Source organism: Mus caroli, unplaced genomic scaffold (assembly GCF_978045245.1).
Source record: "Mus caroli unplaced genomic scaffold, Mus_caroli_1 scaffold_1, whole genome shotgun sequence".
NCBI classification, from domain to species: domain Eukaryota; kingdom Metazoa; phylum Chordata; class Mammalia; order Rodentia; family Muridae; genus Mus; species Mus caroli.
The window spans coordinates 27,721,188-27,865,366 of NW_028227256.1; the positions used below are offsets into that span (position 1 = coordinate 27,721,188).

General features: G+C 40.2%; 1 protein-coding gene and 1 pseudogene across 10 annotated transcripts; both read right to left on the reverse strand.

The window, feature by feature from the left end:
* Positions 1-20,396: 20,396 nt before the first annotated feature.
* LOC110291486 (transmembrane protein 213 pseudogene) lies at positions 20,397-20,757 on the reverse strand (annotated as a pseudogene).
* A 16,444-nt stretch (positions 20,758-37,201) lies between these two features.
* Positions 37,202-102,039, reverse strand: Phf3 (PHD finger protein 3). 10 transcript variants are annotated; one of them, XM_021158718.3, is made up of 16 exons: positions 101,983-102,039; positions 91,339-91,607; positions 71,093-71,254; positions 63,835-65,551; positions 58,217-58,526; positions 55,200-55,383; positions 54,756-54,900; positions 54,154-54,310; positions 50,579-50,695; positions 48,057-48,188; positions 47,141-47,276; positions 45,896-46,091; positions 44,874-45,021; positions 42,930-43,019; positions 40,513-40,708; positions 37,202-40,283 (listed from the first exon to the last, which is right to left on the reverse strand). In XM_021158718.3, exons 2-16 carry the CDS (start codon positions 91,580-91,582, stop codon positions 38,158-38,160), a joined length of 6,060 nt encoding a protein of 2,019 aa, XP_021014377.1. In that variant the 5' UTR covers positions 91,583-91,607; positions 101,983-102,039; the 3' UTR covers positions 37,202-38,157. The 10 variants fall into 10 exon arrangements, with proteins under 10 accessions (XP_021014377.1, XP_029339202.1, XP_021014367.1 ...); XM_029483342.2 differs by lacking the exon at positions 101,983-102,039 and adding an exon at positions 101,471-101,786 and having other exon boundaries at positions 91,339-91,515; XM_021158708.3 differs by lacking the exon at positions 101,983-102,039 and adding an exon at positions 101,471-101,786.
* Between the last annotated feature and the right edge of the window lie 42,140 nt (positions 102,040-144,179).

Sequence of the window (144,179 nt, forward strand, 5' to 3'; positions counted from 1 at the left end):
GAGATAAACCTGGATGTACATCTATGCCTGTGTACCACATGATTGCAGTACTTGTGGAAGCCAGAAGAGGGCAATCGATCAATCTTTCGGAGCTGGAGTCATGGACGTTTGTCAGCCACCTTGTAGGTATTGGAAACCAAAACTGAGGTCTTCTCGAAGAGAAGGTCTCATAATCACTGAGCCATCTCTCGACCCCTTGTAAGAGTTTGTCTGTTTGTTAGTCTGTCTGGTTTGGTTTGGTTTGGTTTGGTTTTTTAACAGGGAATTCCATTCATGGAATCTAGGGGAAGCAGGGAACACTAAATGATTATTCAAAATGGTGATGCATTTAAGATGAGAATTTGCAGGTCATTTTTACCTGAAGTGAAAACAACTGGCAGAGAGGAAATAAAACGCAGCAAGATTCTGAAGCTCCAGGGTTGGAAGTGGCTCATCCCTAAAGCTGCCTGATGAAGTCATCAGACTTTCAACTTAACACCCTAACAGATTAAAGAAGATCTGACATGAAGGCTAATGCATGCCGGAGATGGGGAATCTAATCAGAGACTCCTCACAATGTCAGGGCCCTAAACAGCTATACACATGTAAGAATGTATGAGGATACCTGATTTAATGCATCAGACACCAAGAAAATAATAATACTTTTGAGCCGTTGAAGGGGAAATGTATGAAAGAGCAAAACGTTGAAAACAGTTAAGACCCCCACAAGAGAAATATAAAGCCACATAATTTGCCATTCTAGACATCAAGATGCAAAACTGGAGTAGCCAAGACAAGGTGACATTGATGCAAGAATAGACAAGCAGACTAAGAGCACAGAGAAGAGACATGGGGCTATCTTCAAAGGGACACAACCATCAGCAGGAAGGGCTGTGCTACATAGTAACACATTCCTGCAGAGACCTGTAATTGCATCTGTGCCCTAAACAAAATACAAGATATTTTTCAGATGCACAAAGAGTTTTGTTCTATGTACAAGGGACAAAAATTGTAACTGTTTCAGGAAATAGCATAAAGTTTCAGTAGTAGCCAGGTACGGTAGTGCATGGGACTCAGGTGGCCAAGGCAGGTGGTGTTCTATGAGCTTCAGGCCTGCCTGGTCTGCATAGCAAGTTCAAGGCCAGCTGAGGGATACATAGTAAAACACTGTCTTTAAAAATAAAATAGTATTTTTAATATCATACTAGGGGAAAGGTTCATAAATAAATCTCAAAGCAATTAAAGCCATAAGAGAAAGACTATGCAACAATTCTGAACGTCTATTCTTTGTAACGTATCAGTGGCCATGGCTACAACCCTGTGCACAGCTGTATCCTCATGTAGTCCTGACTCAGAGGCCATCACGGTGGCTTATACATAGTGGAACACTACATTTCAAACATGCCAAATTAAAAAACTGAAACTATAAAAAAAATTTATTTTCCTTCATTTAGGACAGTGGCTAAGCTCCCTGAGTGTAAGACTAAAGTTACAGAGACAATACATTTGTGACCGTCCAGATCTCAAGAATTCTTTGGGCTATGTTTTTGTGTTGATGAGGGAAGTGGTAGATTCAACGAGGTTGGTTTTATCTTTCATCTGTGAGCTGTATGTGTACATGGGATGTAAAACCAAATCCACAATAAGCTAAAAGGCTATAAAGTATTATGTAGGGCATTTTTTAATGTTAGAACTGGGCTTGGGAAAAGTACTGGAATTATACAAACAAGTGACAGAAATTAGCTCCACTGTAATGAGAGATTTCTATGTTAGATTTATGGTGCTTTTACCTGCTGTGAAATCTTGCTAATGTTTGTGAACTTGTCAGTTTTCCTTGTCTTCCCTGCTATGTGTGGAATATATTTCCATCCATCTAGGAAGAGCTGTGTGTAGCTTCAATCTGTAATATATGTGAGAGTTATTATGGCATAGGGGAAACACAAAATTAAAAATATTTCAGGCTCAGTTCTTATGGTTGTGCTCATGGTGTAATTTACTTGTTCCCCATCTATATTTATACTTATTTAGGATAAATCAAACTTTTTCATGTTCTAGATTAAAATACAGGAAAGTCTGTTGAAATTTACATTTATGCTTTAAAATATAGCTATTTTAATTTTCAAATATATTCTCCTAAACCTGTTAACTCAAAGGATCTGCTTCAATACTTCACTCATCCCGGGACCTGGGCATGAATGGAAGCTCTGAAGAGGTGGTTGTATTAGTCAGGGCTGATAGTGTGTGTGTGCGTGTGTGTGTGTGTGTGTGTGTGTGTGTTACAGGTTGTGGTCTGGGTACTCCAACAATGACTGTCTCCTGATGGAAACATCAATAATCTGGTAGTTGTTCAATCCACAAGACTGGCTGTCTCAGTCCCAATGTAGGGATTGAGTCCAACAGGATTCCTAGAGAGGGGCTTGTCTTCTGTCTCCACTGCAATCCCATAGAAGTAGGTTCTAATCCCAGCAAAGGAGTGCCTCCAGTTAGATGAACTTCCCAGAAAAGAGTGGGGACAAGCAGGTAAAAGCATGAGCATCCTTCTTCTGTGTCCTTCTATGTGGGTTGCTGTTGAAGACCAGCTCCAACAATGTGTTCAGAGGTCCAAGGAAGCGATGTGGAGTTGGAGGCAATGTAAAGCAGGCACACACTCACATACACTTGGTGGATGAAGCAAGCTCCAATGAACAAGCTCCAACGAACAAGCTCCAACAACTTTACACATACATATACACATACATACATACACACATACATACATACATACACATTCACACATTGGGTGGATGAAGCAAAGTTTGAAACACGTTACATGCATACACATACATGCATTTTGTGGATGGATGGAGCAGAGTTCCAATGATAAAGTTCCAACCATTTTACACACATACACATATATACACATATACAATATATACACATAAACACATTTGATGGATGGAGAGAGCTTCAACAAACTTCTCAAATATACATTACATATACAAATATAAATGCATATGCATATATATTATATATGTATATATGTATGTATATATATATATGTATATATATAGTTGGTAGATGGAGCAAGCTCCAATGAGCAGGCTCCAACTCATTTTATTTTTTTTTTTTTTGCATAGCCTGTTTATACCACCTAAGACAAAGTTCTCTATGTAAGAAAAAGATTACCTCATAGCCACAAATTACATATTCTCTATAAAATGTCACCACAACAAAATCATATTATTCAAAAACAGATTAAAATCATTACACAAAATGAAATTATAATAGGACTATTGATTATGGCGTTCTCTTGCAAAACCCATACCTAACTAAACATTTTCCAGCTATCTTTCTCTCCACACGTTCATCATAACACCAAACCAATAAATTTTTGTCACTGACTAACAAGGTTTAAACAAGCCAGTCTATAGTAGCAATTTTTTCCTATGCTTACCTGACAACAATTTGTATTGACCAAGAAACAGATCATCATCTATCTTATGTCTTATTAAATCTTGTTAAGTTAACTGGCTTGTCATCTATTCTCTATTCCTATAATAGAATTATTTTCTCTTTGTTCATAATCCTGTCTTTTCATGGTGGACACCAAAACCGATGGCCACATCCCTAGAACAGAAGATTCAGGAACTCAGCCCCAACCTAGAATGAATGTTTTCTTTAATCGTTAACTTCTCCCAACCCTATTTTTCTCTTCCAAGAACAATTACATGCTTGTAGCTCATGAAAGCTCACTGGGCTCCTTTTATAACCTATGCAGCCCTCACTATTCTACAAGGGAGGGGGCACATTCTACCCTTAGTTCTAAGTTTCTTATATGTTTCTGCAAATCAACTTAAACCATCTTCTTAAACTCTCTATCAATTACTCTAACTTCCTAAAACTATTTAAATCAAACACTAATTCATCCATATAATATTATTTTATGACAGTTCATCTTCATATTGATCTACAGGGAAGTGTCCCAATAGAGTGGGCTGTCTCCCAAGAAGTTCACTTGCCCACTGCAGCTCTTTCTGCATGGTGTCCACCAGACTGTCACAAGAAAGTTTGACCCAGACTTAGGATGGAACTTTGTACTTCAAATTATCCACTCAAGAAAATCCCTCAGAGTCATGCCCTACTGCTTGGGTCTTAGTTGATTCAGATGTAGTCAAGGTGACAACCAAGATTAGCCAGGACAGCTGTCATCTTTCCCCAGCACATGGTTACTACACCAACACCACGTTTCTCTATGCTGAAGCTTTGTCATCTATCTATAGGTGTCCTCACACCTATACCCCGTGCCCCTATACACAGCTCAGCCTTTTAATCAAAAGAAAGCTCAGACCATGTAACAACTGAATTTCTGGAATATGTGTCAACTGAATTTCTAGAATATGTGTGAGAACAGGAGAGATGATATGAAGAACAATTGATTAAAGATAATATGAATTTGGAGATTGGAGTGATGAGTCAAGTGTTAAAGCTCTTACTGTTCTCACAAAGCACCCGAGTTTGATTCCTGGCACCCTTGTTGAGCTCAGAACTGCCTATAATTCCAGTTCCAGGAAATCCAATACCCTTTCTGGCTTCAGTCAATGCTCACATATACTGCACATAACCCACACACAGACACATAAAAAATTTTGTAATATATAAATACTTATACTAACCCAGCTTTGCTTGCTGGATTAACATATGTCCCTTTCAAATAGATACTACTCAGTCAGCACCTGTGATTTGGTGATTCTTGGTGGTCTGAAGTGCAGATGACACGTACGCATAACTACTCAAGTCTGCATTAATCAACATTCATTCCATTAAATTGACTTAGTCAATGACTTAATATGTTGTGTATAGCACTTCCAAATGCCCTGACAGAATACACAATAAGAAAAGTATATGCTTTACAAGCAACTAAGACAGATGTAGAAAAATATGCTGCCTTGCTACCAAGGAAGAAGAGAAAGAAAAATAAAGAGAAAAATGGGAAGAGAGAGACAGAGATTGAAAAATGAAGAAGAGAACAGAAGCTGACCATGATACCACCCTGTAGTAATCTCAATACCTAGGAGATTGAGATAGGAAAGTTAGAAGCCAGCCTAAATTCTACAGCAAATTTAGAATGAAAGATGGTGTGCATTGAATCTAACAATATCTCTGGCCTTTTGGAAGGCCCAGGTAAAACATAAAATATTGCTACAAAATCATCATCTAATAAAAGAAAACACGCCCATCCTTGCACCAAAGACAAAACTAATCCTGGCTCTGAACTTTAACTAAAATGCATTAAGCAAGCTTAATTTTCAAAGAAGAAATTTAGCAATACATGTTATCTTTAAGGACCAACGTTTTATAAGTGAGACAGTACATATTTGGACATTTTTATGTTGATTAGATAATAAACACTAAGGGCATAGCATTAAGTCACAATTCTGTAAATCTATGTCACAAGATAATTGATAAAGTAAATCCTAACCTGGCATATTGTTGGAGTAACGGTTCTCTGGGAAAATCATTTAATGTTTTTATTAGAATGTTATTCTTGGATGTTAATTGTGTCAGCCAAGTTTTTGCATAGAAATAAAAGGAGTCCCAATTATTGAGAGGATTGCACATGGTTTGTTTTCCAGGCTTCTAGTGAGTTACTATAAACATTAGAAAGTTTCACTTAGCACCTGCTCACATCCTCAAACTCTTCTCCACAAAACATGGGAGAGCATCTCTCCCAGGAGCCTCTGGGAGCAGAAATTGCCAGACGTCTGACTGCTGTAAAACAACAATGTGACTATGCAGAAGACTTAATTTTTGAACAACATACGATCTGAATGGCTCTCCAAAGATCACTTAGAGCAAAAGAGCCACCCAGATAAGTAAATATGTTAAATTGTTACAATGAAATTGTTCAACATAGTCCATCTGGGTGTTGAAGAACATCCGCCTAAGGGATAAATTCATTCTTTCAGTCATTGACAACCGTTCTGTCTGTCAGCAATTAGTCAAACAGGTTCAATCACTCATACACCCAACTCCCGGTAGAGTCTGACTGTAATCCATACTTCCCAGCAAGGACAGAGATGCCTAGCTTCTTCTTCTTTCACAATCACCAAATGTGTACAAATTGCTAAAGTTAAAGAGGAGATGTGAGGTACTAAGAGTTGACACTGTTCTGGATGGGGAAAAGGGGTCTTTTCTACCCGTTAGATTCTTACTGGGCTGAAGCTTAAAGAGGCTAAAAGTATCAAATCGCTCTCATTTCTTCTTCTCTGATTAAATGCACAGAACATAGCTATGGGTCCAGAGAACAGCTAGCGCATGCTAGATTCAACGTGTTCTTCATTAAATATGACACAAGCAACTACAGAAAGAACAGAACACTGTGGTTTTCTGAGAACATGCAGGCTACCCACTGAACTTGAGGGTTGTGGTATGCAGAGATACTGAGCTATCAATCTATTTTGAGTTCATTTTAAAGAGCAGTGATATGGAATTCGTCTATTTTTAGAGGCTGGGGAGCTTGCTATTCTTTCAGAGGACGGGAGTAATTCAGTCCCCAGCAATCCCACCAGGCAGCTCACGAGCTCTATCCTACTCCAGAGGATCGGACACTCTCTTCTCTTCCCCATTGGCATCGGACAGATAGCATACACTCACACCAACACCTAAATAAAAATTATTTTTGATCATCTATTTTAGAAGTCCAGTAGCCACCACAGAGGACACGAGGTTGTATTCCGTTTAATGTCATTGAACTTATTTGGCTATGAAATGAGCAGAGAGGCTGCAGACGAGGTAGAGCAGTATCAACATTTCTAAGGGCAGGCAAAGAACAGAGCTAAGCATTTGAAGAGGACTACTTTAAAAGCTATGTGGAGGCCGGGGATGTACACCAGGCTCCAACCTTCTATCCTTACAAAGACTCCAGATTAACTCCAGATATTCAAAGCAAGCCAGGCTTGCCTGACGTGGTGCTGTATTTCTTTAATACCAGCATTTGGTAGGCAGAAGCAGGAAGATCTCTGTGAGTTTGAAGCCAATCTAGTCTGCCTGGCAAGCTCTAGGATGACCAGGACTACATAAAGACCCTGTCTCAAAAAAAGCAGAACAAAACAAAACAAACAAAAGCCCTGTTCTCCTCAAAATCTAAAGACGCAGCCTTTGCTAAACAAAGCAAGAGTCCAGAGAAAGGGCTAAACGATTCAGCCATGAGTGCTGTATCTCTGTCCCACAGAGCACGGCAAAGCAGACACAGAAACCACTTGTGCCCGCTCTCCTTCCTCTGAAAGGAAAATGAAGAGTGTCTGGGGTTCACTGTCTGTTCTGTCTCAACACCAGCAGAGGACACTCATTTTTGTCTCACTTGACAGGCTAGCACCAGAGTCCATAAGCCACTTGAAACTAAGGTGAGCCAGGTGTACTAGGTACCACACTCTTTTAAATCGCAGCAGTGGGAAGGCAGAGGCAGGTGGATCTCCGTGAGTTTGAAAACAGCCTGATCTATGCAGCAAATTCTAGCCAAAGGGACATGGTAAAAACCGAGTCTCAAAACAAAACAAAAACCCGAAGGGATCAGGATACATAATGCCAGAACTAAAGTTCTACAAGAAGACACCAGGGCGCCCAAGCTATCAGAAAAGGTTTGAGGGGTCCAATGGCTTTACAAATGACTAGCAAGCAGCATATGAAAAAAAAAAAAAGAAAAAACAAAATCACCAATGATCAGGAAAAAATGGAAATCAAAAGCAGAACAATATATTGCCTTGTTCTCATTGTGGCTATTATCAACAGGGAGGGCAGGAGGGAGAGAGGGAGGGAAGAGAGATTGGTTTAGTTAAAATATTCTGGAGAATTATTTCATCAAAAATGTAAATAAATATAACATTATTATATGGTGACACTAAAAATGATTAAGAAAGTAAGTTATCCACCAAACAAATTGGGCAAAATGTATATGCATAAACTGTGGAATATGATCCAGTCTCAAAAAAAAAAAAAAGGAAATTCTATACTATCATGAATGACCCAGAAGGCATCTGTTATGTGAAGTAATGCATACACAAGAGCAGACACAAAGGCAAACATGTAACAAGTGGAACACTGAAAATTTAAGCTCATAGAAAGAACGACTAGAAGGTTTATTACCTTTGGCTGGAACATGGGAGGATGGGGGAATTGTTAGAGGACACAAGCTCTCCATAAAACAAGAAGTTCAAGGGCTCTATTGTAGATCAGAGAGCCTAACATTACCAGGTTGAGGATTGCTAGGTGGTCTGGCCACAAAAATAAGTATAGGTATAAAGGTAATAGTGTCTCACCATCCTACATGTCAACCCATATCATGTGATAGAACCTAAATACTTACTTGTCAGTTAAAATTTCTCAAACAATTAGCATAATTTTGTTGTTATTATAACACAACAAAATATATTTCAATACAGAGCAATGATACTATGGTTTATTCACACGACTATGCACAACACAAGCAAGCTAAATGGGTTTAAATTTATGATCTCTTTTTTTGGATATTTTTTTAAAGAAGCTTTTTGTGTTTGGTTTTGTTGCTTCTCCCCCTTCCCTTTTTAATTTACTTTATGTATAAGATTACACTGTAGTTGTACTGATGGTTGTGAGCCACCATGTGGTTGCTAGGATATGAACTCAGAATCTTCAGAAGAGCAGTCAGTGCTCTTAACCACTGAGCTATATCTCCAGCCTTCTTTTTTCTTTCTGTCTCTCTTTCTTCCTTCCTCCCTTCCTTCCTCCCTTCCTTCCTCCCTCCCTCCCTTCCTTTCTTTCTTTCTTTTTTCTTTCTTTCTTTCTTTTTTTGGATAATTAAGATGAGTTTGATTGACCTGAGTTGTATGCAAATGTCTTAATTTGTTCTTAAATATTGTTATTATAAGATGCATGTGCTAAATACAAAGTTATTGGTTGTATATTGTTGGTTTTTAGGGTTTCTGTCACTGTAATAAAACATGATCATAAACAACTTGGGAAGGGCAGGGTTAATTTCAGTGTGAAGTTCCACAGTACAGTGATCACTAAGGGGAAGTCATGGCAAGACTTCAAACATGGCAGTAACTGGAAGGCAGGAGCTGATGCAGAGGCTATGGTGGCCTGCTGCTTACTGGCTTTGCTCGCTCCTGGACCAAAACAAATAGTATAACGAAAAAGAAAAAGGGCTCAGATGTACCTTAGTGGCAGAATGTGGCTTACCGTGTACAAGATCCTGAGTTGAAACCTTGGCTTTGCCCTTCCCAAAAAAACAGAACAGAAAGCAAGAAAACGGCCATGAGGAAATAAAGAAGGAAGGAGGGAATCACTAAACTGTAATATCTATTTCTATATCTGGGCATTGTCATAGTTCACTGTTTCTTGTGTGCTAGTTTGGAGTACTTCAGTACCCATAGAGTCTTAAACAGGGAATTCCAATTAGTATACAAAACGTACTTCCTCCCAACACCTACCAAATGTGTGTGTGTGTGTGTGTGTGTGTGTGTGTGTGTGTGTGTGTGTACTGCATGAAGGTACACACACACACACCTCTGTGTGGATATGTATATGGAAGCCACCTTATTGCCCTGACACAGGGTCTCTCACTGAACTAACTAGAAGCTTGCCATTTTGGCTATGCTGGCAGGCCAATCAGTTCTCAGCATCAACCTGTCTCTGCCTACCTATGCTGGGCATAGGACCAGTATATACACCCATACTTAGCTCTTTACTTGGGTGCTGAGGATTAAAACTCAGCTCCTCACGCTGGCAGACCATGTGTTTATACACAATGAGTCATCTCCTCTGCCTTTCTACAAATCTTTTCAGACTGCTTCTCTCACAGTTTCTGCCTCAAAGAATGGTATTCCATAGCTACCTTAAGTCTCCCTATTGGGTACCTCACCCATTGTTGCTAGAGAAGTCAAGGGTCAGAGCTCCACAATGTTTCTCTGAAGAAGTAAGACTTTCCCTTTGTACATTATGCTCAGCTTCTTGAGTCCTGTGTTGGTTCTTCTTTGAACCTAAAGTCAAATTCTGCAAGAATGACATTTCTATCTTTAATTTCAGCCTCTTCTACTTTTCTATGCTCAACTTGAGAGACAAATTTGGCATAGAATTTGAAAATCAATCCAACTGGCCACAAAACCTGTCTGATCTTCTTGATGCAAATGTGGAGGGTTTTTTTATTAGTAGGAAAACCTGTCTGCCTGGCTCTGTCTTTAAGATGAGTTGTCAGTCTCCTAGAAAATGTGTACGTCTCATATGCAAATAAATTTCTGGCAGACACCCTACCATTCTGCCAGATCTGCCCAATAGATAAAGATTACATGAGAGTAGACAGGTGCAATGTGAGCTGCTCCTGCCAAATTACATGTGACTAATAAGGCAATGCCTTCCTGGGAGATTGTAGACTATACTAAGTCAGAGGATATCTGAAGGAACATGCAACAGATTTAAATTGAATGTTTCTTATTCACTAAGTCTTACATGATGCCTCAAAGCTGAGAAAAACTAGATTTGTGTAAACTCAAAAGTCTAAAAATAGTTTATGGATAATTAGATAGCCTGACATATCTACTGGAATGACAAAAATAATAATAATAACATGATGGTTCCACATGAGGATAAGAACTTGGAGAATCGGCTTTGGTTGGGGAGGCAGAAATCCGGCCTCAGCAGGGCCACAAGCCTCTCCGGTCAGAAAAGCGCCGGGGTAGCTAGGGCGCAGGGTCGGCTGACACTGGCAAGCTACCCACAACACCAGCCACAGGATCTTAAGACTTCTGGTGAGTGGAACACAGCTTCTGCTCCAATCTTTAAACAGTGACAACGACAACAACTAACCCCAGAGATTACCAGATGGCGAAAGGTAAACGTAATAATCTTACTAACAGAAACCAAGACCACTCACCATCATCAGAACCCAGCACTCCCACTTTGCCCAGACCAGGGCACCCCAACACACCGGAAAAGCTAGACACGGATCTAAAAGCATATCTCATGATGATGGTAGAGGACTTCAAGAAGGACTTTAATAACACACTTAAAGAAATACAAAGGAACACTGGTAAACAGGTAGAAGACAGTAAAGAGGAAGCACAAAAATCCCTTAAAGAATTGCAGGAGAACACTGCTAAAGAGTTACAAATCCTTAAAGAAAAACAGGATAACATAATCAAATGGGTAGAAGTCCTTACAGAAAAACAGGAAAACACATCCAAACAGATGATGGAAATGAACAAAACCATACTAGACCTAAAAAGGGAAGTAGACACAATAAAGAAAACCCAAAATGAGGCAACACTGGAGATAGAAACCCTAGGAAAGAAATCTGGAACCATAGATACCAGCATCAGCAACAGAATACAAGAGATGGAAGAGAGAATCTCAGGTGCAGAAGATTCCATAGAGAACATCGGCACAACAATCAAAGAAAATGTAAAATGCAAAAAGATCCTAACTCAAAACATCCAAGAAATACAGGACACAATGAGAAGACCAAACCTACAGATAATAGGAGTGGATGAGAATGAAGATTTTCAACTCAAAGGACCAGCAAACATCTTCAACAAAATTATAGAAGAAAACTTCCCAAATCTAAAGAAAGAGAAGCCCATGAACATACAAAAAGCCTACAGAACTCCAAATAGACTGGACCAGAAAAGAAATACCTCCCGACACATAATAATCAAAACAACAAATGCTATAAATAAAGATAGAATACTAAAAGAAGTAAGAGAAAATGGCCAAGTAACATATAAAGGCAAGCCTATCAGAATTACACCAGATTTTTCACCAGAGACTATGAAAGCCAGAAGATCCTGGACAGATGTTATACAGACACTAAAAGAACACAAACTCCAGCCCAGGCTACTATACCCAGCCAAACTCTCAATTAACATAGATGGAGAAACCAAAGTATTCCACGACAAAACCAAATTCACACATTATCTCTCCACGAATCCAGCCCTTCAAAGGATAATAACAGAAAAAAACCAATACAAGGACAGAAACCACGCCCTAGAAACAACAAGAAGGTAATCCCTCAACAAACCTAAAAGAAGACAGCCACAAGAACAGAATGCCAACTTTAACAACAAAAATAACAGGAAACAACAATTACTTTTCCTTAATATCTCTTAATATCAATGGACTCAACTTCCCGACAAAAAGACATAGACTAACAATCTGGCTACACAAACAAGACCCAACATTTTGCTGCTTACAAGAAACTCATCTCAGAGAAAAAGATAGACACTACCTCAGAATGAAAGGCTGGAAAACAATTTTCCAAGCAAATGGTATGAAGAAACAAGCTGGAGTAGCCATTCTAATTTCTGATAAGATTGACTTCCAACCCAAAGTCATTAAAAAAGACAGGGAGGGACACTTCATACTGATCAAAGGTAAAATCCTCCAAGAGGAACTATCAATCCTGAATATCTATGCTCCAAATACAAAGGCAGCCACATTCATTAAAGAAACTTTAGTAAATCTCAAAGCACACATTGCACCTCATACAATAATAGTGGGAGACTTCAACACACCACTTTCACCAATGGACAGATCATGGAAAAGGAAACTAAACAGGGACACAGTGAAACTAACAGAAATTATGAATCAAATGGATATGGCAGATATCTACAGAACATTCTATCCTAAAACAAAAGGATATACCTTCTTTTCAGCACCTCATGGTACCTTCTCCAAAATTGACCACATAATTGGTCACAAAACAGGCCTCAACAGATACAAAAATATTGAAATTGTCCCATGCATCCTATCAGATCACCATGGACTAAGGCTGATCTTCAATAACAAAATAAATAATAGAAAGCCAACATTCACGTGGAAACTGAACAACACTCTTCTCAATGATACCTTGGTCAAGGAAGGAATAAAGAAAGAAATTAAGGACTTTTTAGAGTTCAATGAAAATGAAGCCACAACATACCCAAACTTATGGGACACAATGAAAGCATTTCTAAGAGGAAAACTCATAGCTCTGAGTGCCTCCAAAAGGAAACTAGAGAGAGCACACATTAGCAGCTTGACAACATACCTAAAAGCACTAGAACAAAAGGAAGCAAATTCACCCAAGAGGAGTAGACGGCAGGAAATAATCAAACTCAGGGGCGAAATCAACCAAGTGGAAACAAGAAGAACTATTCAAAGAATCAACCAATCAAGGAGCTGGTTCTTTGAGAAAATCAACAAGATAGATAAACACTTAGCCAGACTCACTAGAGGGCACAGGGAAAGCATCCTAATTAACAAAATCAGAAATGAAAAAGGAGACATAACAACAGATCCTGAAGACATCCAAAACACCATCAGATCCTTCTACCAAAGGCTATACTCAACAAAACTGGAGAACCTGGATGAAATGGAGAAGTTCCTAGACAGATACCAGGTACCAAAGTTGAATCAAGATCAGGTTAATGATCTAAACAGCCCTATATCCCCCAAAGAAATAGAAGCAGTCATTAATAGTCTCCCAACTAAAAAAAGCCCAGGACCAGATGGGTTTAGTGCAGAGTTCTATCAGACCTTCAAAGAAGATCTAATCCCAGTTATTCACAAACTATTCCACAAAATAGAAATAGAAGGTACTCTACCCAACTCATTCTATGAAGCCACAATTACTCTGATACCTAAACCGCAAAAAGACCCAACGAAGATAGAAAACTTCAGACCAATATCCCTTATGAATATTGATGCAAAAATCCTCAATAAAGTTCTTGCTAACCGAATCCAAGAACACATCAAAAAAAATCATCCATCCTGACCAAGTAGGTTTCATCCCAGGGATGCAGGGATGGGTCAATATACGGAAATCCATCAACGTAATCCAGTATATAAACAAACTCAAAGACAAAAACCACATGGTCATCTCGTTAGATGCGGAAAAAGCATTTGACAAGATCCAACACCCATTCATGATAAAAATCTTGGAAAGATCAGGAATTCAAGGCCCATACCTAAACATGATAAAAGCAATCGACAGCAAACCAGTAGCCAACATCAAAGTAAATGGTGAGAAGCTTGAAGCAATCCCTCTAAAATCAGGGACTAGACAAGGCTGTCCACTTTCTCCCTACCTATTCAACATTGTACTTGAAGTCCTAGCCAGAGCAATTCGACAACAAAAGGAGATCAAAGGGATACAAATTGGAAAAGATGAAGTCAAAATATCACTTTTTGCAGATGATATGATAGTATATATAAGTGACCCTAAAAATTCCACCAGAGAACTCCTAAGCCTGATAAACAGCTTCGGTGAAGTAGCTGGATATAAAATTAACTCAAACAAATCAATGGCCTTTCTCTACACAAAGAATAAACAGGCTGAGAAAGAAATTAGGGAAACAACACCCTTCTCAATAGTCACAAATAATATAAAATATCTTGGCGTGACTCTAACTAAGGAAGTGAAAGATCTGTATAATAAAAACTTCAAGTCTCTGAAGAAAGAAATTATAGAAGATCTCAGAAGATGGAAAGATCTCCCATGCTCATGGATTGGCAGGATCAACATTGTAAAAATGGCTATCTTGCCAAAAGCAATCTACAGATCCAATGCAATCCCGGTCAAAATTCCAAATCAATTCTTCAACCAATTAGAAAGTGCAATCTGCAAATTCATCTGGAATAACAAAAAACCTAGGATAGCAAAAACTCTTCTCAAGGATAAAAGAACCTCTGGTGGAATCACCATGCCGGACCTAAAGCTTTACTACAGAGCAATTGTGATAAAAACTGCATGGTACTGGTATAGTGACAGACAAATAGACCAATGGAATAGAATTGAAGACCCAGAAATGAACCCACACACCTACGGTCACTTGATCTTCGACAAGGGAGCGAAAAACATCCAGTGGATAAAGACAGCATTTTCAACAAATGGTGCTGGCACAACTGGTTGTTAACATGTAGAAGAATGCGAATTGATCCATTCCTATCTCCTTGTACTAAGGTCAAGTCTAAGTGGATCAAGGAACTTCACATAAAACCAGAGACACTGAAACTTATAGAGGAGAAAGTGGGGAAAAGCCTTGAAGATATGGGCACAGGGGAAAAATTCTTGAATAGAACAGTAATGGCTTGTGCTGTAAGATTGAGAATTGACAAGTGGGACCTCATGAAACTGCCAGGCTTCTGCAAGGCTAAAGACACCATCAATAAGACAAAAAAACCACCAACAGATTGGGAAAGGATCTTCACCTATCCTAAATCAGATAAGGGACTAATATCCAATATATATAAAGAACTCAAGAAGGTGGACTCCAGAAAGTCAAATAACCCCATTAAAAAATGGGGCTCAGAACTGAACAAAGAATTCTCACCTGAGGAATACCGAATGGCAGAGAAGCACCTGAAAAAATGTTCAACATCCTTAATCATCAGGGAAATGCAAATCAAAACAACCCTGAGATTCCACCTCACGCCAGTCAGAATGGCTAAGATCAAAAATTCAGGTGACAGCAGATGCTGGCGAGGATGTGGAGAAAGAGGAACACTCCTCCATTGTTGGTGGGATTGCAAGCTTGTACAACCACTCTGGAAATCAGTCTGGCGGTTCCTCAGAAAATTGGACATAGTACTACCAGAGGATCCAGCAATACCTCTCCTGGGCATATATCCAGAAGATGTCCCAACCGGTAAGAAGGACACATGCTCCACTATGTTCATAGCAGCCCTATTTATAATAGCCAGAAGCTGGGAAGAACCCAGATGTCCCTCAACAGAGGAATGGATACAGAAATTATGGTATATTTACACAATGGAGTACTACTCAGCTATTAAAAAGAATGAATTTATGAAATTCCTAGCCAAATGGATGGACCTGGAGGGCATCATCTTGAGTGAAGTAACACAATCACAAAAGAACTCACACAATATGTATTCACTGATAAGTGGATATTAGCCCAAAACTTAGGATACCCAAGATATAAGATACAATTTACTAAACGCATGAAACTCAAGAAGAATGAAGACCAAAGTGTGGACACTGTGCCCCTTTTTAGAATTGGGAACAAAACACCCAGGGAAGGAGTTACAGAGACAAAGTTCGTAGCTGTGATGAAAGGATGGACCATTTAGAGACTGCCATATCCAGGGATCCATCCCATAAGCAGCTTCTAAATGCTGACACCATTGCATACACTAGCAAGATTTTGCTGAAAGGACCCAAATATAGCTGTCTCTTATGAGACGATGCCAGGGCCTAGCAAACACAGGAGTGGATGTTCACAGTCAGCTATTGGATGTATCACAGGGCTCCCAATGGAGAAGCTAGAGAAAGTACCCAAGGACCTAAAGGGATCTGCAACCCTATTGTCGGAACAACATGATGTACTAACCAGAACCCCGGAGCTCTTGTCTCTAGCTGCATATGTATCGAAAGATGGCCTAGTCGGCCATCAATGGAAAGAGAGGCCCATTGGACTTGCAAACTTTATATGCCCCAATATAGAGGAATGCCAGGGCCAAAAGAATGGGAATGGGTGGGTAGGGAAGTGTGGGGCGCTATGGGGGACTTTTGGGATAGCATTGGAAATGTAACTGAGGAAAATATGTAATAAAAATATTAAAATTAAAAAAAAAGAACTTGGAGAATCTTTGTCACACAGTACAGTCTGTGCAGACTGTAACATGGTACAGTCACTCTAGAGAGCTCGGTTGGCAGCATCACCATTTGATTTCTGTTGCTGTGATAAAATATCTTAACACAATGCAACTTAGAGGAGGAGGTTTTTTTTTTTTTTCACCACTGCAGGTTACAGTTCATCATTTAGGGGGATCTGAGACAAGAGGATCTTAAAATAACCGCTCACATCACATTCACACTCAGAGCAAAGGGAATAAACACATGAGTGCCTATTAGTGCTCAGCTTGCCCTCTACATTTGTACATTCCAGGATCCCCTGCTAGGTATGGTGCCACCCATAGTGGACATGGTCTTCCTATGTGAATTAATAAGACAACCCTCACCACAGACATGCCTACAGGACAACCCAATTTAGACAATCCTTTATTTAGACTTCATTCCTAGATGATCTGAGATAGTCTCAGGTTGACAACTAAAAGTAATCCTCCTTTTAAACAAGTTCCTTGTTTAAAACAAAAGTACACATCATCCCTAGAACCAAACATTTATACTAAAATCTTCGTAGTTCTAAAGTTCAAAATTATGCTCACACAAAAACACGTCTATGAATGGTTTTAAGGCACTGAACTGGAAACAACCCCAGTGTCTTTTAACGAATGAATTGTTGGACAATTTGATGGATCTAAGCCATGGGAAAGGTCCAATGGCAGAATGTCATCCACAAATACAAAGGAGCATCCCACTTGGGAATCATGAAAGCATCCACAAAGCTCTCAAGGACAATGCATAAGAGAAGACAGGAGGTCATCCATATGGATACAGGAACTAAACAGGTCCTATCATCCATCTCCAGCCTATGTGGAAAAAAAAAAAAAAAAGGCGGTATGATGAGAACAGAAACTTTTAAAGAAAATAAACTTCTGAAAGAAGATTGTACACAATAAGAGGAAGGATTTGAATGTACATTTTAAAAAATGAAAATAATATTAAAAGTATTCACAGTAAACAGAGACCCATGACAGAGAAGACTCACAATTTCTTCCCCATGGACAGCTTCTGCCAATCCACACTGACCCACTCTACTGAACCAGAGAGAGGGAGAAATATGTCAGAAACAGACCTGAGTTCTCTGGAGTAAAGAGTCAGGAGCACCTGATCTACATGTAAAGTATCTTCCAGGCAAGAGTCTGACTGAAGTTTTCCCTGATGGCAAGGCAGAAGCAGGGCATCTGGGGCTCACAAGTGCACTTCCACAAAGAACACACACAGCAGGAGCCCCATGGGAATGGCTAAGAGAAGCCATTGGCGAAAAAGGTAAATTATTTCAAGGAGAAGCGGCATCTCACAAGCTCAAAAGGGTGTGAGTCTTTTTAGTAACTTCAGAGTGGAAAGAGTATCTAAATAGCAACATTGTAACTGGAAAGAGCATCTAAATAGCAACATTGTAACTGGAAAGGACATCTAAATAGCAACATTGTAACTGCAGGGAGACTACATCCAGCAGCTAAACCAAGCAGCTGTAGACAAGGAAGACATGCCCTACTTTTTTTTTTTTTTAATCACGGAACCTCAAAATGTTCTTAGAGAAGCCCAACACAGCCAAGTGGGGCATTGAGCAGCAGAAACAAGAAAATGCAACACAGTCCATGAGACCTGCCCCACTTTCCCATCACCTTTCAAGCTTGCATCAAATACAACTCAAGTTAGACTTAAGTAGAAGATGGGGAATACGGTTCAGATTCAATGGGATTTTTAAAAAACAGAAAACATTTCACTGAGACCTGAAAATGATCAAAGAGTCGAGGGACTTTACCCAAGATATCATCAGGAATAAGAATGACAGAGCCCCCAGGCAGATCTGAAGGAAAAGAGCAAGCTGGTTCGTTTCAATAAATCACAAGTCATTGAAACTTTTCCCTAGATCCCTGGAGCAATGGAGCCCCGATCTGGTCCCATGGGTTCTGATGAGATATATCCCCCATCAAAGATTTTCTAGTTTCAGAATCTATGGTTCAGTAAATCTGGTGCTGCAATGTTACAATCCAGCTGTTTCTATGTTACCAATTAGTCCAGTCTTTTTTGGATTTCCATGCTGACCTGGTGCCAGGCAATACTGAACAAATGGGAAACGTATCTGGAGGACTGGGGTCCTCTTTATAATAGCAAGATCATAGAGTGGCCGTGGAGTTTGTTCAATATTGGTAACACTTAAGTTATTACCTATTATTTATGCCTCTCTGAAAACCTCCTTCCTGAAATAACCCTTTGCACTGAGTAGAATAGAAGAGAGGCAGAACCCAGTAGATCAGTGATCTAAGAGAAGCAGTTTGCTGAACTCTTCTTAAACCATCCTGTGTTCATGATGAAGCTCTTTAAGGATGATTCACTGCAAGGGTGAGATCATGAGTTACTCAGAAACCTGAAACTTTCTGGAGTTTCTCTCAGCGAGCAACAGAGGAAACACTTGGCAGCTACTTTCAAGATGACAGATATGCCTTACTCAGCTCCGGGGTCCTGTCGCATCCTATTTGTAGCCTCTACCTACTTCTTTGGGGAGACCCACTCACATTCAAAGGGCATCAGAACACTCCCTCCTTCACTTAAGCTGTGAAAGCTTTTCCTTAGTCAGCTTTTTGATTGATTCCTTGAAAAAATTAAGAACAGAAAATAACCTTAAAGAGGAAATATTTTTAAATCATGTTTGGATCACAGTATCTCTTTGGAAGCCCACGCACAAGGCACAATGTCTTGCTTGTCTTCCTGTTGCTGTGATAAAATACTCTGAAAAAAGGCAACTTAAGGAAGAAAGATCATTTAGCTCACTATTCCGGGTTATAATCCATCATTGTGGGTGAAGTCAAGACAGCAGGAACTTGAAGCAGCTGGTTACATTACATCTATAGTCCAAAGCAAAGAATAATGAATTCATGCTTGCATGCTATTGCCTGACTCCCTCTCTCCACATTTACACAGTTCAGAGACGGCTGCCCAGGAAATGGTTGGCACCACAGTGGTCCCAGCTTCATCTGAACATAATCAAGGCAGTCCCCTCAGATCTGCCTGTTGGTGAAGACATCATGCACTTCATTCAGATACAGCGTTCACAAGCTCCTGAACTGGAACTGACCTGCAAGCTTCCTCCCTGCAGACTAGCTCACATAGTAAAAGAAGGCATCACACAAGCTTCCAAAGGGAGGAAGCAAGCAACAGTCCAACCCAGCTCTGGTGCTTGTGAACCCCAGCAGTGAGAAGCATGGCACAATAACCCTAAGGGTCTCTGAGTGCTGCACAGACCTTGGCAGTAACAACAGCTCTCTAATTGAACGTAAAACCCACACAACATATAATCTCGCCCCTTTGCTGCTATTGGCCATGGGACATTAACTACCACTTGTCTTAGTATATACATGACATTTTGAATGTTTGAATGATTCTCTGGTCACAGTATAAGCAGAACCTTAGTGTTAAAAGCAAAACTTACAACTTACTCGTGAGGTGGAGTGTTAAAACATGTACACTTTTAGTATACATATACACATTCATATACATATGCATGTACATGTTCATATACCGATTAATGAAACAGATGCAACTGGTTTGCGAGTGAGCAGGGCTGTATGGAAGGGTTGGGAGGCAGAAAAGGGGGAAATATCTCAGTTTCACTGTTTTAATTTTAATTTATTTGTTTTTTTTTTTAAGGAACACATGACTTTAAAGTGACCGAAGCCCAGCTTCTAGAAACATCCCCCCGCCCCCACTCCCCGCCCCCTGCCCCCCACCTCGCCGTATCCACACAAGGTAGAAATGGACATCTTTGGGACCCCAGCTCTGCTCACGCTGCCAGGTCTTTGGGCTCCTCAGGAGTTAACTTCATCAGTTTGTCCACGCACAGCAGGATGAGAGTGAGGAACCAGAAACTCCAGCCACTGCAGCAATCCAGACATATTTGTCCACGGAAGCTCCGCAACACAGGGAGGCTATGGGCAGAAGTCAACATTGGCACACTGCTCCAGGGTCCTGGAGTCTGAATGGTGTGTACTCAGGGTTGAATTGCCTCTGCTGGCTTCTGTATCGAAGGACAAGTAGAAGGAGATGAGGACGAGGGAGGCCTGCGGGGCAGAGGTGAGGTACCCAGGGCTGCAGAGGAAGACACCAGTCGGAGCCATGTTGGTGCAGAGGTGCCCCGGGCTGGAAAACAAGTGTCCTGCATGTGCTGGGTTTGAGGTGAGTCCTGCCCTCCTGGTTTAACTTTTAAAAGGCAATATTTTTAGAGTAAAAAAAAAAAAAGGTGAAATGGTTTCTCTGTCATGGAAAATACATTGTCTATGTCCTATGATATTAGCACCATCTCCAACTTCTACCTATTAGAAGTCAGAAGCAGCCCCCAACAGAGAGTGTCCAAAATTATACTAGAACTTTAAATTGACCAAAAGACTAAGAGAAATCATCTTTCAAAAATGTCTAGCAGAGCGTGAGGACAGTGGTCCGCCTTGCAGGGAGAGCCATCTTGGCTCCGGGACTCCGCCGAACTTAGTCTCCACAGGTGAGAGTGAGGACCACAGAGGCAGACAGCTTCTGGGACAGGCGGGAGCCACAGAGCCGCTGAGGCAGCACCCTTTTGGGGCCGCAGACATCCGGCACCCTCCCAGCCGGAGGACAGTGGTCCGCCTTGCAGGGAGCGCCATCTTGGCTCCAGGACTCCACCGAACTTAGTCTGCACAGGTGAGAGTGAGGACCACAGAGGCAGACAGCTTCTGGGACAGGCGGGAGCCACAGAGCCACTGAGGCAGCACCCTTTTGGGGCCACAGACATCCGGCACCCTCCCAGCTGGAAGACAGTGGTTTGCCCTGCACAGGAGCCCTCTGCCTCAGGAGCAGGGAGCACATCTTGGATCCAGGACTCCACCGAACTTAGGAACTTAGTCTGCACAGGTGAGAGTGTGCACCACAGAAGCTGACAGCTTCTGTGACCTGCCAAAGCAACACAGCATCTGGGAAAGGTCCTGTTTTCGGCCTTCTTCTTCGGCCAGGAGGAGGTCCAAACGCCAGATATCTGTACACCTTCCCTTTAAGAGGAAAGCTTGTCAGCAGAGAGTGCTCTAACCACTGAAACTCAGAGGAGAGAGCCTGTCTCCCAGGTCTGCTGACAGACGGTTCTCAGAATCACCAGAAGAACAACCTCTGAACAGAGACAACTATAACAACTCCAGAGATTACCAGATGGCGAGAGGTAAACGTAAGAATCTTACTAACAGAAACCAAGACCACTCACCATCATCAGAACCCAGCACTCCCACTTCGCCCAGTCCAGGGCACCCCAACACACCTGAAAAGCTAGACCTGGATTTAAAAGCATATCTCATGATGATGGTAGAGGACATCAAGAAGGACTTTAATAACTCACTTAAAGAACTACAGGAGAATATGGCTAAAGAGTTAAAAGTCCTTAAAGAAAAACAGGACAACACATCCAATCAGATGATAGAAATGAACAAAACCATAATAGACCTAAAAAAGGAAGTAGACATAATAAAGAAAACCCAAAATGAGGCAACACTGGAGATAGAAACCCTAGGAAAGAAATCTGGAACCATAGATACCAGCATCAGCAACAGAATACAAGAGATGGAAGAGAGAATCTCAGGTGCAGAAGATTCCATAGAGAACATTGGCACAACAATCAAGGAAAATGGAAAATGCAAAAAGATCCTAACTCAAAACATCCAGGAAATATAGGACTCAATGAGAAGACCAAACCTACGGATAATAGGAGTGGATGAGAATGAAGATTTTCAACTCAAAGGACCAGCAAACATCTTCAACAAAATTATAGAAGAAAACTTCCCAAATCTAAAGAAAGAGATGCCCATGAACATACAAGAAGCCTACAGAACTCCAAATAGGCTGGACCAGAAAAGAAATACCTCCCAACACATAATAATCAGAACAACAAATGCACTAAATAAAGATAGAATACTAAAAGCAGTAAGAGAAAAAGGCCAAGTAACATATAAAGGCAAGCCTATCAGAATTACACCAGATTTTTCACCAGAGACTATGAAAGCCAGAAGATCCTGGACGGATGTTATACAGACACTAAAAGAACAGAAATTCCAGCCCAGGCAACTATACCCAGCCAAACTCTCAATTAACATAGATGGAGAAACCAAAGTATTCCACGACAAAACCAAATTCACAAATTATCTCTCCAGGAATCCAGCCCTTCAAAGGATAATAACAGAAAAAAACCAATACAAGGACGGGAACCACGCCCTAGAAACAACAGGAAGGTAATCCCTCAACAAACCTAAAAGAAGACAGCCACAAGAACAGAATGCCAACTTTAACAACAAAAATAACAGGAAACAACAATTACTTTTCCTTAATATCTCTTAATATCAATGGACTCAACTCCCCGATAAAAAGACATACACTAACAAACTGGCTACACAAACAGGACCCAACATTTTGCTGCTTACAGGAAACTCATCTCAGAGAAAAAGATAGATACTACCTCAGAATGAAAGGCTGGAAAACAATTTTCCAAGCAAATGGTATGAAGAAACAAGCTGGAGTACCCATTCTAATATCTGACAAGATTGACTTCCAACCCAAAGTCATCAAAAAAGACAGGGAGGGGCACTTCATACTCATCAAAGGTAAAATCCTCCAAGAGGAACTATCAATCCTGAATATCTATGCTCCAAATACAAAGGCAGCCACATTCATTAAAGAAACTTTAGTAAATCTCAAAGCACACATTGCACCTCATACAATAATAGTGGGAGACTTCAACACACCACTTTCACCAATGGACAGATCATGGAAACAGAAAATAAACAGGGACACAGTGAAACTAACAGAAATTATGAATCAAATGAATCTGGCAGATATCTACAGAACATTCTATCCTAAAACAAAAGGATATACCTTCTTTTCAGCACCTCATGGTACCTTCTCCAAAATTGACCACATAATTGGTCACAAAACAGGCCTCAACAGATACAAAAATATTGAAATTGTCCCATGCATCCTATCAGATCACCATGGACTAAGGCTGATCTTCAATAACAAAATAAATAATAGAAAGCCAACATTCACGTGGAAACTGAACAACACTCTTCTCAATGATACCTTGGTCAAGGAAGGAATAAAGAAAGAAATTAAGGACTTTTTAGAGTTCAATGAAAATGAAGTCACAACATACCCAAACTTATGGGATGCAATGAAAGCATTTCTAAGAGGAAATCTCATAGCTCTGAGTGCCTCCAAAAGGAAACTAGAGAGAGCACACATTAGCAGCTTGACAACATACCTAAAAGCACTAGAACAAAAGGAAGCAAATTCACCCAAGAGGAGTAGACGGCAGCAAATAATCAAACTCAGGGGTGAAATCAACCAAGTGGAAACAAGAAGAACTATTCAAAGAATCAACCAATCAAGGAGCTGGTTCTTTGAGAAAATCAACAAGATAGATAAACCCTTAGCCAGACTTACTAGAGGGCACAGGGAAAGCATCCTAATTAACAAAATCAGAAATGAAAAAGGAGACATAACAACAGATCCTGAAGACATCCAAAACACCATCAGATCCTTCTACCAAAGGCTATACTCAACAAAACTAGAGAACCTGGATGAAATGGAGAAGTTCCTAGACAGATACCAGGTACCAAAGTTGAAACAAGATCAGGTTAATGATCTAAACAGCCCTATATCCCCCAAAGAAATAGAAGCAGTCATTAATAGTCTCCCAACTAAAAAAAGCCCAGGACCAGATGGGTTTAGTGCAGAGTTCTATCAGACCTTCAAAGAAGATCTAATCCCAGTTCTTCACAAACTATTCCACAAAATAGAAACAGAAGGTACTCTACCCAACTCATTCTATGAAGCCACAATTACTCTGATACCTAAACCACAAAAAGACCCAACAAAGATAGAAGAAAACTTCAGACCAATATCCCTTATGAATATTGATGCAAAAATCCTCAATAAAGTTCTAGCTAACCGAATCCAAGAACACATCAAAACAATCATCCATCCTGACCAAGTAGGTTTCATCCCAGGGATGCAGGGATGGTTCAATATACGGAAATCCATCAATGTAATCCAGTATATAAACAAACTCAAAGACAAAAACCACATGGTCATCCCGTTAGATGCGGAAAAAGCATTTGACAAGATCCAACACCCATTCATGATAAAAGTCTTGGAAAGATCAGGAATTCAAGGCCCATACCTAAACATGATAAAAGCAATCGACAGCAAACCAGTAGCCAACATCAAAGTAAATGGTGAGAAGCTTGAAGCAATCCCTCTAAAATCAGGGACTAGACAAGGCTGTCCACTTTCTCCCTACCTATTCAACATTGTACTTGAAGTCCTAGCCAGAGCAATTCGACAACAAAAGGAGATCAAAGGGATACAAATTGGAAAAGATGAAGTCAAAATATCACTTTTTGCAGATGATATGATAGTATATATAAGTGACCCTAAAAATTCCACCAGAGAACTCCTAAGCCTGATAAACAGCTTCGGTGAAGTAGCTGGATATAAAATTAACTCAAACAAATCAATGGCCTTTCTCTACACAAAGAATAAACAGGCTGAGAAAGAAATTAGGGAAACAACACCCTTCTCAGTAGTCACAAATAATATAAAATATCTTGGCGTGACTCTAACTAAGGAAGTGAAAGATCTGTATAATAAAAACTTCAAGTCTCTGAAGAAAGAAATTATAGAAGATCTCAGAAGGTGGAAAGATCTCCCATGCTCATGGATTGGCAGGATCAACATTGTAAAAATGGCTATCTTCCCAAAAGCAATCTACAGATTCAATGCAATCCCCATCAAAATTCCAACTCAATTCTTCAACCAATTAGAAAGTGCAATCTGCAAATTCATCTGGAATAACAAAAAACCTAGGATAGCAAAAACTCTTCTCAAGGATAAAAGAACCTCTGGTGGAATCACCATGCCGGACCTAAAGCTTTACTACAGAGCAATTGTGATAAAAACGGCGTGGTACTGGTATAGTGACAGACAAATAGACCAATGGAATAGAATTGAAGACCCAGATATGAACCCACACACATAAGGTCACTTGATCTTCGACAAGGGAGCTAAAGCCATCCAGTAGAAGAAAGACAGCATTTTCAACAAATGGTGCTGGCACAACTGGTTGTTATCATGTAGAAGAATGGGAATCGATCCATTCCTATCTCCTTGTACTAAGGTCAAGTCTAAGTGGATCAAGGAACTTCACATAAAACCAGAGACACTGAAACTTATAGAGGAGAAAGTGGGGAAAAGCCTTGAAGATATGGGCACAGGGGAAAAATTCTTGAATAGAACAGTATGGCTTGTGCTGTAAGATGGAGAATTGACAAGTGGGACCTCATGAAACTGCAAAGCTTCTGCAAGGCAAAAGACACCATCAATAAGACAAAACAACCACCAACAGATTGGAAAAGGATCTTTACCTATCCTAAATCAGATAAGGGACTAATATCCAATATATATAAAGAACTCAAGAAGGTGGACTCCAGAAAGTCAAATAACCCCATTAAAAAATGGGGCTCAGAACTGAACAAAGAATTCTCACCTGAGGAATACCGAATGGCAGAGAAGCACCTGAAAAAATGTTCAACATCCTTAATCATCAGGGAAATGCAAATCAAAACAACCCTGAGATTCCACCTCACGCCAGTCAGAATGGCTAAGATAAAAAATTCAGGTGACAGCAGATGCTGGCAAGGATGTGGAGAAAGAGGAACACTCCTCCATTGTTGGTGGGATTGCAAGTTTGTACAACCACTCTGGAAATCAGTCTGGTGGTTCCTCAGAAAATTGGACATAGTACTACCGGAGGATCCAGCAATACCTCTCCTGGGCATATATCCAGAAGATGTCCCAACCGGTAAGAAGGACACATGCTCCACTATGTTCATAGCAGCCCTATTTATAATAGCCAGAAGCTGGAAAGAACCCAGATGTCCCTCAACAGAGGAATGGATACAGAAATTATGGTACATTTACACAATGGAGTACTACTCAGCTATTAAAAAGAATGAATTTATGAAATTCCTAACCAAATGGATGGACCTGGATGGCATCATCTTGAGTGAGGTAACATAATCACAAAGGAACTCACACAATATGTATTCATTGATAAGTGGATATTAGCCCAAAACTTAGAATACCCAAGATATAAGATACAATTTGCTAAACGCATGAAACTCAAGAAGAATGAAGACCAAAATGTGGACAATATGCCCCTTCTTAGAATTGGGAACAAAACACCCATGGAAGGAGTTACAGAGACAAAGTTTGGAGCTCTGATGAAAGGATGGACCATCTAGAGACTGCCGTATCCAGGGATCCATCCCATAATCAGCTTCCAAACGCTGACACCATTGCATACACTAGCAAGATTTTGCTGAAAGGACTCAAATATAGCTGTCTCTTGTGAGACTATGCGGGGGCCTAGCAAACACAGGAGTGGATGCTCACAGTCAGCTATTGCATGTATCACAGGGCTCCCAATGGAGAAGCTAGAGAAAGTACCCAAGGAGCTAAAGGGATCTGCAACCCTATAGTTGGAACAACATGATGAACTAACCAGTACCCCGGAGCTCTTGTCTCTAGCTGCATATGTATTGAAAGATGGCCTAGTCGGCCATCACTGGAAAGAGAGGCCCATTGGACTTGCAAACTTTATATGCCCCAATATAGGGGAATGCCAGGGCCAAAAGAATGGGAATGGGTGGGTAGGTAAGTGGGGGGCGGTATGGGGGACTTTTGGGATAGCATTGGAAATGTAATTGAGGAAAATATGTAATAAAAAATATTAAAAAAAATGTCTAGCATATCCTTCTTAGTTGCTACCTAAATGAGGTCTCGTTTTCATTTTCCTTAAGGTCTTTAAAATTAAATGTAACTCATAGAGAACTGATAATAATATAAATCTTTCTTTTCCTTTCATTTTCTTATTACTTTTATTTTTTCTTTTTACACTCCAGTCATCATCCCCCTCCCAGTCCGCCCTCCCACAGTTCCTCATCCCATTCTCCCTCCCTGCCCTCCCCCTCCTCAGGCCTCCCCACTCCCTGGGGCCTCAAGTCTCTCAAGGGTTAGGTGTGGAGAGCCAAGCCGCGAGCAATCGCCATTATAAGATGGCGCTGGCCTCTGCTGTGCCTAACTAGTAAACAAGCCTTGTACTCAGGTGCAAGAGTGAACTCACTCCTAGTCACTACCCATTCTCGGGACGTAGTAGTGGGGTGATGGGCGAGCAATGAATCAGGAGCTGACACGCCACATCAGGTGCTGAAACGCCATGGCTGCGGGCTATATAAGCGACGCCATTTTCTGGGGTTGGGGTCTTCCTGAGAAGTAAGCAATAAAGCTTTGCCACAGAAGATTCCGGTAGTCCTGAGTGTGTTTCTGCCAGCGGGGACAAAAGCTCAGGATAGTTAGGAGCATCTTCTCCCACTGAGGTAAGACCAGGCAGCCCTCTGCTGTATATGTGCTGTGGGCTTTGGACCAGGTAGTGTATGCTGCCTGGTTGGTGACTCAGCATCTGAGAGATCTTGGAAGTCCAGGTAAGTTAAGACTGCTGGTCTTCCTATGGAGTCGCCCTCCTCTTCAGTTTCTTCCAGCTTTTCCCTAATTCAACCACAGGGGTCCCCAACTTCAGTCCATTGGTTGGGTGTATCTGTGTCTATATCTGTCTCAGTCAGCTGCTAGTGGGGCCTCTTGGAGGACAGCCATGATAGGCTCCTGTCTATAAGCACACCTTAATATCAGTAATAGTGTTGTGCCTTGGAGCCTCCCCTTGAAATGGATCCCAAGTTGGGTCCATCATTAGACCGACTTTCCCTTAGTCTCTTCTCCATTTTTGTCATAACCAAGGCTGACCTTGAAGCCCAAAGCCTCCTGCATTAGGCAACACACCACTTGCTCGTGATGCTAGTTTTGATATCAGGAATCCAATCTAAGTTTGCTGAAATGGAATTCCTTATTTTCCCTTTAATACCACCATGATTTTCTGTTTTCTGTTTAAGTAATAACTACTTAAGTTTATTTCAGGATTCCCCATCTGACATATAATGTGTTTACCACCTTTGAATCGGCTGCAACATCATGAGGGTTCTTTTTTTAATTAGTGCATGAAATAAAATCATTCATCCATGTTTAATTTTTTTTAATTTCATCAAAGAAATGCAAGTTAAAACTAATTGGAGACTCTGTCTTGTCTTAGTCAGTGTTCTGTTGCTGTGAGAGACACCATGACCACGGTAACTCTAATAAAGGAGAGCATTTACTTGGAACTGGCTTACAGTTCAGAGGTTTACTCCATTGTATCATGTGAGCATGGTGGTACACAGATGATGAGATGAGAGTTCTATATCCAGATCCACAGGTAACAGGAAGAGAGACGGAGTCTCTGGGCCTGCTTTGGGTTTCTGAAACCTCAAACCCACCTCCACTGAGACCTTTCCTCCAACAAGGCCACACCTAATCCCTCTCAAGAAGTCGCACTTCCTAATGACCAAGCATTCCAATATATGAGCCTATGGGGGATGTTCTTATTGAAGTCACCACACATCTCCCCCCAGTCAGAATGGCAAACATCAAGAAGATAAGGAAAAAGTGAGATTCATCGATGGAGCTGCTTACAAGCTGAGCAGGAAGCTCAGCAACACAGCTTTTATGAGTAGTCACCGACTATGCAGTGAGGTTTTGGATCATGTAACTGTCATTAATTAACCCATGTTCTTATAAGTAACCCCTCATCCAGTGTTCCAATTGGCCATGGGACACTAACTTTCTATCTCTTGTCTTAGTGTACACATGACCTTTTGAATTTCTGAATGACTCTTTGGCCATAACATCAGCCGGACCTTGATGTCAAAAACAAAATGCACACCTACAATGGAGAATTAAAAAGCTAGCTGGACACTGTGTGGATGCCTCTAATCCCAAGAAGCAGGTAGATCTCTATGAGTTCCAGGACAGCCAGGAAAGAGAGGGAGCCTGGGAAAATGAAGCAAAAACCTGATTGTTGCAGTAGTCAGGAATTAAACCTAAGGCAACAAAATGAGAACCCATAAAACTAAGTATTCAGATAAACTGATTAATTTCAATGAGAATTCTACTATAAACTGAGCCCAAATTGAACATAAAAGTTGGCTGAGAGTTTACCCTAAGCAAGATGAAGAAATGCTGAAGATTGTGGAGGAAAGAGATTTTCTACTTTCTAGAGATGTGGAATGGATCTAAGAGTCCTCTTAAGCTTCTTTTACTGGGTTTTGTTGGTATTCAAAATAAATAGGAAACGGTTTTCCTCAGCCTTTTATGCTTGCAGTCTTGATGGCCTTCTGTTGTGTTAAATCTCCAACCCAAATAAAAACACAACTCAGTTAATATGAATACAAGCTATTTGCCTAAATTGGGCAGATCTACCACTACACTACCATCTTCCCCATATAAGAGACCATATAACGTGTGGTTTCTCCAGGCCAGGCGCTTCTGCTCTACTTTCCTTTTTCTCCTCTTCCTCTGTCATCCTCTCTCGTTCTCTCTCTCCCTCCACTTATTAGTGAGTACATATCATTTGAGTTCTTTTGTGATTGTGTTACCTCACTCAGGATGATGCCCTCCAGGTCCAACCATTTGCCTAGGAATTTCATAAATTCATTTTTTTAATAGCTGAGTAGTACTCCATTGTGTAAATGTACCACATTTTTTTGTATCCATTCCTCTGTTGAGGGGCATCTGGGTTCTTTCCAGCTTCTGGCTATTATAAATAAGGCTGCTATGAACATAGTGGAGCCTGTGTCCTTCTTACCGGTTGGGACATCTTCTGGATATATGCCCAGGAGAGGTATTGCGGGATCCTCCAGTAGTACTATGTCCAATTTTCTGAGGAACCACCAGACTGATTTCCAGAGTGGTTGTACAAACTTGCAATCCCACCAACAATCTTCAACTCTACCTTCCCCTGTTTCTCTGCCCAATCACCGGCTCTAGCCTTTATTTATAAATTAAGGTAAGAGGAAGGTTTACAGGAAATCACCTGAGTGCTGACTCATTCCTTGTTAGCAGCCCCTCACAGGAGATTAATTAACATCAAATACAATTAGCCCCAGGGCTATCCACTGGACGTTCCTTCTTCAGCTGAGTCTCATGAACAGAGAGCACAGCAATCTCCTTGTTCATACTGCCTGTAAGTGTATAAATTTATGTGTGCACATGTGTACATGTGCGGAACAATAATAAATAGCAAGAGATTATGAATTTGGGTGGGGAACATGGGAGGAGACAGGAGGAGGGTGGGAGTGATGTACATGCATTGTTTGTCTTATGGATTTATTGCTGTGATGAAACACCATGACCATAAGCAAGTTGGGGAGGAAAGGGTTTATTTGGGTTTATTTGGCTTACACTTTCATGGCACTGTTCATTGCGGAAGGAAGTCAGGACGGGAACTCACACAGGGTAGGAACCTGGAGACAGCTGATGGAGAAGCCATAGAGGGGAGCTACTTACTAGGCTGCTCTTTATTGCTTGCTTATCCTACTTTTTTTTTTTTTTTTTTTTTTTTTTATAGAACCGAGGACTGCCAACCCAGAAATGTCAACACCCAAAATGAGCCAGGATGCCCCACACGTGCATATAAACCACAAATTAAGAAAATACCTCTATAGGCTTGCCCAGCCTGATCTTATGGATGCATTTTCTCAATTTGGGGGCTCCATCTTCCAAAATTACTTTAGCTTATGTCAAATTAATAATAAAAACTAGCCAGCATAGTACCCACACATGAAACTCTCCCCCCACCAAAAAAACTATTTACTGTTTTTTTTTTCCTTCCAAATAAAGCAGATTCTTTTTTTTTTTTTTTTTTTTTTTTTTTTTTTTTTTTTTTTTTTGAGACAGGGTTTCTCTGTGTAGCCCTGGCTGTCCTGGAACTCACTTTGTAGACCAGGCTGGCCTCGAACTCAGAAAACCGCCTGCCTCAGCCTTCCGAGTGCTGGGATTAAAGGCGTGCGCCACCACGCCGGGCTTAAAGCAGATTCTTAAACCTTGAAAAGAAACAGCAAATGCTAATGTAGATGTAGGAAAAGGGGAACCAATACTTATTGCTGATGAGAATACAAACTAGTACAGTCAGGATAGGAATCAGTATGGAGGTTTCTCAAAAAAAAAAAAAAAAAAAAAAAAAAAAAGATAAGAATTGTCATATGGTCCTCCTGTAGCACTTTGACCATAAACCCATCCTCTCTATCCTTCCATTGCTGCATTACTCAGAGAATCAAGGAAATGGACCCAGTCTGGATGTCCATCATTATATGACCAGATAATGAAAAAGTCTAAGGTGTATACAGAGGAGTTTCATTTAGCTGTAAAGAAAAATGAAATCATGACATTTTCAAAAAAAAAAAAATGGGCAGACTTGAAAAGATGAGATTTTGGTTGTCTTTCTTATTTGACTTCTAAATATGCTGATTTTTTTTTTTTTTTTTCTGAGACAGGGTCTCTCCACATAGCCTTGGCTGTCCTGGAACTTACTACTATATACACTAGAAAACTCATAAATCTGCCAGCCTCTGACAGGATTAAGGGTAAGTGCCCCAACACTCAGCTAAATACGTTGACCCATGGGTATTACATTCTTTAAATGCTTATTCATCTGAGAACTTCTAGAGTAAAATGCAAGTCAGAATAAATTAATGATGAAATTAAAAACATGAAAAAGCAAAAATTAACCTAGAAAAAATCATTATGCAATGAAACCATCTTATACTGCATAATTCACATATGTGAATGCTTACGTAATTGTAATAAGGCAAAACGTGAAAACAAAAAATTTTGCATGAGTAAGAAGAAATTGAGGGAGAGATAATCCTTATTTCTCGTGGACCAGAGCAGATATTGCCGGGGTTTGTAACATGAAATGACCTGCACCGGAGACAAATCCAGAAGAAAGGCCCAGGACTGAGCAGTACAGAGCAGGGCTAAGGGCAGCCACCCTTTGCTTAAGCCTTCCAGAACACCTGACTTGTAAAATCGTGCATGGAACAGAGTCAATAGTAAACTTTACTTATATTTGTTGTCCGGTCTAAAGTCTCAAAATTGGACATAGGACAGATTCTGAACACTGCCCCTCAGCTGAGCTGCTTGGACAACGTTCATGTAGTGTGCTTTTGTTGTGTTTTGTTCCTGGAGATTGAACATGGTGGGCAGACCTCAGCTGCCTGTGCTTTTCTGAAATACCTTTCTATTGAGTACTGAGTTTTTCTCTCTCTCCCATTCCTCTGTGCCCCACCCCCACCCCTACGATGTACGTGCATGTGGGCTTTTACAGGTCAGAGGACAACTTCTGGAATCCATCCTCAACTCCCATATTGTTTTCGGTCACGACCACTTTGCTGTTTGTCCATTGCACACGAGGCAGCTGATCCTGGAGTTTGCAGGGATTCTCCGGTCTTCACCTCCCATTGTACCAGAGGAGCACTATAATAGCACATACTACCATGTTACTGTGCCTAGCTTTCCATGAGTTCTAGGAAGTCAAGCTTAGTTCTTATGCTTGTGAGGCAATCTCTTTATGTATTGAACCATCTCTCCAGCCCCAATGTTATTCTTGCTAAAACATGAAAGCCCACTTTGTCCCCAAAGAAGGTACAGAAACAATTATGACAATTTCCTCTTTCCACTGCTGGTGCCCCCACTGCAGACTGGAAGGATACTGATATGGTTACTGTATAGTATTTCCAGAATTCAATAGTTGCAATGCAAGAAAATCTGTGGCACCCTGGGGCTGACATGAAGCACTTATGGCTCACAGGTCACAGAGAGGTCTTGCTAAGCAGCTGCTTGCAAAGTTTAAAGTAGCAACCAGGGAGCCCCATGAGCCCAAACTAGGCCCTCCACATTATAGTTGTGTAGCATGATTTTCATGTGGGACTCCTAACAGTGGCACATGGACTGTCTCTGACTCTCTTGCTTGCCTTTAAGACTTTTTTCACTACTGGATAGCCTTGACTAGCCTTAAAAGAAGAGGAGGGGTTTAGTTTTACGGCAACTTGATACGAAGTGGACGGTTGACATCCATCAAGGCCGGTCCTTTTCTGAAGAGAAACGGAGACGTGGATGGTGGGATGAGGGGGGTGATTGGCATAACATGGGGAGGAAAGAGGGAAAACTGAGGTTGGAATGTAAACATAAATTTAAAAAAAATAAAATCACCGGGAAACAAAGCTCTGGGGTTATCTGTGAGGGGGGACTGGGTTAAGAGGTATGAGAAGACCTCCTCCCTAACTGTGGGCAACACCATCCCATGGACCAGACCAAAGTCCCAGACTGAGTAAAAAGGAGAAAGCAAACTGGGGGTGGGGGTGGGATTCCCCCCTTTCCTAAACACTGAAAACAGATCCTCCACAAGGCTGACCTCTTCTGACTCAAGTAAGTCCTCCGACCTTTACCCCAAGTCCTGAATATAGGTACACACCACCATATCTAGGTTTAGATGTAGTTCATACAGTGCCTGTTCGCTACACTAATGTTCTGTCAGGTGTTAAGGAAGCTGCTGGGGAAGCAAAAGTATGAATGGTTGACCCAGCACTGAAATTTGCATGGTACCACAATCAACTCCATAGCAATCAGTGGCTCAGTATAGCATGATGGTTATGGGGATAACCAACCATATGCTGGTTACACATGAAGCTCACTCTGTGGGAGGGAAATTGATGCCTGATATCGTAAACCTGGTCAAAAGCCTAGAAAGGTCATTGGCTCTAGCAGAAAATCTTCGTAAGATTAAACTGCCACACTGTCAAACTGTCTTCTACTTATGTTTACATGTTGCTCTCAAGATTAAGGGAACACTGCAGAAAAGAGGCTGGGAAGAGTGAACTGGCAGATGGGGAGAAATACGAAATCCTGAATTCATAACATAAATCAAACCAAAATCAAACCAGTCAAGATTCCAGCATAAATGACCCCACCATTGGAATAGACGCCTTAAAAAATTGACAGCTGGTGAGCCAGGCAGTCACCCTGCTTCCAGGACATGGATGCTAGGGAGCTAAGGAGAGTTGGGAGGCTGTGGATCTATCATGAATAAAATACATTGTATAAGCACTTTGCAGAGTACTTTTACAAAACCAATGACATTAAACTTACCATAGACACTACTTTCTAATGTGTGAGTCAAAGTCTCAAATATCCCAGCTGGCCTAGAACTCACCATGTAGCTGCTTCCACTCCAAACTGCTAAGATGACTATGATGCCACCCTTGTCTGGCTTATGAGGTACTGTGGATTGTACATATTAGGTTTTTTTTTTTAAAAAAATCTATCAAGCTACACCCTCACACAAATGCTGCATTAATATCTAAAAGGGCTTATCATTAAAATTAAAAATTACTGAAGATGGCTAGAGATGTAGTTCATTGGTGACAGGATTCAATCCACAGCAATGGGAGGTGTGGGGGAGTAAGCTTTGGTGACCTCAACATGCTCCCTGCAGTCTCACACTCAAACGCCACTGCCTCTCACCACGGGGCAAAGTCCTCCAGCTTGGGACCTTCCCATGACCCTCAGCAGTTAACTCCACACATCACACAGAGCAGGAACATCAACACCTAAGAACTTAATGCTTCTGAGAGATTCCAGAAGTGGATTGGTGAGAGCACTTTCACTTTAAAACTCTGTACACCTCACATAACAATGAACATTTCCGATTTTGCCACCATGTGATCTTAAAAGGTCCTATGTGAGTATACTTTGAAAGCAGGACCAAAAATAAAACACAGGAACTCAGCATCACTCCATTTTCTTCTATACTACTGGCATTTACAATGATCTCATTCTGTATTGCCAGAAGGCTAACAATCCAACTTTACAATGTATAAACCCAACCTCAAAGACGTCTACCTACATCTTAATCCTTGCAAGACCTGAGAATGTCAGGTTGCATAGCATGGAAATGAGGTCACAGATGACACCCAATCAGCTGACTTTCAGATATGAAGGCACCCAGGTGGCTGGGTTCATCTCTGATGGGTGTTTTAATTAAATTGAAGGGTAAGACCCATTTTGGGGGGTGAGGGAGATCTTTTGAGGTGCCACACCTTCAGATGGCAGTCTTTTTATAGCTCCATTTAGGCCTGCTTATTCTCATTGGCCACTCAACTCCTTCATTAGCATTAAATCCCACTTCTCTGTCAATTTCTGACTTCTACTGAAGATCAGCTGAGATATCCAATCTTGTGAACTAAGGATTCTTGGACCTTCAATTGGTAGATGGCCAGTGTTGAACTAGCTGGACCAGCCTGTAAGTCATTCTAATAAATTATATACGTGCCATAAGCTCTATCCCTCTAGGAAACAATAACCCTAATACATCTAGACTCCTCAGAAGGGGTACTTCCAATGGCTACCTCCCAGCTAGATGCATATGCATTTCCATCTGACATGAACTGCCAAGGACTCATCAGAGCAGCAACAAACCTGAGCACTGCAGAGTTCCAACATGCGATTAACACACAGTAGCCGATCTGAACCAACAGAAGTGAAGGCATACAGCCGGCTTCCTAGTCCTACCTTCTACATTAGATTGCTGAGGAGGGGTTCAAGAACACTGATGGAATGAAAAAGAGTGAGAAATTCTTTTGCTCCCCTCAAATTAATTTCCAGAGCACCACTGCTAAATACATGGGAGTACTCGGAGGAAGCAGAGCTTAACTGGGACTTGGACTCTGACTGCAGCAAGCTAACATCCAGCAACTTCCCAGGTTCCCGATTCCTAAGCTCTAAGTCAACCATTATCAACCGTATCAAACTGGCCAAAGGTCCCATGAATGCTTGGCACTCGGGGGCTCGCTGTAGCTCTCTTGGTTTCCATCCAACAGCCCATTACCTTTTCCTTGTACCTTAGAACACAAGCCAGATGCTAGGCCAACTCACAAACCACGGAAGTCAGTAAAGGTAACTGGCACAGATGGAATGAGAAACCCATTTCTTCACAACCATGGATACAATGATTAGCTTTAGAATCGGCCTGGGGTGAGCACTTTCTCTCCCCTAACAAGTTAAACTGCCAAAATAAAAGTAGACCAAACGTTAAAAATACTTTATTTAAACGGAAATCCTTCATTTTAGAACTTTCATGATGATGATAAATTTCAGAGGTAAAGATGGAAAAAAAAATATTGCAATCCTTGCAATTCAGACAAAATGTTTGACTGCTGCTTTCTCAGGCAAGGTTAATTCGGTTTCAAAACCCTGGTAATCCTTTAGAAACAGTTCTCTTAATTTTGTGTAGTTACTGGAATTGTTCTTCGTGGGTACAAGTAGATAAGAACTGATCACTCTTGAGTGGGGTCTCGAGTGTTAGCATCATCTGGCAGCTACTGCTTTAGGTTTTAAACATCAGCACAAGATGTATTTCAGGGTGTAGATAAATTTAGATCTGAAAGATCAACAGTCTTGTATATTTTCTATTTCAAGTCAAACTGGCATACTCAGTTTTACAGTTGCCCTACAAACAAATCACTTTACCCCTCCCCCCCAAAAAATCAAAAACCAAAATACATTTCACTTAAGTTCTGCAGTTTTATAATGATTAGTGAGTCTGTATAACAAAGTTTAATCATATGTAAGTTTCCAGAAACATAATAGCAACTAAGTGGGTGACTGCAGAGCTATCTGCTGGAAGTTCTAAGCACTAGCCTCTAGACGTGAATCATCTAAGATGTAAGAAAGCCACTCCTCTCTTAGGCAGTGTCTGACAGTGTGTCTACATACTCTTGGCTGAGTAAAATAATAATGTCTTGAGAAGAAGCTTCGAAGAATCTCTTTTACTACTGAATTTCAAATCACACACACAAAGTAGGTGAGAAATTCTTTTATCATATTTAGAATCAAAATATCCCTTAAAATATTTACATTTTACAGTAAAAAGGATAGCAAAACACAAGATCATGTACAAGCTTAAGTATTCAAGTTTCTGAAGAGCCAGAAAGGAAAGGGATATGGCCTACCACAAACTGCAGTACATGGTAAGAAACGCCTTCAATGAGCACAGATTAAAGCAACCCATGGCCTCCCTGGGGTCGTGATACAGTCAAAAACTGCCACCTAAATAGTATGGTCTCATCAGGAAGTCGCTTGGCTTTTTTGCTGCTCCTCTACATTTTCTTTAAAAACAGTGCAATTGAAAACAAATGTACAGAGCACAGATTACTTTCAAATTAGTCATTATAGAAAGGACATTCACTAGAGGCAGGAAATATATTTCATAGTTAACCATATTTACCAATTAAGGAATAAAACTAAAATTTCTAAGCCTTTATTGCATATTAATTAAACAAATCTTTGAATATACAGTATTGTAAAACTTTAAAAATATTAAATTCCTGTAGGTAGGACAGTGGTGTAAAGAAGGGGTGGAGGGCACTGGTGCACAGGACTGTGCACCAGCATAGTTTACTGCCTGCCAAGCAGCAATCGCGAGGGTTAAGATGGCACAGTCCTACCAGGCAATCTTATAAAGATACACATGTAAGATGCTAAAGCAGCCTCCAGTTTCACCTTTTGCTTTTCACTCTGTCGGTGTGGTCCCTGTCTTTGTGGTACCGCTCTCTGTCCTTCTCCCCTTCTTTGTGCTTGCTCTTGTCTCTCTCTTTCTCCTTTTCCTGGTCTTCGCCTTTAGGCCTGTCCGGTTTCTTGTCTGCATTCTTACCATCTCTGCTTGCTTTCGCATCTGGTGCCCGGTCGCCGTGTGAGAGCCGCGGTCTCTCCTTGTCTTTGTGTGCCGCTGCTTCCTCTTTGCTTTTCCTGTCTCTGTCTCTTTCTTGGCTTCTGTCTCTGTGTCTGTGCCTTTCGGATTCTTGCTCCCAATCCTTGTCGTGACGCTCTCTTTTCAAGTGGTGCGAATCACTGTAAAATCTCTGACGGTCCCCTTTACCCCTATTAAATGGCCTATCCGGTTGTTGTTGGTCTTGCCTACCCCATGGGTCACTATGGCGCCTTTCTGGTCTCCGAATACCTTTTATCTGATAAAAATTTTGTGGGCCCATGTACCGTGATGGTTGTGAAAGGGGCCCCATCATGCGTTGTGGTTGGCCTGGGACATGAACAGGTGGCCAAGGAACCATGGGGGGATTCTGAGGGAAGCCGAAGCCTGGAGGGGGAAGTAACGGAGGTGACAAATGTGGTGGGAATCCAAACACACTTTGCGGAGGGAAGTTTTGGGGTCCGGGAAACGGGAACCCAGGAGGACTGGACTTGAGGTGCTGGAGATTGGGTTGCTGTGGCCTCATAGGTGAAAAGTTTGTACTCGCTCGAGGGCTGCTACTCCTGCAAGTAAAGCTGATGCTTTTAGAAGGAAATTCTGATTGGCAGGTATTTCCACCTTCAAAATGAGATGATGTTGGAGCCGATCCTCTTCTAAACGGGTGGATCGTTTCAATATTTTGTGTTAAAACATCCTCTTGTGAAGGATTGGCTTGTTCTGCTTGTGACGAATTTAAGTTTTCTACTGAGGATGAGTTTGGTGCAGCCTCCGAATCGTCGCTCTGCTCTACACACGAGCTCTTCTCCTGCGAAGGCAGCTTTCCCTCTCCACCGACAGCCTCTGCTAAGGGCTCTTTGTTGTGTGGTGGAGCAGACGCAGCATGCTTGTCTCCGTTTCTACAGCTCTCTGCATCCTTGCTTTCAGAAGCTGTCTGCTGACTTCGTCCTGCTGCTTGCCTAGGGTCCCTTTTCAGGTTGATAAACTGTGGGGCTCTTGTGTTAGCCACTAGACCCTCACTGCCGCTCCCGCTCCCATCCCCATCCATGCCTCCCTTTCCAGTGCTAGGCCAGCAGGGAGAGTTACTTGAAGTCCTATTGTCTTGCACACTATTCTCTTGATCTTGGAGCAGCAGTCTTTTGAATGTTCTCTCTTTGTTTCCCACAGTTTCCTCTGGTTTTGAGGGAATTGATAAATTTGTTAAGAACGCTTCTGTAGAAACATCTGGTGGTTTCCCTCTCAGACTGAGACTTGCCAAAGGCCCTGGAGAAATGGAAGATGAACCTACCAATGAAGCCTCTTCTCCTGAGTTTTTACTTGTAGACACTGAAATATTTTCTGCCTTAACTTTTATCTCCTTGGCTTCACCTTCAGTCACCTCCACTTTATCTATTTTCTCTACTTTTGGGTTAGCTTGATCATTTATAAAAGGAATTTCTTTAAGAGTGCTTTGTTCTACAAGTGGCTGAGCCTGCTCATATACTTGACCAGTGGTACCCAAAAGGCTTTGGAGTATGTCATCCACAGGAAGAGGCTTATTTGCTAATTCCAGAGTAGAAGGTTGATTGTCCCAGCCGATCAGGACCCCAGGAAGGAACCTTAAGGGCTTTGGTGGCTCCTGCTTGGTGACTTCCATCAGAGGCTCAGCTGCTGCTGGCAGGTCTTCCTGAAGAGGCTGTGAGGGCTTATTTCTCTGCTTGTGTAACACCGTTGTAAAGGAATTGAAAAAGTCACTCTCTTCCTCTGCTGCTTCCTCTGTGCATGACTCCATTTTACCTTTCTTGTCGGGGGGCAAAGCTATTGGGGCGCTCTCAGGAGTCTCGCCCGTGTGACTGGGGCCTGCACTAGCGCTGTGCTGCCGCTTCAACTTCTGACGGATAATCAGGCCCAACAACAGATTAGGTCTGTGCAGCTCAAGTCCTGGAGAAAATAAACAAATGTAACAGCCATAAACTAGCCATCCGCCCTTCTCAGTCATTTCAGAGCTTTTACAAGCACTTTATTACAAGCTATTGAACAGTGGCCAACCCAGTCATGTCATCTCTAACGGTCTAGATCTAAGACAGAAAGCAACCAACCAGTCCTTCTACTCTGGACCTCCCCTTCCCACTCACTTCAAGCCCATTCTATTACCAGAGCATAGACATACCAGGTCCATCAAAAGGCACAAGAGGGTGTGGGATTTTATCTGCGGCGCCCAATGGAATAAGGTACATGTCTTTAACCTGCTTCATGTTGTTAGCAGCCACACCATAGCGCTTTCTGCTACTGAAGTACGCAAACAGCAAAGTGTAAGAAATCTGATCTTCTTCAGTTACTGGTGTGAAGCGAACCACACAGATTTCCTATTCAAGAAAATAACAAACAATTGCTTAAAATAGTAACCTAAAATGTAGCTTGATTTTTAAATAGTTTATTAATTAGTACTCATCTAATTTTGAGTTTTGGTTTTGATAAGATTCTAAAAACATACGTATAACAGATTCTAAGTTTTTAAGACTGGCTAACTCAAGAATTTTGTTATCTGTCTCTGGGGTGCTCAACCTTATTTCAAATAAAAAGATAATCATAATTTGGTATTACTTTACTAATGGAGGTTTTTCTTTAAATGTATTCAGTCAAGACGGAAAAGGCCTGTTTCACTACTAAGTCTAAACTGACACAAAAAGAAAACTACTAGTGAGCTAAGCTATGGCTTGGCCTCCTAGAATTATGTACAGGTTATAAAGAAATGCTCTCAACTCTGAAACTTGGAGGCCAACATTTAGAAAATTCTATACCTATCTACATGTGAGCAATCAAAACACAGGTACCTCAAAAATTTTGTATGAAATTACCATTAGTCTATGTTTAGAAGGTTTACATAATCCATAACTCATTTCATAATTATACTTGAATCCCTATTTTCAAGGTATCATGTTATGTATATATATATGCTAACATTCCAAAATTCAAAAAAGCTCAAAATCTGAAGCATTTCTGATCTCAAACAGTTTGGATAAGGGATATCCAAAATGTATTCGTGATATCACATTCTAATATATCTAAAGCTAACTAACTACTATGTGTTTAAATTATTTCAAGCTGAAGGTATGTTATAAAGTACTGGACAGTAATATGTGTCCAGGGGTCAGGAGGGAGAGAGAAAGAAGTAAGAGCAACCAAACAGTAAGTCTTTTTTTGGCCATGTAAACCAAGCTGGCCTCAAGAGGTCTGCCTGTCCTGACCTCCCAAGTTCAATAACCTTTTAACTGTTTCAATGAATGGTTAACACTGTATCAATTCAACAGTTTATACTAGGGGAAAACGAGATCTTTCTCAGTTTAAGACTCTCCCTTGGGCTGGTGAGATGGCTCAGTGGGTAAGAGCACCCGACTGCTCTTCCAAAGGTCCAGAGTTCAAATCCCAGCAACCACATGGTGGCTCACAACCATCTGTAACGAGATCTGGCGCTCTCTTCTGGAGTGTCTGAAGACAGCTACAGTGTACTTACATATAATAAATAAATCTTAAAAAAAAAAAAAAAAAAAAAGACTCTCCCTTTTAGTCACTCTAAAGAGAAAAAGAAATTTCTACAAAAACGGATTTATATTATTCCATGAAATATTATTCTCTGAGTTTAAGGAAATACAGCAAATAAATGGAGACCACAGGTGAAGAGAAGCATTACTGTGACGGAGGCCGAGGTTACATCTCAGTTTATAATCACCTCTTCCTGTTACTAACAGACCTTAATGTCTGGCTGGCACGTAGCCCTCTCTGCCTTTCTTTCCAGTTGTACACAGCTGTGTGACTCAGTTCTCACCAACTATTGCTCAAGCAAAGACAACTGCAATTTCTGGGGTTTGCCGTTAAAAACAATCTGAGGTTCAGCCTTCGCTGGTTCCCATCTGTTGCTGCTAAGTGACCTGTGACGACGTCTGTGCTTGATGAAAGCACGAACTAGGAAACAGTAAAGTGGCAAGAAGCAGCCTGGTTCCCAACTGATCCTACAAGCTCAGAGCCCTAGGCCTCACAGCATCCCCACAGAGGAGGACAGGCTTCTGCAGGGTCTGAACCGCCGGACTGTAGTAGAGTCTACATGGGCATACAGAGCTTGGCCATGCCCTGTCTGACACAGGTAAACTTCATACTTACTCTAACACACTTCTTTCCACAGTGTTGACAGAAGCTACAGAGAACACATACCAGAAAGCAGAGAATCAAGGGAAGGTTGAGCAAATGGCTTTGCTTCAGTTTATGTATTCACAGTTAGAATCCACCGATCAACCAAAGTGTCATTTGTAGCTGAGCTCTAATTAGCCTGCTTGGTCTGCACATCTCTGTCTCCCCAGAGCTGAGCTTATAAGTGTGCACATTCACATTCTGTGTTATGTGTGTGCTGGGGATCAAGCCTATGTAGCAGTCACTTGGTAACTGAGCTGTCTATTACCTCCTAGATAGGTTATATATATTTCCGATTTGTATTAGCTCCCTCTCCGTAAGAGACAACGGATCCTTGTGTGAGACTTTAAGTAGTTTGACTCTGTAAACATTTCACATACTGCCACTGTTGGGTTTACTCACCTTGGTGCCTGATGCTTTTATTTTTTCCACATAATCCCAAACTGTCTGAGGTGATATCCTGCCACCTACTTGAATGCTGTCTGGCAGGTCCTACGGATAAAAGAAAAGATGATCAACAAGTCCACAACATCTTCACTACAATCCCATGACTCAGACATGCTTAGCTTTGAAAATAATTTGAATAAGAATAAAAACAAGAAAACAGGGCTTAGAACATGGTAATAGAGCACGTGCTTAGCATGTGTAAGACTCAGAGTTCAATCAATCCCCAGAAGACACAAAGAATAAACAAACTGCATCACATCACAAAATAAAACCCAGTAGAGAGATAGCAACTAAGCCTAACTCAAATGCCAACTTCAAATAAATAATACTGGAAATGCAGTTACTAAGGACACACAGACATAAACAGCCTCAACACTAAGATCAAAATCTAAGGTCATGCCAAGGCAGGATAGAAAGCACAAGGACCCTGTGGCCAGCACCACACACACAATTTGGGGTGGGCTCTCAGCTTCTCAATGGTGGTCTGTGGCAATGGACAGCATTATTACTATGTTTTGGGTTTTTTTGAAACAGGGTCCCAAAATGTAGTTCTAGCAGTCCTGGAACTCACTATGTAGACCAGGCTGTCTTTGAACTTATAAGAGATCGCCCTGCCTCTGTCTCTGGTGCTCGTACTAACAGTGTGTACCACTATGCCTGCCACTTTTTATATTTTTTGAAGGAATCCTTAATAATTAATAGCTGAAGTTCAGATTTTATGCAATTTAATTACATAGTATATTTTGCAAGAGAAAATTAACTCTGTAACAATACAGTTTTAAAGGGCTTAACTACACGCACTATATGTATATTGATACATATATATAATCACAAAATTTTAAAACTTTATTCAGTATATTCTTTTTTTCTATGAAAACCAAGGAAAAGCATGAAAGTAAAATTAAGTTTATTTAATTCATTAGTTACTTTCAAAATTTTGATATCTTAGCTGTAATAAAAGTAAAATAAAAGTCAGTGAAGGAGTTCAGGAAACTAACCACACTGCAAACTATGGCACCAAGAAAAATATCTTTATTCAAATTTAAAAGGGTCTGAGAGACCAGGACCTAATTATCCATGCAAAAGGATTAGCTTCAAAATGATCTAAAGAAAAAATAAAAATTCTAAAGGGTTATTTTTTTACCCACCAAAAGTCCACTAGTAGCCTGTTTAATTTTTCTCTAACAATATTCACATTCCTAAAAGATTATTGCCCAAGTAAACTGCACACCAGCAGCTCTGTGTAGTAACTCAGAACAATGGGCATGTATAGGACCGGTGCTGAGGCTCAGCGACAGAAAGAAGGCTTGCTGTGCACACACAGGGCCCTGGCTGCACACTAAGATCACAAGGGGAAAGGACGAAGGTGAGACAGGAAAATTTCAGCCTAATCAAAAAAAAAAAAAAAAAAAAAAAACAATTACCATTATAGGGAATGATCAGATGATTTAGATAAACCAAAAAACTAATGGATCAAATCCACAAAAATAATGTATTCGGCGCACGTATACTGGCTTGATCTCCTTTGATATTTAAATGTGACACTTGGTCACTAACCACAGTATTACACTACTGCTGTTTATTCTCTATTTAACTAACCACAGGAAGTGCTGCAGTGGCTGGTCAGTGCTCTCTAAGGCTGACAGAGTGACAACCTCAACAGTGACAGACACAGGCAGGTACAATGGTCCTGAAACCTGAATAGTGTAGGAATTCCATTTCTTTAACAAACAATTTTTTTCAAAAGCAATTAAGCCTTTTTTCACAGGCTAACTTTGCCATAAATTTGTCAGCATTATAGATTTTTTTAAAATTATTATTAACAGCATGTTTCCCTGCCTGCTGCTTTCAGAAACACATGCAAACCCAAGCAAGGAAAGGGAGAAACGGTCACAGTACCTCTGTCAAGTACTCAGGGGATCCAGACACAGGGTAGGCTTTGGTAACAAACTTTGCCACAGATGGCATATTGATAAAACCTTTCCAGATGAAGTTCAATCGAGCCAGAAAGGTTGACTCAACTTCCACAGTTCCAGGCATCTCTGGACTAGAAAAGGATACTAAAGTTAGCAAACACGCAGGCCAGATAGCGCTGTGGTAAAGATACTTGCCCCCAATCCTAAGGGCCTGGGTTCAATCCCTGGAGTCACATAAAGGTGGAAAGAAGCAATCAACTCCTCAAAGTTGTCCTCAAACCCCCACATGAGTATTGTAGCACAAATACACACACAAATAAATGTAATGAAATATCCATGAATGAGTGAGTCTACTTTCTATAATCACTACAAGTATTTTATGTCAAAAAGTCAGTAAACACTTTAGTTCAATTGTTCACTCAATTCAAATGAACTCAATAAAAAATTTGCACTTTCAATTATAAATATACAATCACAACCGTACAGTCATGCTTTACGAGGATACCCTCCTAAACTGCTCTGAGGTTGTGCATGCATCAAACAAAGGCTATAGCTCCTACTTCTTGAGATCATTGTATTTAAATCATTTGTTTCTGATTTCTTTATAAAGATTTACTTGCTTTTATGTCATGTGTATGGAATTTTGCCTGTGTACCATGTGCGTGTCCATGGAAGCCAGAGGGAGGTACCTTTGGAACTGTAGTTACAGGCAATTATGATATGCCTTGAGGGTGCTGGGAATAGAAACCAGGTCCTCTGCAAGAGTAGCCAGTGCTCTTAAATGCTGGGCCATCCTTTCAGCCCATAATTAAGAGTCTGAAAGTCTGAAATCTAAAATCCATTCAAATAAATTAACCCTGAAGTCCTATTCACTTATCCATTGGCCTGGGGTATACATAGTCACTTTCTCAGAAGTCTCTAGGAAATGTCCCTTTTCTGTGTTTGCACATCTTTAAGTACAATTAAGCAATGCTTATTATAGAATTATGCCCGAGAGAAAGCTACCGTGGAGTGGGAGAAAATGTTGACTTGGGAGATTCTTGTTTTTCCTCCTCAAAGAAATCAGAGGTCAGAATATTAGTAGTTGAAGACAACGCATCTGCTAGACTCTCTGCTTCGTTGTCTGAATGTTTACGGGCTCCTCCTACAACAACTTTCACAGTTTTTGGAGAAAGATCATCTATAGGTGGTGCCATTCGACCTGAAACCAGAAAACACCAAAATAAGATTGTTACCTGCAAGTTTTACACTGTCATGCATTTTTACTTTCAAAAGTGCTATAAGTTCTTTGGTTCCATTACTGAATAAATATTTCCTGGGATAATATATACCTGTGATGTTTTCTCATAGCAAATTGTTACACTTATTCTAAGCAGCAAATAATTTATCAATGGCACCCAGAGACCTAAGCTAACTGAAATGAGGTTTCCTCACACTGTGAAGGGTTTCACCTGGACTGACTTAATGTCGCCTTTTAACTATTTTCCAGTTATCACCACTGTTTAAACAGAAAACGGTGCAAATGAGAAGTCGCTGGTGCTACTCCTCAGTTATGAAAGTGAAAAATAAAGAAAAGAATGTTAACACAGTAATGGGAAATGTTGTGACATAAGCCTTTAATCTCAGCACTGGGGAGGCAGAGGCCAGCAGCTCTCTGAGTTTGAGGCCCGCCTTGGTCTACAAAGTGAGTTCTAGGACAGCCAGAGCTGTTACGTAAGGAAACCCCTCTCACAAAATCAAAAACAAAAAAAAACAAAAGAGAATATTAACAATCTAAAATGAAAATATTGTACAATGTAAAGTAAATCTGGCTCCCTCATGAATTTTTTCCTAAAATATTGATAACCTCCTGCCAGTAAAAATAAATCTGTATTCTATCTACTCCTAACCATAAATGCATACATACATAGCACATGGCACTAAACCTGAACAATGTGAAATAGAAAATGACACTAATTTGGGACTATAATATCCAAAAGGAAAAACAAACAAACAAAACCTCCAACATTCTGACAATTAGCAAATCGAATGGTCTTCTTAGCAGATGTCTACTGTTATGTTTGCATCCCTGTGCACATGGTAAAGCACGGCTGTGTCTGCTTTGGTGTTTATACACCGGATCCACTCTCATACAACAGGAGTGGGTTGGCGTTGCACCATCCAAACCAGAGAGTAAAACCTACAAACATGAGTGCTAAAATATACCCCTTAAACAGTAAGCACAACACCAGAGCTAGCAAGACTCCCAACCTATGCATATTTTGCAGTTCAGGTCAAAGAGATGCTGTCTATGTTGACTAGTGGTATCTTTAGATGTGGAGTCAACCTCTTCTTTTTGTTTCTCAGACACATCTGGCTTCTCCAATGACTTATTAGCTGACGGTTCCTAACAGAAGTGAAAATAAAAATGAATTTTAACAGATAAATTTTGGCAGCAATTTTAAAAATCAAGTTGTTAATTTGTCAAAGTCAAGCCATTACATTCAAAAAGTTGTTTACTTTCTTAAAAAAAAAATACTTAGTATTGTTAAAGTAAAAACTCAAAACAGCTCAGTTTTTAAAGCTTCTAATGAAACTTCAAGTCATTTTTTCCACTGGTTTTTGAAAACAAGGAACCCTGAAGTAGACTGTCTCCACCCTGATCTACTTACTTCTCATTTTTCTATTATACAAGAGAAAAGACATCTTAATATAATTAAAGGAAAGCCGCAATGGTTCTCAAATTGCACTATTTACAAAGCACCAAGGAGCTCTCGCTCCCCTCTTCCTCTCTTGTCTCTCTTCCTCTTGCTTCCCGCTTGCCGCCTCTCTCCCCACTCCCTTTCCCCCTCTCTCCACATGGCCATGGCCAGTCTCTACTTCTCTATTATTCTCTCTCTCTCTGCCTTTCTACAATACACACCTTAAAACCGAAATCAAAACCAAACAACAACAAAAACAAAGCACCAAGGAATTACTATATCAAATACCCCAGGATTCTAACAAGCTTTACCAGGCACCTATAACGCAGACAATGTGCACTAAGGTCTTAAGAACTAGCTCAGTAAAACAGGCTACTTTAAAGCTCACTACTGTAAAACAAAGTTCTGCTTTAAGAGCATGAGAAAAGCTTTTGTCCACCTTTATATTTGGAGCTGTAGACCACATAGGACAGATCTGCTCCTACCTGGATCTCGATGGCTGCTTCCTGCTCCTTCATTGGGGCGTCACTCTCGATTTCTATCTCGCCTTTGTGAGTTATTTTTGTGATTGGTCGTCTTTCCACTTCTCTCTGTTCCTTCTCAATCATCTCTATGGTCTAACAAAATAATTTAAGGAAACATTTAAAGTATGTGCCTTAATTTATGAGAATTTAACCTAAAGAATTATAATTGACTTTTAGTTTTTCTCTGATATAAAATACCAATAGAAGCTGAGAAGTATGGAGAGATCTTAAGAATTAACTCTATGCCTCAGCCATGAGAGGCTCACATTAACCCTCTGCAAGGAGGCAACCAAGAGGCAATGCTCAGAGTGAGAAACACAGTATTTATACTTGAAATCAGCTTGCAAGGAACCAAGAATGAACTTGACTCATGTGCTTCATCTGATGATCTAGTGTATCCCTCCAATACTAACTTAGTCAATGATTCTAAAACAAACAAAAACCAAGGCAACCTACTTCTCCTGTCTCCTGGACCTTTTTAGTTAACACTGGCAATTAAAAGAAAGAAACTCAGCAACAACCTATGAAAGTTAGCAAGTATAACAAGAGTATGAGAAAGAGCAGGGCATGTGTGCACTAGAGCAAAGAACAATAAGGACTGTAAAGGTCTGTCCATTCATCTCATTTGTTGGTTGTAAAACATCCATTAAAAGAGTCAAATAGAACTAGTGGGATTGGTCAGTGGGTAAAGGGTCTTTACCATACAAAGAAAAGAAAAACATGGTCTCCAAAGCAAATGCACCCAGTTTCAAAGCTCAGGTAAGGCGAGTGCAGACTTGGGGTGTTGACAGAAAGACGATATGAACATTATTTTCAAAATACAGAGGAGGCAAGATTATATGAAATCAAAGCAAAAAAAAAAAAGTATGATACACTGCATGGTCTCTCGACCCTCAGACCACCTCAAGCCCAGCCCAGGGATGGTTAATATCTAAGCCACAAGCAGCATGAACAAAAGAATCCTGTATATTATGCAGGTCAATAAAAACCATACATAATCATTATTTCCTAAAATGGGTAGCTAATGGCTATATCTGAAGACAAATGCTCAAAATCATCTATTCCCTCAAACTTGCTAGGCATGGTGGCACAAGTGGCCATTTATCTCTCACTTGGGGAGAGTGGGAGCAAGGGGACTGCAGCCTGGGCTCTTTTATACAGTGAGCTCTTTCCTCCAATGAATGAATGAATGGATGAGCAGAGTTTTTAGTTCATCTTTAAAGGTTGACATTAAAGGTACTGCAAGTATAAATCCCAACTGAAAACTTTTGGTACCTGTGACTTTGAGAAATTTTTATTTTAAAAATTTCGTACAATATACAAATTACAACACTCCAGTTTGATCTGAGACAATACCACACAAACATAACAATATTTCTATGCATACTTATATATGACAAGTCAGGTTATCTTCCAGTAGATTCTGAAAAGTTTTACAAAGTTTTAGAATCTACAATCTGATTCATTAAAATGTTAATGTTATAATGCATTCAAACTGCTTATAGAAAGCACGGGTTGGTTAATGCTTATTTTCCAATTGTTCTGATTTGCAAGTAACAAATCATAAAATAATTTTCAATCTTGTAATTAGCAAAAAAAAAAAAAAAAAGAAAGAAAACCTGCAGAGATGAAGACAGGCACTAAAATTTAAGAATTTAGGAAGCAGAGTCTGGAGACACTCATAGTTAAGGGCACTTGTTCTTGCAGAAGACATCGGCTCACTTCCCAGGACACACATGGAGGTTCACAACTGTTTGTAACTCCAGTTTTCTGAGATCTGAAGCTGTGCTGACTAGTTATATATTAATCTGATACACTCTACAGTCATCTGAGAGGAGGAGACCCTAATTGAGAAAATGCTTCTACAAGATCAGGCTGTAAGCTGACAAGCTTGCAGGGGATTCTCTTAGTTAGTGATCAATGGGAGAGGGCCCAGCTCACTGTTAGAGACACAAGGGCAAGCCAGGAAGCAGCTCCCCTCCATGGTCTCTGCATTGGCTCCTGCCCTGTCTGAGTTCCTGTCTTAGCTTCCCTCAATGGATTATGATTCAGGATATATAAACCCAAGAAACTCTTTCCTCCCAACGTTGCTTTGGCCCTGGGGTTGCAGCACAGCAAGAGAAACCCTAAGACATATGCCCTCTTTTGATACTACAGGTACATGAAATACATATATACAGGAAATACACTCATACATAAAATAATTAAATCTTAAAAAAAAAAAAAAAAGTGAAGTGACACATGCCAGCAGTCTTAGTAACTTAGAATGTTGACAAAAGACCAGCCAGACCGGATGGGGGAAGGGGGAAGGGGAAGGGGAAGGAAGATAAGAAGGGAGGGGAGGGGGGAGGAGAGGGGAAGGAAAGAGAAAGGGGAAGAAGAGAAGGGGTGGAGCAGAGACTATGAAGTAAAGGAAGAGAAGGCCTGTTTTCCTTGCACTCTGTACTGATAGCCAAGTGGAACACAAAGTTAGATGTCCTTACGTGTCTGTTCTCCCTTCGTCTCCATGCAGCTAACTCTTTGGAGGCTAGTTCTTCTGGACTCATTCTTATAAGATGATCAGGGGTTACTTCTCCTTTTAGAACTTTCTTAAATAATATCTACAGGATTTTAAAATGAAAAGGACACATAAACATTTAGAAACAAAAAAGAGCTGTAATATGTGAACTTCCAATAAACAACTTTAACTTTGAAGCCACTTTAAAGCCTGGTTTATGAATATGTAATTTAACCTAGTACATACAGCCTAAGAGCTTTATAGTCTGGAAGAGTAAAACATAAAACACATTCTATATAAAATTCAATTTGATGCCAGTGTAGTGGCCATTCCTGTAATCCCAGCATTCAATCTTGAGACTGAGGCAGGAGGATGAAATTCAAGGACAGTTACACAGTGATATTCTGTTAAGCTTCTGCCCACCCACCCACCCATTCCCTAAACCAGAAAATCCACGTAAAAAGCAACATGAAAAAGCAAGTACAATGAAACCACTACACATCTGTCCAAAAAACTGTTTCATGTCTGCCTCAGGACAAATTATAATAACCACACCACTCATGGAAAGGCACTGAATAAAAGAGCTTTTTAATCGATGTAGTGATGCCTCTGTTTTTCTGTTTTCTTAAGATTTTTACATTTGAATCCTGGCAGGCTTGAGTGGAGACCACAGCAAAGAACTAACTGCAAGGAAAAGCAATCTTCATTTGAATACTGAGAAACATTTCTAGATTATATAGTTTATACGGTTTATATATTTTATTTCATTATGTATTATTATATATTTGTTATAGTTTATATTAGTTTATATAATATATAGTTCTTGGTCCATGACAGACTATACAACTTATATTTTTCTTCAACAGCTGTTAGCATATTTTAAAATACTTCAATTACATTTCCCCTAATAGTTCCCATGAATTCAGCCCAAATTCTAAATCTTTGATGTTTAAATTGCCAATAAAAACTATGTACTATTATCATATAACTTACACACCCCATTCCATTCACAGCTGACATGTGATGTAACATTCCAGTCAACAATAATCCATGCAAACAATGATACACATTTAAAATTTACTACTTAGTGATAAAGAAGGGGGCCTAGCTGCCTTTGTCTATGTAAATACACTCTGATGTGTGCGCAATGGCAAAATCACCTAATGATGGCTTTTTCTTGCTGCAGCAACATTGTCATGTGACTATAGTTTAAACTGTCTCTATATTTTCTTTTTTTGTGGTTGTTTTTTCAAGACAGGGTTTCTCTGTATAGCCCTGGCTGTCCTGGAACTCACTTTGTAGACCAGGCTGGCCTCGAACTCAGAAATGCTGGGATTAAAGGCGTGCGCCACCACGCCTGGCTATGATTTATTTATTGTTAATATGTAAGTACATTGTATCTGTCTTCAGACACACCAGTAGAGGGCGTCAGATGTCATTACAGATGGTTGTAAGCCACCATGTGGTTGCTGGGATTTGAACTCAGGACCTTCATAAGAGCAGTCAGTGCTCTTAACCGCTGAGCCATCTCTCCAGCACCTATATTTTCTTAATATGTTAAAAACTATGAGCTGGGTGTGGTGGCACACGCCTTTAATCCCAGCACTCGGGAGGCAGAGGCAGGCTGATTTCTGAGTTTGAGGCCAGCCTGGTCTACAGAGTGAGTTCCAGAACAGCCAGGGCTACACAAAGAAACCCTGTCTCGAAAAAGCAAAAAAAGCAAAAAAAAAAAAAAAAAAAAAGATTTCTTTGCTGGATGTGGTGGCACACATCTTTAATCCCAGCACTCGGGAGGCAGAAGCAGGCGGATTTCTTAGTTCGAGGGGCTAGCCTGGTCTACAGAGTGAGTCCCAGGACAGCCAGGGCTACACAGAGAAACCCTGTCTTGAAAAACCAAAACAACAACAACAACAACAACAAAAACCAAAAACAAAAACAAAAACAAACTGTGTACATATATGTTACACACATTACATAGGGAGTGACAACTAGAAAAATAAGCCTATACATCTTTAGTACATATGCAATTTTTCCTCAGTATTTCTAGTCTGCTGTTGAAATGCATTATTTTTGAGAGATGACTATTTTGTAGCAAATATTAATATGCAAACTTACATCACTAATGTGAAAACTTTTACACAAATACATTTAATTTAATTCTATAATCTAGAATCACCTTCAGCAAAATTTCTCAATGCACCTACCTAAATATAACACACAAAATAATCATATTTATATTTGGAACACTGAAAGAGTTCACTGCATAATTTTTGCTTAGCATATGCAGTATAGAACTTTCTATGTGTAAACTCATATACACATACAAATACAAATACACACACCTTATGGATTTTTTCTAAGTCTCCAACAAGAAATCCCAAGATATAAGTAAGATAGCAATAATGTTTAATCCACAGTTAAAATATATTTTTAATAAAGTTCTATTTAATTTGGCAAAAATATTTTAAAATACTTTTCCAGGGAAAGAACAGAGTCTCACTCTGCTGTTCAGGCTGTCTGGGAATTCGCAGCTTAGGTGATCTTTCTGTCACAGATTCCCTAGAAAGCTCTGATGCAAAGCTCATGTTGTCAGGCTTGGATCTTTGTTTTTAGTTTACAACAAAATGTGACGTTTTGAGTGAGCATACAGGTTTAAATAACAAATGCTTAGGCTTAACAGAGATTTTTGAAGAATACTTTAGAGTAAATTTTTTTTTATTCGTTTAACTGTGTTATGCAAGAGGTAGTGACGAGAAGAAAATGCACATACATCCAAACACGTTGTTCAACAGACTCCCAACACTCCTCACTGCTGTCGAGGATTCCTAAGTCAGCAGCACGGGAGCTTACTCAAATGTCATGTTCTGGGGCTGCCCACGCAACTCAGTTGGTAAAGTGCCTGCTCAGCATGCGGCAGCTCTGGGTTTAGTCCCAGAGACAAGTGTGTGGAGATTGGGACTCAGGCCTGCAATCCTGGCACTCACTGAGTTGTAGATAGATCCCAGCTACATCCCTTCCCTGTCAATGAGAAATGATGCTCTTAGAAGGAGCTCAGCTGCAGAGAGCAAACTCTGTGCCATGAGGCCCAGCATTTAATCCCTAGTACCACAAGCAAACCAACCACAGAGAGAATGCTGTGTGGGCTACCCTGGGATGCTCCACATCCTCACAATGTGACTGACATCTACAAACATCACCACAGCTGTTCTCGGAGGCACTCAGACTAAGGACCTCTGCAGGACATATTTGTGGAGTCTAAACCAAGAGCCAAACTGATCCTCTCACTCCAATTCAGAACCCATTAGAAAGGGCTATTTCATCAAAGTCCTAGATCGCAGTTCAGACCATGGCATGCATAGCCATTACAGGACTCCGGAGTGTGATGGCTCCGTGGGTAAGGCACTGGCCGCTCAGCTTGATGACCAAGTTGTAACTGTCTGCAGACACTCTAGAGAGGAATGACTCAAAGCTGTCCTCTGATAGAAGAACCACAGTATGTGCATGCCCATACATACACATGCACACAAGTTTAAGAAAACTTGGACAAAACAAATTACTTACATTGTTTTTAGGATCTTTTAGATTAAACATCAAGCTTCTATATTTATTCTTATACTTGGCATCCGTGTCCCGAAAAAAAGAGAAAAGTTCTTTTTCAATTTTTGTGGCAACCTTTGCTGCCTTTTCCTCTGGGATCTTCAAGTTTGAATCTGTAAGTCTTAAAATGAAAACAATTCTTTTTTTCTGTTGTGTTTGTTTTTAATTAAACAATTTTTTTATTAGGCATTTTCCTCATTTACATTTCAAATGCTATCCCGAAAGTGTCCTATACCCTCCTCCCGCCCTGCTTCCCTGCCCACCCTCTCCCACTTCTTGGCCCTGACATTTCCCTGTACTGGGGCATATACAGTTTGCAAGACCAAGGGCCTCTCCTCTCAATGATAGCCTACTAGGCTATCCTCTGCTACATATGCAGCTAGAGACACGAGCTCTGGGGATACTGGTTATTTCATATTGTTGTTCCTCCTATAAGGTTACAGATCCCTTCAGCTCCTTGGGTACTTTCTCTAGCTCCTCCATTGGGGGCCCTGTGTTCCAATTCAATTATTTTCAAATACATGAAAAGCCCCTGTTATTCAACCACTGGCATAACAACATGTTACCTTTTCATAAGAATATCTTTGAGAGAATGTCGGACACTCTGTCTGATCTGATCTGCAGAAGGCTTGGAAGCAGTAGCAGGCGGGTGCACATTAGGTCCACCCTTTTCCATTTTCTTCTTTTTTGTCTCTTGCTTCTCATGAGTACCTAGTTGTAAAAAGCAGCTAAACTCATTAAACTGTTTTAAAAGATACTTTCTCTATAATACATGATCTAAGTTTAAATCCATGCAGACTAAGTATTTAGAAATAATGCCAGAGCCCAGAGTTCATTATTCAAATAGTCCTGGTGCAGAGTGTCTAAAATCTCCTGTGATCAAGAGTGGTTCTAGAGCCATAAAGTGTACGCACTCATGTTTTTTTGTTTTTGTTTTCCAAGTATTTCCAAGATATGCCAACCTTCTGTAATACTAAATACAAGTACATAATCTCCAGCAGTCTCCCTACCTGATCTCACCACTCTCTCTCCTGTACAGGCAAAAGCTGCAGATTCCTTTGCTATTTTTTCACTTTTTTCTTCTGATGATCTCCGAGGTAAATGTGGTTGGCTCAACTTGCGAAGAGGGGCTAGCTGCCATTTTTTAATTTCATTATCTCTACTGTCAGAGGAAGTTTTTCCCTCACCAGACTCCTGAAAAATACAGTAGTATGTTGCATTAAAACAAAAACTACTTACTATTTAAGACAAACCTCAATAATATGTAAGTGAAAAAAATTAAATCTAGTTAACATTACAACCTGTAAGAAACTAAACATTTTCAACCCAAACTTCTATAAGATATAAAAAAAAAAAAAAAAAAAATAGGGGCTAGAGAGATGGCTCAGTAGTTAAGAGCACTGACTGCTCTTCCAAAGGTCTTGAGTTCAATTCCCAGCAACCACATGGTGGCTCACAACCATCTGTCATGGATCTGATAACCTCTTCTGGTGTATCTGAAGACAGCTATAGTGTACTCACATATATAAAATAAATAAATAAATCTTAAAAACATATGTACACAAAAATAAGTTACCATTATTAAAAACCACAAGATTCTATTGTTAACCATCTATTTTGTATAAAATACATAATATCCTATGAAAGGAAAACAAAACCGAGATCAGGCTGTAAGGACCTTAGTTGGCTGTAAATATGAAGGAGGACGGAACTGCGGACAACTGAGCACCAGCATTTGCCTATGTACCCCTAAAGAACAAACAAGGCTCATTAACTTCAGCACAGGTACCAGTTATGTTGCCAGGATGTCAACAGGCAATTTTAACTCCCATGGGTACCATCAATGTACCTGCTACTTCTCAGAGAGAAATTAATCACATCACACTTATCTAAAACCATAGGGAGGATAACCATTTACAGATCAAGATTAAGATAAACATGGAAACTTTAGAATGCTCTCATTTTTCACTTATTTTTTAGTTTCCTAACTAGACGTAATATTAAGAGTAGAAATGTGGTGGGGTGTTTTTTAAGACCTATTTTTTATTTCTACATATGCATATAAGTGCACTGTATGCATGGGCAGTGCCTGTGGAGGACTGAGTAACTGTCACCCCTAGCCCTGGAGTTACAGATACCTGTGAGCTATGCTGTGAACACTAGGAATTTCACCTGGGTCCTCTGAAAGAACAACCAGTGATCTTAACTGCTCAGCCACCTCTCCATCCCCAGAAGCATGTGTTACTGTTACAGGTCTGATAATTTCATTCCTACCACACACGGAAATGCAATAAATATTACAGTAGAGAAATCTAATGATAGAAAATCATATGTGAAAAGAAGGCAGCATAAATTACCACCAAATTAACCCAAAGATTCGAGAGTTCACCATCAGCCAGGTGTGGTGGAGTATGTGCATAATCCCAGCACTGAGGAGGCAGAGGCAGGTGGATCTCTCTTAGTTTAAGGCCAACCCAGTCTACAGAATGAGTTCCAGGATAGCCAGTACTCTGTCTCAAGAATTAAAAAACAAAATAAAAGGGGTGGGGGCATTACAAAAGAATACCAAGCAATGATGGAACATGAATCTATAAACAGAACAGCTTCTATGATTTCCAACAACATTATCAATGGTAACATTTTAGAACATCTTTTTAGGTAAGACACAGTTCAGCCAAAAAACAATGTATTTCCAAGTAGACAAGAAACTATATACCAAATGTAATGACCAACAGTTAATGAAATACATTAGTTTTCAGAGAACATACTGCAAAATGGTAATATAGCACTCAGCAATATCAACAATTAACCTGATGTTAATCAAGAAGATCTCCAAACATCTTGTCAGACAAAAATGTTGAATGTCACAAAGGTTTATCAAAATGGAGCTCAACCAAGACTAGTCACAAAAGGAGTGCATGAAAGATCTGACTCAGCAAACAATGGAGAAAACAGAGAGGCCATTACTTTCCCTGCCACAGGAGGAAGCCTGCCTACGCTCAGGAGCTACGAGACTCGATGTAAGCACAAGCTCAAGTCCTTTCTAACAGAGCTGTGCTCCCTCACCATCCTTAATACTTTAGAAGCTCAAGCTACTGCTTCTTCTCAGCTATGAGTGGCTTCCCAGGTCAAACCAACGGTTTCCATACAGCCTCCAACCTGTAAATCAGTATTTTCTTTGCTTTTTAGACAGCATGCTTACTTATTGTTATACTTTATTGACACTGTGCTACTTCCTCTTCAGGGTTCTACTATAATTCAAGGATGAGAAAAATCAATGCCAACAAAAGAAAAACTTAATTGGAGACAATAATGCATTTTTTCTATTTTCCTTCTTCTAAACACAAAATATTTTAAATTTTGTTTAGAAAATACTTTTAGGAGGTGGTTTAAAATGTCAGGTCAGGGGGACTAAAGAGATGGTTCCCTGGTTAAAAGCACTGTCTGCTCTTCCCAGCGCACATGGCAGCTCACCACCTTTTGTAACTCTAGCTTTTCAAGGGATCTGATACCCTCACACCAAGGCACATAGATTAATGTTAGGTAAATTATAAAAAAAATATATATATATATATAGAATGCCAGGATCATGGAAAACAAACTTTTAGAAGTTCACAGTTCAACAGGGAAAGTGGAAGAAGTGACTTTCAAGCAAATGAGATCAAAGGCTATAATTATTCTTTTTAATTCTTAAAAAGTGCAAAACAGTTAAATAATTAATAAATATTTAGATTAAAAATGTACTTAGTAAGCATAATTTATACTTAGGCCACATAGCCACATAAATATTATACAACAAAGATTCAAATATAAACCTACTGCTCAGCGACAGCACAAAAAAAATGCATGTCAAACTCCCCACTTTTCAACAGAATTGGTCCCCTCCTCCCCAAGCCTTAAATTCAACTCATTTTTTATGCTAAAGTAATAATGTACACTGTAATAGACCTGACAGAGAAATTTCTGAGTATCATTTAGGTCCATACAAAGCTCTTGACATAACAAATGTACTGTCTGGAAAGCTTACCCGTTTTAAAATTTTGACCTTGTGCTTCCCAGGGTCATCTGAGTGTCTGTGTTTATCGTCAGTGACTGCGTGCTTCGATGATGTCAGTTTTCCACACTCCATCCTTTTATCTTCACTGTGGGCTTCGATGGGAGCTGGAGCTTCAAAACTCTCTGTGTCTAGTACGTCAGTCTTTTTATCTTCTTCAGCACAGCACCTTACACAAACATATTCTTTGTCTTCCTCTCCCATTTGCTGTGCTTGAGAAAGACTTAATCCAACACAGTCTCCATGAAACCAGTCATCACACCTCCCACAGCCGACCATAAACCTGAAAGGGGGGAGAAAGGTGATTTATTTTAAAACCTTAGTATCAAGTGAAAATGTTTAATTAATGTTCAGACACTGTTCATATTTTCCATGAATGCAATAGTTCAACACAAATCAAGTTCCCAAGGAGCATTCCATGATACCATAACTTTTAAATCAAGCGACTCTCCTAATAGGAAATGACAAAAGACGCTGGTGGGTAATAGGAATGAGGACACAAGGCAGTCATGAAAACTGGTAGCCCACTGTACAAAAATACCATAGAACAAAGCACATAAAAAAACCCAGTCAGGTGTGAGATCTCAATCACAATTTAAGAGGTGAGAGCATACAGAAAACTGGGGTATTTGACTAAAAAAAAAAATCTAAGTATAAGTCTCTCATTCCTAGTAGCCAGCGTGTAACCTGAATCTTTCTGATCCAATATATCACGTTGATTCAGCTGAAGGATTCTTGTTTACTTTTGGGTGTGGACTTCCTTCATGTCTTATGTGTTCTTGGAAATCAACTCATTTGCCCAATAAATAGCATCCCATCTTAACAAGAATGCACTGGCATCTAGGTTTTGACTCTGATTTCCTGAGTTCTTCCTTTACCGCATTCCCTCATGATTCAGAAGCCAAGCAGTGGGTCACTTAAAGATATCTGCAACTACTCAGAAGTAAAATGGCAACTCATACATGATTAGCGATGCTATCAGCTCACTGCAATACTCAAGATCTCTTCCCCCTTTTTTTCTTTCTCTGTCTGGCAATTCTTATCTCAAAGATTTGGGGTAGCCTTTTATAATCTGAGCACTTGTGGCACTGACTTTGTTAATGGTGGCACCACCAAGCACGCCCTGCTCATTTAAAAATGTGTTCTCTAACAGATGGAATGTTTAAACTAACCTGCGGCCTGATTTCAAGCCAAAATTGTCAAAATATCAAAGTAAGTACCAAAATTAGTGCTACATTTAGGAGGTGTTTTTAAAGTGGTGCCAAATCCATCCCTCCTGTACAGCAGCTCTTCATCCTGTGTTCATTTCTGTCTGCCCAACTACTACACTACGTCTTAGGAAACAAGCTACAATTGGCCCTTCTTTATCCTCAGTGGTCCTTCTGCTGCCAAAGTCATCAATCAGTCTTCACCTTAACTATGATGCACTTGGTTTGAAAAATAAGGGTAAGTAGGTTTTATTCACAAGCCAGGAGAACATTTAAATAATGTAACATTTACTTGTAAGGAAGTTTTTCTTTGAAAAGTTTGATGATTTTATGTTGTCTCAATGACAATTGCTCCACAGGGTAGGAATCTTGAAGAATTCTTTCATGTTTAATACTTTAATGCTCTTTCCTTGCTTCATGCAAAGTGTACATATTGATATTGCTATTTCCTGAAGCCAACTGCCTAGTATAAACTGCTTTGATATTCAGAAGGAAAATGAGTGTGGTCCCCTCCTTCTCTTCTAACAACCACAGCTGCACTGACTTCAAGTTTGCAATGGTTTCAGTCTTAAATGACAGATCATAAAGCAGTGTAAAAGCATTCCCAAACATCCATGTGATGTAACCAAAACAGCTCACTAATATATGATCATAAAATTTATCAAGAAATCATCCCTCATTTCAAGTTTACTTTGGAAAAGCTTACACTGAATTGCTGACATGCTTTGAAAACCAAATCTCTGTCACCTAAAGATGTCATTTTACTACTTTAGAACAATGTTTAGATAAAACTTTCTAAAAAACACAAAAAAAATAGTAGCAAACACCCGTGTCCTGGGGCCAGGAGTGGGGTGGGGTTACTTTGATATAGTCAATTACTTGTAACTGTTAACACCAATTTCTACTTAGGAACTTCTAAAACTCATGAACTAAAAAAACTGTTGAAGCCAGAATAAGAAGAAAGAGAAGGGGATTCGAGATGGACAGAAGAAGCACCCTCCTTGTCTCCTCTCAGGCTGTACTGCTTTAAAGACCTGAGGGCTAGGAGGAAATACTTAGAAGGCACAGCACAGGATTCGCAGCAGTGGGATGTCAATACCTAATTCTCCAGTTCTTGCCCTGTCCTTGAATGTGTGGTTAATAAAAGAAGAAACTTCTTCATGGATAACATGAGTCTACTGTTGCTGAATAAGCGGACTCAAGCAAATCAGTATGTATTAATCAAGTGGAAAAGACTGCAACACTCATAGCTTTTGTTTTTTTACTATGCTCACATATAAACCGACAATAAAAACAAAAATCAGGTCTACTGAAAAACAGAAAGCAACTTGTATTTCTAATCTTAATTTTTTGGTAAGAGACAGAAAAAAATCCTTAGAAAACCTTAGTTGTTAAAGTAAACTATAAGAGTTAATTCTAAGAAATCTTGATCTTAAAAGAAACAGGCCACAAATTAACATGGAAGGTATTACAGTACCGGCCTACAGTTCTGTAGGTGATTTAAGTGAAAGCCCCAAACACCCTGCCACTACATATAAGACTTTATTCCCCATAAAGGCAAAATCATCTTAATAGTCAACCTAATCTTTGAAGATAGTTGACTTAAAAATAGTCTATAAAACAAAGAGAAAACCAGAATCATTTATTCTAGAAGTATGTCCTAAGAATTAAGTTTTCTTTTCTGAATATAACACTGTAACTTAAGGTTACTAAGGAGACTTTTTTTGCTGTTTGTTCTTGAAATTTTGTCCCACCTACAATTAGGGTTAAGAAAATGCATTATGAATTAAAGACACAAACATCTTCCAGACAAAGGAGGAAGAGAAGCTGAAGGTACACAACACAAAGTGACTTTAAGAAAATTCCCACTCAAAATGCCTTCTGGTAAAAAAAGATTCAAAAATCACATTTATGTAAAAGTAAACAAGAGTCTCATTTTAAAAGTATATTGAAGGGGAATGCAAGGGCCAAGAAGTGGGAATGAGTGGGTAGGGGAGCAGGGCAGGGGGAGGGTTTTGGGAACTTTCAGGATAGCATTTGAAATGTAAATAAAGAAAATATCTAATAAAAAGGTATGTTGAATAATTTTGTTATGTCTGTATTAAAGACCTATTGTCTCTCGGACATGGATCATAATGTTATAAGTCATGAAGATCCGTAATACAAAGCATAACATCCACCTGGACGTATACAGAAACAAGCTATTTCCACTGTAATTTGTGTAAAATACTAATTAACTCTACTGTCACAAGCGCTACTGACAAATAGCTTTCAATATGACCAGTATATACAATCAGATAATCAATTTCCATATTTCCCTAGTAGATCTGTACTTATGCATGTAAATTAAAATTAAAAAATTACAAATTATGTGAAAAGTACACTTTAGGTGTTTAATGAATGGAAAGGCAATGTAACAATGTAGTGCTGAAGATTATACATGTATATAAAACACAACCAATGGCCTAGCTTCTTTATTCAGACTGAAAAAAGGTGTCTAAAGAGTCAATTCAGAAGTTAATTCTTTCCAATATACATCATCCAGATCAATTACACAGGGTCAACACCCAATCCCCACCACTATCATGCTAAGCTATATTCCAGACTGCAGCAAAGGAAGTTCATACTTTATATAGCAGCCTCAGAAAGAGAGAGAGGAGCGTGGGGGAGGGAGGGAGGGAGGGAGGAAGGAAGGAAGGAAGGAGAGAGAGAGATTAAAGAGAATATGTAATCTTTATGTAGCCTTTTCTTTATGCAATCTTTATGTAATTTTTACTTTAAGTAGCTGCTGAAGTTATGAAGTGACTGTCACCACTACAGAACTCGGACAAACTCCTGAAGACCACACCATTAGGACAAAAGTTATTATTAAAGAGCTAATAGTAACATACTGAACATGGGTTCAAACTATGCCAAAGGAATTGTTGAGGTTCCAAGTCCCTGACTCTAATCATATGTCAGTGTTGTGAATTTTTAAAAGATACTAAATGAGACAGAGGGCTGGCTTTTATTAAAAGTACAATTAACAATGTGAGTTAATCCTTACATTGCTGAGATATAAAGTAAGCTCCCTTTGAAATATATGAACGTACCATAAATGTACAAACCATGAAAAAGTATGTTAACTCGGATAAAGGTAGCACTATATTCAAACATGCTACAAAGTTTTAAAGCAAAGATATACTTTTTCATAGAGTAATTCCTGACGTTAAAAGAGGACATAAACAGTAAAGATTTCAGCAGTATAAAGGCGGAGCCGAGAGGACCCCAAGATCAAGGACAGCACAGATTATATACTGAGCTTTCAAACAGGCTCTGCTACAGTCTGTCTCCGAACAAACAAAAAAATTTTACCAACCTCTATGGCATAAAATTTAGTTTGACAATCCCCAACCCTCCCTCTTACTCCCAATGAAAGTGATGCACACCATGCTGATTACTGACTGCCTCTCTAAACTTAGTTTCACTCTTGTATAATCTGACAGAGCTGGGAGAGGACACTGGCATGTAACTTTACTGTCTGTTTTCATCTACAGTCACTGACATAACTCTAAAGAGCAACATTAGGACTTGATCAGCATCATCTGCAGCAGCAGAGACCACTTCATCTTTGTCCCTTCTCAAAAGAAAGCATAAGAAAATACTCCAAAGATGGAGCATGTCATAAGCTTCGAAAAATGGAGTCCAAAATAACCCTATCATAAAAGTAGTGGTAACGTCAACTCTAAAAGATTTTCAAAGATCAGAACTCACGAATTCTTTGAACCATTAAACGTTCCAAAAACAAATACTTATTTTCAGTCTACTCCATAATACATACAAAATTCAGCTAGGTATTCTAACAGTTGCTTTTGCTATTGAACTTAGTTCCAAGATCAAATGTTGGTTTTGAAATGGTAACGGTTGGTGTTTCAAGTGCATCATTTAAAAAAAAAAAAATAACAGCTTCAAAAGAAAAATAGCCATTCCATTCAGAGCTTTACACTTTATTACTAGTTCTGCAGTCAAATAAAATGACATAAAACCTCCAGTCCTGAGGCAGCATAACAATTCTGATTAGCAAAATGGGTTTGATTTTTATCAGATGCAATGACTACATCAAATTCTAACTGGTTACAATGAGAAAGCATGTCCATGAATATCAGATTGATCAGACTAAGCTTTTTAAGATATTCTACAATGATCTAGCTGTAAATTCAATGGTTCCAGGTTGCTATCATTTATCCAGGATTGGTAAGGAGTTTTTGGAAGTCTCTGTATATTAAAATAAATTTTTTCATATTAGAAAGTTCTCACACAGATCTCAATCCTCATTCTATAAGTTTCCCAATGTACACACCCATACAGATATTCACAAACACACACATACACACACACACACACCTGTTGCCATGTGGTTTTTTGCAAAACCCACATTGCTTGCTGGGAGTCCACATATATTTGCTTTCAATTGAGGTGGTCTGATCTGACCCTTCTTTTTTTACAGTAGCTATGTTGTCTGGGATGAACAACGGAGGCTCATCCAGAGAAAAACTTCGGCTGCTTCTCCTTTGGCGAGGTTGCAGGTTCCTATCAGGTTTTCTTGGCTTCAGTTTATCGTCCTCCTTAAGATGCTCACTGACTGGATGGTCATGTTCATCCTTCACATGGCTACTGCCCTTCCCCACAGCTGCCTGCGGCTGAGGCTTATGGCTCTGTTTCTGACTGGAATGCACCAAGTGTCCAGTTTGTACAGGATGGTGAGGCTCCTTAGAGAAGCCAGATTGACCATGAAGCTTATCACTATGAGGATGAGTTAAAGGTTTGGAAGTTTGCATTGCGTTTTGATCCTGGGGTGTTCTTTTCAATACAGAATGAGCTTGGCTTTTCACAGATTTAACTCCAGAATTACAACTCTGACTCTTCCAATCCTTATCACCTTGTTTTTTTCTCACTTTGACTGGCCTCTGAGAATCAGGCTGGGGTTCTGGCTCATCACAATTTCGCTTCACAGCCTTGACATTAGATTTAGTTTTGCTATGACCTACTTCATGCTTTGCTGCCACAGTTTTTCTTGGTGTCTCGGTGGTCGTACTTTGTTTAGAATGAGTTACAGGTTTTATGTGTTTGGGTTTTATGTTTTTGGGCTCTAAACCACTTCTATCATCCTGAAGATCGGCTGTTTCCATTTTAATACTTTGAGTAATATTCAATTGCTTTGAATTTTGGTCAAGAACATCACAAATAGTATTTTCTAAAGTACTAGCTTCTGGTGCAAAGGAACAAGCATCAACTTCCTCCAAATCTGATTTATTGAACTCTGTGCTCTGTAACTGAGCATCATTAGACTCCGTGTCCTCAACATAGCCCAGGGTTTCCAACTGATTTCTCTGAGGTGAGTTCTCAGGTTTATCAACAATATCCACAGTATTCTTCAATTCCAAATGACATTCTGCCCCTTCATTCTTTTCTGTCTTATTTTTATTGGCACAAACAGAGTCACTAGACACATCAGAAGATTTGGGCTCCTTGGCCATCTGGTCACCTTCGCAGGGGAACTTCACCTCCTCTGATTCTTGATCAGGTTTTCCCCCTGCATCCTTTCCTTCAATGGTGTCATTCAGTTCACCTGAAATAAGATCACTCTGCTCATCTTCTCTAACTGGAAACTTAAATAAAGGGCTACTGTTAGTCTTAGCTTTACATTCCATCAGAGCCTCAATGTTCTTCTCTTCCACACTAGCACTAGTCTCTGAGAGAAGTGGACAATCTAACTCAGGAGATGGCACGTTCACTTCACCCTGATTATTGCATGCATGTTGGGGATCAAACCCAGCTTCCTCCTTCATTCCAGCACAAGATGACACTGAAGAATCAACTGAAGATGCTGAGACTTCTGGCGCCACGTCCATCTGTTCAGCATGCCGGCCACTCCTTCTACTCTCCTTAGGGTGTTCCGATTTCAGTGACGCATAAACTTCTTCTTTACCCTGACATCTTTCTGGTGGTTTCACCCCTACTTTAGAGGTAGATAAAGTCTTCCCAGATGGCTTTTTTGTGCTTAGAGTTGCTGCATTTGAACGCTTGGCAATAGTGCTTTGTCGCAAACTTCTTACTTGTTCTATCATAGGGGGAAAAATAAAATAAAAATAACTTAGCTATTTGCTATGTGCTTTTATTTCAGTAGTTTAAAGTATATCACTTCCTTATTCTGACCTCTGAAACTTACCTGATCATATCAATAAAAATTTACTGAGAGCTACTCTTGATCATACATACACTAATATATATAATATATATACATATGTAAATATATTATATATAAGTAGCCTAACATGTTAATTTACATTTGAATTCTGTCAGATGAATAGAAATAGAAATTTCAAAATCATCTAATTTTAAGAAATATTTTCAACAAGTATCTTTTCTGTAAGAGATGGAAATCAAAATAAGCAAAATGAGATTCACTACCACTAATAACTGTCTTAAAGAATAACACATTCTAAACATCAAATATTTCTTATTATATAAAAATAAGTACAAATGCCAAAAGTCTTACATGCAAACAAAACCATGTATCATAAACAAGATCTATTGTTTCAAGATATACCCTCTAAAAACCTCCAAGTCCCACTTCAATGTATTTCCCTTTTACATTAAAGGCTGTTGTAAGAAGTGAAACAGGTCTCCTGTAGCCTAGGCTAGACTCAAAAATTTCAAAACGGCCTTGAAATTGATCCTCTCTCCTCTACTTCTCACATGGCTTACAGGTTGTACTCTAGAACAACTGAGCTACTACACACATCTCCAGTCCCTATACTATTCCTATTCGAGTAATTAAAGTTTGTTCCAAGAATGCCACACACAGACTGCCAAATGAATCAGTAACAAGAAAAAGTGTAAGTAAAATACAAAAGAAAAGCATGACGATTCCTTCTTTTACCAGTACTCCTAACAGTCCTGAGCCTAAAAATCTTCCCAAGAGAGGAAACACACACAGTTCTTTTTAGAACTGAAAATAAAGAAAACTTTAAAACTTCACTAAATACAAAAGGAACTTGTTTATTAAAATTCGAAATACAAGTATAAAGGTATAACTATCTTGCTAAATCAACTTCACATGATTTATTTTAAAGTTAGTCATTCAAAATAAAATCCCACTACACTACTACTTTGAGTATGTCCAACCTGTCACTTCTCAGGGAGGATGAGACCACTGAAGAGCGAGCGTGCTTCTCATCCAGGTGATGCAGCAGGTCCTGGTGTAGCTAACAGCACTCTCACTGTTCAGTGTCCCACTGAAAAATCAACTACCTAGTCATCCCAGACATTGGAACTTTTTCTACTTCCCCTAGGCCGCACAATCTCTGAACATGTGACACAGTCAACAACTTTACAAAATTATGGGCTAGGGAGGTGGCTCAGTCCCTACAGTGCTGCTCTGCATCACGAGGTTCTGAGTTTAGATCCCTAACACCCACATACAGGATGAGCACGGCAGCACACGTCTGCAAAACCAGTGTGGGCAGGTGGCAGGGCTGAGACAGGAGAGAGGGGCTCACTGACTTCCAGCCTGGTGGAGTCAAGGAGCTCCGGGTTCAGTGAGAGCCACTGACTCAAAACTTAAGGTAGAAGGTGATGGAAAAAGACACTCCTGGAGTGCACACACACCACACATGCACACACACAAATGTGCACACACAACACATAAAGAGAAAGTAAGTAAGAACGCATTACAAAATAGTTTATGAACTGTTTATCACAGGCTCTGTTATTTTTAAAATCACTACCAGAGTTTTCTGTATTCAGGGGACTATTAAGCTCTGAACTCTATGTTTGAAATGAAACCACTGAAAAACAATAAAAAATTTTTAGCTTTGAAGTAGCTGCTAAAATCAAAGTGGCACAATAATCAGCTGAGCTAGGGTATTCTGATGAAATATTATTTTCAAATAAGGAGAAATTTATTAAGCAAAGGATAACCCCACCTTTACTTCTTTAAATATAAACTGCCTTAATCTAAAGCATACCTTCCTATAGGCCAAAAAAAAAAAAAAACCTTGTTAGTTATTCTGTATTTTTTATCTTATTTATTTCTTAAAGTCTCATGTACATGTGGCAAGTAACTGATTTTTTTTAAATTAAGATTATATACTAAGGAAAGTATGATAAGGACAACCCTTGTTCCTTTAGGTACAATAAAGGATCTTTTCTGAAAAGGTAGGAATTTACAGAAAATGAAGAGCGAGAGGAAATAATGACACATTTTGTGATTCAAGCAAGGAACGATTAAGTAGTATACTTGAGACAAACACTAAGCCAGCAAGTTATCAAATCCACCGTTTTAACACCCTGCCCTAAACCCCTAAAGCTTAGCCCCTTAAGCAATGGTTCTTAGCCTGTCAGTTGTGAGCCCTTTGGGGATAAACAACTCTTTAACAGAGGTTGTCTAAGACCATTGGAAAACACAGATATTTACATAACAGTAGCAAACTTACAGTTATGAAGTAGCAACAAAAATAACCTTGGGGGTCTGCACAACATAAGGAGCTGCATTAATGGCTGCAGCACTAGGAAGGTTGAGAGCCTCAGTCCTAAAGAATAAAAAGGGGTCCTAGACTAGGAATGCCACAGTTGAGAGCAGCAATACAACGACGGTAACTGTGAAACACAATTTACATAATACTGACAACAGATATTCTATCAACTTCCTGTGCGGGGTACCAAAATATGCTAATGGACCGCAGAGAGAACCGGAACTCTGGCAAGAGATATCCCAAAAGCCAAGTAATGCTCAGCTCATACATTCAGTCCATACAGCTGAGTTTCCCCACAGTATTCGTTCCCGGAAACCTTCTCTGTCCTGCATTTCCTAAGGCCCTGGCTCCTCTAGGGGTATCAACTTCAGACTTAGTGAGCCTACCCTCAGTAACACTGCAACAGCAGGACCTGCTTTACCCATGAACTAAGTGTGACAACAAAGTGACCTCTGCCCTTTCAGGCTACAAACCGCTCCTCACTGGCCCAAAAAAGCTACATCTTCCAATGCTGTGTATCTTGCGGCAGTAGCCAGTGACTAGCCCTGTAATGTACACAATTTCTGTACATTTGATGTTTGCTCAACTGTTTGATTTTTTTTTTTTTTTTGTAATTCCTAAATAAAACAAAGGGGAAAAGACAAAAACTAAAATAGTAATTTTTTTTCTTTCAAAACGAAAAGATCAATCCTTTTAAAAACACTTTGAGTATCTTAATAAAGATAAAAGATATTAGTAACTTAAAGACAAAAGCTATTATATACATTTTAATAAAAAATAAAATACATTGCTATTTTTAGGGTCCTTCTCTAAAAAAAAAAAAAAAGAAACATTTGGACATTAGAAATGCAAAACTTGACAGAGAAGGGTCAGAGGAAAATGAAATAGTTTCAAAAGATGAAGTAAAAAAGATAACATAGAAAAGTATAAGGAAAAATAAAGAAAACGAAAGGCCAGCATCTTTTACCAGACCTGAATTCCAGAAAGCAAGAGTTGACAAACTAATGAAAAGGAATAAAGTGTGGAAAACATTTCCAGAAGTGAACAATCATTCTTGGACTCTGAATCAACTGAATGCTAACTAACCTTAATATCCCAAACTTCCATGTCATAAAATATTGTTTTAGAAATAGTGAGTCTACAAACTTCCATCCAGCATATAGCAATGCCACCCCTCCCCCCAAAAAAATCAGAAATCAGTGTAAACAACTTCCTAACTCAGTGAACAAGTCATGCTCTCAGGTCAGTTCCTATGGTTATTTGTCTTTGCCAAAGTAAGTTATTCTTACCCACGGCCATGCAAGCAAGCAGGATAAGTTGCTTGGACACACAGAAACACTCAAGTAGGAGAAAGACTTGGTGGGAGAACAAGGAATATTTTCAGCAAGAGTGGAAGGGACTAAAGGAAAATAATAGTGACGGAGATACAACCAACATAATGTGTGTGTATCTTTATGAATCTGTGAAAAAAATTGTATGCATATATAGTTTAAATAAAATTTTCTTATCTGGACTAATAATATTCCTTCCCAGAGCCAAAGACAATCTAACAAAAAAACCCAAGCCCAGGCATGAGAAGCTCTCTCTTCAGTTGTTAATGTTGTCCAAGAGATTCCCAAAACAGTACAGCTTATTGTTACCTTAGGTTGCAACCAGATTCCCTATTGCTGAAGACAAACTCTGGACAGAGGGCCCAGATGCCAGCCAGAGCTGCATCTGACTCGAAAGCCTCCTCCCTGAGGACTAGCTTTCATGGTACCAGAAAGCGCCATTCAAGCTTCCAAAGGAGGGAAGGAACAACCAAAGTACTACTTAGCTATGACCACACTAGAGATCCACATAGCAAAATAACCCAAAAGGAGCATAAGTAGTCCACACACAACTTGCCAGTAATCAACAGCTCTCCAACTGGACCCAGAAGAAGGAAAGTATGCCTGTACTGAGAACCTAGCCAACAGGCAGTGAAGTCATGAATCTTGCAGCAGAACCCACAACCACCACTTTACTAACACCAGCATAGCTTCTAGCTACATTCTAAATATGTGTCCTTATATCCCACAGGCAAGTACGGCCCTCACCCCTCAAGAAAACTTCTCTTTGTAAAAGACAGAGACCACTACAGAACACCACAAATCAAAATGCACAGCTGTAGAACATGGTTCCAATGGACACATCTACAAAAGAACACTTAAGGCTCAGGAGTCATTGCAGAAGAGGGGGGGAAAGACTGTAAGAGGCAAAGGATGAGGGAATTTGCTCTAAGATTGCAAATCCTAGTAATGTCAGAACTACACCCATGAAGTCTCATCATCATGACTGCCTAAACGTAAACTGAACAAGGACAACAATAAACACGCTAATATACACAGGGGAAAACCCAGGAAGCTTCAACCCTACACAAGAACTGTAGACAACTGAGAAATGCTGAGAAAGAGAAAGTCGTCTTCAGGGAAGAGCATACTAACTGGTTATCCAGCATCAAATGTCCAGCCCTGAAAACACAAAGAAGTAACATTATACAGACTCAGAGGCTGGATCTGTGTATTTAGAAACACATACACATGTACAAAAATTAATATAAACATGCCATGGCCTGGCAGTGGTGGCGCATGCCTGTAATCCCAGCACTTGGGAGGCAAAGGTAGGTGGATTTCTAAGTTCAAGGCCAGCCTGGTCTAAACAGAGAAACCCTGTCTCAAAAAAATAAAAAAATAAAAAAATAAAAAAAGCCATGAAATTAAAGAGGTCAAGGAGAGAGATATGGAAGTTTGGATGGCGGAACAGGAAGAAACAATGTAATAGCATTAGAATCTCAAAAATTAATAATTTAAAAATGCTTATACCGCAAAACATACTTTGAAAAACAGTTTTTCAAGCCAGATGTGACTAGAATACTCCTGTAGTCTTAGTACTTGGAAACTGGAGGTAACATGACAGAAGTTCAAAGCCAGCCTGAGTTTCACATGTTGTCTGAAGTCAGTCTGGGCTATAAAGACCCTAACAATCAGTTGAGTGGCAGGTAGATAGGTGGGTGGAGAGATAGGTAACCTGTTTAGCATTGTACATCCTAACACTCATGTTTTATGCATCTGGTTTTTCTGGCTTAACCTCTTGGGAAGGATTACCTTGTGCCATTAAACGAGGTGATTTTCTTGGTGATCTTACTGAATTGTCTTCTACTCTGTCCCTCAAACTCCTGTTAGGTAAAATCAATTCTTCTTCATCAATGGTATCATTACCACTTTCTTTAACAACTCCTTCATCCATAATATCGTCAAGACCAACAACTAGAAAGAAACAAAAACAAAAATTATTTTTAAAAAATGTGGGGTGTGTTATTAGTTTAAAAGCAGCACATGGAAAAAAATCAAAGTGTTTTAATGTAATATTGTATAGTCATAAAAATCTAAGCCTACCGCTAACATATGAGGTACTTTACCAGTAAGCACCCACATCTGTTTCATTTGACCAATGTCTACCTTGTGAGGTAACTAGTCAGAGAGAATTAGCAATAATCCTTGTTGATCTGACCTCAACTAGTGCTCTGTTACCATCTGTGTTCCCCTTGAGAATGTCATGGAATACTATACCTGGAATACTCAATTATCTCTGTTCCACGGAGGTGGTACAAAAGTGATCTATGCCTTAAAAAGCTCCTAATTATCTAGGTTCATGTCCAAACCTACGGTAATTAGAGACATTATGCTGCATGGATGGGGGTGATGCAGGTAATTTACGGATGGCTAAATAAGGAAGAAAAGAAAGGAAAGGAAGGAAAGGAAGGGATGGAAGGAAGGAAGCTGTTCTCCTTCCCCCAGGGGTGAGGAAAGCAGTCAGCATTATAGTTATACAACTCAATGACTTCCCAGCCAATAAGACTTCATTTAATAGAGAGGATGGAGCAGGAGTATGACTACGGCATTCAGCCGGTCCGATAGTCTCCTCCATCTCTTGCTCCCGATCTCACAGTGCTGTTGTAAGGATCTAGTGGGATGATGTATGAACTCACTCTGTAAGCTTCCGAGCACCCGACCAAATGTTAGTTACTATCTTCACCCTAGCTAGGGGTTAGAAGGAACCTCAAGAAGTTATCTAGTCCTCATCTTTATATTCAAGTAGAAGAACTTCATTTACAAGAGCTCAACAAGATAGTGGTCTATCCTAAAATTCAAAGAGAACAAAATTCTTAATAAATATACTTCCAAATGACACGGTCTTTTTGAGGAGCAATTGGGCAACAAATAGATTTACAAACTGCTCAAACCCTTTTCCCAAGATAAATATTAACAGTACTGGCCAGAAAACATTCTAACCTTTGTTCAAGAAGTAATATAAGCCGGGCGTGGTGGCGCACGCCTTTAATCCCAGCACTCGGGAGGCAGAGGCAGGCGGATTTCTGAGTTCGAGGCCAGCCTGGTCTACAAAGTGAGTGCCAGGACAGCCAGGGCTACACAGAGAAACCCTGTCTCGAAAAACCAAAAAAAAAAAAAAAAAAAGAAGTAATATAAATGAACTGTATGTTCATGTCCACTCAAAGAGGAGAAAGACTGACAGAATGCACATGAGAACACATTAGCTGTGTACCAACTCTTCTCTATAAAAGGCAAGTGGTTCCTTCTCATCTGTCTTCCAGTATCTTCCTACAAAGCATTCATTACTATCAAGAGTCCATGGTCAACAAAATACCACAGAAAAATTCATCAGGACTCTCTTAAGATACAATATAGGTAGAGACAGATGGCAAATCCAGTGAGGCTATACTATCATGACCAAATATTGATGTCACTCTACATACTCCGAAAAGTTTACATTAAGTACTTAAAGTAAATTATGAATTATATACATTTGCATTGGAAAGATGCATTAAAAACAGAATGTAACACATGGAGTGTTAGCACCAATTATCTTTAGCAGTTAAGATAGATAAGGAACAGTTGTTACTGTAGTTTCTTACTCTTTCTTACACTTTCTCTGACAGCAATTTTCTACAATACACACATATCTTATACCACAATTGGGGGGGGGGAGAGCAATCTGGATGAGTAAATCACACACAAGAGGCTGATTAATAATGGCTTGGGGACATTTGAATCCACAGGCCAATTAATGAGTTTTATAAGTGTGTGTGCACATGACATGGTACATAAACGTGCAAGTCAGAAGACAACCTGCAGGGTTCTCTCCTTCCCCCATGTAAATCCAAGGGATTTATACTGAGATCTTCCAGCTGGGCAGGGAGAACCTTTACCCGCCACATCTCACTGGCCTTAGTCAGAAGTTTTTGAGATGCCGGTGCCTCCCTTCCTACTACCTGTCTGCTTGTGGTGTATTGCTACACTGCTGTAAATGGATGTGTCTTACTTGACTCACTGAGTCTTTAACTGTCATGACAAAACTGAAAGGGAATACAAAACTAAGTCTATTAGCAGCATTACTTATATTCTGATCTACATTTAGGAATTTTAGCACTTAAAAATCACAGTCACCCCTAAGAAGCTAACTTAATGTATATAATGCACAACAACTCAATAGAACCAACGGGTCGTACATATCTGAGACTCCTAGCTATTGAAGACAGCACTGAGGCTGACCTCAGGCCTCCACACACAAGCACCATCCCTCACACACATAAACGAACATTCTTCAAAGTTGAAATCATAGTTTTTGTTTTTTGTTTTTTGGTTTTTTTTTTGGTTAGTGAATCAAGTAACAGACTTTAAAGTGAGTATAAATAGAATAACTGTCTAAAATCTGAACTCTGTGACAGTATTTAAAATGAGTACTTGAAACATAAAAAGAAATTGAGATAAACAAATTGGAAAAAAAAAGAGATGAGTCAGACAGATGAATCAGACAGAATACAAGTGAAAAATATTTCAAAACAGCAAAAGTCAATTAAGCTAAGTCACTGGTGGATGAAAGAGAAGATAAATGGCCTTGATCTGGTAGCATGACAGCTACTGCTGTGACCTTAAGAAGTGATTATGGTGATCCAGACTCAGAACTGTTTGGTAGAGGAACAACAAAGTGCAATACAAATTCTGAAAAAAATAAATACAAAACAGTGTGTGCTAACAACAAAAGTCCATAGTAGAGGCTGTTACAGAAAGAGTGTGCTGTCACACTTCAACTTTCCAAGTATAGGAAGGAAAAGGGAAAAACAGGCATTCTCCACACTGTGGGAACTGCAAAGCAAACACAGTGGAAAATACAGGGAAATACAGTGGAAAATACAAGAAAGGCAGCAGGGCACCAGGGGCACTGATTAACCTACTCAGCCACTACGGAAAACACAAAGATACAGGCTGCGGCTTTTCATTTCCATCTGTACTCTGCCCAAGAGGCACCTGTAGTCACAGGTCGATTCTAGGACGCCTAATGATGATGTAAGCAGGAGCCTTTGGGGGAGGAGTACAGACAGTGCTTGTTTAAGGCCGGCTTCATTTTAATTTTATTTTTATTACTCAAGTTTTTCTTTTCTTTCCTAATTCATTTGCACAGCCTGCCTATTATACTCATGAAAGCAGAAAGCTATGATTGTAAAAATGTAAAACTCTAGGCATAACTGAAATATTTGACTTATGTCAAATATCTTTAACAAAAAAGAGCTGACGAATCATCTTTTTTCCTATGCTTCTATTTATAATGTACTTTCTGTGCCCAAGATCTTCAGAAAGCTGGTCACTACATGCCTCCCAAATACTGCTACTGCTGTTCCTAGTTTTTCTATGTGTGCTTTGTACATATATGGGTACCTATGTGTGGAAGCCTGGGGACATTTTCAGCAGAAATCTTCCTTATGCTTTTTCTACCTTAGTTCAGAGACAGTGTCTCTCACTGAAAGTGAACCTAGTTAAAACAATAAATTCTGCTAGAATGGCAGATCAGCAAGCCCTAAGAATACTCTTATTTCTGTCTCTCCTGAATTGGGACATCAGCACACATCACTGTATTCAAATCTTCAAAAAGCTACTACATGCATATATGTGTGTTGGGGATGGGGTGTGTTGGGGATGGGGACCATATGCATCACATGGCCCACATGTGGAGATCGGAAGACAATTTGCAGTAACCTATTCACTTTTCCTACCAAGTGGGTTCCAGGGGCCAAACTCAGGCAGTTAGCATTGATAGCAAGAATCTTTATCCACTGGGCAACCTCGTCACCCAAACCTAGCTGTTTATGCAAACTCTGTGGATCTGTCATGGTCTGAACAAGGACACTTCCCACAGACTCATGTGCTACAACACTTGGTTCTCAGATGTTGGGGCTGTTTGGAAGTGTGGCCTTGCTGTTCAAGTGTGTCACCAGAGGCAAGCTTTGAGGATTGGAAGACTCTGGCCATATTCAGTTTGTTCTCTGTCTTGTGCTTATGTTTGAAAATGTGAAATCTCAACTTCTGTTCCTACTACCATGTCTGCCATTTCCCTCTTTAACAATAAGCACAAATAAACTCTTCTTTCTATAAGCTGCCTAGGTCAAAGTGTTTCAACACAGCAATAGAAAAATAACAGGATAGGGCTGGAGAGATGGCTCAGTGGTTAAGAGCACTGACTGCTATTCCAGAGGTCCTGAGTTAATTCCCAGCAACCACATGGTGGCTCACAACCATCTGTAATGGGATCTGATGCCCTCTTCTGGTGTTTCTGAAAATAGCAACAGTGTACTCACATGAAATAAATAAATCTTTAAAAAAAAAAAAAAAAACAGGATCAAAAATACTGGATCAAGTCAGGTCTTCATACTTACATGAAAAATGACCCAATTCCACAGCTACCAATGCTGTACTTCTTCATGGAACATACTCAAATACATCATGACTTCATGGAACATACTCAAATACACCATGACTTTTACACCATGTTAGAAACAGCTCTAATTAATCATCTTACAGTTATCTCTGTAAGCTGCATGAGGGCAGAAACTTGTATCAGATAACCACTGCATCCTCCAGCACTTTAAACAATATAGCACTTGACATGTATACAGCATTTAAAAAACAATCCAACAGTACAGTATCAACCACTTTTAAGTCAAAGCAAACGTTAATCCCTTACATAGAATTATGCAACTAAGCAGTACATTGCTAATGCTTGAAATGTTATTTAATAAGAATTATGTTACCATTAAATAGGAATAGACTTTAAATTTAAAAACTCAGCCCTCTCATTGAAGCATAAATAATTTTTACTCATTGAGTGTCTCATTTCAATGAATCAGGTCCCAGTTAGTTCTGTAACTGCTGTAGCTTGGATCGTAGATGGTTTCCTAATGTCCATGAGTCAGAGGCCTGGTCTCCAGGAAGGCGCTAAGGTGAGGCAGTAGGAACTTGAAGAGGCGAAGCCTAGTGGAATGTCTTCGTGGAATTCTCAGTGTGTTCTTGAAAGGTGTTTAGAGGTGAAGGTCCCTTTTTCACCCTATTCCTTCCCAGGCATGAACTGAGCCTTTTTGCTACACCACACATTCTAACCATCATGTGTTGCTTCTCCAGACCTGAAAGCAAAGGGGCCAACTCATTGTGGACTGAAACCTACAAAACTTACCCAAAATAAACATTTTCCCTGTGTTAGCTGTCTACCTAAGATATTTGCCATAGTGGTGAAAACTGAACATACACTACGACATAAACACAAGAAAACAGAGACAAAGAAAGTCTTCAACTCTTAAAAGACATTTCTTCCCCACCAAGTAAAGCTTGAGCCATGAACACCACCTCAGGAAAGGGCTTCGGTGGTTGAATGCACAACACAACTACATAGAATATAAACTCCATGAGGGTAAAAAGTTTGCTTATGCCTTCTGATACAATATCAATGTCTGAACAGTAGCAGAAGTATGTGCTGTTCAATTTTAAGGACTAATGAGCACAAAACACCACAGATTACAATCACCTACCTCAAAATAACTTAGAACCTTTATGTTTTTCTAGATTCAATCCACTTAATCAAAAAGAATTAAATACCTCTATTAAATTATACAAGTGTTGAGTAGCCCATCACAAAGGAAACACGGAGTAGAAGGTACAGACATGTAAGGAAATAAGTAAGTAAAAGCCTGCTCCCTCAAAAACAGATACTATTTCTTTAGAATGTCTAGAAACTAAATTCTTTTTAAAACTACCATTGAAAGATTAAAGACAGGAAGAAGCCTTGACAGAAAACCAATCAACTCTGCATGAAAGTTGGCACCATCTAAGAAACATTTTATAATGTGAAAAACAACAAAATCCTGATCACTGCAATAAATATAGTGATATGGGCAAGAGCTTCATGAGGAAAAGGTAAATTATTGAGTACATTTAGTTTTGAAGCAACTATTCACATCTTGTGCAATCTACATCATATGTTTGGAAGTCAGTACATCCTGATAACTTTAGTACTTTCTGAGTACCATATATTACTCCTTTATCAGGTTCATTTCAGTTAAGATGCTCAATTCTACAGTTTTACATGCCAACAACTAATTTTTATTCCACATGTTTCTATTAAATTCTGTTTGCTAGCCTTTCAACTAGAAAAATGAATGGAATATAAAAAATAATGTTCTAAACTATGAAAAATGTGAGAAATGTATCATTCAATCATGATTCTTTTACCCAAGTACATTTATCTTGGACCTAATTGATTGAAAGACCAGGACCAGAAGCCTTACCTAGTAAAACAGTAGTTAACTATATTGCTAATAAAGAATGATACAAGCCGGGCGGTGGTGGTGCACACCTTTAATCCCAGCACTCGGGAGGCAGAGGCAGGCGGATTTCTGAGTCCGAGGCCAGCCTGTTCTACAAAGTGAGCTCCAGGACAGTCAGAACTATACAGAGAAACCCTGTCTCGGAAAACAAAAACAAAAAACAAAACAAAACAAAAGAATGCTACAAAGGCACTGTGGATACAGCTTGGTGGTGGGGCACTTGCTTGCCATGTGTAAGGATCTGTGTTCTATGGCCAGGATCACTATCACCGTGTGTGCGTGTGTCAGGGTTGAGGGGTGGGGGGGAGGAGAATGTATTTTCAAAAACAACTAAATCAGCATTTAAAAGCAAAATTTTCAATATGCTACTTCATAATGAACTCTTAGTTTACTAAAAATTTATGTGGAAATAATTTCCACAATTGTCACAAGAGCATCTCTGTGAGAGTAGTGAACACTATTCACCAATCCCAATCGTTTGCATCAAATTTATTATCAATATTGATCCTAATGCTAGAAAATATTTTTAAACAAACATTATCAACATCTTAATTTTCAAACTAACCTCTTTTTTATGAGTTTATTTTGGGGACACTGCATATTAGGAAATCTTTCATATTGAAATTGAGAGTAACCATGCATGAAACAGTAAAGAAAAAATAAAATGTGGCTGAGGCCAAAGCAAAAACAAAAGCCTCCCATTTTAAAATAATCAAAGAGCATTACTTCTACAACAGTAATGCACATGGCTAACAACCATTAACATATATCAAACTGGCTCCAGGAGAGATAATCTGTGTATAAAAGAGGGAAACCCCTGACCATCAGAACCAAGTATGGTGATGTATCCCTATAAAACAAGCACTCAAACGGAACACAGGACCCTATGTCCATGCTAAGACATTCTGCACATATTTTAGATCCACAATCTTTGTGACAATCAAAAAGGATAGGAGGCCCACGGCACGATGTTGGATATAACTATTTCACCAACATCAATTCTGAAATTGTTGACTGAATGCTGTTTGTCCTTTTCAACAGTCCCATCTATAAGAACTGCACACTACCTTGTAGGTGATAAAGAAATTTTAATTTAGTAATTTAATTCAGCAAATACACATGAATTAAAATAACGAGAAACTAGTCAGTGGTTATAACTGATGCCAGCAAGCACTGCCTATGGAGGCTTAGAACCCATTAAAGGGAAATCTGATGAGAAACTGAGTATCCATCCTAACAAAGCTATGGTTTTCAGATTGTGTGTTATCTTCACTACTGTGAGAGTAGTGAACACTATTCACCAATCCCAGTTGTTTGCATCAAATTTATTATCAATATTGATCCTAATGCTAGAAAATATTTTTAAGCAAACACTATCAACAACTTAATTTTCAAACTAACCTCTTTTTTATGAATTTATTTTGGGGACACTGCATATCAGGAAATCTTTCATATTGAAATTGGGAGTAACCATGCATGATAGTAACCAATGCAAGATATAGTGAAGTCCTAAAGAAGAGATTTCTCTTTCATCACTGTAGCCTAGTAAACCAATTTAACATAAAGAGTTCCACAATCAAACACAGTAAGATTTCTTTACATTATACATTAACTGAAGTTTCACCCATGAAGAACTCTTGTAAATATATTTAACCTGAACTCTACTCAAGCTTTTAATCCTCACTTTCACTTTGAAGAAAGTAAAGGAATACGACAAGCCAGATCACCTCACCTCCGTCAAACAGTGCAAAATGGCTGTAATGTAGCCCATTCTTGGGATAAGTCTTATTGTTTTCAAAAAGCATTGACCTGAAGGCTAAGGATGGATAAGGCAACTCGGTCTGTAGAGTTCTTGCTCAGCATGCAAAAAGCCCTGGATAAAGGGGAACCAAAATGGGGGTGGGGGTGGCACATATCTGCAATCCTAGAATTTGAAAGGTGGAGAGGGATTATCAAAAGTTCACAGCCATCCTCAACTACAAAGGGAGTTCCAGGCCAGTCTACAATATTGAAACTGCCTCAAAAAAGAAAAAGGAAAAAAAGTTATCAATAAAAGAGTGATTTCAGAAATGTTATACATGTACCTGATTTAAATAAACAAGATGAAAAATATAACTTGGGCACAAGTAGTAAACTTGAACCTGAATAGATAACTACATTAATATTATGTCACCATTTAGGTACAGAATTGTTCCTGAGTCCTTCCTGTAAGATATCGTACAGCTGCAGTGGGTGAACTCGAAAACTTCATACATGAGTAAAGCAAACAGAACCAAATATTAACAATGGTGAGTCCCAACAGAAGGCACCTGTGTACACACTATACCATCATTATCACTATGTATGAAAACCTCAAAATACAAATTTACAGTGAAAAACCTTTCTTTTTAAGAAAATAAATACTATCCTTATCTAGATATCAAAATAGCATATACTTGATTTCCAGTCCATTTTACTGTAAAACACATTTATAATGGCCTTTTAAAAGATATGCAAGTAGGTATACTTTAAAAGAAGTATAAAAAGTTGAAAAGACTAAGTGAAAGAAAAGAACCACTAAACTAACATGAAGGCGATTTGGTGACATATACCTACACCCCAGCATCTCTACAGAGATGAGGGATGGAATTCGGAACATAAACTAAGAGCTCACAGGCCCACTAGCCTAGAGTCTGGAAGTAGCAGGGACAGATTCCCAAATTATGCTCTGACAGGTACACTGTGGGGCAGCAGTGCCTACACTCGAAAACTCAGTCATTTTAATTAAAATCTCATTTTCTAAGGTACTGTAAATCTCAATGTGCAGAGGTGTCTTTAATCTCCACACTTGGGAGGCAGAGGCAAGAGGATTGCCATGAGTTTTGAGAGCAGTCTGGTCTACAGAGTCAGAGAGGTCCTGCCTCATAAAAAGAGGAGAGGTACAGTATGTTACACCAGCAGAATGGCTAACAATGGTGCTGGCCTCCCAGTCTGACTCCCTGACTTCAATCCCTGGAACACACATGACAGACGAACATAAGCAACTCCTAAAAGTTTTTCTCTGACTTCCGTATCTCCATATGCTCAACATGGCACAAGCAGGCACATGCATGTGCATGCATTCACGCACACACAATAAAAATTTATATATATAAATAAATATCTATATCAACATTTTTTAAAGTCAATGTCAATTATTTAGCAAAATTCAGGGGAATAATATATGAAGCCAGAATACACTAAAATCATACCTTAAATAAAATATCAGTTATATAATCCCTTATATACATTTTTAAAAAGATTTATTTTTAATTTTGTGTATGTATGTGTGAGGGTATTTGTTCATGCAAGTGTGGGTGTCCTCAGAAGCAAGATGGGCTTCAGCTGCCTGGAGCTGGAGTTCAGGCACTTACGAGCTGGGAACTGTACTCAGATGCTCCTATGAGCAAGCAAGTGCTTTTAGTTGCTAAGCTAGCTCTCTGCTCCCCCTACAGCAGCTTTAATGTCTTGTTAACCTGACGGGAGTATCTGTAACTAGATAATCAATGACCTAGAAGAAAAACTTCTTTTACCTTCCCCGAAAATCTAAATCAAAATTATTTAATCCAAGGAACACCCGAACCGTTGGGGGAACAGTCCCAGCCACACCATGTCCTGGAGAAACACAAAGAACCAAGACTCCTAAAGGAGAAAAATTGATGCCTAAGAACATGTTTGCCTCCACATTGCATTATTAATATAGTGCTCTCTAGATTTTAAAATTTTATTATAAACAGTAAGATTGTTTGCACTAATAGAATGGGAAATGACTTTTAAGATATACCACAGCAAGTTTTAATTCACAGCAAGGGCTTTAAAGAAGTTATTACTTTTAAGGATGAATTAAGCATTTTTATTTTACAAAGCAAGCTTAATGTTTTACAAATGAGACTGGTATTACAAACACAATGGCATCTTCCATTATGAAAAGATCTAAGCAATAAGTCATATTAGTCCCTTCCATAAAGATGACATTTTAGTAATCCACAGCAAACACCGTATATCAGTGGATGTCTAACCCTCCAACAGTCTGGGAGGTAGAAGTAGAACTATCAGGAATTCAGTATCACTAGGCTATTTAGTGAATTTAAGGACATCCTGCACTATATGAGACCCTGACTATAAAACAAGTGGAGAGTAACCAAGGAAGATACCTGACATGGACCTCTGGTCTATGCATGCACGCAGTTACGCACACACACCTGCACACACCTCTCCCCACACTGACACTTCCACAAAGAATGAAGCCTCAAGAAAGCAAGCAGTAATGTTGACACACATCTTCAAGGTTAAACACTACAATAATTCACTTTCTCCCTAAGTCATAACAAATGAAGATAAATGCTTATGATTCATGAAAGAGGTGAAAACTGGAACCAGCATAAAAGCCTTAGACAAGTGAAGCAGGGTCAACTTGGAAATTAGCCAAGTACTTCACTCACCTTGAATGACTCGGGAGTGGGAAGAAGCAGAGCACAAGTAAGTGGCAGGCAAGCTTGAAGCTACTAGTGACTGCTCAAGACCACTCAGCCAATCTTGTAACTGGGTGCATGTCCCTCACAGAGACTACATTTCCCAACCTACCTTCCTACCGATGTGACAATTACTCTCTAGACTGTGAAGCACAAGACGCACAATGTTAAATGAAGTTATTTCCACTCTCAGGTGAACCTGGCACTACTAAAACTGTGGTCAAATATTCTGAGTCCACATAACCCCATAAGTCAGTCAGAACTTTGGAGGAACTCCACAACAGCAACAGACACAGGAAAGAACAAAGGCTGCAAGATGTTGTTTCTGGTGGAGTCAGTAGGAGAGTGGGGAATGTCTAACTTTTTGAAATGTAAAATCCAGGTCATCAACAAGGCTTTCCTTCTTTAGAAACAGAACCTGCCACTACAAAGAAATTGCAAACCCAACTAGGTACATGAAACCACAGAACAGAGAAAATGAGCAGGTACAAGGCCCGGTACAAGGCCCGAGACAAGAATCCCCTGCAAGTTGCTGGAGTCCAGTCCCCACATCACTCCATCTTTGCTCAAGGCTCTGCTCAGCATCCTTCAAACCTAACAAAGGACTTAAAGATCTTTATCATTCATTGTTCTTCTTGACAGAAAAACATTAATAATTATGGAGTCAATTAGACCAACATAAAAGCAAGTTCAGAAAAACACCTCATGAATTCTTCACATAAAAAAGCAAGCAAGGACAGAAATAGCTCAGCATATAAAAACATTTAACATGCAAGCATGACAAAGAGTTCCATGAACAGAAAGGCTTTAGGAGAAAACTGACTACACCAAGTCACCCTCAACCACGTCCCTCCCACCATGGTACTCACACCCACTCACAACCACAAGGATAATAAACAATTGTAAAATTTTAAAAAAGAGCATCATAGACTAGGTGCTACTCTATTCAAAAATGCCCTTTGCCCCCACACACAGACACGAGTTCCACATTCTTTTGCTGTTCTTCACTGGGGAGAAGTTTTATTTGGAAAACGAGTTGTTTGTTTTTTAAGCTGTGAAACCCATGCTGACCTCTAGGTTCCAGCAATCCTCCTGCCTCAGCCAGAGTACGAGCACCAAGTTCAGTGCCTATAAATTTTTTTGTCTTTATTATATTTACTTCATGTCTATGTGTAGTATGCAAGCAAAGGTCAAGGACAACTGATGGGAGTTATTTCTCTCCTCCTACCATGTGTGCTCCACGATCTCAGGTAATCAGACTTGCCAGTGAGTTCCTTTACCCATGAGCCATCTCACTGGCCCTCACAATCCTAATAAATTCCACATTAACATGTATAAATACAAAATTACCAAACAATTAACTTAGAATATTCTCTTTTAATTATACTAGGAGCTCTGAATATGTTAAGTGTCAATGTTTAAAGCAGTATATGCAAGTATGATAAGCTTATTTAAATTCTAAGTTGAGAATACAGAGTATAAAAATAAATTTGGGAGTTTGAGATAGCTCAGTGGTAAAGATCATGCAGTACTCTTCCTTGAGGCCCAAGTTCAACTCCTAGTTACAACAGGTGCCTAACAACCACTTATAACTCCAGCTCCAGGAAGATCTAACAGCTATGACTGTTGCAGATAGCTGCAGTAACATGCAGATACCTATATGCACACATGTGTAAGTAAATGCACTCACAAAAAAAGGAGGGGGGTGGAATGAGACTAAAGCCAGGTACTGCGGTGCTAGTATCTGGAAGGCAGATGCAGGAGGGTTGTGGTCCCAGCAACCATACTTTCGACTAAAAGACTAAAGCTGTCAAATATAATCATTGTATATATCACAATTTCAGTATGCTCTAATAAACATTGGATCTTGTCCACACAAGGGGGCCCTTTTCTTTTCACATTTTATTATTGGAGTTGCCATCTCATATAGATACACAACCACACCAGGAATATGCTTCATCCTGATCTTCAGAGTGGTTACAAGAAATCAGCTTTATTAGAAAAAGGGCCTACAACAATTTAGCATTCAACAATGCCATCATTTTAGATACCCTCGGACTTTAACCAACTTTTTTTAAATGACTTCAGTTTTCCTCTTCTACTACCGTAACACATTTACACAAAGTTTAAGTCGGTAACAAAGCATGAGAACTTGAGAGAGGAATGGACAACAAAGCATGGTATGAACACAGAAGCTTCAGCTGAGAAATCTTCTAGGAAGACGCTCCAACTAAATAGATAAAGACCGAAAATCGGAGTATGAGGAGAAAGACCAAGGCATAAGGACTCCAGAAGCAGCAGGCAGCACTGTGGAGAAGATGGTAGCAAGGACTCTATAATGCTGCTTAACCTTGAAGAAAGCCCCAAGGATAATTATTCAACCAAAGAGGAACTTACTCTGTAAATTATCACCTTAAACTTGGGTTGTAAAACAAAAATCAGGGCCAAGTTACATGACCAACATAACAAGCCCTTCTGCTCTCCAATGCTGGGCATGATACAGAAATTTTCAGCTCACTTCTTGGCCCTGTCTTCCTTAAGGACAAGAGAGCAAACTCCTAGCTAAACAAACTACCGTTTCAACCCCTTTAAATTCCTACAATCTCACTTCCATGACAAAAGATAACAAACAGTATCACATACCATCCAGGAAAGGCTGTTTGAAAAGAACTTAAAAACCCATCTTGAGATTGGGTTACACTAGTTACTCTTCATTAGTTCCATAGTACTGCTTATATGGGGACATACTGAGAGACATTTTTAAAAAAAAATCTATGTTCAAAAGATAATAAAGCCTATGGTCTCTGAAAGTATACTGTTAAAGAGTGCCATTTATTACACATTAAAATAAAACTCTGGACAGAAATTCTAGTTTAGTGTCCAAAACAATTTTACTCAAAGCACTAGGTTTTGTTTTTTTTACCGTGAAGATTTCTATGCTTCTGTGAGAATCTACAGCAGGGTCAGACGCCACACACTGGCAACACACCTACAGGACACCTGCTCACTGTCTGGCCTCCTGGTCCAACACCCTGTCTTGTCTTTTATTTCTTTCAAGTAAAGATTACTAAGTAACCACTTCTCTACTGCCTGTATGAATAACATATATATATATATATACACACACACACACACACACACACATTCAGAGAAGTAAATTGTTTCATTTAATTCTTGTCTTTGTTAATGATGTGAAGAAGCCATGTAATGTAAGATTAATGTATATATGGGATATACATAATGCATATATGAGATTAAACACAGAAATGTTACACTGTGGAAAGGGGCTAGGATTTGACTCTACTTTTCTACAAACCAGGTCCTGCCTAATTCGTGGCTGCTGACACAATACACAAGACTACCAAGACAAACAGTCTTGTTTGTGGCAGAAAAGAACCCAGATTATGATAATAGTCGGTGCCTCTGACCTCTTCCAGTTTCACACAATAACACCCAAGAATACCTTAGCTGGATATCTGCATCAAAAGTGATCTAAAGCAATAAACAGGGGTGATATATTTATTTATTGCTTTTGTAATGGACCTATCACCTCTTTGGAATAAAGGATGTGATAAGGAACTTTATCATTCAAGGTTGCTAGCTGACATCCCAACTGTAGGAAATGATCCAGGAATTCCTGCTCTAACAACACAGCTCAGGAACATTCGAGCCACTGCTACACTATCTCCTCCAACAAAGGCATGTAAAGACATAACTGCCTTATAAAATATACTCAAGTCATCAAAGCTGCTATTTCTCTACTAAAGGCTAAGCTCCATAATAACGGAAGCAAATTTTCTTTTATTCACTTTTGTGTATCTGTAGTCTGGTAAATGACCTAGCACAAAACTCACATTCAACAAATGAATACAGCTCAAAATACATCACTTTAAACAAACAAACAAACAAAAATGCTGTACTTTGGAAGGCTGAGGCAGGACTGTGACAGTTTCAGGGACAGCAGACCTCTACCCTGAAATAACAACTGTCTGACACATAACATTTTGGGCAGCTTGTAGTACCCCCTGGTACTTATTAACTGCATATTTTTAAGAGCATCTATTTGCACAATCAACTGAATCACTAAGCTAATTGTTCTGTATGTATCTTTCCTCCCAACATCCCCTTATAAGAATAAGCTATTGCAGACTTTATTAATCTCCCCTAAACCCAGTATTAAAAAAAAAACTAGTCTCTTTATCCTTCTAAAAAACATATTTTAAAACTCTATCCTAATTGAAAATAAAACCAAATGAAATTTGAGAACCAGCTTTAGAGTCCTGATTATAAGAGCATTCAACTATATAAGCAGCAGAAAACTTAAGATACTACACCAAAGTGTATGGTGGCTTTTTATTAATGAACCTGATAAATAACAATATAGAAAGAAATAGAAACCTGTTGATAAGTGCTGTGATTTGAATGAACACCCCCACCCCCAAGTGTTTGCGCACTTGGTCATCAGTCAACAGTATTGTTTGGTTCCAAGGCTGTAGCCTTGCTGGAGAAAGTATATCACTGGGGCAGGCTTTGGGTGTTTAAAGTCTCACCCCTGCTTCCTGGTCTCCTCTCTGCTTCCTGTATGCAGCTGTCAGATGATAAGCTGGCATCTGATACTGGCCCTCAGCTGTCAGGTCTTCCCAATCATCACTCTGCAACTGTGAGCCAAAATCAATCTTTTCCTCCTTAAATTGCTCTTGGTCCTGGCACTTTACTGCAGCAATAGAAAAGTAACTGACATAGTTACTGTGTGTACAGCTACAGCTCTTAAGGTTTCCTAAGATGTAATGAAATATGTCCAGTAAATCACTTCTACCTAGCACCTGGTACGTTAATATGGAGGCACTAACCATTTATCAGCTACCTTCAAAGACATCCTCTGTAGAAAAGGAACTAGGGGCTTTCTTCATAAACTGCCTCTGCCCAAAAGCTCACTTTAAAACACTGCCCCAAAACTCCTGAGACTGAAATAACTCTCTGACAACAAATACGAAGCAGTAACTTAGGAGTGAGCTAACACAGTTGTTAAGTTTGGTGCCTTGAAATGGTGATTAATTTTCATCAACGTGGCCAGGATATGATACCTAGATAGTCAGTTAAGCAATACTGAGTACATTTTTTAGAGAGACTAAATAACATTTAAACTCTGAATAAAACAGATGCCCCCCTCAACTTCATTATCTAACAAGGCTTATACCCACGCACTGACTTACAAGGAAAACCTTTCCCTAACCTGAAATAAAAGGAGAAAACAGCACAGATGCTACTTACTAGTAAAGGCTTCTCACTCTGCTTCTTACTGGCTCCCCAAGGTACTACAGACGATCTGACTAACGATCCATTATTCCACAGTAAAACTCCACTAAATTTCCTACTTACCATCAAAAGATCAACACCAAAACAATCCAACATTTGGGGAATGTTCCCAACACTACTGCAAAGGAAAAATAAATGCAGAGGAATGTAAATTGCTGTCTGTACATAGGTAAGGTCAAGCGAACTATATATATAAGGCTAGAGCCTGTGACTGGGCAATGGAAAAGGGAGGCAGGGGGCTAGGAGTTTTATAGAGAGAGGACAAGGGACAGATGGGAGGACAGAGAAAGATGGAGGAAGAGGATAAACAGCATCTATGTGGCTTGAAATAGCCACAGGTAACTATGCATAGAATAATATAGGGCAATTTGTCCAATCTAGGTGGGCAGCTTATATCAATATCAACTATTCTTTGTGTGGATGTTGTGTGGGTTGAGAATTTACTGTTATAAATCTAACTGATAATTTACAAGCCTCTGCAGTTTTGATTTTCCTGGGTCACAGGGATTTGTGACAGCCAGCCTTGCAGCTCCCAATGAGGGAGAGGAGATCACGTTACTGCATAGCTGGCATTTAGCGTGGATTGTTTTTTTTCATAGTTACATGCAACAGAGGAAAACTACTGTCCCTGTGACACTAGGATGCCATTTAAAATGTTCTTAACAGCTTTCACAATTCAATTTTTAAAGAAAATATGGCAATATATATCAAAAAAGCAAAACTTTAGAACAAGTTTTATAAAAAGCCAGAGTAAAAAAGATGTTAAAAAAAAAAAAAAAAAAGTAACAATTATTACAAAGCTCCAAAGAGAGAATATGCGGATATGGAATAAAGTAATGAGAAATTTGTCAACACAAGTCTGTCTCCAAGAGGATGTGTTTGATCATCACACACTGTGTATAAGTACTGAAACCACATTAATCTATGAATATGCATAAATATGCTAATCTTACAAAGAAACTGCCAAAAGTGGTACTAAATCATACTACTGCTAAGAGACTTCTAAGTCACTATAAACCCAGCACCCTGCTCAGAAGTAAATTAGCACAAGCAAAGATTTTGGTGCAACAGGATCTTTCTCTGTGTTCCTAAGTGGACTGGAATTACCATCTACCCCAATCTAGCATGGAACTCCTGACAATCCTCCTACCTCAGCCTCTCAAACACTGAGATTACAGGCATGAGTTCCTATAGATAACAAAAATACAAACCACCAAACTCTGTCAACAACACAAGAAATCTCTAAATAGCCACAGAGACAACCAGGTTCAGTACAACAGAGAAAAAGATATTCCACTTACTCCATTTGCTATTTTTACAGCACTTAAAAAAATGGAAAGTTACAAAATAACCAGTCTACAGTCTTCACTGTCCTAAGAAACACAGACAGGACATTTCTGTTCCTGCTTACCTCCCATCAAGACCATCAGTAAAAACCTATGTCATGTTCATAACAAAAAAACTCAAAGTAATTTATGAATAGCTGGAAAAGTTACTCTCCATAAGGCATTTTCATTAGATTCTAGTTAAGATTACTTCTTTGAAAGTCTCCTAAATTTAGTATTATTCCAAAATAAAAATTAAAAAATGTTTTCCATTTTGGAATCATTAGAAAACCAGTGGGTTTTTGACTAAACCAACAAGCTCAAAAGACAAAAAGAGCCATGAACCAAATCCCCTAACTGCTTAGCAAATAGTGAAATTTAAACAATCCTAAAAGGGGCTTTACCGTTTCTGTAATGTCTTTCCGATTCTCCTGCATGACTTAAAAGTATGTATCATACACATATGAATATGAAAGTTCATTCTATAGACCTAAGGTAAATACAGCCAACAAATTAATGAGAATATTTTGACTAAGCATTATTAACAAGTATAATACAATCTTCAAAAATACATATTTCAAGAAAGGAATTTTATTGCTTTAACTAGAAAAGAAACGTTCCCTAAAACTGAAGCCTTTTTACATCAGTAAAAAATTTTACATCAACAGAAATTATCATTTAAAAAGATATCTCATAGAGTCAACAGAAATACTAAGATTACTAATGAGTCAGAGTTTTGTAAGTACAACTGTCAAGTAAAATGCTAACCATACTGATTCCACATCCTTCAAAACATTATCAGTGGTGACTATAATTCCAACATGTGCACAGGTATGAAATGGTCTTCCTGATTGTGGACTAAACCAGTCAATTGTATATGGAAAAACAAAGGTTATCAAAGTACTTAACAGGAAAGATATGTAACTACCCACAGACACAGGCACCAAGGTTTAAAATAAAAGTTGCATAGCCACATATACGAAATAATTGTAAAGTGTTAAAACACTTGTAATACAAGTAACAAAATGACCTATGCGATAACAACACAATACAAATCATTTCAGAGATACACCTTCAACAACATGTCAATTCAAAACACTTGAGTATTAAGGAGTGACTGAAATGAGTCCTAGTAACCAGTGTTGAGGTCTTCAGGCAGCATGATCTGAGTCAATGGCAATCCAGACATTCGAAACATTCAGTTACTATATAAATTTAAAATACTGGACAAAAATATTAAAAACAAATAGTAAAGACACTGAAAACATATTTCAGGAGTAGTATAAAGTCATTAGCACAAACCAGTACCACATAAACCTGTGAACTACTCTGGGAAGGAGTCAGGGGTTCTCTTGACTTTGAGACAGGGTCTTAATATGGAACTCAGTCTGGCCATGATCTTAAAATCCTCCTGCCTCAGCTTCCCAAGTGCTGGGATTATGGCCATTCACCATTATACCCAATTCTAAAGACACTTCATTAAAAATACTTGAGCCTGACAGAAAGTTACTCCTTACTCTTTCAGCTGCTTCAACTACAGACTAGAGAGCAGTGCTTTCTAACCGTTTAAAGCACATGAGTGTTTCAATGTCTAAGAAGTCACTTACATAATAAAACTACAGGCTAGGCTCAGACCTGACAAGTGATGGGTTATTTGCCTGGCATGTGCAAGGCCTTGGGTTCAATCTCAAGTAAGTAAATAAATAGGTAAATACCAGTAGAAAAAGTAAACCAGGCACAGTAATCTTCTACTCAGGCAAAAGGATTGCATGAGCCCAGAAAGTAGAGGCTAGCCTGAGGCAACACTTGAGACCCAGACAGCCTCATAAAAAGAATTTTGTAAAAAATAGGCAAATTAGTTTTCATCATTCATTTAACCAAATAACTTTAAAATTATTACCTTACCACATAATGAAGAAGTTAATAAGATACTTTGCAATCTTCTTTCATATCAAATATCCAAAATTTAATGTGGATATCACTTTACAGCACATCTCAACTGAAACTAAATTAATTTACGGTAATATTACACTTGGCTAGTAGTTACTGTACAGAACAGCATAGTTTTTGGTCTGGCTTTGCAATAGACATACAAAGTATCAAAGTCTCTGTGATTAGAACCAAGAAAACTATGAAAGCTGAAGATGTGTCAATTCAGCCTTCATTCCTCACTCTAGCAGGCCCTGTATGGCACTGTCCCATTTGCCAGACAACCTCTTTTTCCAGCATGAGTCCCAATTTTCACATGTTCTAAAGACATAATTATTAATAGCAACCCCTTTCCTCCTCACAAATATCCCATTCTGAGTGCCAAGTTACCTGGTCACTCTACCTACATCTATAACATCCTTGACAATAACTCTGTACACTGCTTAGAAGAAAATGTAGTTGAAATTCTCTAAACTGATGCCTAGAAAAGAGACTCTAAATTTAAAGGAAAGAACCCTAAATGCACTACACTCATTCTTAAAAAAGAAAAGGAAAAAAGATGCTGCTGAAAAGTCTTTATTTTAAATTGCAGACTTAAAAAAAAAAAAAGTAAGAATTACCTGTTGAACAAGGCATCTGGAAATTGGGATCATTGCTATCCAAAACAGGCAAACAGAACTGGTTACTTGCAGATCCTAGCATAGGATCCTTATCGCTGAGCATGTTCTTCAGCGAGTCCTCTAAGACATTTTGACTTGTACTAAAATCCTCACAGACTTCATTCTCCAGGTTGGATCCTAGAAATAGGGCATCATCTAAGTGTTCAGTAGGAATTAAATGATTAAATGTATCAACTATATCCATGAAGACTTCTGTGTGTCTTTCAACCCTATAGAAAGACAAAAAAAATACCATAAGAAATAAAGCTATCAATTGAAAATAATCACCTAATACCAAATTATTTTAATAATTTTGAATCTAAGAACACACTTCTGAATTTGTTGTTCAAAAAACCCTCACTGATTTTTAGAATATACATTTGGAAACGTGAATCAAATTTTTACTGAATGACCTTTGTTTACCATGCATATAGGATATTATCTTACCAGAAATCCTACTAAATGTCTTACTAAATTCTTTATTTTTAGAATTATATAGTTCATTCTTTTGACATATCTGAAAGAATTGTTTCAACCATAAGACTGTGTTTTAACCATAACATTTTCATAAAGAATAAAACAATGCTTTTACAGTGAGTCCACATAAAATAGCTAAAATTCAATTACTTAAATTATGGTCCACAACTACTAAAAACCATTGAGTAGCCTTGTTTTATTTACAAAGCATTAAAATTATTCACACATAACACAGAGAGACAACCCCACCCCTGTGGAATTAAAAGAAATATTAACACAAGAAACCCAAGAAAGCACAAGTTTATATACACATGCACAAAGCTGTGCACATACACACACTTTCTCCATGGGTCTTTTTGTAGGAGAAAACAAGATAAATGACAAGAAAACAATCACATCATATACTGAAATTTATTTTAGTGAGTTATGTGGGATTTACACACATGTCCAAATAGTCTACCAACATACAATTTTACCAACACACAAGCATTCAGCCAAAGTTATTCCAAGGAGCCTCAATTATCAAAAACAATTATTTTTATGAATGGTTTTAGATAAAATTAAACCAGTTAGAAAATCACACTGATCACCTACAATATCTTGTGCTCTACATTTTCAAAGCTTTTTACAATAACTTTAAATCTACCAAAACTTTCTTAACCTGGCTTGAAATCTCCCTGCTTAAAAATGAGAGGAAAAGCTGGGTGAGGTGCTGCACACCTGTAAGCCCAGGAGTCGGCAGGGTCAGGAACCTGAGGCCAGCCTGGCCCACAAGCTAAATTACTGTCTAAAAAAAGGGAGGTGTGCAGTTCCCATAGAAAGCTACTGAATACATATTATATGCAATACTTTGGTAAGCATTTCATCTGCATGTGTATAACTTAATCCTCAATGATAAAAAGAATTCGATAATATGCTCGTTTAACAAGGAAAATGTAGTTAAATAATTGAAAGGCCTTCCTCAAAGTCATCCAGTTCCATAGTCCATACCTAAATACCTATTCACACTTAATACCGAGCTTAGGTGCTACAAAGACTTGACTCATTGAAGGCTGTTGAAAAACAATTTCTCAGCCAATTAGTGACTGGGGCTGAAGATTAGGACGAAAGACTGAAGAATAAATGCAAAGTTAAAGGAATGACAGAAATGTCCTAAATCTTAATTATTGTAATAGTTTAGAAATATCCTATCATTCTTCAAATGGAAGAAGACCACAAATTCAAGGCTAGCCTTGGCTACATAAAGATCCTGAAGGCAGCCTGGGTCAATAAGACCCTGTTTTAACAACATATTTCCCATGTCAAAAGTGAGTGATTTGAGAGACAGAGAGAGAGAGAGACAGACAGACAGACGAATTAAGAAGGATTAAGCACACTAAACTCCTTAAGATAGGTCGAATTTTCCAGTATGGTTCTTCACTAGACTTCGGAAACATTGTCAAGATCCTATGATCCAACACTAAAAAAGATTGTGTATAATAAATAAGGTTGCATTTCTTTAACAATATTTTTTTCTTTTCTCATCAAATGTTTACTATGCAGCTACCACTCCACGAGACACCTTGGCAGACCAGTCAGATGAGAATCTTTTCAGACAGAAAACAAAAAGATGCCCAAATTTATGGGTCCAAAAACCACAATTTCCATAGAACTATACTAGTACTCTATGGAATATATTTTAAGGGAAATTGATATAAACTAATGAGGCTACTTTCTTAAAGTGGGTCCTATTAGATTTGCACACAATTCAATAAAGAAAAAAATAGCAAAACAGTGGACAGCAAACCAACACTCAAGCTATGTTGAAAATAACATTTATCACAAGTGTAAAATCTAAGAAATTGGTTTCAGCTCTTAAGTACGTAGTATCAACTATAACTCATGCTGAAGAGCTAGCTTTTAGGGCTTGGCTAAAGCACGTACTGCTCTAGCAGAAGTTCCCAGCACCTATGTCCAGCATCTCCAAAAAGATGGTCTCTCCACGTGCAGCCCAAGACTAACACAAAATTTAAAATGCACATTAAAAATAATTCCTGCTAATTAGAAAACCAATGTTAACTACCAAAATATTAACTAACTTAAAATAGCTGCATTAATCTATGTGCAATGTGGACTGACAAGCAGAGAAAAAGTACAGTTCTGGAAAAGCCGGTAAAGTCTGAGTAAAGTGTGCTTCAGTTAAGAGGCAGCTGTTTGCTCGGAGAGGCACTAATACTACATCTGAAAGCAGTGACATGCATGCATTAAAGCCATATACAGGGTATGTAGGACTCTCAGCCTGCTTTGCAGCTTGCCTATAAATCTAAAAGTACTCCAAATTAAGACAGCTTTCAAACAAAAGAGAACATTGGAATAGCAAGTAAGGTAAAAGAAAGGCAGGTCTATTAAAAAAAAAAAAAAAGGTATTTTCAGAATCTTTAGTAATTATATAGCTGCTTGGTACAAACAAATTTCTGTCTCTTACACCAAGGTTTTACTTAAATACTTCCTTTCATTGGTAGTTTAAGCAAAACACACAATCTATCATCTTTTTAAAATGGCTCATGGAATGCATACAGTTAAATCATCGGTAAATCGAGATTATACATGCTAAAATCTGAAGTGATTTCTGGGTTCAGAGTCACATCCATTATTTACAAACAATAAAATACACATAGTTGTCACAGAATTGGATAATCATAATTCAAACCATTCCTTCATTTATTCACTCACTCACACAAAAATTTATTACTGACTACAAAGGAAAACCAATAAATGTCTGCACTCACAGTCCAAGCCAGATTACAGACAAATGTACTAAAATATAAATATCAGCAGACTGTCAATACTGGAGGGCTGCTAATAGGATCCCAGGTGAGGGACTGGAGAAATGGCTCAGCGATTAAGAACTCTAACTGATCTTCCGAAGGTCCTGAGTTCAAATCCCAGCAACTACATGGTGACTCACGACCATCCGTAATGAGATCTTATGCCCATTTCCGGTATGTCCGAAGACAGCCACAGTGTGCTTACATATAATAAAAAAATAAATCTAAAAAAACAACAACAACAACAAAAAAAACCCACAGGATCACAGGTGAACACTCAGGTAGTAAGTAGACAATATCTGACCTGAATTCTGAAAGCTCAAGAGAAGAAAAATGCTGCTCATTACCAATAGCTGAGTTCCGTTCTACTGAACCACTCAGACTCATAACACAATTAAAATCATGAGTACTAATGTAGTAAGTAAAATTTACTCTACGCCCAGCGATACTTCCAATTTTAAAATGCTCTGAGGATTAGACTGCAGTTAAATTAAATTACATTAAATAAAATCAAAATGTTATTTTTTTCTCTGCTTCAGGTATGAAGAGAATAGGTAAAAAATTACAAAGTATCAAAATAATTACCTTAAAAAACTGACTTTAAGATTTCATTGTAAATGTCTTTCTTTTAGCTGGGCCTATTGGCTTTGGCAGGCAAGCACTAGATAATTTCAAAGTCAAACCCTGCCTGAGCTACAGAATACATTTGTGTTCAAGGTCAACCCAGGCAACTCAGTGAGACTGTCTGGAAATACAGGTCAATGGTTGAGTTCTATACCAATACCTATATCAAAAGTCTCAAACAGAAATCTCTAAAGCAAACCTATGTAAAATATATTTCATCCTCTATTACTTTTTTAAAGCCTTTCAGTAAATCCACACCAGTATCAAAGTTGGGAGCTGGGTTTTGGGATATGACTGTAATTCCAGCACTGAAGGGAAGTAGAAGGGCAGAGCTCAAGGCTACCTTTGGCTAGCCAGCCTGGGAAGAGACACATCTATTAAAACAAAAAAAAAGCCTCAAAAAGAGAGAGCCTAGAGACTACACAATGAGCTTCAGCGGTCTCATGCAGACTACATATGTCCATGCACACATGTAAGAGGTAGCATGAACAAACAAAAACTCTCCACTCCATTCAGTGGCTGACTGTTTAAATGAGAATGGCCCCCACTGAGTGGAGTGCTTGAATACTTGGTCCTCTGTTGGATCATGATTAGGTGTGGCCTCGCTGAAGGAGGGGTCACTGGTGGTGGGCCCTCAGGTTCCAAAAGCTCAAGCCATTCCTAGTTATCCCCTCTCACTCTCCAGTCCTGTCCTGCCTCCTGCTTTTGGATCAAGCTGTCAGCTCTCAGGGCTCCTGCAGCCATGTCTCTTTCTGCCATCATGAACTCATAAGACCTGTCAATTGTTTTTTGTTATAAGTTGCTATGGTCACGGTGTTTTGTCATAGCACTAGAAAAGTAACTAAACCACAAGGACATTATAGAACTTATGAAAAAATTTAAACATGGTAATACTAATTGGAAAGGAGCATTTTATATGTATGATAGTGAAGGTCTTACTATGAAAATAACATTTTACTGCAAACCTAAAGAGAAGTAGTGACCAATTCTGTATAAGGGAAATCCAGGCAGAGACCTAGAATAAAGCAAAACCCTAGAAAGGGATCATATTTGATGCTTTCCAGCTCTAACATAATAGTTTTAACTATTTAAATTTGATTTAAACTTGAAATCAAGCAATTTGATCAGGCATGCTTAGTGAGAAAAAATTTCTAACAGGCAGCTGTAGAAAAAGTACTATGGCCTTAGCAGAATATAAACTGTGCTGTATTCTTATTTACTGTCAAGCTGCACAGGCTTCAGACCTCTTTCCACACTGTGAGTAGGAGACAGGCTCTTGAAGCCCAGGCTGGCCTCAGTTAACCCTTCTGCCTCTGCCTCCCTACACTAGGTACTCCAGGTATGGGTCATAAGGAACAAATTATTCTTAATTATTCTTAATTCTTAACTATACCCGCCCAAAGAACATTTGGCCATGCTCAAATACCTTTACTGTCATAACAGCTAGAAAGGGTTCCACAAGGATCTAATAAATACACTATAATGCCCTCATACAAGCCCATATTGCAAGGGCTAGGGGCCGACAGACAATATGAGCCACGAAATGCTCCTCTAAAGTCATTCATTTACAGCAATATATTATAATCCCAATTTATTAGCAAAGATAAAAGTGCTTGATAGAGTAAACATTGAAGCAAAAAGCTGAGCCGTGAGAAATAGCCCATTCAAGATTTACTACACTTACCTATCCTACTGCCAACTATTTACTATCCAGAGAGCTGGAAGAAGTTGTCCATGGCACTGTGCTATCTACTCCTCACAATCACACTATTAGGCAGGAACTACTGTCATTATTATCGATTTATAAGAAAGGTGCTACAGCCTCCAAGTTACACCTAGTCTTCAGTGTAAGCACAGAAGAGTTTTAAACTCACTGGTATGACATTAAGGTCATTTCTTAAGGAGTGATATAAAAACATCATGGATAAGGAGGTAGAGTTGGCTGCTCTTCCTTACACAGGACCCACGTCCGATTCCCAGCACCCACATCCTTGCTTAGAACTGTAACTCAAGTCCCAGGGGAACTAAGACTCTCTTTTTGGCCTCTGTAGTAGGAAGTAGGCACAAATGCAGACAAAGCACCCACACAAATTAAAATTATTTTAAAATTTTTAAAAAATCTATAGATAAATACTAGGTTATCTCTCTAGAATAGTCAAAGAAAACTGAAATATTTAGGTACAATCCTATAAGTAACTGCTCTACAAACTTCAAATTCTGTTTCAGTTATATGAATTAGAATCTACCAGCAAAACCTCATAAAGGGAAACATGACCATTAAGTCTGTGTGAATTTACCCAATAAAACAGATAAATGGCACTCTGCCTACGAGGACCCCAAAGACTAAAGCAGACCTAGGAACTTAGAGAAAGAACTAGCAGGCAGAAGCTGAACCTGGCAAAATCAGAACTGGACCAGTCAAAAGTAATAAAAGGAAAAAGTTCTTTTCAAATTTTACCGTCATTTCATATTTTACATAGCATTCAACAGCGGTACAATTTTGAATTAAGTGCAGAAGTACCGTCATAGAATGGGTACTAACAGCCAGACCAACATACACTTAGCACTTAAATATCAGAGTCTGTAAGGTGGGTACAATTATTATGTCTCTTCTATAGAAGAGCAATTCAAACTCAAATGGTTATGTAATTTTCCAAAGCTCATATGCCCAATATCCTCAAAATACAATACAGGCAGCATGATTTCTGAGCCAGCACTTCTACATTTTATTTTATGCACTCGCCTTACATAAAACATTGTTTCTATAACTTTAATGACACAATAAAATCTGTAAAATTACTAAACAAATACCCCGCTTTCCTTTCAAAATAAAGCAGGAAGTATGTACTTTGCCACACTATACACATAAAAAGCAATATGGCTACACTCAGTGCATATGCACGCATCGTCTGCAGGAAAGGTAAGCTTCCCAGCTGGAGTTCTAAATGTATTTTCTCCCTACTCCTTGGTTTCACATGTCCACCCACACTAATACCAATTACAGTATTATGCTTAGCCTGTCTATGTCATCTACCAGGCCACTCAAAACTGTCTGATATATGTGATTATGTCAACAGATGAAAACTTCTGGGCAATATTTAAGTCTCAACTATTTTCTTAGAGCTTTTCTTCACAGTGCAAATGATCAAAAATGTAATTCCTGAAGTATGGAGGTGCCCACCAATACAGGCAGATCTCTGAGTTTGGGCCCACCACTCTATACACTGTACTTCAGGCCAGTCAAGGCTATGTAGTGAGATACTGTTTGAAATAATACTTATCTCTAACAAAAAAAAAAAAAAAAAATGTCTAAACATAATGCATGGTTCTTGGCAATTCATACAATGCTTTCCTAACACTTGACTTGCCTCCTTAAATCTTAATACACTGATTGCTTCTCTAATGTCTTTAAATCCTGTTTTTTGGTCACAGCTGCTTAGTTTCAGATACTTCTAACCAAATCAGTGCTCTGCTATCTCCTAGTACACGTAATCAAGCAACAATTACTACCAGTGTGCTGGATAGAGGCAGGTGGATCTTTGTGAGGTCAGCCTGGTCTACAGAGATCCAGGACCTCCACAACTACACAGAAAAACACTGTCTCGAAAAACATAACAACAACAACAACAACAAAAAAGAACAAAAAGAAAAAAGAAAAGAAAGCAAAATGCATCAGAAAAGAAACACTGTATGACCTTGCCAAGGAATCCAGTTATTACCTATTTTGACACCTGAAACAAAAATGTAGGCCTGCTTTTAATTAATAAAGAAGTTTTCTAAATATCTCAATATAAATAAACATCTCAACACACTCTCTCTCTCTCTCTCTCTCTCTCTGTCTGTCTGTCTGTCTCCTTTGGTTTGTATCTGTGCTGGATCCCACTTATAGCTATCCTCAGCCATATATATGAACATAGCAGTATAGATACAATGCTGTCTGCACAAGTGTGAGTTATTATTTTCCTACCTGAAAACTGGCCTTCCTCTTCTCCATTTTATTTTTGCTTTGGTTTTGTTGTTGTTGTTGTGTTTGTTTGTTTGTTTGTTTGTTTGCAAGTTCACTTTCTCCCCTGGACCAAGGCAGCTGCTCTCTCCAATGATAAAGACTCACAGCAGAGCCCTCCAATACAATGCTTTCAAACTTTCTGACATCAAATTCAATGTGTATATGTGCATGTCTGTGGGAGTGTCTGTGTCTCCCTATGCATATGCCTGTGTATATGTACGATTCTCCAAAAATCTAAACTCTTAATAGGATTTTATGACTGGACAGCGAACTGTCACTTGCTGCCTTCCAACTTTTGCCAATAATATACAGACCAAAAGCTCTCAAACTTTTCTTCACTTCGCTGATTCTAAAACAGAATATAAGTTAAAATTTTTAGTAATGTAGCTTTAGCTAAAATAGTTTCAACTTCTCTAGCCTAAAATTCTTAATCTAACTTAATTCCTACCTACATTTATAGGCCAGTTTTTTCTTATGGCATATGAAAATATACAGCATACAAATGTACCTAAGAAGCTTACCCATATATAACTAATGTGGTGCATTAGATAGCACACTGTTCTTCCACTAGGAAGCATGAGCACTCTAACCAATCACACCACGAATGCTCTTCAGGAAACGCCAATAAAGTGTACAACAGGCAGGAGAAAACTTCAGCCCTACCAGTGAGCCACTTGTCCTCTTGACAGGTCACTGGCACAACTATAAAAAATAAAACTTAACATTTCCGGTCTTAATTCTTTTTAAATGGCCCATTTCGCCTATGCAACAAGTCTTTCTGCTGCTAATGAATTATCTCTGTGGCTTCATCAGAGCAAAGGTTCCTCAAGGTTCTGCTTCAATTCTGTTGTCATTGAGAACAGAGTTCTCACATACAAGTAAGTGGTCATGAAATGACAATGAGGAGGTAAGAATTATTGTGAATACAAATGGCGGGCAAAGAGAACAGTGGGAAGAAAAACTACCATCTAAGTATGTCAGATGCTAAGGATTACTGTTTGAAATAACTGGTTTTTCTCTCAACATCTTCTGTGCTCTGAAATAGCACTATAAATTAAAAACATAAGGATGCTACAACAGAACACTTCCTGTTTCTTTCATCTGTCTCTTTTAACAACTAAATATAACCTACATTTTCAAAATGCCAAACTCAAGAATTTTTTAAAAGGCAGGAACCGAGATGTTGGTTTGGAAATTGAAAACACAAGACAAAGTTTGATGGCAAAATACTAACTAAATACAGCAATACAATTTGCTGTGATCAGATTTTTTTTAGTGTAAAATAAGGTAGCAAAATTCATAACGTGGGGCAAGTCTAGATTGTTCGATCCTTTTTTAAAAATACCTGTCCGGAGAATGAAGATTAACATCGGGCCGACATTAAAGCACTGCTACCTCCCTCAAACCACAACCGCTCTCTACTAATGGTTACTCAATAGCAATAATAAACACACATTCAAATTGTAACAACTAGGAAACCTCATTTAGCTACCCAGAGACAGGGAGAAGAGGCACCTGGGGGACAGAGCCTCTGGCTGGAGCGTGCTACAACACTCTCTCCTCTCCCTGGGTACCCCACCCTCGCCCGGTGTCAGATGATCAGTTATTTAGCACCATTAACACGTACTTATCGACTAGTGGTTCATTAAATTACACGTCCTGTCGGCAAGCAGGACTCTTCGGGCTTCCCATTTCAAACTAGTCAAAAGGAGCCGGCCCACAGTCCCGGTCCCCAGCACAAAAGCGCGCGATCCCCGGAGATCCGCAGCCTCAGGCACCCCCGATGCGGGGACGGGGACCGGCCTCGGCGGGGACCCTGGCCGGCTGCCAGGCTCCGCGAGCGGGCTGCGGCCACCGCGCCGGGGACCCGGGGCCTTGGAACCCGGAGTAGCCCGCGACGCCTGCCCGCGCGGCGGCGACGGAGACCCGGCACGCTCGCGGGCGAGAGCCGAGGCCCGGCGATCGCGCGGAGGCCGCGCCGTCACCGCCGCTCCGGGCTCGCGGTCCAAACGGCGGGGCAGGCTGGGGCGGGGCGGGGCGAGCCGGGGAGGCCGAATGGGACGCCCGGGAATATCAGGCGGCCGCTGCGCGAGGTGGGGGTGCAGGGAAAGGACCCGGGCCGCCCGCGTGGGGGGAGGGAGGCTACCGAGTGCCCGTCGCGGCGGGCGCCGCCACTCACCCGCTCCGCAGACGAGCGCTGCCACCGGCAGCCAGAGGAAGATGGAGGCCGCGGGGCCGCGGAGGAGGGGGCCGCGGAGGGGGTGCGCGCAGGGCGTCGGCGTTGCTGCCTCGGCTCGGGGCTCCCCGGCCCGCGCCGCCGCGGTGACGACACTACGGCGGGCCTGCGCTCCGCCCTCCCCGTCCGAGCTGCAGTCGCTGCTTCCCTGAGCCCCGGGGTCGCTCGCCTCGTGGAGCCTGTGCGGCGCCACGAGAGCCCGCAGCCATCGGCTTGCGGCGGCGGCGGCGGCGCGGGAGCAGGAGCGGGGCCGCGTCACGTGACGCCACTGTTTACCGTTCCGGGGGCTGGGGCAGCGGCGCCGCGCCTGCGCGCTAGAACCTGCGCGCAGTCGCCCGGGAGGCTCTGCCAGGCCTCTGCGGCCGAGCGGGGAACACACGCTGGTTGCTACTCGAGTAGCAGGAAAACGGACAAGGCAGAGCCGACCTGTTTCCCCGATTAGTGCTTGTACTTACTGAGTGTCAGATGAAAATGGAACCGTTAAGCCTGAATATTCCTGGTGCCGCTGCCCCCACCCTGCAGCCGACTAGCTGGGACGGTCTCAGAATTCCAAATGCCTAGTTCAAGAAAACGTTCCTGGGGGCGGGGGGAGGGGGGATAGGCGTGGTTCATCACAGTGCTGGAGAGGCAGAGGCATTCATATCTTCAAGAGTTCTAGGCCAGCCAAGGCTACATAGTGACTCACCCTGTCTCTAAAAAGAAACATTCCTGAATACCAAAAAGGGGGGAAAAAAAGGAAAAAAAATTCTTGGTAAGCAGTCTTCAAAATACGATCTGCAGTCCTTGGACGACCTCTGCAAGATGTTACCTTCCAGAAATACCTTATTCCTCTGACCATAATGAGTCAAAGTTTCTTGCAGAGAACCGGTTAAACACACTTAAAGTTTTCAAACAGCCTTGATACATTGTAGTAGGATCTATCATAGCATCTGTGACAGACAATAGCTCTTAGGGTTACTTTTTGTTATCTCTTAAATGGTTTTTTTCTTAAGTTTCCAAAGTATCAATAGACACAACTATAAGGTAAAACCCCTGGAGTCCTTCAGTAGTGTGTTGAAATCCAGAGAGCAAACACTGAAGGTCCACAACAGTTTTGTTTACCCGATCCCAGCCTTCGGTTAAGTGTTATGGTCTAACTGTTGCCTGTCGGTCACTGTAACCAAGACGAGCCCCTTAAAGACCAGATTGTGTCTTCAGTCTGCAAAGACAATTACAATGTTGTCAGCACTTGCTGAGCACCTTACCCTGAGGCCTGAACTCTTCCTTTTTAAAAAAAAAAAAAAAAAAAAAAAAAAAAAAAAAAAAAAAAACCTTTGTTAAGTTAAACCTCACAGGGAGTATACTTTGCATAGTAAGATTAGCAGGAGGTAGAACCAAGCCACAGGCATGTGTTGACCTGCTCTTTACTTTCTCTGTCTTCTGGTAAGTTCACAGCTAATAGCAAACAGATCTGCAAAGAGGCTTAGGTTGTCCTCAGGTGCAGTTCTAGAATGCCATCTCCTGCTGTAAGTATCTAAACCTCACGTATTTGTTTCACAGTCGTTTTAAATGCGCTGTGTGTGTGTGTGTGTGTGTGTGTGTAAGAAAGAAAAATAGAAATGAATAATCAGAAACTTTGACTTGAGTTGTTTGGTAAGGAATTGCAAAAAGTAAAATATTCTAACTCTTGTTAAAGGGGGGTAGGAGGTAGGATTTAAGAATTGACAAAAACATCTCTCCAGAGAAATCTTAATAAATTCAGGACAAAACACAAAATGAAGATAAAAATACCAGTCATAGCTTAGTCACATTCACATATCAAAGATTTCTGATCCAAACAACAACAAAAAAACCTAACAAACAAAAACAAAACAAAAAAACCTCAGCGTCTTTGATATAAACATGGTATTTGTATCTTTTTTTTTTTCAATCAAGTACCCAAATCCACATTTGTCCACTACTAGGCTTTTCTTCTTTTTTAAGAGTATTTTGTCTTTTACCCATGTCATGGGTTACAAGAGAAAGGAGTCCTGGGTTATTAATGGTAATAACCACCCACGGGTCCTTTAAAACACTTAATGGCTAATATCAGATAATACGAGTAGCATTAAAGTCTAACTTAAGACATGAATTTAGTAGAATAACACAAGACTAATAATGCGTATTTATAATTGACCAAAAATTATGGGGAAATGTCACAATTTGGATCTTGCAAAACAAAGTCCACCTAAAATAAAGCCAAGGAAGAAGGAATATAAAACAAATGTCCAAGTCAGTCTTGATTGCCAACCTAAGCAGCCCTGGGGGCTCATCTCCTGTTTCTTGAACAGCTGAGCAGCAGACAAGGGACTCGGCTTGCCCAGCCTTAGGCAAAAGATTATGTTTGTCTGAAACACCATTGTTGCCATAGATAGAACAAGTCCCTACAAGTCCCTGTTGGCTGTCCTGTTTGATGTCCTGCCTTAAATTCTGGAGATCCCTGGGGCCTCTGGGGACCAGAGTTTTGCATCACAGTTTATGGGTGTGACCCTTGAAGGTCCTCCAGCCATTAAAGCTCTCGCTCTAGAGTGACCTCTTGTTGCTGACCTCTGACCAAGGCACTCTTAGGGCAAAAGGTTCATGGTGCACAAGGAGGCTAGGCAAGGTTGGGGACTCAGAACACGGTGTCAATTTCCCAATATCTTGGTGCCATAACACAGAAGCATCATGTCACAGGTGCTAGATCCTGTAGTCTCTGTTGGTATTGTGCCACTTGGACACTCTCTCTGGGAGAACAGCTGGCACCTTCCAATGTCTCCCTGCACCGGGTGTACCCATCACTCAGGACTATTCAAAAGGTCAGATTGGAGATGGTTCAGGCTTTATACCTTCAAACCCAGCAGTTTGTTGTTTGTTTGGTTTTTCTGAGACAGGGTTTCTCTGTATAGTCCTGGCTGTCCTGAAACTCACTTTGTAGACAGGCTGTCCTCGAACTCAGAAATCCACCTGCCTCCCAAGTGCTGGGATCAAAGGCGTGCACCACCACCGGCCAAACCCAGCAGTTTTAATTTAGGATGTGTCTTAGTCAGGGTTTTACTGCTGTGAACAGACACCATGACCAAGGCAAGTCTTATAAAAAACAACATTTAATTGGGGCTAGTTTACAGGTTCAGAGGTTCAGTCCATTTTCATCAAGGTGGGAACATGGCAGCATTCAGGCTGTCATGGCGCAGGCAGAGCTGAGAATTCTATGTCTTCATCCAAAGGCTGCTAGTGGAAAACAGGCAACTGGGATGAGAGTTTTAAGTCCACACCCACAGTCACACACCTACTCTAACCAGGTCACACCTATTCCAACAAGGTCACACCTCCAAATGGTGCCACTCCCTGGTCCAAGATTATACAAACCATTACATTCCACTCCCTGGACCCCATAGACTTGTTCAAAAACATGAGTCTATGGGGGCTATACTTAAATATAGCATAATGCAAATGTATTTAGTCCAACTTTCAAAGTCCTCATAGTCTATAGCAGTCTCAACAATGTTAAAAGTTCAAAGTTCAAGGGCTCTTCTGAGATTCATCCAACTAATTAACTGTAATCCCCAAAGTAAGGCAGGAAACCAGCTGGGCAAACTCCAAACTCTGCATCTCCATGGCTGATGTCAAAGCAGTCTTCAGATTTCCATTCCTTTTTCATCTTTGTTGACTGCAACAAACTGCTTTCTCCTGGGCTGGTTCCACTCCCTATTAGCAGCTTTCCTCAGCATGTATCCCATGGCTCTGGCATCTTTAACATTTTTGAGTCTCCAAGGCAATTTCAATGTTACAGCTTCTTGTTTCAGTGTCTGGGATTCCACTTGATCTTTTGGACTCCTCCTAAGAGCTGGCATCACTTCTCCAGCTCTACCCTCTGTAGCACTCTAAACTCAGGTTGATCCACTCCACTATGGCTGCTGTTCTTGATGATCATCCCATGGTACTGACATCTCCAATACACTGGGGTGTTCCACTCCAACTAGGCTTCACCAATAGCCTCTCATAGGCTCTCTTCATGGTGCCAAGCATCAAATCCTTTGCCTGACCCCTTCAGTCCTGGGCCATCAACTACAGCTGAGGCGACACCTTCTCCAATGACCTTCCATTACCTCTCACAGTGCCAAGCCACAGCTGTTCTTCATGACACCTTCATGCCTTCAAAACCAGTACCACCTGGGTGACTCTTACACATTACCAAGTCCAGTTCCAGCACGAGGTACGAGGTACAACCTTGGCTATCTCTGGAACACAGCTTCTTTGTGCTCCCAGAAAACAACTCCTAGATTTCAACTCAGTGATGCTGGTCTCTTCTTAATCAATGTAAATGTCTTAGCTCCAGGTAACCAGCATCAATTGTCCCATTAGTTCCTTCCATTCTTAACTCTAGAGCCAAAGCCACATGGCTGAAGCTGCCGAGTTCTGTGGCTTACAGGAACTAGAACATGATCCCCTTGTACTATTACATTATCACTGGCTTTATGTTTTCTGAATCCTTCACTGCCTAAACTTGGCTATCCTGGTTCTTACTCTGTAGATTGACCTTGAGTGTAGACATCAGCATGCCTGTCTCATGGGATTAAAGGTGTGTACCACCATGCCTGGATCTAAATGAAGCTGGGTAGGATCTTGCCCCAAAGTCCCACTCCCTTAATCTGTTATCTCCTAGAACACAGGATTTTGCTCCATTTCACTTCCTGGTATGCCTTTAATACTCAAACCATATATTTTATATTTTGCCTTTCTAAGCTTGCTATGCTTGTTCAAACTTCTCTTTGTGAGACTTAACCAGAAAACAAAGTCTCTGCTGGGCTTTTTTGAAACTTCCTTTGTCAATGCAATTAATGCAATTAATCCAGGTCTCTTCACCTTAGCCTCAGGCAGACTTTTCAGACAAGGGCAAAAAGTAGCCACATTCTTCACCAAAATACACCAAAAACACTCTTTATGCCACATACTGAAATTCTTCTCCTTTGAAATCTCTTGGGGTCAGGTCAACACAGTTCAAATTACTCCCAGCAACAAAGTCTTCCATATTCCTACTAGGATGATCCATTAAGCCCCATTTAAAGCATTCCACTGAGTTCCAAATCCAAAGTCCAAAAATCCACATTCTTTCAAATAAAAGCATGGTCAGGCCTATCACAGCAATACCCACTCCTAGTACCAACTTCTGTTTTAGGGTTTTACTGCTGTGAACACACACTATGAAAAGGCAAGTCTTTTTTTTTTTTTTTTTTTTTTTTTTTTTTTTTGGTTTTTCGAGACAGGGTTTCTCTGTATAGCCCTGGCTGTCCTGGAACTCACTTTGTAGACCAGGCAGGCCTCGAACTCAGAAATCCACCTGCCTCTGCCTCCCGAGTGCTGAGATTACAGGCGTGCGCCACCACTCCCGGCTGGCAAGTCTTATAAAAAAAAAAAAAAAAAAACAACATTTAATTGGGGCTAGCTTACAGGTTCAGAGGTTCAGTCCATTATCATCAAGGTGGGAGCATGGCAGCATCCAGGCTGTCATGGCGCAGGCAGAGCTGAGAGTTCTATGTCTTCATCCAAAGGCTGCTAGTGGAAGACTGACTTCCAGGCAACTGGGGTAAGAGTCTTAAGCCCACACCGACAATGACACACCTATTCCAACAAGGCCACACCTCCAGATGGTGCCACTCTATGGTCCAAGAATATACAAACCATCACAGGATGTTTCTCCAATATTAAGACTCAACCCATTTTTTAAGGTTTGTTGAGAGCTGGAGAGATACACCAGTAGGTAAAACCATCTGCTGCTCTTCCAGAGGAGGACTCAAGTTCAATTCCCAGCACCCACAGCAGGCAGCCACAATTACCCGAAATCCCAATTCCAGGGGTTCCAACACCCACTTCTGGCTTTGTGGGCACCTGTACTTATGTACACACACCCACACAGAGACACACATATAAATAAAAATAGAAATCTTTAAAAATATATTTGATATGAAAGTGTTTGCCTTCTCTCAAACACTGGTCTCTACAATATCAGTTCAGTCAAGTGGTAAAAGAGGGAAATTTTTGATTTGCCCACAATGAGCATAAACATAATTGGGCATTTGGAGCTGGCTACAGATGGCTCAGCAGGAAAGGCACCAAGCCTGACCACCTGAGTTCAAACCCTGGGGTCCATATGGTAGACCAGGGGTTCTCAACCTGTAGGTTGCAACTTTTTGGCAAACCTCTCTCTCCAAAACTATTTACATTACGATTCTTAACAGTAGCAAAATTACAGTTATACAGTAGCAACAAAAATAACTTTATGGTTAGGGATCACCACAGCACAAGGAACTGTGTTAAAGGGTCATGCCATTTTGAAGGTTGAAATCTGATATAATCGAAGAAAGCCAACTCCTGCAATTGGTCACTGGCCTCCACACCTATATCATGGCCCACACGCCTACCTTGCAACATAAGTCAACGTAATCAAGTATTTTGAAAAATAAAGTACGACATTTGTGTAGTAAACTTTTCTGTGGAAACCATTTTGTAAATACACACTGTCATGTTAGTTTAGAAAAGGTTTAAGTATTTTTATGTTTCAACATGAGATGAAAACAGAGGCATAAATTATCTAGACCTTTTTAGTGAGATAACCATTGAACATCACAGTCTCACCCAGAACACTGTATCCTGACAGGCTTTCTCCCATCTACATATTGACTTTCCTTCCAAGCATGGCTAGCCAGGTGAGCCTTCCACATGATTCATGGATAAAAGGAAGTGCCCTCCCTATTCAGGAATGGATAATTGCCATCACATACCAGGGGTCAGCAGAGAGTAGCTAGTAAAGCAAGATCAGATAAAGTAAGTCTCCCTCTACCCCAGTCCTTTGTAAGCAGTAGGAACCTTTTAAAGACTACAATTGTAAGGCCATCTTCTCTGTACCACTCTCCCCACACACCCACAGCTTCCTTAATTTGTTCACCTGTTTATCTATCCCACTAAGTACATGAGGAATGGACACAGTTATTTCTGCCCTGAAGGAACTCAGAAGAACAGGAAGGATGAGCAGTCAACAATTATATGCAGCCTGGTATGACATCAGTTGACACAAAAGACATGTTTTCTTCAGCCTGCATCATTTCTGGAACATTCTCAGAGTATGATGGTGAGGCTGCCCTCAAAGGTAAAAAAAAGTAGCAGAAAATTTGGTGTGTTTCAGTCATTGCAAAAGATTTGCTATCTAAATTGTACATATTGCCACCATGTTAGTCAGGGTTCTCTAGAGAAATTGAATAGAATGAAACTAATGGAATGAAAATAGGGGGAGGAGGTAAATATTGATGGGGTTTATTAGAATGGCTCGCAGGCTGTGGTCCAGCTAATCCAGCAACGTCTGTAACCAACTAAAAGTCTGAGAATCCAGTAGTTCTCAGTCCACAAGGCTGGATGTCTCAGCTGCTCTTCTGTATCTTCAGGAATTCTGAAGTGAGCTCTAATACCAATGAAGGAATGGACTGGCCAGAAATAGCAAGGGCAAGCAGGCAAAGAGCAGATATTTCCTTCTTCCAGGTGCTTTATCCAGGCTACCATCAGAAGGTGTGGTGAAACTTAAGGTGGATATTCCTACCTCAAAAGATCCAGATTTAGTTTTGCTGAAAGGACCCTGATATAGTGGTCTCTTGTGAGGCTATGCCAGTGCCTGACAAATACAGAAGTGGATGCTCACAGTCAGCTATAGGATGGAACACAGGGCCCCCAATGGAGGAGCTAGAGAAAGCACCCAAGGAGCTGAAGGGGTCTGCAACCAGATAGGTGGAACAACAAGATGAACTAACCAGTACCCCCAGAGCTTGTGTCTCTAGCTGCATATGTATCAGAAGATGGCCTAGTCGGCCATCATTGGAAAGAGAGGCCCCTAGGGCTTGCAAACTTTACATGCTCCAGTACAGGGGAACGCCAGGGCCAAGAAGTGGGAGTGGGTGGGTAGGGGAGTAGGGCAGGGGGGGGGTATAGGGGACTTTCGGGATAGCACTTGACATGTAAATGAAGAAAATATCTAATAAAAAATTGAAGAAAAAAAAGTAAGTATAAGTCTTTAACAGTCTTCAATTTCAAAAGTTTCTCCACTGATAATAAAAGCACAAAATATGCAACTCACAGGAGACCATAAATGAGACTTTAATTTCATTTAGGGCAGAATAAAATGATACATATATATTTATAAAATTCCATCAATAAATTAAGTAATTTGAAAAAAAAATCCAGATTTAGAGTGGGCCTTCTCACTTCAAATAATTCAATCAAAAATTCCTCACAGGTGAAAACAGAAACTTGGGTTTTAGCTAATTCCAGATATAGTTTACACCCAAGAATAACCATCACAGTTACCATAAAAATAAATAATTTTTAGTGAAGTATTTTTATAATGTCCCTCTGTGACAGCCTCAATGATATTATTTCCTCCTACTTAAACTCTCCATAGTTTCCCAAAATGTAAGGTTCAAACTAACAAATTTCTCCATCTTATTTCTCTGTGTTTTCTTTTTGAGGATCCTACTGTAAGGTAGCTCTCTATAGCCTCAAGCTCAATGTCCTACTGTCTCGGCCTCCAGAGAACTGGGGTTGCAACTAAGCATTCTCTACCATAGTAGGCTCCAAACTCAATGTGGTAGTCAAAGCCAGTAGGATTGGTCTTACAGGATTGGTCTTTTCAGCTTTCCATTTCCCAAGATAGTGCAAAAGAAAAGAGGCAATGTATCAGGAAGTCTGTCCATGTGCAGCAGGAAAACATACACCTTGTAGGCAAGACAGCCACAAAATGAGGGTCTGAGGATTAACTTCTCAGGGTGATGAACACAGCCTGGGCTGTCCATGCATAGTTCATTCAAATGCTATTTCAAAAGCCAATACCTAGACCACCTCCTAATAATGTCATCATATTATAAGTCTGCCAAGGGATTAATCAATGTCCTTAGATCAGAGTTATTAGAATCTAGGCTTCTATCCAAAACCCCTCAGATGGCAACCAAGTGCCACTACCAATTGAACATTGGGGTAGGAGTATCTGAGATTCAAACTATAGGAATAGCAAAAGAGGATGTGTCATAAGATGGCCTAAGTGCTTACTTCTTACCCCGTGGGGTACATGACATGTGATGCTAGGCAAGATACCCCTCCTGTTTATATCTTGGAAAGGAGAATCTAAAAAGTAAAAAAGAAAAAAGTTCCAAGAGGACTAGTGTCTATTCACCAGTCCCTGGTTTCCAGTGTCAGTAAAGGATCACCAGTCCCTGGTTTCCAGTGTCAGTAAAGGATCACCAGTCCCTGGTTTCCAGTGTCAGTAAAGGATCACCAGCTGAGTTGCCTTCATTTTCACAGTAGATAAATAATTAATAGAACTGTTGGTTTTGTGGCAGATTCCCTCTGTGTAACCCAGGCCGGTCTGAATCTACTAATCCTCCTGCCTTGGCTTCCCAAGTAATAGGATTGTAAGCATACATCACTGTAGGTTTACATTTCTTAAAACCTACTTTTAATAAAGGTACTTAAATGCTTTAATCTTCCTTCTAGCCCACCACCCACCAGAGGTAGTGGAAAGGAGAGGTTAATAGGGAAAAGGAAACTGTGACGCTGTTTAGACATAGTTTTTGCAGAACAAAATCCAATCGGTATTGTCAGGCTATCAACAGTTTCGTTCACATGAATCAGCAGCAGCTCAATCCACTTGCAAATATCATTTACACATCAGCAACGGCAGTTTGATCCAGAAGAAACCCAGAAAGTCTGCCAATCAATCAGAGTCCTCCGAAGCTACAAGAAGCTGCCACCAGAAATTTTTTTGGAGTGTTTATCTCTACGAAGTTCCAACAAACGGTGATCAGCAGAGTGGCCAGGTGAACCAAGTCTACATAGCACTGTCTGTTGGATTATATTTACACCCTTTTCAAACATCAAGTGTTCCCTCAAGCCTCCATCCAATCTAGCAAAACATCTCATATCCTTTTTCTAGGAAGCTTCCAGAAAGACACCATGTGTCTGTTCTCAGCAAAATATCTTCCCACGAGTCTGCTTCAGCAAAAAAAATCCTCTCATAAGACAGTTTCCAGAAAAACATCATATGACACAACCAAGTCTCCAAAGAAACCATAAATCCTCACTTCACATCGCCATGCTGAGTGTTACAGCCAGTCTGAAATATGTCCCATGGGCTAAAGAGTTGTAGTGAGTGGCATTTGCCACCATACCCAGCACTAACTTGGAAGATTCTTGAGGTCCCCGATCCTATACTATAAAAAGGAATAAACAGTTTTTAGGGGTGGACACTCTGACCATCCCAACTACAGAAATAAAGGATAAGTCAATGTGTAGAGAACTGTGTTGGGGTGGGCTTTTGGGTAGTGTGGCTCCTTTTGAGTTCTCCCTACTCCTACCCATACTCCTGTATCACCAATAAAATGGTTCATCAGATTATTGAACACTGGTACAATTGTTACTTTGATGTCTGCCTTAGGTGACCTTCTTGGGGTGAGAAAGCCTAGGTTGTTTTTCTCTAGGAAGTCTGTCAGCGAACACTTAGGTTGTAATCAACTGCATCAGGCTGCCGCTACTATAGACTTTAGTTGTTTTCACTCTCTGACTTCTCTTTCAGGATTGACACGAGCCCTCCAAAACCTTTAGCTAAAATAAACCTTGAGTTGTCTCTGATAGGTATCTAGTCAAGGTGTTGAGAAAAGCCACGAATATCTGGATTTTCTTGGGCACCCTTCAGCTTTTTCCTAGTGCTGTCTACTTGTAATTACTTAACTAATCAGGTATAGATGAATTATTTAATCATTTTATTCTCTTATAATTTGTAAATGTTATGGCCAGTGAATTGACTTAGCAGATAAGATATTTCCCACCAAGCCTAATAACCCGAGTTTGATTCCTTGGACTCACGTGGTAGAAGGACAGAACAGACATACAGAAGTTATCCTCTGACCCGGACACATGGGCTGTTGTATATCTGCCCCCACAACCCACATACAAACAACCAATGATCAATCAATATAGCTGTACACATTAAAGAATTACTTATTTAAACAGGAACACTGTAGCTGGCTCCAAACACACCAGAATTGAGTATCAGATCCCATTACAGATGCTTGTGAGCCACCATGTGGTTGCTAGGAATTGTACTCAGGACTTCTCAAAGAGCACTAATGATCTAAACTGCTGAACCATCTCACCAGCCCAAGATGTACACTTTAAAACAGCACAGATCATGGATTTTTGTTTGAGCTTTTATCCCAAGAACCTATTTTGACACATGGATCCACAAAAATTCAAAAACCATTTCTTGTCTTGATGACCTACATTTGTCAATAATGAATTTACTTTATTTATTTATTTATTTATTTCCAAGACAGGGTTTCTCTGTGTCGTGCTGGCTGTCCTGAAATTTACTCTGTAAAACAGGCTGGCCTTGAACTCAGAAATCCACCTGCCTCTGCCTCCCGAGTGCTGGGATTAAAGGCAAGCGCCACCACTGCCCGGCAATGATGGATTTACTTTATTAAGGGACTTCAGCTTCTAGGAAAAACATTTACTGTTTGATTTGAAATCAAAGAATGGAGGCCGAACAGTATAATAAAATTTTGTCCCAACGTTTGATAGGCAGATACCCCGATCTATGTTTATTGAAAGACTTCATTAAATATGAAGATGCAACACACTGCTCCTCTAGTTCCCAGAAGGCTAGAGATGGTGTAGAAAGGGGAGGTAGCATTTTCCTGTTTCTACAGAACATAGGCAGTGATAGCAGCTGCCAGTATTGTTTTGTTGGTGCCTGCCTGAGTTAGGGTCTCTATTGCTTTGATATAATACCATAGCCAAGAGCAACTTGGGAAAAGATCAAGAAGTTTATTTACGCTTACAACTCTCAGATGACAATCCAGTGCGGAGGGAGGCCAGGAACTCAGAGCAGGAACCTGAAGTTGGGAACTGAAGGAGAGGTCATTGATGAGTCTGTTCCCTGGCTTGCTCCCTCAAGGCTTGCTCGCCCAGCTTTCTTGTAGCACCCAGAACCAACAGCCCAGGAGTGACTCCACTACAATAGACTGGACCCCTGCACTCCCTGCCCCCGCATCAATCACTACGAAAGTGAACTAATACGTGCCAGCAAGCCATCTTATGGGGACAGTTTTTCAAATGAGAGTTTTCCTTGCCAAACAACTCTAGCTTGTGTCACATTGACATAAACCAAAGCAATCCAGAAGAATGAACAGTGTGGGTAGGTCTAAGAAACATGATAACTCAATCTGGTTGTCACCACAACCCCCCACCCCCCCACACACTCACACACACAGAGAAAGGGAGAGAGAGAGAGAAAGACCATTGAGAATAACACAAGCAGACTTTGAGTTCATGAGAAACAGTAATGCTCCGTGTAGAAACAACAATATTGAATATTGTTACTCCCTATGTGATAGTTGCATTTATCCCCGCCCCCCGCCCTCCTCTCCCGTCCCAGCGTCCCAAAACATCCTCCCTCTCTACCTTCATTTACCATAAAGGTGTCAGAAGAAATGTTTGTTCTTAAAATGGTAGCACTGATCTAAGGTCAAATTTCTATATGTTAGAGCTGATTGGGGCAGGGCTAGAGAGATGGCTCAGCTGTTAAAGTCACTAGCTGTACTTCCTCCAGAGGTCCTGAGTTCAATTCCCAGCATACACATGGTGGCTCACAACCATCTGTATGGGATCCGATGCCCTCTTCCAGTGTGTCTGAAGACAGTGACAGTGTACTCATATACATAAAAATAAAGAGACAAAGGGGGAGGGGACGACAAAATACCCATGGGCGGAGATATGTAAACAAAGTGTGGAGCAGAGACTGAGGGAAAGGCCATCCAGAGACTGCCCCACCTAGGGATCCATCCTATATACAAGCATCAAACCCAGACACTATTGTGGATGCCAAGAAGTGCTTGCTGACAGGAGCCTGATATAGCTGTCCCCTGAGAGGCTCTGACAGAGCCTGACAAATACAGAGGCAGATGATCCCAGCCAACTATTGGACTGAGCGAGGAGTCCCCAGTGGAGGAGTTAGAGAAAGGTCTGAAGGAGCTGAAGGGGTTTGCAGTATACCCCCATTAGAGGAACAACAATATCAACCAACCAGACCCCCCTGAACTCCCAGGCACTAAACCACCAACCAAAGAGTACACATGGAGGGACCCATGGCTCCAGTCGCAAACATAGCAGAGGATGGCCTTGTTGGACATCAATGAGAGGAGAGGCCCTTGGTTCTTTGAAGGCTTGATTCCCCAGTATACGGGAATGTCAGACTAAGGAAGAGGGAGTGGGTGGGTGGGGGAGAACCCTAATAGAAGCAGGGGGGTTGAGGGATGGGATGGGAGTTTTCGGAGAGGAAACCAGAAAAAAAGATAACACTTGGAATGTAAATAAAGAATATATCTAAAAGAAAAAACCAAAAACAACAACAACAACAAAAACAAAAAACAGGGATGCTGTGTCTACAAAGCAAAATCAGAAGGGCTATCCAAAGAGAGGGAGAGGGGGAGGGGGAGAGATCTTTTTTAAAAAACTGATTGGAGAATGCCATTTCCAGCTGAAGTAGGTAGATGTAGGTATTATAATAAAACTCAAGTATATGTGATCAGATTTGATAAGTTTCAAGGCTGCTGAATGGTACCTAGCAATAACTAGAGCCAAATAAAAATATTACCACAAAGGAATGAATTTCTAGAGTATAAAAATTGTTGAAACTTCCAACCAAAATTATTGTTATAAATTTATTAAAAATATCAAGAGTCTGTCATGTCTCAAAAATGTAACTATGGAAAATAAATTATTTAATTTAATTAATTCATTAAATAAAAATTACTTAATCCTCGGTATAATGAAATGAAATGGGGGTATTTTGTGTAGAGTGATTTTTATAATTTTATGCAAAATAATATATAGCCTGATTATGTTAATATTTTTTAGTATGATGTGAAGTCAAATAAGATTTTTCTTTGTTAAAAACTGAATTTTACAACCCTATGCCAGTCAAACAACATTGCAAACATTAAGTAAAACTGCCTTTCGTTTTAAGATTCACCTAGCTGTTAAAGTCTTTCTGTGTTTAGTTTGCTTTACATTTAAGCCATCATTCTCAGAAATCTTCTAGCTATTTGTGATTGCTTCTCTTTTGTTTTACTGACAAAAGAACAATAGTTTTTTTAGGGTGTGCTGAGCAATATCCATTCTGCACGTTACTATCTATTGCCAGACAGTCTGGTTCCTGCCTCCATCTGGACAAACTTTGTCCCCTGGCTTAGCTTAATTGTTTCCATATTCTCATCCATTGGACTCAGTTTTACTCCATGGTTTTGTCAAACTACCTATTTCAATAGTGTTCTCTGGAAAGATGAATTCTCATATGCTTAAAATATATCCCTTTATCCTCATAACTGTCAGATATTCTAGCCAGGCATAAAATACTAAATTCACAATGAGTTCCCTTAAAAGTTTATAAAGTACAAGTATGGTTGGTTTATTTCAATAATCCTAGCACTTGAGAGGATGATCTACTAGTATTGCTGTGGTTTAAAGCTAGGGTAAGGGTCATAGTGAGATTTAGGTCAGCCTGGAGGCCTATCTTTAAAAAAATGACTATAAAAAATGATTATAGATATAGTTCTTTTTTTTTAATTTATTTTTTCAAGACAGGGTTTCTCTGTGTAGCCCTGGCTGTCCTGGAACTCACTTTGTAGACCAGGCTGGCCCCGAACTCAGAAATCCACCTGCCTCTGCCTCCCGGGTACTGGGATTAAAGGCGTGCACCACCACGCTAGGGGATATAGTTCTTCATTACAGTCTCATATCCGATATTGCTATATAGGAAACTGGCATTAAATATGCTCTCATTTCACTGAGAGTGTATAATTGTAATTTTGATACTATTGTGAACTGTAATGTAAATATCTGATATGTAGCATATCTGACAAGCATCCTGTGAAAGGATCCATTGGGGTTGCAACCCACAGTTTGAGCTGCTACTTTAGACTTGTTTACTAATCTCTCACTGTGCTGTCCTTGAAGGTTGATTCTCCTGCTTCAGATTCCCAAGGGGTGGGATTATAGGGGTGCACCTCCATGCCCAGTTCAAGCATTTATGATTTATATTTAACCTTGGGAAACTAAAATACAAAGGTGATATTTGTCTAGAATATATTATTTTATTTATCAAATAGCCTAATTAATTCCCCATTGATGCTTTTAAAAGTTTACAAAAACTTACTTAAAAAAAAATCTGCTCTGATCTTCTAAAAAATTCTTCTCCTTAATAGTATTTCCTACTGAAGGAAGGGCTGATCAGTAACCAGCCCAACTGGGTACCAATCCCTGATGATATGACTGATGCCATGTTGTGCTTGCAGACAGGAGTCCAGCATGGCTGTTCTCTGAGAGGCTCTACCAGCACTGAGACAGATGCAGATACTCACAGCCAAGTATTGGACTGGGTGTGGGTGACCCCTATGGATGACTCAGAAGGTTTGAAAGAGTCAGGCGTAGTGATGCACGCCTTTAATCCCACCACTCGGGAGGCAGATGCAGGTGGATTTCTAAATTCAAGGCCAGCCTAGTCTACAGAGTGAGTTCCAGGACAGCCAGGATTATACAGAGAAACCCCATCTCAAAAAACAAAACAAAACAACACAAAAACAAAAAACAAATAAAAAAAAAAGAGAAGAATTGAAGGAACTGAAGGGGATGGCAAGCACAACACTGTCTACTAACCTGGACTTCTCAGAGCTCCCAGGACTGAGCCACCAACCAAAGAGCCAGCATATGGGCTGGTCATGGGCCCAGGCACATATGTAACAGAGCACTGCCTTGTCTGGCTTCAGTGGGAGAAGGATGTACCTAATCCTGTAGAGATTTGATACTCCAGGGAGGGAGGATGGGGTGGCCGTCTCAGAAGCAAAGGGAAGGGGGAAGGGGGAAAGCACTCTTTGAGGGGGGACTGAGAAGGAGAGCAATATTTGGGATGTAAATAAATAAAATAATTAATAATAATAAAAAAACCCTCCTCTCCTTGATGCTCCTAGCCCCTCAGACACTTTAATGTGCCGAATCTTCTCTCCTCTATTTTTCTTTCTTTCTTTCTTTCTTTCTTTCTTTCTTTCTTTCTTTCTTTCTTTCTTTCTTTCTTTCTTTCTCTCTCTCTCTCTCTCTCTCTCTCTCTCTCTCTCTCTCTCTCTCTCTCTCTCTCTCTCTTTCTTTCTTTCTTTCTTTCTTTTCCAAGACAGGGTTTTTCTGTATAGCCCTGGCTATCCTGGAACTCACTCTGTAGACCAGGCTGGCCTCGAACTCAGAAATCCACCTGCCTCTGCCTCCCAAGTGCTGGGATTAAAGGCGTGTGGTCTGTTGCACTTCTGATGGAAAGAAAAAGGCCTAGACAATTGCTCTTACTTGAGTATTGCTTTTGGCTAATGACAAGTTCCCATTGGTTAAGAATATCACTGAGCTTGAATATTTATAAACTACAGAAGAGATACCTCACCTCATATCTTAAGAGTTGTCAATACTTCCTGTAATAAACTAAGGATGATTTGGAAATGAAATGACTTATGTAGAATAATGATCCAACTGATTCCTGTACTATTTAGAGAAACTGAAGACTTGAACTTGGTTTTCTATGGTCCAAGACTTCAACAGCCTCAGATACCAGTGTGAACCCTTTCTGTGGGTAAATACAGATGACCCACAACTTAAAACTTTCAGTTTTATGATGATGCTCATGTGACACATATTCAGTGGAGACAACACTTTAAATGCTTATCTTTTCCTGTGCTAATGATTCATGCTATGCTACTCATTCAAGGTGCTGGGCACTCTCACGAGCTGCATCTCCATCCATCCATGACCTCATGAGCATAAACAACAGATGTTCTGCAGTACACTATGTAGACAAATATCATATGTGGTAGTCAGAGTCATTTGCTGCGATAAAGGTGAGAGAGAGAAACTTGAAGGGAGAAAAACCTCTGGTCATGCCTCTAGTATTTGAGAGGTTGTCACAAACTATATAGCTAGGGCTACGTAGTAAAATTCTATCTCAAATTAAAAAAAATAAATAAATGGAGGGAAAGCTTATTAGGGTTTACAGGTTTGGGGATTATAGGCCATAGTTGGTTGGCTTCAGTGTTTCTGTCCTATTGTAAGGCAGGACATAATAGAGGATGGATGTGTTAGAACGCAGATGCTCACCTCAGGGCATCAAGGATGCAGAGACAGCCAAAGAGGGGTCTTGGGCAATATATAGCTCCCCCAAACACATTCTCAGTGGCCTAGTTCTTCTAGCCTCAGATACATTAACATAGTGATGATGTCAAAGTCTTCACGGTACAATCAACTCAGTTTTCATTTGTTTATTTTTAGAGACAGGGCTTTTTTATGTAGCCTTGGCTGTCCTGGAACATGTTGTATAGGAAAGCTAGATACAATCAACTCTTAATGGTTGACTGCAGCAGCTAGAAACCTAGCTTTCAACATAGAAGTCCTTTTGGGGGATAGCAGGAGTACTTACTTTATAGCCAAACCATTACCCACATTTGATAAGTGTCATGGTTTGAATATGTCTGGCCCAGGGTGTGCCACTACTTGGAGATGTGGCCTTGTTGGAGTAGGTGTGTCACTGTAGGTGTGGGCTTTAAGACCCTCATCCTACCTGCTTGGAAGCCAGTCTTCCACTAGCAGCCTTCAGATAAAAATGTAGAACTCTCAACTCCTCCTGTACCATGCCTGCCTGGATGCTGCTATGCTCCTGCCTTGATTATACTGAACTGAACCTCTGAACCTGTAAGCCACCCTCAATTAAATGTTCTTATAAGAGTTGCCTTGGTGATGGTGTCTGTTCACAGCAGTAAAACCCTAGCTAATACAATAAGTTATGTGCATTTTGATTTATGATGTTGTTTTACAACTCAACTGTGATAGTACTACTTAGAATAGTGTTGAATTCCACAGATTAAAAGCTGAGTTCCATCAGACTGCCTCCACTCTAGGGATCAATCACAAGGCAGGAGCTGTGACCTGTGGTTATATATTTAGATCTCTATGAGTTTCACTCCAGGCTTGCTAAATTACTGTGTGACACTACTCCTGGGAAGATGGGAACAAATGACTGGGGGACAATTTGCAGTTAATGGTTGCTGGATACAATGCCAGTGTTAATTGTCTACTTGACAGAACCTAGAACCATCTGGGAGGTGGACCGTTGGATGTGTCTGTGAGGGATTATCTGGATTAAGTTAATTGATGATGGTAGACTCATTTCCATTTCTGATAGGACCATTTCCTGGGCAGGAATCCTAGACAATGTAAGCGGAGAAAAAAAGCACAGTGTATCTACTACCCTCTGCTTTCCAGTTGTGGATACTGTGTGACCAGCTGCTTCATCTTGACACAGTATATCTTCTACTCTATGCTTTCCAACTGTGGATACTGTGTGACCATCTGCTTCATCTTGACACAGTATATCTTCTACTCTCTGCTTTCCAGTTGTGGATACTGTGTGACCAACTGGTTTATCTTGACTTCTTGCCTAGTGAACTTCGCCCTGGAACTGTGAGTCAGGATATTCCCTTCCTCCCTTAAGTAGCCAAAGTATTTTATCATATCAACAGGAAAAGTAGCTAAAACCCCAGGGGGTGGGGTGGGGTAAGATCTGGCAGTAGAAGTCACTTTCTTCAGTCCTATAGTCATTGCATAGGTGTCTATGCTCCAGTAAATAACCTCACATATTTGTTAATACAAGCCTCTCTCTCTCTCTCTCTCTCTCTCTCTCTCTCTCTCTCTCTCTCTCTCTCTCTCTCTCTCAAGTACACACACACACACACACAATCAAGGAGAGGCAGGGGGATGAGAGTAGTAGGGGATGAAAAACTACTTAAATTTATTATATACATGTATGAAACTATCAGAGAATAAATATCTTCAATAATATAAAAAATAAAATAAAATTGCTATGTAAAGTTAGGTGTGTTTCTTAGGGTTACCATTGCTGTGAAGAGACACCATGACCAAGGCAATTCTTATAAGGGACAACATTTAACTGGGACTGGCTTACTTACAGGTTCTGAGGTTCAGTCCATTTTCATGGCAGGAAGCATGGAATGGTGCTGGAGAAGCTGAGAGATCTGCATCTTGATCTGACTGCAAACAGGAGAAGACTGGCTTCCAGACAGCTAGGACAAGGGTCTTAAAGCCCATGCCTACAGTGACACACTCCCTCCAATGAGGCCATACCTACTCCAACAAGGCCACAGCTCCTAATAGTGCCACTCTTTAGGCCAAGCATATTCAAACCACTATAGCGTGGTTGCGCACACCTAAAGACTCAGTACTTGAGAGGCCAAGGAATAGAGTTTGAGGCCATACAATACCTAGTAAGATCCAGCTTCAAAACAAACCAAACAAACCAAAAAAACCAAACAAACAAGAAGCGAGAAATGTGTGTGTGTGCATTACAGCTAAATGTGTTAAAAGAAATGTTTGCATATAAAACAGCAATCCTTTTAATGATGCTTTATTTTGGTAGTTGTTCAAATAGACATAATAAAATCAGAGACAAAATAGTGTAATAAGCTCTGTTTGTATCCATCTTCTAATAACCATAATTACAATTTCAATGTTGTGAAGTTCAAAAGATCATTGGGAAAAGACCCCAGACTCCATTTAGATTATAATTAAGCAAATTTCTTAAAGCTATTATTAGGGCCACAGTCTCTAATTCAAATTAGAGACATGCTCTGCAGAACTGGGTGAAGGACGAGCTTTTAAAGGCAAAAACTCTAAGGTCTGTTCGGCACTGCCAAGATCAGATGGCCAAGGTGGCCTCAAAACAGTCCTTGAATGTCTGCATAAGAAGGTACAGAAGCCAAATCAGCAGTTAGTCATATCATCTCAAGAAGATGATTTCAGGGCTGGTGAGATGGCTCAGTGGTTAAGAGCGCCGACTGCTCTTCCGAAGGTCCCGAGTTCAAATCCCAGCAACCACATGGTGGCTCACAACCATCTGTAACGAAATCTGATGCCCTCTTCTGGAGTGTCAGAAGACAACTACAGTGTACTTACATATAATAAATAAATAAAAAAAAAAAAAAGAAAAAAAGAAGATGATTTCAGCTTCACATTCCTGGGTGGGGGTCAAGGGCTTGGGATTATGCAAAACTATCTTTTAGGAACTTGAGTCAGGGACAAACTGGACCAAAATGGACACCTAAAACAAACTCATCACTCAGCATTCTTCAGTTATCTAATCTACTTCCATTGACTCTAAATTTCTTTACCTTTCCTAGAATCTGACAAATTGTCAGATGTCACATAGTTTAATTCACATGCATTTATATATGTATGTCTAAATTAGATTATAAAACACCTTTAGATTTTTTAAAAAATAAACAATATTTCATGTATATTACTGTTTCACCTGTGTGTTGACTAAATAAGAATGGCTCCCAGGAGTTGTTGGAGAATATGTTGGCCTTGTTGGAGAATATGTGTCCCTGAAGGTGGACTTTCAGGTTTCAAATAGCCATGCCAAGCCCAGAGGTGCTCTCTCTTTCTGCTGCCTGCAGATCAAGATGTACAGCTCTCAAGCTCCTACCCCAGCACCATGTCTGTCTGCATGTCACCATGCTTCCCACCGTGATGATAATGGACTGAACTTCTGAAACTGTAAGCCAGCCCCAGTTAAATGATTTTCTTTATAGGGTTTACTGTGATCACTGTGTCTCTTCCCAATCATAAAACCCTAATTAGTACAGCCTGCATGTATATATGTGCAACACGTTCATGCCTGGTGGCTGTAGGTCAGAAGAAGGTCTCAGATATCTTGTAACTGGAATTATAGATGGTTGTGAGCCATTATGTGGACTCAAGGAACAGAATGTGATTCTTCTGCAAGAACAGATTCAATGCAATTCCAATAAAAATTATAGTACTAACAGAAATAGAAAAAAGTCTTAAGATTCATATGTAAGCACAGAAAAGAAAATCCAGCTCCCCATTTTCAAGGAGTCTTTCAGGACCCTGTGAGTTTCCTGCCTCCCTGTGGAAACAAACCTTTGGGGGGGTCCCAAGCTTGAAATTCTGCTCAGCCACCCATCCTAGTTGGATCTGCCAACAACCCCAGCAACCCAGTTGTTCCTCAACTAAAGAATAGATATAGAAAATGTGGTACAAATAGTGGGATACTATTCAGCTATTAAAAGGAAGGACTTCGTGAATTTCACAGATAAATTGGTGGATCTCATACTGAGTGAGATAACCTAGACCCAAAAAGATATACATGGTATGTACTCACTGATAGTAGCCAAAAAGTACACAATATCAATGATATACCCCACAGACCTAAAGGAGTTAAGCAAGAAGGAAGGCCCAAGTGAGGATGTTTAAATTTCACTTAGAAGGCAGAATAAAATAATTATGGGAGGTAGAGAGAAGGAGGGGTTTGGGTGGGAGAGGGGAGGGCAAGGAAAATTTGGGGACAGGATCAGGCATGGGAAGAGGTCCAGAGGGCCAGCAGAATAAATGTAAATACCAGCTGCCCAGGGTTGGGGGTGGGGTGGGGGAATTCTCTAGGAAGTCCCAGAGACCTGGAATTGAGGGAGGCTTCCAGGTGATCTTAGCCAAAATGACCAAAAGTGCGAATATGGAACCTGAGGAGACCACCTCCAATAACCAAACAGGAACCTCCAGTGGAGGGATGGAGGCATCAACCCACCTTCAAAACTGTTGACACAAAATTGGTCCTGTTTAAAGGAAATTCAGGGACAAAGCTGGAGCAGAAACTAAAGGAATGTCTGACCAGTAACTGGCCCATTTTGAGTCCCATCCAATGGGCAGGCACCAATCTCTCATACTATTAATGATGCTATGATGTCCTTGCAGACAGGAGCCTAGCATGGCTGACATCTGTGAGGGTCTGCTCAGCAGCTGTCCAGGACAGATGTGGATATGAAAAAGTGAAACATAAAAACATAAAAACTAGGCCGTTAGGCCCAGGCTTGAGAATGTGACCTTTGTGACTCAATGCTTCAAGGCATGCTAATCATAAAACAGATAGTAACATTCCTCCCTCACCTACTTCCTGGGTTCAGGGAGTGTTTGTTCAAAAAGGGTCACCCTGACCATTCATGGAACCCGCTATGCAAATGTGCTATTGTTAGAGGCTCATGGAAACTGTCTTGAGAAATAACCTGCACAATTACCAGGTATTCCTTGTGACTCTTGTGACTTTGCACTTCCTCGTGACTCTTAACTGGTATTTTTGGTATTTGCCAACAATACCCTCCCCACTCCCTTGAGTTGTGGTTTCTTCATTTAAATACTCCTTTATCCAGCTACTGGGGCACCACGGTCCTCTACCCCTGCATGGTGTATGACTGTGGGCCCGAGAGCACTCTTGAAATAAAAGTCCTCTTGCAGTTTGCAGCAAGACCATTTCTCGTGAGTGTTTTTGAGTGTCACCTCTCCTGAGTCAAAACGTGGGGGAGTCCTCACATTGTGGGTCTTTCAGATATCTATAGACAAACATTGGATGAAGGTTGTGGACCTCTTCAGAAGAGTTAGGGGAAGTGATGGAAAGGCCCTCAAGGAGATGGCCATAAACAATGTCAACTAACCTGGATCCCTGAGTGCTTGCAGAGACTGAGCCACCAGCCAAAGAGCATATTCAGGCTGAACCAAGGTTCCCAGCATGTACATAGCGAAAGGCTGCATTGTTTGGCCCATGTGGGAGAAGATGGGCCTAATCCTGCAGAGACTTGATGCACCAGGGAGGGGAATGATGGAGGGAGGGACTGTCCCTTAGGGATGAAGGGAAGGGATGACCTCAAAGGGTGGCAGCATTGAGGATGTAATTAATTAATTAATTAAAAAACAAAATACCCCCCAAATCCCAGACACTCAAAGAAACTCTTAGCAAAAAGAACCATACTAGACAAATTACCATTCTTCAACTTGCTCTATACTAAAAATTACGGTATAGTCCTATGTGGGGCATTAGGCTATGCAAAGACAGTCTGGTCTCCAGTAGAGCTGAGGTCTGAACCCCAGGACCCAGTGGTAATAATTCACCTACCTGGGATGGAAGGAGTTCTCTCATGTCTCCTGGAACCCTGGCTCCTGTCGAAGTTACTACCCCCTCAGCCCCCACAGGAGAAGCATGGCTAGCAGTCACATAGGAAATGTCCCAAATTTCTGACCTTCAGGCTAAACTCTTCCCCAGTTACCTAGCAACATTAAAGATAGCAGCATACCTTAAGAGGGGCTGTTTGGCCCCTTCTCACTCTCTTGCTCTTACTTCTCTTACTCTCCTTACTTTCTCCTCTCTTCTCTCCTCCCATTCTCTCCCTCTTACTCTCTAGCCTTTCTTCTCTCATTCTCTCTCCCCTTCTCTCTTCTTGGCCATGGCCAGTCTCTCTCTCTTTTACCTTTTCTCTAACCCCCCGCCTTTCTATAATAAAGCTCTAAAATCATAGACTGTCTCTGTTCATAAAGGCCCACTGCACTTACTCTTGCCTGTTTGGAAACCTCTCTCCCTCAGCCCTCTCTCCCATAACCCCAGGGCTACAGGGTGTAGCTCTGGAGCCCCCAGTTGGGGACTGCCCCTTCACCCCCCCCCCAGTCAAGTGGGGTCAGTGGCTTAGATGCTCACCTGGGGCAGAGTGGAAAGCATCTGGCAGCCCTTCTGCATCAACCTGCCCAGAGCATAAGAGGAACTCTGACCAGACGTGGGCTATCCTCCCCCCTCTTCCCCAGCCCCTTTTAGTTCCCACAGTAAAAGTATAGTAAAAAACAGCACAAACATGACATAAAGACAACCAATTGTAGAGCAATCAAATAGAATAGAGGGCCAAGAGACAAGCTCATACAACTTTAGCCAGGCACCTGATTCTCTTGCCTTTTTTTTTTCCAGAAATAAAAATGTAATTGTGTGTGTGTGTGTGTGTGTGTGTGTTTGCATGTGTAGTGTCCACAAATGCCAAAATGGGGCATGAGAGTCGTGTGTGTGTGTGTGTGTGTGTGTGTGAGTGTGTGTGTGTTTGTATGTGTAGTGTCCACAAATGCCAAAATGGGGCATGAGAGTCTCTGGAAGTAGAGTTACAAGCTATGAGTTGCCTAGGAACTGAACTCCTGCCCACTGAAAGAGCAGAGAGTGCTTGTAACCACTGAGCCATTCTCCACGTCCCAGCCACCTGATTTTCAGCAAAGATGCTCTTCCAGTTATTTTTGGCAATTTGCCACAAACTAGAGTCTTATGAGAAGAGGGAGCCTCAACTGAGAAAACCTCTCTATCATTGTAGTGTCCTGTAGGCAAGTATGTGAGGGCAGTGTCTTGATGAATAATGATGTGTAAGGGCTCAGACCATTGTAGGTGGCGCTACCCTTGAGGAGGTGGTCTTGGGCTGTATAACATGCAGGCTGAGTGATGCACGAGGAGGCAGCATTGCTCCATGGCTTCTGATTCAAGTTCTTGCTTTGATTTTCTGCTCTGACTTCCTTTCGTGATAGACTGTGACTACTCACTCAATCAGCCCCCTTAGTGTTAATTTGAATGAGTTGTCTCTCATAGTGTCCAGCATTTTAATACTTGGTTCCAATTGATGACAATGTTTATGTTTAAGAGGTATGGTCCTGCTGAAGGAAGTATGTCACTGATGGTTGACTTCAAGATTTCAAAAGCCATGCCCCATTTCCCTTTTCTCTCTGCTTCTTGTTAGTGGTTTGAACTGTGAGCCTTAAAAGCTTCCACCGGGTGTGGTGGCACACGCCTTTAATCCCAGCACTCGGGAGGCAGAGGCAGGTGGATTTCTGAGTTTGAAACCAGCCTGGTCTACAGAGTGAGTTCCAGGACAGCCAAACCCTGTCTCGAAAAACCAAAAAATAAATAAATAAATAAATAAATAAATAAATAAATAAATAAATAAAAGCTCAGCTTCCAGTTCCAGTCACATGCCTACCTCCTGATCCCATGCTGTCTCTTGCATTATGAACTTAATCTTCTGGGAAGTTTCAAATAAAGCCTTCTTTCTGAAGGCTGCCTTGAGCATAGTGTTTTCTCGAAGCAATAGAAAAGTAACTAATACACTACCTTTTTGATCCCAGCATTTATCACAGCAATAGATACATAAGAGAAAAATTGGTATCACAGAGTGAACTGTTTCTGTGGAAGACCCAAGCATATTGTTTTCCAGTGGGATTGTGGAAATGTTGAGAACTTTGGACTGGAAAGGCCACTGAGTGCTCAGAACTTAATGAGCTGCCATTGTGGGAGTTAATTCTAAGAACAGTGCCACAATGGAGGCCTTGCTTGTAAAATTTCAGAGGGAAGTTTGATATCTCACACTCTATTAAGACTATGTGTGTGATTCAAATTAAGAATCTGTGGTTTCTGGTTAGCTGGGGCTGAAGGATCAGCTGTACTTAACGAAAGACTAGCACCACTGAAGTAAAAGTTTTGTTACTGGGACAGTTGGTGCTGAGGCTGAAGAATCAGTTGAGGTTCATAAAAGATCAGCATCATCGAAATGAGTTCCTCTGGGGACTCTTTCCCTGAGATTATTGACTATGTCTGGCTGATAGTAATAATTTTAAAGAGAACTTGAGTGGAGCTGAATAAAAAAAGTAGTGGAATATTTCGATGGAGGAAATATCAAAACAGAATAGCTTTAAGTCTACATCATGGGAACTGCTCACTTCTTTTATTGGGGTGTACAGTGAGAGAAAGAGCGACAAAGTGAAGTGGACAGATAGGAACACATGTTCCATGTGGATGGGAACAAAATGGCTTTGAAGTTTCAAAGAGGCTGAGAAAGCAGATGGACTGGTGAAAGAGATCAGCACCACTAGAAAGAAACAGGTTGCTCTGCACCAGGGTATAGGATTGAGGCCAAGACCACCCATTAAAGCCTCCAACTTATGAGAGTGTAAATTCACTTGAAAGGAGGAAACCTGAGCCCTGGATACAACTCAGTCTGCAAAGGGCTTTGCTTCTCTAGCGTGAGGGTATGAGATTACCCAGAACCCACTTTTAAAAGCCATATGTGGTGACACACATTTTAAATTCCAGATCTGGACTGCAGAGGCAAGCAGATTCCTGGGGCTTCGTAGTTAGCCAGTGTAGCTTAGTTGGCAAGTTCTAGACCTGTTGCAGTAAATCTCCTCCCAAATAAACTCTGGCAATGAAAACACAACACAGTTAATATGATTACATGATGTGCGCCTAGATTGGGCAGATCTACCGCTACACTACCATCTTCCACATCTATGAGACCCCTTAGAACTTGCAGTTTCTCTAGGCCATGTGCTTCTACTCTGCTTTTCTCCTTTTTCCTCCTCCTCTGTGTCCTCTCCTCTTCCATTTTCTCCTTCTTCTCTCCCCAACCCCCCACAGCTCCCCCTCCACCTTCCCTTTTATCTGCCCAATCATCAGCTCTTCTTTAATTTACAAATTAATGTGGGAAGCAAGTTTACAGGAAATCATCTGAGTGCTGACTCATTCCTTGTTTGCAACCACTCACAGGAGAATGGAATTAACATCAAATATAATTAGCCCCAGGGCTATCCACAATGTTTCCCCCTTTCTGTCCAATTAAAAGACTATTTTATCTCTGATATAATTGAACATAACTATTCCTATTTTGTAATTTTTAAAATACAAGAGACCTAACACCCAGTCCATCATCTTTGTTAATTAAACAGAACCTTTGCCATGTATCCTTACTTAAAAGACTTATAAGTCTACATCTGGCTATGGCTTGGCTTTAGATTGAATGCCATCTGAAAACCATCCTCTCAAAACTGTTCCTTTCAAAATAAAAATCCAAGAATGACTCATATTAACTGAAAATATATAGGAACCCTAAAACTGCTTCCAAAACTTAGCCAATCCATAGAGATCGCTGATCACCTGGACAGTCCCTTACTTCAACACTGGACTTCAATGTTGGAGCATCAGTCTTCAGCCTACTGGCCAGGGTCATCTGACAGACTTAGAGAAACAGGAACATTAAGGACTGGCCTACTCTGTCTCAGCAGAATCAAGCTGTCCTAACTTGTAACTGTGTCCTTTCTTTGGACAGTATTATGTCTGTAGATGACATGAGGCAATTCTTGCCTAGTGGCTATTTTGTCACAAGTGGAATAACTCAAAGATGCTCAGTATCTTCTTTGAATCCAAGACAGGGAAAGCTGTCAGGAGCAGACTGGTCTCAACAGCAAATGAATAAATAACATTAAATGTCACATTCTGTGGACTTCTGATGTTTTTGAAAACCAACTATCTATGTAAGGTAATCCTAATTAGCTTCCTAGTTAGCCAGTGTAGCTTAGTTGGCAAGTTCTAGACCAGTGGGGTACTCCATCTCAAAAACCAATATAGACAACCCGCAAGGTTGACTTCTGGCTTCCATATGCACATACACATGAGCACACACACACACAAAACACACAAGGAAGGAAGGAAGGAAGGAAGGAAGGAAGGAAGGAAGGAAGGAAGGAAAGAAGGAAGGCAGGCAGGCAGGCAGGCACAAAAGGAAGAATCCAAATGGAGAGTACTGCTGAAGTGGGTTCTTGCTCAAAAACATCAGTGTAGTGAAGTGTTCCCCAACACCCACCCACAGGGTCATCACACAGAGGTGGATGCAACTGTATCCAAAGGAAGCAGAAGCATGTCAAGTCAGCAGCAGAACTTGGGAGTATTTTCCATGTGGTACTGGTTTTATATACATGAAATAGTCAAGTGAGAGGGTCATGGGAGCTTACGCCAAGATTCTTAAAAGCTAGTCCAGCCAGGCAGTGTGTATCTGATGTAAGAAACCTAGTCTTTTTTGTCACACAAAGGTAGCATTTGTATGTCTATTTTCCTTTTACGACCACCCAGTTACTTTGTCGAGAAATATGCACGTGTTTGTCTATATAATCCAATTGCTAATAGATCCACGGTTCTAAGATCCAAACTCATTGCCACAATTCCTAGAATGCTCTACACTCTTCTCCCCATATCCATCTTTTTGTTTTCCTTTCCTGCCATTCCTCAAGTTGGCCGATCAACTGTAGACTGCGAGATTTGAATTCAGGCAAGGAAAAACAGCTATGTTCCTTTTGCATTAAGGGATAAAAGGCAGAGCTCATTATGACCAGGTTAGCTTACTCTTCAGAATTTTGCAGCCATATACCCTTCTGTCTTGAAGTAAAGTTAGCTTTGCCAAGACACCTAAATTTGAGTTGCAGCCCATTGGTTTGTGACCTCAATCTCATCCTTGACAGTTTGAGGAACTCTCCAGGATTCTAGCCCACTCAAGGAGGCTGCCAGACTCCCTCCCAGGGGAAATACATCCCACAGCCTTTTGTGGTATCCCCTGGGTACTGAGTCTTTGGTGCTTTCCATACTGGTGAAGATACCCAGAACCAAAGCTCATGGGGCAATGCAGTGAAGAGCCCAAATAGGCACCTAGCACGTCTGGGCAACTCTGCACAGACCAACATAAGAAACACCAAGATGGCACAGTACCCCTTGAGGGTCATGTCATCCTGGACATTGAATCAGAGAGAAGGACACATTGATGGTGTGAAGCTTACTTAATGCAGGGTCCTGGTTCACAGCTCCAGAGATATTCAGAGACGATGATGTCATACAACTTTCCAGAAGTCTTTGGACTCAAGTCTGGGAGTTTTACAGATCTGCCTGTTACCATGAAGCACCGAATAAGGGTTATCACTCCAAAGGGAAATTGCTAAGCAAGAAACCTCTATATAAGCAGAGAGGGAATGTGATGGACCCTGTAGTCATCATCAGAGTATAATAAATCCATACAAAAGGGATTAGAATCTCTGATGGCCTCACAACAGGCCAGAATAGGAAATAACTGGAGCAACAAGACCTCTAAGGAAAAAATATAAAGCTAAGGCTACAGTGTCCCTGCTCTTCTGTTTCTTGAACTCATGCTTAGACACTGAGTGGATTATTATACTTTTACCAAAGCTAAGGAAAAAAAAAACCATATAGCAAAAGCCTGCTCCTTTGGATCTGAGCCAATCCTTGTCTCATCAATATTTTCCCAATTTATTTCAAGTGTTTGTGCAAGTCCTCAGATGTGACCTAAGGGAAATGGCTCCCATTATCTGAGTCAATGGACAGGTCCAGTAGTCCCAGGTAAAGATACCCTTTTGACTCACTGAGTTAAGTAATCAACTGCTATCAGTATGTACATCAAGTGGCCAGGTTTCAGCATTTCTGTATCATCAGCTGAAGTAGAATATGGTAGAGAAGGCAAGTTATAGAAACTGATTTACTGATTTATTTAGTTATTTACTTAAACCACTGCTTGTACTGCTTATTGACAACAACTACTTATTTACTTTGCTGTATGCAATAGAATGAACTGGAGAAATAGCTAAAACACAGTAAGTCATTGTCCTTAGCAACCTGACCACAGGCTGAAACAGGTCCCTTTCCAAACAGATGGCTCTCTAATCCAAAAGGTATGCATTGTGTCATCTCTCTCTTAGACAGAGAGGCCTGGGGCAATGATCCTGCCAGACCTAGTCAGTAGTGTTTTGCCCAGTTAAAGACAGGAAGCATCATCTGCCTCCTGGGGCTATAAAGTCACCACATCCTGCAGGTAGCTATATTAGAGTCTCTCTATGTGAAGAGAGCAACTGACTCCAATGGGCAGTGTAACTGGGGCCAGGAAGGCCTGTCTCTCAAAGAGATTCTCTAAGGGTCTCTGAGGAGTCACAAACAATCCCAAAGCTCTAAAACAAAGTTGCCAATTTCAAGTCAGCTTTGTTCTGATGATTGATTGCTAACAAAATTATTGATTCATTGTATTTATTACAAGCAACAAAGATTCATCAGTTTTGCCCAAGATGCTATCAAGGTGACAGGTAAACAATTGAGCCCCACTAGTAAGATGACTGGGGAGGACAAATTAACATTAGACATGATTTTGGATGAAAAACGTAGAGTTTATATAATTATGGAGGGAACAATATTACACTTCAATTTTAGGAACAGAGCTCCAGATGGGACTATTACCAGGGCTCTTCAGGGTTTTAATGCTTGCTCTAATGAGAAAATTCAGGAGCAGACAACCCTCTCACTAACTTAATGGAACAGTGGTTGGGTAAATGCAAAAGGAATGATTGCTTCTCTAACATCCTTAATTATAATAACTGTAGCTATGATTCTAATAGGCTGTTGTTTAAGGCCCTGTATTAGAGGCTTAGTCCAGAGGCTAAAAGAAACAGCTACTGTCAATCAACCTCCAAACCCATACCCATAGAGCCTTTTAAAAAAGACACTCAGGAATAATAGATCTAGCACTGATTAAGGGAACTTGAAAGAAAAATGTGTAATTAACGTGGGGCAAAGGTGATAAACCTAGCCATCTTTGTCAAGTAAATCTAACCTTTGTATGTCTGTTTTCCTTCACATCTACCCTGTTCCTTTGTTAAGAAATCTGGGTGTGTTCAGCCAAATTGGATCCAATAAAAAAATCCACATGTCTAAAATTGAAATGCATTGCTGTGTATCCTGGAATATTTGTTGTAACTCCCTTCTCCCTGTACCCTCTCTTCAGTTTCCTTTTCTGCTAATCTTCAAGACTGTCAACTAAACACAGATTTTGAGACTGGATTCCAACCCATGAGGAACTGCCAAGTTCCCTCTTGCACTATGGGTACAAGGCCATCATGACCCTGTGCACTCCATCTACAGCTCTGTAGCCAGGCACACTTTGTACGGAAGAAAAGTTTGCCTTGCAGAGACACTTAAGTTTGAGTGGTGGTCTGTTGGGTTTTGACCCTGTTCTTATTGCTAACAAAGAGCTGGGGTCTCGGCAGTGAAGCCACTGTGTTTATCCACAATGCTGAACCCTAAATCACAGTGGAGACACCATGATATTGGAAGTACGAGAACCATGGGCTATCCACTGAGGACACCATCCTAGTAAGAATGGAACCAGTCCAAGAAAGAGGCTGTCTATGCTGCAGGCATCATAACTGCAGGTGTGTGGCTACCTGACTCTTTTGAAGCCTGGAGCAGTATACCATAAATCCCATGTGCTAGACAGGACACATAGTTGAAAGATTTGGCATTTACCCGGCTGAGTTTTGGCCCAAGCCATGTCTCTATTATTCCCTGTTGGATTGGGAATGCTTATTCTCTGATACTGTCTACTGGATGTTTGCAGGGTTTTTTTGTTTTGTTTTTGTTTGTTTTATTCTGTAGGTATTCACAGGTACATCACCTTGAGTGTCAGGAGATACTTAACTTGAACTTGGGGGTTTTAAACAGTGTTGGAACTGTTAAAGACCATGGGAACTGTTGAAGTTGTACTGAATACATTTTGCATTATGAGATGGTCATGAGCTTATGGGGATAATGGCTAGAAAGTTTGACTTAAAGGTAGCATTTGGCTTCCAGATTAACAAGGTGGTTAACACTGATTTTCATTGTCAACTCAAAAGGATCTAGACTTACCTAGGACTCCTCTAGCTGGGCATGTCTGTGAGCAACTTTCTAGATTGAATTAATTGAAGCAGAACAATCTACAGTAAACATAGGAGCCATCATTCCCATAGATTGGAGCTATATAAGGAAAAAAATAGAAAAGGGGAGATGAGTCTGCTTCCTGACTGTGGGTGTGTTGTGACTAGCTGTTTCGTGTTCCCGCAGCCATGGGATGCTGCTCTCGAAACCATGGTGAACAATACCCTCAAACTCTAACCCCAAATCAACATTGCCTTCCTTTTAAGATGACTCTTTTTCAGGTACTTTGTAACAGCAACAAGAATAGTAACTAATACAGATGGTATAGACAGGAAGGGAAAAGAACTTTATTGACAGCGTAGGTGTGAGAGAGGGAGAAAGGATGGACAGGAAGAGAAGGCAGCTTTTAGGCTCATCTGCTACAAATTCAGGATGAGCAATTATGAAGCAGTGCATCTCGCATTCTAATGTGCTGGGAGCTCCTGGACACGTCTCACTCTGTGAATGAAAAGAAGGCAGAATGGAAGTTGACCAGAACATGTTGCCCAAAGAATGTACTCGGAGCCGGGCGTGGTGGCACACACCTTTAATCCCAGCACTTGGGAGGCAGAGGCAGGCGGATTTCTGAGTTCAAGGCCAGTCTGGGCTACAGAGTGAGTTCCAGGACAGCCAGGGCTACACAGAGTAACCCTGTCTTGAAAACACCAAATATATATATATATATATATATATATACCCGGGTTATGTTAGCTCTACGGCACAGACATTGACATTGGGAGAATTAAAAGGGGCTGCATAGAGTGAGCCAGACACTTCACAGTTAAGATTAATTAGTGTCACCGAGATGAAATTGATTAATAGAGTAGCCCTATTGAATTTTAGGTTAAATTTAGTACTCGGTCAAGTCCTCCTGGTATTTACGGCTCTAAATTACAGCTTGAACTGTTGAAGACTGTTAAGAATAATACGACAAACTCAATAACTGGGGATATGTTTGCTGTTTGGTTGTCAGTGCTGGCCATTGATCTGTTTAAAGAACCAAGCCCTCATCAATGTTGTAGTAACATCACAAAATCATTTGTTTATTACAAACAGGATTGTGCACATCTTAGCAGATACTCAAACTAAACTGTTATTTAAAACAGAACAACTGCTGGGCGTGGTGGCGCACGCCTTTAATCCCAGCACTCGGGAGGCAGAGGCAGGCAGATTTCTGAGTTCGAGGCCAGCCTGGTCTACAAAGTGAGTTCCAGGACAGCCAGAGCTACACAGAGAAACCCTGTCTCGAAAAAACAAACCAAATAAATAAATAAATAAATAAATAAAATAAAACAGAACAACTGACCAGAAGTGCTGGGTGTATTCAAAGAAAAGGGAACTGTCATTCATTGTTAATGGGATTGCAGCTGGTACAACTACTGTACATATCAGTATGGTGTCATATCAAAAAGCCAAAAATAAATCTATCAAATGACACAGCTATAACTGCTCTGTAGTAGTTTATGTCCAAAGGACTCAGAACCTAATTTCATAGATACTTGCTTGACCTTGTGTTCATTACTGCTTATAACAGCTATGAAATGGAGACAGCCTAAAAGTCTTACAATTGATAATGTAATTGTGGTACATTTGCAATGAATTCTTAATGAATTTTCATTATGAGTTCTTGGTGACACTGTGGTAATATACACTCTGGGATACTATAGAACTGTAAAGAAAAATAAAATCATGAACTTTTCAGGTATATGGGTGGAGCAAAGAAATTTCATGTTAAGTGTGGTAATCCAGACCCAGAACAGCACGTGTTCCCTCTCATCAGAGGCCCCAACTGCAAATCTTCAGATGTGAGCGTGTAACCTGGAAGGAAAAAAGAGACCATTGCCAGGATAGGACACTGGGGAGTAATACAGGGGAAAGAGCAGGGTGCAAGAGATCTTATTAGGGAAATGGGAAAGGGGGGGCTTGTTGGGTGAGGAGGAAGGTAAATATGAAAGAAAGAGGGAAGAGGCTAAATCAACAATGAGGGTGTCTAAAAAGCCACAGGAAATCATACAGTCAATTATTTACCTTAAAAAACCTTCAACACGGAACATGTGTATTATACATAAGCTAAAACTAAATTAAGCTTAATTAATAATTAATTTAATTAAAATAGACTTAAATTTAAAATCTGAGCTGATGGTGCTTCCTACAAGAGTCAAAAAGAACACCTCACAGAAATCCCAATACCAGACAGGAGCTACCTTCTTTTAGGTTGTTGGCCAGGAGACGCCCTCCAAATAAAGCCCATTGCTGTTTTCCTTGATTACCATACCCCAGGCGCCCTTGATTGCCACCCTCCACAGGTAGAAGTTAAGTCCCCATTGCTGAATACACCATAGGGTCTTCTCCAGGGACAATCACACCAATTGGTTGTCCAAAGCCAAATACTCAGCCTGAAAACTATGCATACAAGTAACATTATACTGAGCAAGAAGATAATATTTAGGATATATTATAAATATACACCATTAAAGAAAAAGGAGGCCATGAACTTGGAAGAGAATGGGAGGAATATGCAAGGGGGGAGGCTGAAAGGCAGAAACAGAAGGAAGGAATGTTATAATTATATTATAACCTCAAAAAACTAAAAAAAAAAATCCAGCAATGATAAGGATATATATCTTAAATTTAATCAATTATTTTCCATATGTTATTTATTTATATCTAAGAACTGATTTATTAAATATACTAATATGGTCTTAGGGCATAGCTCAATTATTTAAGATTTGTCAATAAACCCTGCAGGTTAAGTCAATACATTTGAACAATTCCCATATATACTTTATCTTTCACAAAAGTGTCTAAACGCTGGGCAGTGGTGGCGCACGCCTTTAATCCCAGCACTTGGGAGGCAGAGGCAGGCAGATTTCTGAGTTTGAGGCCAGCCTGGTCTACAAAGTGAGTTCCAGGACAGCCAGGGCTATACAGAGAAACCCTGTCTCGAAAAAATAAAAAATTAAAAAAAAAAGTGTCTAAACCATTTTCAGTATACATTGGCTCCCCCCCCACTCACTTTGGAGGCAGGTGGGTGCTAAGAGAGATACCAGGCAGGTGTTCGTTCTTTCTAGGTATGCAAAGAATGCAGCTTTAGCTGTTCCTTGTCCAGAACATTCCTCAGGATTGTCTGCAGTGAACAAGTCTGAGGAATTCCCAAATTCTTAGGTTTGAGCTAGGGGCTACCTGGACCACATTCCTGAAATCTTTCAGATACTATCAGACATCTTACCAAGAATAGGGTGTTTGAGGCTTCCTAGACATTCCAGAGTTCAGGAAAGAAATGCTAAACCCCACAGGTGCAACTGTTTTCTGGCTGTCTTTATCTCCAGTAGCCAATCCTCACAGTTGACTCTGGGATCCTCCCTGCCAGTGGAAGAGGTCAACAGCCTGTCTGAGTCTAAAAAGCAAATTCCCTTGGTCAGCAGTTCTCAACCTGTGGGTACAACCCTTTTGGGGTCAAACGACCATTCCATGGGGGTAACCTAACACCATCCTGCATATCAGATATTTATATTACAATTCATAATATTACCAAAATTACAGTTACGAAGTAGCAATGAAAACAGCTTTATGGTTGGGGGTCACCACAGCATGAAGAACTGTATGAAAGGGTCACAGCATTAGGAAGGTTAGAACCAAGATTCAGCGAGAATGACAGGTACCAAAGAACTTAGAAATCTCGAACATCACAGGGATAAGGCATATACCTGCCGCATACAACAAATAAGTCAAAAGTGGTCTGTCATAGTTAGCTTCATTTGACAATTCATCCAGGAAGAGGGACCCTTCATTGAAGAATTGCCTCCATCTGATTGGCCAATGGCCACATCTGTGGTACAATTTTTTTCTATTATTTCTTTTATTTTTGAGATTATAATAAAATGACATCATTTCTCCCCCTCCCTTTCTCCAAACCTTCCAACACACCCCTCCTTGCTGCCTTTCAAAGACACGCCTTCATTTTTCATTGTTATATATATGTATCCTGCTCAGTTATTATGTTATTTATTTATTGTATGTTTATTACATGTTATTTATATGTGAACTACTCAGTTATTATTGTTTATTTATTGTATGTTTACTATATGTTATTTATATGTAACCTGCTCAGTCTGTATAATGTTACTTGTTTATATGTTTTGGGGGCTGATTAGTTGGTATCAGATAACCAATTGCTGTGCGCTTCCCTGGATAAAACATTGAAGAAGCCACTTTTAAAATTGTTAACTGATGTAGGAGCGCATAGCCTACAGTGGGCAGTTCTCTTGCTGAGAAGGTAGTCTGGGATATATAAGAAAAGCAGCTGAGCAAGCCAGAAATCAACATTCTTCTGTGGTCTCTGCTTCACTTCCTGGTGCCAGCCAGGTGCTGCTGTCCTGGCTTCCTCAGATAACTGACTGTACCTTGTAAGAAGAAGTCACACTCTCCTCCCAAAATTGCTTTTGGTCCTGATGTTTATCACAACACCCAAAGGCAAACAGGACAATGCCTTTCCCCCTACATCTCCCCCACAGCTTCTTACACCTACACTGCTTCCCCAGAGTGCAAGACACTCCCCTCGCCTTCCCCTTTCCCAACAGTGTGCTTCCTGTTTTTAGGTGCTCCAAAATGCCTTATCCCTCTTCAGACCCCACTCCATTCTTGAGTGCCCCAGCATTCTTGTGCTCAAGAGCCTGGCCAGTCCATCTTGGGACACCTCCTTGCTCTAAAGGATAAGAAGGGAAATGTAGATTGAGGATGACTTTGGGGACTTTGTGAAAAATAAAGTGTAAGAGGGCAGCCTCTCAAACTTAGTATGTCTCAAAATGTTAGTGTTTCGTGACAAAATTAAAGAATAATTGAGAAATGTGCCTGCAGATATTATAGACATTAAATAAGTCTTATGACCTCAAGGAACAACCTCTGTCTCAGCGCCTTCTAACAAAACCTTTCTGTGAAGTCTCCCTCAGAGAAAGAGCAGCTCCACTTACTGTTTATAATAAAATGGCCAATCTCCTGTTCACATTTCCAAAACAAACTCTTCTCATGGGTAGTCATCTTGGCCTTCACACTCCTGCTGTACTGTACTGGGGTCTGTATCATCCATAAAACAGTGATGCACTAACTAACTGCTATGCCAGATAGATGAAATTCAGTCCTTGAATGTGGAAGTCAAAATACCTGGTACAATGATTATGACCATGTTTCCTTGTTGATCATTTCCCAAGACCTCAAATCACAGACAACATTGCTTTGACCACTCAGTTACAGTCATACCTTAGGGAGGACAGGATAGCTATCATGAGATATTGCACTCTTCATTTTTTTTTAAAAATTTTAGACATAACTGTGTATACATTGTATTAAGCCATGTGAATTATAATGAGTTTTCAGTCAACAATGATCCCTGACTACAGTGGTAATCTTACAGGACTATGATGTGGCTCAAACATTTCTGTTTCCTAGTGACATTGTAGCAGCCACAGTCTTATGATGCAGTGGTTTACTGCTGGTATGGTGATGCTGGAGTAAATAGCATCACATTGCCAGTCATGTATGTGTATAACTTAGTACCAGATAATGATAACACATGGCTGTCTTACTGGCCTGTAGATTTATTGCACTGTCATAAGTAACTTATTCTCTTTTTCCCTAAAAATTTTATTTATTTTTCATCCCAAACATTGCCTTCTCCTTCCCTGTCTCTCCCTCATAGAGCCCCTCCTCCCACCTGGCCTCCCCTTTTCCTCTGAGAGGGTGGGGGCCCCCTGGGTATCCTCCCATACTGGCACATCAAGTTTCTGCAGGGTTAGGCACATTCTCTCCCACTGAGGCCAGACAAGGCAGCCCTGTTGGGGTAGATTCCAGGGTCAGGCTACAGCTTTAGGAATAGCCCATACTCCAGTTGTTGGGGGACCCACATAGAGACTGAGCTGTGTGTCTATTGGGATCCTTGGTCCAGCCCATGTATGCTCTTTGGTTGGTGACTCAGTCTCTGGGAACTCCAAGGGTCCAGGTTAGCTGACTCTGTTGGTCTTCCTGTGGGGTTCCTATCCCCTATGTGAAAACATAACAGAATATTATGAAAAGTGTCAGGGATTGGTGCTTTCCCATGGGATGAGTCTCAAGTTGGGCCAGTTATTGGTTGGCTATTCCTTCAGTTTCTGTTCCATCTTTGTCCCTGTATTTCTTTTTGACAGGATAAGTTTTGGGTCAAAAGTTTTGTGGGGAGTTGGTGTCCTTAACCCTCTACCAGGGGTGTTGCCTGGCTAGAGAAGGTGCCTCTTTACGGTCCATATCCCCACTGTTAGGCATCTCACTTAAGGTCACCTGCATTGATTCCTGGGAGCCTTCCCCATCCATCTTTGTTGGGAGTTCCTAGAGATTCTCCTCATCCCTCAGCCCCTGGGTAGCTATAGATTTCCATTCATTCTCCTGGCCCTCTGGTCCTCTCTCCAGTCTCTCCCCATACATGATCTTGATCCCCCATTTTTCTCCCCATCTCCTCTCTCACCCTTCCTCCACCTACCTCCTATAACTATTTTATTCCCCCTCTAAGTGAGATTCAAGTATCCTCTGTTGGGTCTTGTTTTAGTTCTTTGGGTCTGTGTAGTATAACCTGGGTATCCTGTATTTATGGATAATATTCACTTATCACTGAATAAATACCATGCATGTCCTTTTGGGTTTGGGCTATCTCACACAAGATGATATTTTTTAGTTTCATCCATTTGCTTGCAAAATTCATGATTTCCTTGCTTTTAATTGATGAATAGTATTTCTTTGTATAAATGTACCACATTTTCTATATACATTCTTTGGTTGATAGATATCTGGGTTGCTTTCAGTTTCTGGCTATTACAAATAAAGCTGCTATAGACATAGTGGATCACATGTCCTTGTGGTATGGTGGAGCATCTTTTTTTTTTTTTTTTTTTTTTTTTTTTTTTGTATATACCCAGGAGCAGTACAGCTGGTCTTCAGGTAGAGCTATTTCCATTTTTCTGAGAAATTGCCAGATCGATTTCCGAGTGTCTGTACAAGTTTGCAATCACACCAGCAATGAAGGAGTGTCCCTCTTTCTCCACATCCTCACCAGCATCTGCTGTCACCTGAGTTTTTTATCTAAGCCATTCTGATTGGAGTAAGTTGGAATCTCAGGGTCATTTTGATTTGCATTTCCTTGATGACTAAGGATATTGAGCATTTCTTCAGTGGTTTTTGGCTATTCAAGATTCCTCTGTTGAGAATTCTCTGTTTAGCTCTATACCTCATATTTTCATTGGGTTATTTGATTTTTTTTTAGTCTAACTTCTTGAGTTCTCTCTATATTTTTAAATATTAGTCCTCTGTCAGATGTAGGGTTAGTGAAGATTTTTTTCCCCAATCTGTAGGCTGCCATTTTGTCCTATTGACAGTGTCTTTTGCATTACAGAAGCTTTTCAGTTTCATGAGGTCCCATTTATCAATTGTTGATCTTAGAGCCTGAGCCATTGGTGCTCTGTTCAGGAAACTGTCTCCTCTACCAATGCCTACCCTTTCCCGACTGGCCCCCAATCATGGTGAACTGGGCTCTCCTTCACCAGTCAGTAATTAGGAAAATGCTCCCAGGCTTGCCTACAGTCTGATAGGGGAGTTTTCTTAATTGAGGCTTCTTTTCCCAACATGTCTAGGTTTGTGTCCAGTTGACAAAAAACAACCAAAACAGAGGACTTGAAGATACTTTAGTGTATGTACATTTAACTGAGAAATGCTTGAGCTGAAGAGATGGTGCAGTGGTTAACAATGTGCTGCTTTCCTAGAGGACCTGAGTTCAATTCCCAGAATTCAAGGCAGGTGACTTTCAAGTGCTTGTGATTGCTCTGGTCTCCTTAGGCAGCACACACACACACACACACACACACACACACACACACACACATGATTTACATACTTCAACAAATATTTTTAAATGTTGAACTGAACATAAAAATGTTGGCGTTTTATGTCAGAAAGCAAGAATGTATCCTAATGCCCTGCCTTTGCTCACCTAGAGCACAGATTCCAAAATAAGAATATCAGAAATTGAACGTGTTCCCCTGTACTTTGTCTGCGGGGTGCACTTCACACCCATTGTCACCATTCAGTAGAAATGCACACGTATCACTTGATGGACACCTGAATGGTGTCTCTCTTTAGACGCTGAATTCCTACAGGATTAGAATCTGACGCACTTTCACTTTTCTATCAGTTTTACTTTGTGTCAGGTAAGTTCTTTTTTCTACCTTTTCATTCTCCCAACTCATATCTGCCTTCTCCCTTTCATAGAGAATGTAACGATACTTTCTCCAAAGCAAGAGATATGATTGAAAGAATTCCTTTATTAAAAACAGACTGTGATTCAGCCATCAATGTTTTCAGTCACTGTGGTACCAACTGAATTTTATGCAGGGACTTGGAAGACAAAGAAAAACCCTTATAAGTTAATGTAGGATGAGTGATAAATGTTAGAGAAAAAAAAAGAAGTCAATAAGGGATCCAATTCTCTTACCTAATTCTTCCAATATTTATCAGTCTAGAATTTCAATTTAATGATAGCATAGAGAAAATTGGACATTTTAAGAAGACAATGAACTGCAAAGTGATAAGATAAAACACATTCCAATATAGTCATTTTGTGCTTCATATACTTTAGACGGATAACAATTATGAGTTCAAAATAATTGAGAATTCTTAGCTTTGAATATTCATATATGAAAATATAGTATGCTGGAGGCTGGAAACTTTTTTCTTTTTTATCACTTTATTGATTCTTCGTGAGTTTCACATCATGCTCCCCAATCCCACTCATCCCCCCATCCCTTAGTATCCACCCTCCACCCTTGCAATCTCTTCCCCAAATAAAATAAGATAGAAAGGAAAATCTTATTGTGGAAGCTGTAGTGTGTCACAGTATGTCACCCAGTACACCCTTTGTCCACATTTCTTTACCTGCCGATGCTCATTGCAATGAGTTATTGGTCTGTTTCAAGGTCTTTGGCTTCCAGGACACTATCTATACTGGATCTTCACTGGGACTTTTCTGTATATCCTGTTACTGACCTGTGTTGTGGAAATCCTGCAGCTTTGGACCTGTGGCCCTTTTACATGCTTCAGAAGATAAGAGATGGGGTTGATGTTGGGGTGGGCTAACTCAAAGTCCTGGGTCTGGGAATAGTAGGCATGAGCAGTAAAAAATTATTTAAATAGTAAAAACTGTTTTCCTGTAAGAAAAGAATTCTGTGTCATTCATCACATGAGCAAAGCATTTGGAAGAAAACATCTGATTATTTTATAGACCCGCAGAGAGCATTTAGTAAAATTTATTAGTTTAAAATAATCAGATTTGAAGACAACATTTTGAATTTTACAAAAGGAATGCTTCAATATCTGCATTCATATAATAAGAGCAATATGATCAAAACAGTTACTAAGATCACAAAATGGCAAGATGTACACACATTGATATATGAATTGACTATAAATTGTTGCCATTAAAATACAGCAAGAGGACTGGAGAGGTGGCTCAGCAGTTAAAAGCACTGACTGTTCTTCTAAAGGTCCTGAATTCAAATCCCAGCAACCACATGGTGGCTCACAACCATCTGTAACAAGATCTGATACCCTCTCCTGGAATGTCTGAAGACAGCTACAGTGTACATACATATAATAAATAAATAAATCTTTAAAAAATAAATAAAATAATATCCAGAGAAATAAGAGCAGTATCAATTTGTCAATATCAAAAGTGTTAATATAAAATGTCTTTGTATGTCTATATAAACACTGATCACAATTAGGCAACTTTTCACTACACAATGGTAACAGAATTCATATCAAAAGTGTTAATATAAAATGTCTTTGTACGTCTATATAAACACTGATCACAATTAGGCAACTTTTCACTACACAATGGTAACAGAATTCAGTCATTTTATTTGTAAATGAACAACACACAAATGAAGCACTAATTGGTAAACTCAAGTTAAAATTGTGCCAAATTACACATGGAAGATATATATTAGGCAAAATTGTACTAGATTTCTTTGTTAAAATGTTAAGCTATATTCTAAATTTTAAGAAATGCAATTTAATCTAATTCTTTATTTTTATTTTTTCATTAACTTATTTATTTACTCCACATCCCAATTCAACCCTCCTCCCCTCTCCATCCCCCCCTACAGCTCCTCCTCCTATTTTCCCCTCCCCCTCTCCTCCAAGAAGGGGGTGCCCATCACCACCATCACCCAACCTTGGGACATCAAGTAACTGCAGGACCAGGTGTCCCCTCTTGTACTGAGACCAGACAAGGCAGCCCAGCCAGGGAAAAGTCTCTTTGTTTTGTGACATTGTCTCATATAGCCCAGGGTAGTATCAAACTTGCTACACGGCCAAGGATGACCTAAACACTAACCCTCCTGTCTGTAACTCCTAGGTGTTAGGATTACAGTCTTGAGCTGTGAGCTGTCAGGCCTTGTTTTATTGCTGTGATAAGAAAACTATAAGCTGTGTGGTGGTGGCGCACCCCTTTAATTCCAGCACTTGGGAGGCAGAGGCAGGTGGATTTCTGAGTTCGAGGCCAGCCTGGTCTACAGAGTGAGTTCCAGGACAGCCAGGACTACACAGAGAAACCCTGTCTCAAAAAACCGAACCCCCCCCCCAAAAAAAAAAAAGAAAGAAAACTATAAGCTGTGCTGGGGTGGCACACATCTTTAATCTTAATCCCAGCATTCAGAAGGCAGAGGCAGGCAGGTCTCTGAGTTTAAGGCCAGCCTGGTCTACAGAGAGAGTTCCAGGTCAGCCAGAGCATCACAGAGAAACCCTGTCTTAAACAAACAAACAAACACAAAACAAAACAAAACAAAAATCCTATAACTCAAAGACAGAATTTAATTTTGCTTGTAGTTCAAGAGCACATGTTTATGGATAAGAGTCTTTCATGGTGGGGAGACATAAGAACAGACATGGTGGCATGTGGAGGCTTCTGCACATGCTTTGACAGGTAGAGAAACAATCCAGGAGAGGTAGGAGGAAATCCGGCTCAGCAGGATTTAGCAGGGCTGGTTCAAAGTTTTAGAGTCTAAGTCTGAGCAGTTTATT

Excerpts from the sequence above, each read along its gene's own strand:
- Phf3 (XM_021158718.3), bottom strand. The coding sequence starts at position 91,582 with ATGGATATAGTTGATACATTTAATCATTTAATTCCTACTGAACACTTA. Across the intron at positions 43,020-44,873 it reads CCCCTGAGTACTTGACAGAG|GACCTGCCAGACAGCATTCA; the intron begins GTACTGTGACCG and ends TTTTATCCGTAG. Across the intron at positions 40,284-40,512 it reads TGTGCCTTTTGATGGACCTG|GACTTGAGCTGCACAGACCT; the intron begins GTATGTCTATGC and ends TATTTTCTCCAG.